The 108,371-nt window shown below is 31.9% G+C and overlaps 1 protein-coding gene across 2 annotated transcripts; it reads left to right on the forward strand.

Annotated features, from left to right (window-relative positions):
- The first annotated feature begins 5,713 nt into the window (after positions 1-5,713).
- On the forward strand, positions 5,714-102,022 carry LOC118189822 (uncharacterized). Of its 2 annotated transcripts, none has more exons than XM_085818650.1 (13): positions 5,714-5,896; positions 6,071-6,139; positions 23,156-23,991; positions 34,594-34,656; positions 42,355-42,572; positions 54,170-54,272; positions 62,726-62,821; positions 77,291-77,419; positions 79,296-79,538; positions 80,589-80,666; positions 85,510-85,608; positions 97,520-97,841; positions 100,860-102,022. In XM_085818650.1, exons 2-13 carry the CDS (start codon positions 6,118-6,120, stop codon positions 101,321-101,323), a joined length of 2,673 nt encoding a protein of 890 aa, XP_085674776.1. In that variant the 5' UTR covers positions 5,714-5,896; positions 6,071-6,117; the 3' UTR covers positions 101,324-102,022. The 2 variants fall into 2 exon arrangements, with proteins under 2 accessions (XP_085674776.1, XP_085674777.1); XM_085818651.1 differs by having other exon boundaries at positions 5,714-5,887.
- The last annotated feature ends 6,349 nt before the right edge of the window (positions 102,023-108,371 follow it).

The following is a 108,371-nucleotide window of genomic DNA, read 5'->3' on the forward strand; positions in this document are numbered from 1 at the left end:
TCTTGAATTACTTTTATTTGTATATGTTATAACACTATTCTATATCAAAACATTTAATTTTTTCTATAGTAATACTTAAAAACACTATTTGTTTTATTATATTTATTTTTTCTTTCACTTAAAAATTCTTATCAACAATTCAAAATTTTCAACATAAATTTAAAAAATACAATTATTTAGCTTAATATCCTTCCGTAAAATTAGTTGAAATATCTTAAAATTCTCTACTTACTTTTATCACACATAATTATGAATAGTTGATACCAAAAAATTTTAATTCAATATTTTCGTCAAATAGTGTTACAGCTTTTTTAAATAAACCTATATAGCAATAATAGTGCTACAGCTTTTTTAAATAAACCTGTATAGCAATATTAGTGCTACAGATTTTTTAAATAAACCTATATAAAATATTAGGTTAAAATTTCAGAATAGTCCCAGTTAATAAATAAATTACTGATGATAATGCGAACATTTTTTTGACATCCACAAGTCGTAGTTTTGACCTTCAAAGCAGAGTAGGGTCTCTTCTATGCTTCTACGTTTTGTCTTCAAAGGATTGGAATAATTTCGAACGCTGGCACATACTTAAACACATAACACATTAAGCACAGTTAACGACATTGAACCCACTGTAATGCTATATCTCTTAATCTCTTAAGCTTTAATTTATTAATGATTTAAAACACATTTTTTTAAATCTCTTTTAAATATTGCAAAGGTGACCGAAATAAATTCTACATATCATTCTCCATAGACTTAGAACTTTTGGACTTTCAGCTAAGGAGGCACACTATTTTTTAATATCGTAAATATTTTCCCGAAATCCAACTGGAGAATAAGTGTTGCATTGAGATTAGTAGTACGTGATCCAATCTAATATCCAAGAGGCAACAGAAATAGAAGCGAAGTGAGGGTACAAATGCCAATTTAAATAAAAATGGAATTTAATTCGACTCGACTGCCAAGTTTCCTAGTCATTACGAATTCAACATTTTAACTTTTTACGCAATCAGGATTTTCCCTCTTCAACATGGATACGCCATCTACATTGCTACCCTTTTTTTCTCTTTTTTCATCACATATACATATTTTGATATATATTATATAAACATATATATTTTTATATAATAAAGAAAAAATTTTCTGCCATTTGTTGACGAAGAGCACAAACATAATAAGAGGAAATCTGGACATTATTCAAGATAAAAAGATTAGACTGCTTATGAAATAAAAAAGGAATGAAGTTTAGACCTGCTAAATTCATTAATAAATTACATTGCGTAGAAAGTATTTCTACTAATATTAATAATTTCATCTTGAAAGTTAGCTCTCGACTTAGTTCGCATTCACATCTATTTAAGAGAGGAAAGTGAAAATAATTACTCAAAGCAAAAGGAAAATTGAGATAAATTCAAGGATGTAAAGGAGTTAAAAACTGGAAAAATTTACTTCTAAAGTTTTCACAATTAAAAAAGCAATTTACCATAGCTATAGCAAACAATAATTTCTGTATTTTATGAAAAACATTCTACAATGATATAATTGAGAATGAACTAACAAATTCTTCTACCAATAGTATCTGCAAAAATAAAGAAAGAACTGTTATTAACAAAATTTCTCCCTTTCATAAAAAATGGAGAATTTCTCTCTTCACTACAATAACAGATTTGCCAATTTTTATGCCTTACCAAAATTTCATAAAAATCCTGTAAAATTTAGATTTATTGCTGATAATATCCTCCAGAAACTTCAAGAAGAATTTTGATAATATTTTTTCCTTCTGCTTAAGACTATTTGTAAGGTAATTGTTGAACAAGTTAAAGAAGACAAAAACTTCTGCTGGATTATTTACGACAACTTGAAAATCATTGAAGAAGTTAAAAATCTTAAAATTTACAATATTAACTGCTATGACTTCGAAAGCCTCTGCACGACCCTGCCACTCCAAGAAATCTACGGCCCTGAGTTACTTAATATTATGCATTTACAAAAATGGAAAGAATTTCTACATTTACAATAACTATATCCAACATTCAAACTTTCTTTACCTGCAAACACAAGGAATTCCAATGGGAAGTTCATATTTCACTCATATTTGTAACCTTTTAAAATATACAATAAAATGCTCATTTGCATGGAGACAAAGTTTTGGTGTAGCACCAGAGTGCCTGAGTCCAAAACACTACACCACATCGAATAATAGTGCAGTTTGCGAATGGTACAGGAAAATAACTTGTTACAAGCTTACATATAAGAAGTTCAAGAAATGCATCTACAAACATGTTTACATGGCATACTTATTTTTCTTTTCTTTTCTTTTTTATTTTTTGGAATAATTTTTGGAGTTTAAGAGTGGCTAAAGCTGTTCGATAATTAAATTAATAATCAGGTAGGTCGTGCAAAGATCTCAGGTGTTGTGAAAAAGCGATCTCGAAAGCTACGAAATTAGCCGTCGAGCTGATGTATTAAGCAGGTGTGAACCCAGAGGTGCGATATGAAAATTCATGAAGATAATACATATACAAGATAAAAATACCAAAAAATAGTAAATAAGTAGATACTACAAATACAAAGTACATGCCAGTTAAGGCATATAGGTACATTAATCTGGTAAGCTGGCCATTGATCTTTTACATCATAATCATATATCCTAATGATAGGATTATTAATTCATTTTTGATTATTAAAGAACTTGCGAGCAGTGCAACAGTAGAATGACTTAAGCTGCTCTATGCGTAATTCCTATCGCAATTTTAGATTTCTCACGTACCACGAAGAATCAGTGATCTGCCGCAGTACACAATTCTGCGCAATTTGTAGCTTTCTTTCTGGCAGATTTGCATGAGTACGCCGTAACCGGACAGGCATAACAAAGTATGAGACGCAACATGGATTTATAAGTAAGTAACTTGTTGTCATAGAAAGTGCACTGTTTCGAGCAATTAAGGGGAAGAGTGAGCGTTTACCTACTCGAAACTTTTTAATGATAGATGTAATGTGTGGGTACCATGAAAGAGTTTTATTAAGGATCATCTCAAGATAAAGGACTTGCTTGGTTCAGGGGTTAGATACTGCATATAGCTGCAGGTTCTTTTTGAACATTTTTCCTTCGTGAAGAGTCTTATCGACGTTGACTTTGATCTTCCACTTGGTCAGCCAAGTCTCAAGTATATGTATGTAATCTTGTAGGCGTTGTATAGCTGGATTTAACAAATGCACTTTGAGAGAGGATCGCAATGTCATCAGCATACATTCCGTGTTGGGTGTAATGCGAATGTCGTTCACGTATATATTGAAAAGTGTAGGTCCAAGAAGGAAGCCCAGTCTGGATGGGCTCTGTGAGTGGAGAGTATTCCTGTTACTTGATCGACAAAGTGTCTACCAGTCAGGTAGGATTTAATTATGTCTGCGGTTTATCCTGGGAAAACCAGGTTATGTAACTTGCATATGAGAGCATCCAGCCACGCACGATCGAAAGCCTTGGCATGTCTAGGAACAGGGTTCTAGTAACCCTCTTTCCTTGTATTCCTTCACTGATCATTTCAACCACTCTCTAAAGTTGGTTAGTCGTAAAATGCTGGCTTCGAAACCCAGTCTGGTGAGATATCAGGATGTTGGTTAGCTCCATATGCTGGTTGATTCTCTTCAGGATAACAGCCTCGGTGATCTTGCTCAAAGAGGGTAACAGGGCTTATGAAGGAAGTACGGTTCATTAACATTCGGTGGCTCGTGATGTTTCAGGATTTGTGTGATCTTGGCTAGTTTCCAGCTGTCTGGGAAGTGTTGCCACTTCAGAACGCGATTAATGATGTTGGTGAAATAGAGTATAACTTTAGGAGGAAAGCGTTTAACCATTCGGTTGTCGATTCCCTCGTATCCAGGGCTTTTATTTTGCTTGAGGTTTTTATATGTAGGTGCAGACTTCCGATGGCATGACTGGAATTATGTTGTCTGTGTATGGGCTTGTTATGTAAGTGGAGTGAAAGTCATTAATTAAATTGCTCACTAGTATAATCATGTTTGCTGTTTACGCGAAACTAAGATTTCAGATGCTGAGCTAAAAGTTCTGCTTTCTCAGTTTCAGTGTAGTGTATCCGTTGGGGGCCTTTAAGGGGCGAAATATTGTTGTGGCATTTTTGGTACCTTCTAAAAGTTCTCCACAGAGAATTATCACTTGTGGCGAGTGATTTAAGGTAGTTAGTCCAGCAAAGTTGTGCATAGTACTTGACTTGAGAGTTGACTGCTTCACACAGTCGATTGAAAATGGTCTTGTGGGTGTCTAGTTCTTTAGAATTACCTCCTGGCAGCATTTCGGTTTTTGATGAGTATGTTTAACTCCTTTGGTCTGGCTTGTTTGTGCTGTTTAACTTCCTTTTGCGCTGCTTTATGCGCATGTTGGATTTTGCTGCTGAAATTGACTAAACCGTCAATGTCTTTCCCAGAATGTATAGTTGGTAGAGTGTACTGAATGTTATTTAGAGCTTTGGCAAAAAATTGTCAGTCAGTAAAGGCTCTTTTGTCTGGTGTAGTATAACTACTGATATCCAGGATCATATGAACCGGTTTATGATCCGAGGATAACTCGTCCAACGCCAAGATATCCAGCTGAATGCTGGTGTTTTTGAGGAGGAAAAAGTCAATGATGCCCGGGGAACCAGCACCATACCGTGTTGGTGTTTTAGGAGCTAGCTGCTATGCAGAAAGGGGCCTTATGAGACAAAATGAAGATAACATTGCCTATAGTGTTAGAACTATAGCAAGTTCCAAGCGCGGTGTCTTGCGTTTAGGTCTACACCTATAACAATATGTGTACCAAGTGTGTATAGAATGTTGAGATTATTTTCAACTATTGCATTATGTTTTTTGGGATGTATAAAGGTGGATATAAAAGTGTATGTTATGTTAGAGTTTATTGTGATTGACGTAGTCAGCCCAAACCCACGAAATTTCTCATGGCAAGGAGCGCTAGATTACGCTTGCCGTTGGTAACAGCCTTGAGTACTTAACAGGTGACTGAGCCAAAGACTATGTATTGTAGATGTTCTGTAACAGAGCGATTTAGCTCAGTTCCGCCCCCAATTTTGATGAAAAGCACTCCAGGGGGACAGGTCCGAGAGTATCATACTTCTCTCCCTCTTTTCCAAAAAAATACACAAGAGGACATTTGGCTTGCCGCATATTTAGAGTGCCGTCATGCCGCACCGACACTATACATTTACAAACATCCATACCTTCTCCAAGATTCGAATCCGGGCCGGACAGCCCCGTCTTTTATAGAGCTGTGAAGTTCTCAGGCGTTTCTTGGGTTCAAAAGTTTCGCTAGGTTTGAAAGAGTCTTTAATTTAGGGCTTTTGTGTCTGAGACCTGTGATTATGGTGGTATTCACACCCTCCAGAAATATAAAGTAATGAAACACTTAATTTTCCTAAAATTTCTAGTCTTTACGTTTTTATATAATTTTAATCACAGTGTTCTTGGAATTAATTCTGTTCAACATTTATTTTTAAGTGTGAAACAATGAGTTGAATCCAAGCCATACTGAGATATTTGTAACACTTGAGTAAAAATTATAGAAAGTTTGAGTTTAATCAACAGTTTGTTAAAGAATAATTTCAAACTCTAATTATCACATAATTAAGAGACGTAAATTATATTTATGAATAAAAATTGAAGTCAGCAATGTGTAAGTTAGCCGCTTATGGCGTTGCGGTTCCCACGGTGAAATCGCGCCAAAACTGAGGACCCGTCTTACGAAGAATGGTTGTTTCAGTGTTTAATATTTACTCTTGATTTATGTATAAAGATTACGACTTTTTTAATTACTTGTCATATATTCAAATGGCACTAATGCTTACATTTACTTGTCGAGGAAAGACTTTCTGATGTAAATCAAGTTAGTTCTAACTTAAATTTGTAATTTTCTGATTGTGTATCATTTTATATTATTTTTGTGAACAAAATTAAAATGTGTATATGTAGCGCTTAATCACGAACGATGAAACAAAACAAAATTTATCGTCTGTTTCATATTTACGAAATTTATATTTTTGTCTGTATTTTTTTTCAGCCCTCCAGTGAAATTAAAAAGAAAGTAATTCCCGTCTTAATGTAAAAATGGCCCTTTCTGGGAAAAAAAGTAGGTATATTATTCATAGCTGAAGGGCAGTTTTCTCTTTTTAATGTACCAGTTTGTTTAATTTAGAAGTTTTGGTTCATTTAGTCGAAATTTAATTTAGCATTCCATTTATATTAAATCTATGCTACAGTTATTTTGACAATCCACTGTTTCATGTAGTATTGTATTTATAGCGTATATGGAACGAGTTATATTATATGTAAAACCGTATTAAACTGAAAAATAGATATGGAAATGCGATGACAATTAATTAAAATCAAAAGAAACATGTAATGCAAATATTTGGAAAGTATCTTGAGTGAACTAGATTAATTATATCTATGCATATTTCATATTGTTAAAATTGTTAATATTTAAATAAAAGTTGTGTGAAGGAAGCTATTTTCTTTTATTTTAAAAACAACCATTGTATATCCTTTATTTGATTTGTTATTTGGCTAGGAATAATATACATTTTAGATAAATGCCTGTGTGTATTAGATAATCTGTGATATATCTCCTGATTGATTTTTATCCTATTAATTATAATTATATTTATTCCTCTCCTGATGTAATTATGGCTATCATTTGTGAACTTTTATTATGATTTAAATTTACATTGCTATTTCATTTTACATTTGCTTGTAATTTTGTTTTTTAATTCAAAAATATTTTTCCTGTGTAATTAAACATATAATATGATATAGGAGGAAAGAATTATATATATATAATTTATTTTCTAAACAATATTGATTAATTGATTATATTATCTCCTAAGTTTAATTAAAGTAGAATTATTTTAAAAGAGTGAATCCATACTGGTAAGTTATATTTTGAAAGATGTTTTGAAGTAATTTGAAAGTAAAATGTTAATAATTTTTTAACGGGGACTGGAATTAAATCATCATGAAGAACAAAATTTCAATTATAAAAGGAAAAATTAAATTAAAAACATGTAATCATTGTCATTGATCGGAAATTAGTTGACTTTTCAAGGGGAACAAACCAACTCCCATTCAATGAACAATAATTAATAAATAAATACGTAAATACGAAGGTGTTTCGTCTCTACTCGAGTTATAAGGTAAAGCCAAACCGGCAATTCTAGTCAGGCCTAATATTTCCGTGAATAGAAGAGATTATGAACCAATGCTGATACTCAAAGAACTTATTCTTATGAAGCATTTTAGCCAGTTCAATTTGGAGTGAAAAGCAATTTCTGTAGAGAAATCCAAAAAAACTCGAGTAACTGTCCCCAACACCTTGTGTTTATGCATTTGAGTACTATATTATTTGTAATAATTAAACATTGTAAATTGTCATTATGAAATAGAATTCAAAGTAAAGTTGAAATAAACATAGAAGATTACAAAATAAGGTAAATAATGCAAACTTTGTAAAAACAAATAAAAAGTAATATAAAAATAGAAAATATAATAAGAATAGTGAATGTACATGAAGATATAAAGGCCAGAAAAGGTAACTTACATACATAAGGTAAGTAACTTACATTCTTTCTAGGGAGGAGTTGGCAAAGTTTTCTCTTCGTGTCTGATTCAGAAGTGTAGGGTGTTCGAAAAATTGAATAATATCAGTCAGTAAGACTTGGGTGAAGTAATTTTAGTGGGTGGGACTCAGAATTCTTGAGTGATGTATTATGTGGAGTTCTTATTTGAGTGAAACTGTTAAGATTTTTTTTGAAAATACTAGTGAATGGAAATTAATTAATTTCTGGCTAATTGTCGTGTCGCAATGATTAAGAACTTAAGAAAGAAAAAAAGGAATTTTCACTGTCCAAGTGCTGTTAGACAGATTAAAGTTACGAAATAGGCCCATTTTTTTAGTAACAGCATAAGTCTGAAGACAATTAGATGTTGTTGCTTTTTTTATCCTTCTAATGTTCAAAAGAAAAAAAAAAAATTACCAACTATGATTTTTTTTTTTTTTTTTTTTTTTTGTATATTTAATTCATAGGTTGTATCTTGATTTAGTTGTGTTAAATTTAAAAGACAAAAATGGAGAATTTTGATGGGGAAGTTTTTTTTGGGGGATGGAGGGAGGTAAATAGTGTTTTAAAATGTTTATTGTTGATTAAAATACAATGAATGTCATTTATTAGATAATTGTTTCACTATAATCTATGTTAGTTTTTAATTTGTAATTCCCAGAGGCTTTGAAGTTTTAAAAACTTAATTTAGTCTTCTGTAGTGGTCCTAACAAGAAATAGCAGCATTAGTGTAATTCAGGCTTAAGAAAGTGTGATTTTTTGCAAAATGTAATAAACATCTCGGAAAACAAAATTGACTGTTTTAAATGATAAATCGGCAATTCATTCGATATCTATTTACCAAACCAAATTATTTAATATATACATACAGAAGGAGTTTAATGTAAATTTTTATAATATTTAAATGCAATTTTGTCAGCAATTTATTTAAAATAGCAACATAATTTGGTAAAAGTATAGTTTAGGGTATCCCTTGGCGATTTTTGGTGGTACGTAGATACCAATTTTGTGCAAGTCTTTGACTCGCTATTTTGGTTTGCGAAACGGCAATTTTTGTGCCAAAAATCGCCGCTACACAAAGCCAAAATAACAAGACAAACAATTGGACAAACTCGGTATCCACGTTCACATCGATTTATTTTCACTTAAAAAAAAATTTCCCGAATTGCACAAAAATGGCATTGCACACTCCTTTGACTTTATCTGTGTACACATCGACCTATTTTCAGGGAGGGGGGAGGATCTGTCAGCACTATCCTTATCTTCAGGGCAGATGTTTTTATTTTACTTGGCTTATAATTCTTTACTAAATGTAGTATTTCATCTCGATGTCCTCCGTCTTTGATATGATTTAAATCAAATTCCTCGTCATTATAATTCGCTTCCGATAGTGAAGAAAGTGACACAGAGGTTATTGAAAACAAAAAAATTTCAATTGACAAATTAGTCGGTATTCTCGACACAGCAATTATAGAACTTTGTAACTGAACAAGAAATTATGTCTGTTTATAGAATTAAAGAGAAAGTATTATCACATAAAACGAAGCTACTTAAACAACTTACATTGAAAGAAATGTTTAATAAAGTAAACAAATAAATATTAAGCTTTTTTTTTTGTAAATTTTGATACCCTTTAGATCATAATTGTTCTTTATTTCATAAATTACGGTTTCATATTTTTAATTTTATAATAAAAATGTGCTTAGGAAATTTGGCTTCCTAAGTATTTTTCAAATTATGCCCAGCTAGAAATATGAGTTTCACAAAATATTGTTTTTCTGTATTTAAAAATTTTAGTAGTTCTGAATATTTCTTTGGTTTATTGCAGCACATGGCATACTTACCATGAAGGTGCCTTTTAGTTAACATGCTTTTTTGCTCTCAGCTGCCAAATCTTCATTATGAATCAAGCAAATAGGTTACTCTATCATAAGAAAATCCAAATGACAAAAACAGATTTTTTGTCTCACCCATAACAGTTAATCCTGCTCAAACTAATTTGAAGACTTTCTTAAACAACTCACTGATAAATCTGATGCTACGTAAATTCTTAGCTAAAATCAATGGAGAGTTTGTAAAAATTTTCTCGCAAACACCAGATGATCACAGAATCCTGACTACATTATTTAAGAAAGAGGCTGTCGAACATTATATCATTAATGAGAAGTATAAACACCTGATTAAAGTAGTCATAAGAGGACTGCCGTCTAACTCTGACAAACAATAAATTGCCCAGGCAATAACCGATCAAGGCTTCACTGTCCAAAAAATAGCCCAACTCACTAAGCATAGAACTAAGGCCCCCATGCCACTGTTTCAGGTTACCCTCATGGAAACTGCTAACATTGAAGAAATCTATAATTTGAATTAACTGATGCTCTACATAATTTCTGTTGAAAAATACAAAACCAAAAATCAAATCCCACAATGTCACAATTGCCAAAAGTGGCATCACTCGTCCGAGAATTGCTTCTTTCAACCCCAGTGCGTGAAATGTGCAGAAAATCACAGATTGAAATACTGTCCAATTTCAGGAAAAACAGAAACACCTAAGTGTGCAAATTGTTCTGGATTGCACCCAAGTTCGTATCGTTAATGCCCAGTGTTCCCAAAATTTAGGCCTGCAATCAAGAAAAATAGTAATGTTAAATCTGGAATCAGTTTGCAGAAGCAATGAAATCTACTACTCCATTTCAACTGGATAACAAACCCATGGCAAACAGCCACTTCACTCCTGAATTCTTTCAGAATGCTAACCCAAATTATAATAGTAATGACACCCTAGACACAGTATCTTTGGACAGAATAACATCGAAAAAATGACCCAAACCTTCAAAAAGTACATCCATAAGTTAAAGCAACAATCAGAAAACATAGACAAACTCTTCGTCTATTTTGAGATATTATCTGAAATCACCTCAAGCAGCAATTAACCCCATTATCTCATGATTAATAAAATCGTTGTCTAACAGCTGGGCTTAATTTTTCAATTTTATTTTTCATTTATCCAAATATCCTTAAAAATATTTGTATTTGTGCAAACTTAGTTTTAATGCTTAAATTTTTATCAATGTTTAATACCAAGTCCTACTCCCCTCCCCCTTTTTTGGCTCGACCAATCAAAATCGTATGGCTCTGAAAACCCTCCCCTATCAAAAATGCCTGCCTATAGCACTCATGCTACACTTTCTCTCCTCCTGCTACTTCCCTTAATGAAATCTACATTTGCTGACCTCAAAAATTAAAGCTACATTTGCTGACCTGCCTCCCTTTACAACGGACGACTCCATCGCTGATGGCTACGCTGGCTGTGCGAGTCCTAACTCTGCGAATTTCGAATTAAATTTGTCTACACAGCAACTTTTGCAGGTTTTATTTTGCCAATCTAATCTCTAGACCAACTCTACTTCTAGAACTTTTTACCGTACTAGATGCTATGCTCATCAAATGATGATGAATGTCGCTTGATGAGAAAACAGGCCTTTCTGTTTTCCTTTCTTTTTTGAGTTTAGTTTACTATTAGTGGGAAATCAACGGCCGTATTATAATTTCTATTTAAATTTAGTCACTTATCCAAAATAAAAACATTTTTTCTTTGGAGTACAGTTATCGCATTAAGTATATACATGTATGTGTAAAAAAACTGGGGTAGGCAAGCCTCTTCTGCAGTGGGAAAAACTGCAGAAACAACCAGCTTTAAGAAATAGGTTTCTTCCTTCTAAATGGAAAATTAATTTGTGAGTTTATTTATATTATTATATCTGTATTTTATTCATGTATAGCCATATTATACTACTAATTTAAGCATTTTCGTTTTCTGTATATTTAACTAGTATGCTAGTAAGTGCTTGCAATAACCTTTTCCTTGTAATATACACACATGCATATAGTATATATGTGTGTGTGTATGTATATGAGTATGTAATGCGTGTATTTTTGTGTACTTACTCTAATATTTGCTTTCATATTGATAAATGTAGACTTCTGAAATTGAATTTTAGTTGATATCAATAACAGAAACTACAGAATAACATAATTATTTACAAAAAAGAGACATTGGAGTTGAATTTAAACACCTGAATCTACATCATCATAAAAACTGTGTAACAAAATGGAACATGTTTTCCCGTTGCATGCAGTAACCTATTTAGTGATTTTTAATGGATAAATTCAGAGAAGAAAAATTTGCTCCGATATTTGCTTCTTAGAAATTCAGTTGCAGCTACATTACATAGTTCATGAGAAACAGGGCTGGCGAAAGCGGGCCCGCAAGGCCTTCTTTGCAGGCGGGCGCCGACCAGCGAACGACACAGGGCATTTTTTTTTTTTTTTTAATGCAAAAGAATGTGCATTTATCGGGGAATGTTCCTTGAATGCTTACACAGGACAGGGACCATGGGAGTTCGCGCCCCCTCCCAACACCTCCTAACAGAAGGCATGGAGGTACCAAATATTATCGCCCTGTATTATATGTAAAGAAATTAAATAATGAAGAATCTGCATGAATACATGTATGTTTCTTGCACTGTGACAAAAACGACAGTATCTAGAGCCATCAAATTTTGAATAATGTAATCCTCCACCCCATGGGCATCTGGACTGCCGAATTTCGAATTTGTTTTAATCTATTTCATATTTTGTAAAACTTTAGCAAATTTTTGATTAACAAACTCAACGAGTTCAAAGCGAGCGAGCACTGTACGGAAAATAACAGTTTTATCTCCAGTGCGGAAATTCTAAAGATATGCTGTATTCAAATGTATGTGGTTTACGAAGAACATGATATTCAATAAATATAGATAACACACAAAACTTTAAAAAAAGGTTCCTTTTGGGCGTAATATAAAATCTGAGTACTTCTAGATTTTATTTTATCTTTTTTTCCCCTTCATTACGCTCAGAAAATTTTATGCTCTGAATTTTATGAATTATTAAAGTAACTAATTCACTTTAATGTTAATAACTTAATGATCACATAATCAAATAAATATGATGTTTTTGTAATGTTATTATAGTTTGGAAACTCATTGCCTGAAAATGTTCATTAAATTAAAAAAAAATAAATAAATTATCAGATCTTGTTTAATTTTACCTTATTTATTTCAAAGCATCACGTACTATCAATCTTATTTAATTTTACTTTATTTTTACGCAAAATTAAGTTCATAAATTTTGTGCTTAGAATTTTTATTGTTTTACCAAAGTAAAGATGTTTGTACAAGAATTACGCGGGAAAAAAATGCACGAAATGCAGTTAAAAAGTGCTTTAATGAGATAGATTAAATCCTACTTGGAAAAAACTGTGATATCATAATCTCATCACTATACAATATATCCCATTTAATAATTAAAAAGAGTTATGTGATACAAACGCCATAGGTTTCAGTGTTAAAGTTAAACAGATCGTCCTTACTCTTTCTTGCTGACATGTCCGTGACGCGCGCTCCGCACATGGGTTAGTCTATCTCTTATAGGTCCATGGTTCGCGCACGCTTTTGTACAGAAAGACAAAAGGCATATAAAAAGCCGCTTGAGGACCTTACCCTAGACGCATTTGACTGCGTCTGGCATAGAGGACTTATTTTTAAGCTCATCAATTTGAATTTTCCACGGGAAATTATTCTCATCCTCAGCTCATTTTTGAACTCCAGAACTTTTTCAGTGCGGCAAGGAGATTCCAGTTCAAACCCACATCAAATGTACACTGGTGTCCCACAAGGAAGTATCCTTGGACCAATATTTTATATTTTATACGTAAATGACTTTCCAAAATTCAGTCAAGACCCCAATATTATGTTAGCATGCTACGTGGATGACACCGCCATCATCGCGAAGTCCAGGCGACCAAACCACGCCTTGGAAAAGATTCAGCAGATTATTCCTAATATTTAAGCATGGTGTCAACAATGGAAAATTCAGATCAACCCGGAGAAGTCAAAAGTTTTAGTTATCAGAAAATTCAAGACCACAGACCCCCCTCACCTGTAATGTTCCAGAGTTGCCAACTCTCCCGATTTAGGCGGGAGACTCCCGATTTTCGACCGCTCTCCCGCCAACCCGATTTACAATATATTTCTCCCGACTTTTTCTTATTCTTAATATTTCTCACGATTTTTATGGAACTTGGCTTAATACTTCGTTATATGAACAAAAAAAAAAAAAAAAAAAAAAAAAAATGATTTTTCTCTAGATTATATCTAAAATGAAACCTTGCGAATCAGATGAGAATTTCTGCTTTGTCATCGACAGCATACATATCCAGAAACTTCGTTCTCCAGTTGTCCAATGGACATCGAGCTCCACTACGTGTCATCTGGCATATATTAGCAAATGAGCACAAAGCAAGCTCAAGGCCGTTGGCCGTTCTTTGGATGTTCTTTCGCTATTTCGTTCATCTTGTCCTGAGTTGCGTGAGTATGCGTGCCTTTAGGAAATAGTTTTAGAAATTATCGTCTTTTGATATGTCTGCGAGAAAGGTGAAATACTCGTGCACGTTTCAAAAATCATACACAGTTGACTTTCCTTCCATTATTTCTTCAAGGAAATTTAATAAATTTGTGAGGTGTACCATCTGTCGTTGCGATTTTTCGATTTCGCTTGGTGGAAGGGCAGATGTTCTCAAACATGTGCGTACACAAAAACACAAGGACAACATGAGTTGTTTTGAAGAAACGAAAAATTAAATTTTTCTTCGGAAACAAAAGACCAAAAAGTGATTAATGCAGAATGTCTGTTCTCTGCCTTTTTACTGGAGCACAACCTGCCACTGAATGCATCGGATCACGCTGCAGCTTTATTTAGAAAAATGTTTCCCGATAGTGAATTCGCTAAGAAGTACTCAAGTGCAAGGACCAAAACAGGTGCAGTTGTTAAAGAAATGGGTTTGAAAAATAAATCTTCAGTTATTGATTGCATTAAAACAGCTCCGTTCTGCCTCTCTATGGATGGAAGCAATAATACCAATTCAAAACTGTATCCAATTGTTGTTTCTTTTTTTAATCCAGAGTCTTCAGAAATTGAGTGCAGTTTACTTTCTGTCCCCACTTTAGAAGGACATTCGACAGGCTTTAATATAGCACAGCTAATTATTAAAACTTTAAAATAAAATGCAGTCCCTCTGGATAATTGCTTAGCGCTTGGTGCCGATAATGCACCAGTAATGGTAGGCTTGAAGGCTGGTGTTGCAGGCAACTTAAGAAAGGCAAATTCAGATTTGCAGATTATGAGGTGCACCTATCACCTCTTAAATTTAGCAGCTGAAAAAGGGGCAGCTTCTTTACCATTAAATGTGGATGAACACATTGTTGATATTTATTATTATCTTGAAAGGAGTTCTAAAAGAAAGGAAAAATTGAAACAGTTCCAACAGCTGCATAATACTGAAATGAGAAAAATTTTGATTTTTTTGTAATTTCTGCATCATTCAGCAATTCAACTGGCAATTCTCAAAATAATACTGCAAAATATAAGCGTAAAGCTGATACAAATTTCTCTCAAAATAAAAGAAAAAATTGCTCAACACACGAAACATTTTCCGATTACTGTAAGTTTATCTTGTGAAGAACAAATATTTATGTTTTTTTCTTCGGACCTTAACAAAGCTTTTTGCTTTTTTTTTTTTTACAATTCATTTTGCCATCATTCGATGTTCTGAACACAATTCTACAAAGCAGAATTCCATTAATTCATGTTTTGCAATCGATGATTTATGATCTGTTTAAAGACATTTTATCAAAGTTTGTAAAACCAATCTTTGTTTTGTTTTCTAATTTTATATATGATGTAATTTATGGTCAAATAGAAAATCAGATGAAGATTTGGTAACAGGAGCTGCAACTAAAAAAGTAGTGGAAGACCTTTCTGATTAAGACAAAAATAAGTTTTATATCCATTTTAGAAGTTACTTCTGCCGAGTACGTGATTGCATACTTCATAAATTTCCAATCAACGATTAAATGATTTTGCATGCTAACGTTACAGATGTTTCTGCTCTAGTAAATGCATCTTTTTCTGATATAAGATATTTCTTGAATATATTTCCAGTCTTACTTCATTTAGTCATGAAAGATGATGTTATAACTGAAAAATTGCAGTAGTAATTTCGCAGTTTACAATTAGAAAACTTGGATGAAGTTATAAAATCAGCTAGGATTGACACCCAGTGGAGGTTAATTGGAAAATTGAAAGGTGCTGATGGAATTTTAAAATATAGTGAACTCTCTAGAATTATGTTTGCCATCTTGACAGTTCCCCATAGTAATGCAGAGTGCGAGAGGATTTTCAGTGTTGTTGCAAAAACGAGGACTAAATTTAGATCTAATATTAGTGATGACACATTAGAAAAACTTTTATTAGCGAAAGCAGGCCTACGTGGCAATTGCTATGAACAAAATTATGAAGTTTCTTTCTTAACGAGAGCAAAATCTGCCACTGTCCATAACATTTGTATAAGAACTGATTAAAGTGCCTTTTTTTTTTTTTTTTTTTTTTGAAAGTAATAAAAATGTTTTTTATGCCTAAGGTATTTTTGTTTTGCTTGCATTTAAGACTTAGTAACTATTTAAAGTTAATTCATTATTAAAAACTATATTTTTATCATTTAAAAAGTCTTTTTAACATTGTGAAAAATCTCCTGATTTTTGAGTGTCATAGGTTGGCAAGTATGTGTTACGTTCTTCGGGAAAACAGTCCCTACTGTAAGTATGGCAAAATACCTAGGAGTCATTTTAAATCGATCGTTTACCTGGAATACACACATAAACAGTGTGTGTGGAAAAGCGTACGGCATTGTGAAAAAGCTTTACCCACTACTTTCTAAGGACTCTGGATTAAACCTTGCACGCAAAAGAAGGCTTTTGCACTGCAATTGTCAGGCCTGTTATCATATATGCCTCCTCGGCCTGGGCAAGTGCTAAGGCAAGTGAAATTGATCGGCTCCAAATTCTGCAAAATAAGATCCTGAGAACCATCACTAACGCCCCATACTATATTAGAAATGAGGATTTACATCGCGACCTTCATATTGATTATATCCAAGATAAATGGAAACTTTTTCAGGAAAGCAAAGACCAACAGTACAGCTAACTTTGAGTATATTCTGAGCTACGAAATCATCCCGGACGATTTGCTCATCCGACCTTATGCTGCACACTCAATTAGGCAAGCCAATAATTAAGTGTTACTCGTCAGTACTCCATGCTGATGCTCTGTGTGCATCTTTCCACATCATCTTTTCTGACAAGGATTCCAATCTAGATTTTGACCAATCACAGTGAAGTGCCAGCAGGCTACGAGCATCTTACGGACTTTGGAGTAATTAGGACTTGTTCTTGGTTGGACCAGTGTTGCAAATAGCTCGCGTCAGCTCCTGAGCCCAGATGAAAATGCGCCGTAACCCCCTTTTCTCCCTGTTATTTCTCCCCTCAGAGGAAACTCAATCAGGTATTTTCTAATACCAGGCTCTGCATGGAACTCCTTGCATTACTGGAAAGTATTGCTCCGGCAATAGAAACCCAGTACAATACAGTATATCGCAGTACCCTAGGTACGTCAGCTGAGATGGCCGAAGTAAAGAACTGAAGTTTTATATTCAGTTATTTTCATAAAACATTGAGAATCTTTATTAGATTTTTAATATTAAGTTGGCTTCTGGGGCTACACCCAAGGACAACTAGATATCTACAGGCCTCCTCCATCGATTTGTGATGCCACAAGCGAAGGCGATCGACATATATTTATGTCACTTTTTATTTCAAACACAAAAGTCAAGTGAAATTAATTTTTACAACTTAATATTTTGAATTTTAGGAATAAATTTTAGGAATCTTTTTTAGAATTTTGGATACTGCTTGGACATCATTAAACGAAAGATATGATGCAATGAAAAATCACTGCGATAATTTTAGTTTCCTGGGTAATTTATCAGAAATCAATAACGCAAATTTCAAAATAAAATGTGATAAATTAGAAAAATTGTTACAGTGTGATGACAATAAAGATATTAACGCAGAAGAACTCTATGACAAAATAGTAGCTTCGAAAGACATTTTTACAGCCGGTATGAATGACCCATTCGATATTTTGAACTTAATTGTGTCAAACAATTTGTGCTTTCCGAACTTGAAGATCGTACTGAGCATTCCTGTTAGTGTTGCTAGTAGCGAAAGATCATTAAAATTGATCAAGACAGATTTACGTTCAAGTATATCGCAGGAAAGACTCATAAATTTAGCTTTGATTGCCATTGAAAATGAAATCTGTCAAGAAATAGATGCAAAAGAAATTATAGAAAAATTTGTAAATATAAAATGCAGAAAAATAAATTATTCTCAATAAATTGTTAAAGTCAATTTCAACAAATGCTTTCTTCAAAATTTTCTTCTCCTAAAAATTTAGAAAAAAGGGGGGGGGGCGACTTCAGCTATTTTGCAGGCGGGCGCCGGATAACCTTGCTCCGGCGCTGATGAGAAATCTCAGAAGTGACACATTCCTTGGTACTCTTCTGTTATCGGGACCAGATTCATAAGTGTATGTATGTGCATATATATGTGTACACACAAACATATATATATATATGTATACATGCATACATGAACACATCCATCCATCCATGCATACATACCTACATTTTTGGAGCAAGTCCTGATAACAGAACAGTATCTATCCCTTTCTGTTTAATGTATTGCAAATGACATCAGGAAGCAAGAAAAGTAAAATTTTGGAAACAGTGTATTCTCAACAGGATCAGCAAGTTTTTTCTATGATGGATGAAATTGATTTTTTACGTATTTCATTTTAATATTATTGTATATTATTCACATATGACATTACTGCATAGCTAACCAATTTAAATATTTTTGTTATATGAATAGACAAATAAATAAATAAAATATGGTATAAACTGGGGCATGTTTAAAACATTGAAATATTCAAAAAATTTAATATTGAAATATATAAATTTAAAAATCATTAATATTAATGATGAACTGATTGGTCCAATATGATTGAGAGGGAAAATAATAAACTGAAATACCACTTCTATAAATGAATGAGAGAATCCTACAACACTTTTTACTGGATTATTGGAAAAAAAAATTGCACTCTATTGCAGAAATAATAAAGCAATTTTAATTATGTTAAAATATCAATAAAATTTGCTCTTCAGCATAGTTGCATCATGTTTAATTTTTTTCAGCTTCTTCCCTTTTTGTGTAGTTTTTCCTAAACCCAACCTGGTAAAAATATGATAATCACTAGATTTTTTTCAAATTAAATTTATTTTGTTTTTATCCTTAATAATTTTCAAAAATAAAATGTCTTAAAGAAAAATTTTAAGCTACCTCTTTAAAAATCTAAATTTAGATTTGAAAAAGAAAAGAAATTTAGATTTAAAAAAAATTTAGATTAAAAAAAAAAAAAATCGGTTAAGATATTATTTGTAAAATTATTTTTGGTTGTTATTTGTGCCTATAATAAACTAAAATGAAATATGGTATAACTAAAATGAAAAATTAAAGAATACGTACATCATTAGAACCACCTATTTTTTTACTTTTAAAATACACTAGATTCCTGATTAATTGTGGTAATGTAGGGCATAACATTTATAGTTAATCCCAAAAACTTGGTTAATTTGACAGCAGTTAAAAAAACATGGAAAAGAGAAATATCCCATATTATAATTAGCAGATCAATTTACCTGTTGTTTAAATTGTTTAATTTCGAAAGTAAGTTCATTTGATTAGATAAATTAAGTCAGCATTCAAAACAGAAAATTTAATGTTTTTGTTTATATTACCTGTATTTTAAAGAAAATTTACCAAAAAAAAAAAAAAAAAAAAAAAGTGATTAATGGCTGTTCACTTAATTGAGTGATTTAGTTTTAGTGAATGATTTAGCAATTAACAGTATAGATTTAGCAATGTTTATATATTCCAGATCACATACAATTAAATTACTAATGTTATGAATAAAAACGATTGCTGGATACTTTTGTATTATTTTCTGTCTCTTCTGTAATCCCATTCATTTTAAATTTTACTTTTTATTTACTTTTTATATTTCCCTTAGAGATTTTGTTTATTCTGATGATTTATTTTAATATTTTTTTCATTATTATACAATACACTTTTTTATATATATAAGGCTCAGTTAACCAGTTTAACTGTAACCCAGTTAATCAACTCCCAGTCAATTGGTAATCTATTGTAATACTTAAAACCATATTTATCTATAAAGTACATATATAATTTATTCTTCTTTGAATAAGTGGAAATCAAGGACAGAACAATGATAATGTTGAAAACGGGAATGAAACCATATATATTTTTTCTGTTTCCTCTTTTACAAAATAGATGTATCATAATTGCAGTAATAGTTCTGAAAATAACGTTTTTCGGTACTATTCGGTTTCAAGGGCCGAAAAAAATTGCAATGAAAATGTACGTGCAAAAGTGCCAAATCTAGCAAACGTGCCCATTTAACAGCGCACCAAATCTAGCGTACGCACTGATTTCAGATTGCGTAAGTTTATATAATTCTATATTTCTCAAGACGCCATTGAAATACTAGTTTAATTTTTAAATACTTTTTTAATTTTAAATCCTTTTTTGATATCCAAATGGATTTAACAATTTGGGAATTGCCCATGACGAAAACTCGGCAATAGAATTTTGGGTAAAGTGCAGAATCACTCACTGCTTGACGCTTTTTTAGGAATTGCACATACTCGGTATCCATGTGCACATCGATTTATTTTCACTTAAAAAAAATCATAGAATTGCACAAAAATGGCACTGCGCACATCCTTGACTTTGTCTATGTACACATCAACCTATTTTCACTTGAAAAGTAAAAAAAAATTTAAAAAAATCCAATTGTTTTTACCCTTGTAAAAAGCGGCAAATAAATAAGTGAGCAATTCTACACTTTACCGAGAATATTTTCACAGAAAAGGCATCATTCATTATAGAAAATTACGTTTGAACAACCAACGAGATGAAATTATGCTTAGCGATAAGTCGGTAGCGAAATAGCGATGCAGGCATCCATTCAGTTATGTTTAGCAATTTTTATATAAATTATAATAGTGATCTGAAATAGTAATTTACTCTTATGCTTCCATTCAGTCATGTTTAGCCTTTTTCATATAAATTATAATAATAAAAAAGTATCATATGAAATTAACCTTACACCTAAATTAAAACATCAATCTTAAATAGTTATTTACTATTTTACTTCCTTTCTTGCCGCAATTATTAGGGTTGCCGCAATTATTTTGGCAGCATTGGCATCAACAACAGTTTGGCTATTTTTTATGGCCCTCGAAACCGAATAGTACCCTTTTTTCTTACAAAACAAACAGTTAGTAATATAGAAAGATAACTAGTGAAAAGGGCTTAATTTTGAAAAAAATTCTCCCCCTCCACTTATAAAATAAAAAAAAAAGCAATAAGTATGCTGATAAGAAAGTATAGTAGGTTTACCATCACTTGCTGGCAATATAAAATGGAGTATATGCAGTTCATCCAAAATTTCACCAAGAAGGAGCCAGCTGCATCCAATATTGTTTTAGATGGTGGAGGTATAATGATCAGTTGCAGTTGGCAAGTTGATGCAGTTTTCTCTACATATAATAAAAGAAAGAGTCTGTCTGTGTGTGTGTGTGTCAGTGTGTCTTTCGTTCGCATTGCACGTAAGCTAATAGACCCACGGCTACGAAATTTGGTACATAGGTGCATCTAGACAAAAGCCAGTGCACCTTGAAGCGTTTTTTTGGAAATTCAAATTTGAATTTTTTTATGTTTTGTGACAAAAGCGCGTCATTTTGAGACATAATGGGCTATAGGAAAGCGAGATTTTACTCTACACACTCCATTTTCACATCGTCATGAAACATAGGCACTTAGCTATTTTACGAACTTAAAATAAATTTTGTGTTTCAATAAATCGATAAAATACGAATTTATTTAACAAAGTGAGTTTAACACCTTTTCAACGGGATTTTTTCTAAAAGTGTTTATGTTTAAAAATGCACAGTTTATTTTTCTTTCATTTTTGGACACGTTAAACTTTCATCCTTGCGACGGTTTTTACAAGAAGAATTTTGGAAAAATGATAATATATTGTATTTTAAAATTTTTTTTTAAAATGAAGCTTTCGAGTATACTTTTCGCATCTCACATCTTTAAAAATGTGATTTTGGCAACAATTTTCCTATCTTATTGTTGTTGATAGATTTTTGATGAAATCACATCACTTTGAATAGTTTCATTCTTTTCGAAATATGGGTTTGGCAACAATTTTTCATCGTATTCCTTATGTCACTGTTTTTAAGAGATTGGCATATTTCATTGTCATTTTTTTACATATATAATACATTTTTATTGAATTTTTTGATAAAGTTGTTCTGCAGAGTAAAATTCTGCGTGGAATTTTTTGTTTTGAGTTTCTTTCATGTTATTTTTTGCTTATTTCACTATTTGTAAGATATTGAAAAGTTTTGCACGATTTTTTTTCTTCAACAGAAAGTTGGTTATATTTTTTATTAGGATAATTAATATTTGTATTAAGAGATATTAGCTTACTTCATTGTAATTTTTTTCTCTTGAAAATATAAGATAAAATATCATTAATTATACTTTGCTTTTCAGATTTTTTTTTAAAAATTCTTTTATGTTATTTATTGCTCATTTCACTGTTTTTAAGATATTGAAAAGTTTTGAGTGATTTTTTTAGCAAACAAAGTCCTTAACCTCCTTTGTATTTATAGAGTTTTTAAGATTTTGCAAAGGAAAGTTGGTTAATTTATTTATTAGGATAATTAATATTTGTATTAAGGGATATTGCTTATTTCATTGTAATTTTGTTATATGTAATAACTTTTTTTTTATGAAGTTGTTCTGCAGAGTAAAATTCTAAGCAGTTTTTAAATTTAACGTTTGGTGTTCCCTTTAGCCATTTTCCCGGTACATTTAAAAGCCAGACGAGGGCTGGCAGCGAAGCTGCTAGTTAATTAATAATTCAATTCCAAATGAATTCAATAGTGAATACCCATTTAAAAAAAAAAAAGAAATTTATGGCATTGAGTCTTGTAAAAGTCAATTTGGCAACACTCAACTTACTGTTGCTTTGTTTTTTATAGTGCCTTTTCTCTTGTTATTTCATCATTATATATATATTTTTTCAATTCATATTTGTAGTTTGTGATGTATAGAAAAACTGTTTTTTAGGCAGGCAAATAATGAAATGAACTAGAATGAATGTTATTTACTAGATTGCATTCATTGATCACTGACACTAATTATCAGCTCTGCATTGCTTGAAAGCATTTCAAAAATATTGATTTATTATATATAAATATGTACCTTTATTAATGTAATGTAATAACAAATAAATTTATAATATTTGTATAATTATGGGAGATTTATCAGTCTTTGAAAATAATAATTACAATCAAAGTACTTTTCAATTCTTAAAATATTTTACAACTTTTTTTTTTTTTTTTTTTTTTTTTTTTTTTTTTTTAACAGCACCACTGAAGAATATGGATATTAAAGCAGCTTTCCAAATGAGCAGTGCTCGAAAACGGAAAGCTTCATCTCCAAAATCGAGTGAAATTGATGCTAAGAATATAAAACTGTGTTGTAAGGAAACTGAAATTGCTGAAAATGATCTTGAAATTAAACCAGAAGTGTTGTTAGAAGCAGTTGAAAGTGCAGAGTGCAAAGAAAACAAAAATTTAAATGTAGCAAAGGATGAAATTTCATCTAATATTAATAAAAGTAAGTCATCCAGTGGCAATTCAACAAACTTACAACATGTAAAAAGATTTGAAAATTTTAGAAACTCTGATAGCTCAGATGATGTTGTCCTAGGTGAAGATAATGCTAAAACAGAAGGTGTTAAATCTCTGGAGGTATTTAATTCAAACAGTATATCCACAAAAGATGAAATGGCAAATGAGGATGATAAAGTTGAAAATAAATTAAAGACTGTTGTAGCTTGCAAACATGAAGTTTCAAGTGCATCTATTTCTGTTGAAGTAAAGAAAGAGACTTCAAATGATGTAAAATCAGAAAAAAGAAAGTTAGCATTGAAAACAAATAATGAAAATCCACAGAATGTTAATAACAGACAAGACGGCCCTGGTGATTATGCAATATGTGATGGTAGTACTAGCACAGATAATGCTGACTCGTCTGAAGTTTTCAATTCAAACAATGTATCCATAGATGAAGAAATTTTAAATCATGAAGATAAAACTGAAAATGAAGTAGAAATTGTGAAAGAATGTGAATCTGCATTAACTCATATTGTTGAAGTGAAAGAAAAGTCTTCAAGTGCCGCAAAAGTAAAAAAGAGAAAAGTGAGTTTGAAATCATTATTGTATATGTTTCATGTATGCTTACAATATTTTATATATATTTCAAGTATGTTATATATTTGAAAGGTAAGTTTAAAATCATTATTCTATTTCGTACATTCTGTCTTTTCATTTTTCCTATAAGTAAAGAAGGAGCAAATTGCTACACAGTTTTACTTTTCTTATAATTCAAATTTAAGCTGAATTAATTGAACTTTTATATTTCTGGGATGAATATTAGGTAGAAATTTCAATTTTTTTTTATAAAGAGGGTATTATAAATTTTAAGATTGCGTACTTAAAAAAATCCCAGAGAAAATGTATGTAAATGTATGTAAAAGATTTTTTTAAAAAATTCTTCAGATATGGAATATTCAGATGTTTTATTTTGTCAAAGATACAGAAGAATCTGAACATAATCATCTGTCTTCAGGATTGAACACTTCTGCACATTTCAGTGACAACAGTTTTGTTTGGCTATGCTGATGTATTATCCTGTTGACCGTGAAAGTTGACAGAGATCCCGCTAAAGCTGCACCAGTTGTACCTGTGGAATTCTGAAAGTACTGATGCCTCTTTAATTAATAATAATCAGTAATCGACCTGCTTCGTTACTGTGCTTTGTAAAAAGGATTTCATCAATTTTTACTATTTTGTTATGCCCTCCAATTGTACCAGAAGCTCTGTTTAGAACACTATGAGTATAAACTTTCCACTAGTAACTGTTCTAGTCTATTACTGTTTTATCTACCATATTCAGCTTACATTATTGTATCCATTAATACAAATTTTCTTGATGGTAAAGTCCTGTAACTAACTGAAAATAATTCATTGCTTGCTGTTGAAGCCACACCTCAAATTTTGTTAATTTTTTTCAAGTGAAAGAAAAGTGTTTTTCTTAAGTGAAAGAAAAAATGCAGCAATAATAATTAATTTATATCTTTGTTTATAAAAAACAAAAAGTATCTGATCGAGAACCAGTCAAGGTTATATCAAAAGAAAATGCAGATGTTGTGCATGTATTGTGACATCACACTTATCTATAATTAGTGCTGAATCGCATTGCTTAGTGGAAATTTCATGGTTGATGGGGGTAGTCTGTATTTTGGGGTACCCTTTGGATTAATGCCTAGTTCCATTTATTACCAAGTCTCCCTCTGAGGATTGACACAGGGAACTCTGTGAAGCTGCTGGCTAGGATCTGTACCTAGGCAGTCTCGGCCATGGGGGGGGGTACAAAATTACGAGCTTGCCGGTTCCAGAACCCCAAAGAAAGATTGTTTCAAATCTTTTAACTGAGAGGGGAGTGGCGAAGCCTACTGCCCTGTGAGGAGAGAGATAAGAACTCTGTATTCCGCCAAGCGGTTGGCTCACCGGAAGGGGTGGTCAGTCTCTCTGAGGAGAGAGTTAAGAACTCTGTACTCTGCTTTGTGTAGTTGGCCCACAGGAATAAGGGTCCGAGCTGGCGTAGTACTGATGACAGCAATTAAACAACCAGTCAGATCTCTAGGCATGTATGTTTCCCGCCGCAGTGAAACCTGGGAATCGGGAAATTGGGACCCTGCACACCCAGGAGCTAGCAGTGGTTCATGAGAAGTTTTCGGTCTGTCACTGGGTTGGGGCCCAAGGGTAGTAGCAAAAGGTGAGCTTTTATCCTCTTGGGGAACAATGACTTGTGACCTATCCCTTGCCTGATATGAGGGTCATTCAGTTGGGACCAGTCCGTGCAGTGTCTAAATGATGGAGCACACTAGGCAAATATTATTATTTTCGACAAATTGTTGTTCCACTTAAGGCAACCTGATTATTTTATGTTGTATGTTTTGGTAACCCTATTATGCCCGTCAATAGCTCAGTAAAACTCATAATTAAATAAATCACTTTACATGAGAACTCAAACATGAACTGTATATTAAAATTTATTAATTACTTAAGCCGCATTGTTAGTTCGCAGCTCTCGGCGTCGTCTCAGAACACACACAAACTTAATACAAGTGGCCGCAAGGTGGCGTTATAAACAAACATCAGCGTCATCATTTTAAAATACAAATATTACATATTTTTCACAGATGACGCCTCTGGCGTCAACATCCAGCCCGGCCTTGAATGTTAAATTAAACAATAAATTTAGAATACAAGTTATAAAATAGAAACACAACACTCCAAGATAATACAATTATACAAACTCAAACTTGATAATTAACTACAAATAAAATTTAAGTAATTGAAATGTTTTCATTAACAAAAGGCAAAGGCACAATTTTTGTCATTGGCCTTTTATAGGTTCCATTTTTATCTTTAAGTGTCACAACTCAACTAATATTATCTTGAGCTAGATGGGTTTTAATAATTCGTGCTATTAAAGGAGAGTAGTTATCCAAATCTTTTACTAAATCATCTTCCATCAATTCTACTTTTCCTTTATACCATTTAGGTCTATTTAAAAGTTTGTTTAAATATTCAGAAGCCCATTTTTTCCAAAAAAATTTGATTTAATTTCTGAACCATTTGCCATCTAGTTATTCGATTTATAGGAATCTCTGAAAATTAGGTTCAGGCAATGCAATTAAAGACGAGCCAATAAGAAAGAGAGCAGGTGTCAATGCCTCTACATCATTTGGATCAATTGATATGGGACAAAGAGGGCGAAATTTAAGTACAGATTCAATTTGAACAATTGGAGTAAAAAATTTTTCATAAGTTAGAATTGTTTTTTCCACCACACGTTTCAAGTGATATTTAAGGGATTTCACACTAACTTCCCATAAACGTCCAAAGTGAGCAGGATTAAAATGCCAATTTATGCCTTCAGTAGCCAAATAACGATTGATTTCTCCCTCACTTTTATCCTCAAATAAAGATTTTAGAATCTCACTTAATTTTCTATGAGCACCCACAAAATTTCTGCCATTATCACTGAAAATATCTGAGGGCTTACCTCGACTGGCAATAAAGCGTTTAAGTGCTGCTATAAATGCTGCACTTGTTAAATTATTTACAATCTCAAAGTGCAAGGCTTTCATAGTAAAACATACAAAAATACATACAAATACCTTTCTTACCTGTTTATTTCTACCTACAATTTTTTTTTTTTTTTACCACAAATGGACTGCAGAAATCAAGTCCTGTTCTAGCAAAAACTCTTGATATGGTCACTCTTGCAGCTGGTAAATCAGCCATCTGTTGCTGCGCAGACCTAGAATTTAACTTTTTACAAATCATACAATTAAATATAATTTTTCTAATTACATTTCTTGCAGAAACAATCCAAAATTTACTCCTTATAGGCGATAGGGTTGTTTCAGCACCTGCATGAAAGTAAAGAACATGAAAATGATTAATCACAATTACAGTAAAATTGTGTTTAGTTGGCAGAATCATAGGATGTTTTCTCATTTCACTTAAGTCACTCTTCTTCAGTCTGCCCTCCACTCTGAGTACTCCATCATGATCTAAAAATGGACACAATTCAATAGTTTATTACTACAGTACAAAGTCTTTAATCCGGACCTCAAAGCTACAAACTTTTCTGCGCATGCGTAGTGTTTACGCATAATACCTTTACGTATGCACATATTACCTTGACGCATGCATGTTTAATGTATAACGGACGCTATAAGCTAGGCTAAAATTATCTAATTATCTATTTCAGTTAATGTTGCAGATTGCGTTGTTCCTTAATCTTCTAATTGGATCCGGCTTATTGTTTTCAGACTGTTAGAGCAATTTTATAAAAAGTAAGCTTGAACTTTCGATTATGTCAAAAAGAGTTTCCGATTCTGGAGGTACCAAAGGATCTACAAAGCGAAAGCATGTTTTGATGTCCATCAAACAAAAAGTGAAATTGTTGCAAAAAAGGGATAAAGGCATGAAGAAAGTGACAGAGAGGTTAGTGAAAATGAAAAAATTTCGATTGACAACTTAGTCGGTATTCTCAGGACAGCAATTACAGGACTTGAACAGTGGAACTTTGTAACTGAACAAGAAATTATGTCTGTTTATAGAAATAAAGAGAAAGTATTAGCACGTAAAATGAAGCAACTTGAACAACTTACATTGAAAGAAATATTTAATAAAATAAACAAATAAATATTAAGTTTTTTTAAAATAAATTTTGATACCTTTTAGATCATAATTGCTCTTTATTTCATAAGTTACGGTTTCATATTTTTAATTTTATAATTTCTGCATGCCATCCTACCAGATTTAAATTGGTGATCTATAATCCGGAAAAACCCCTAATCCGAAATCGTCAAAGTCCTGACGAGTCCGGATTAAAGACTTTGTGCTGTATTAGGAATAGGAGCACCCTTTGCTAAGCACTGGATTTCTGTCACAAATGAAGTCCTTTGAACGTTTTTCACAATACACAATAATGCACTAGAAAGTTCACTGGTTGTCAACGTTCCGCGTGTAGCATGCAATGTATGCCTGGTGTTAGGCAAGAATCTCTTGCACCAAGCCACTACTCTTAGCAATTTGTTGTAAGATGAACAATTATTGATGACATCTAATGGCTCAAAAGTGTTAATAAGTGCACGTATTTCACTTACTGCTGGTGGTTTTAATTCGCGAAGATACAGTTCTTCGAACTCCTCAGGGATATCATCTTGGCACTTAGTCATCACAGATTGAAGAAGAAATGGGGAACCACACCACCACAGTTCACACAGCTGAAGTTTGACCGGATCAGCATCTCTTGATATGAGATCCGCAGGGTTCTGTTTAGATGGGACGTGATGTCACTGTCGCACCTCCGTCATTTCTCGAACCACCGCAACTCAATTAGCAACAAACGTTTTCGTACAACGGGGCTCCTTTTTCAACCAAGCCAAGACTATTGAAGAGTCACTCCAGAAAAATACATTATTCACATTTTCAGAGCAGATATTAGTCAAGTCATTAACTTCCCCAGCAATACAGCTGCACATAACTCTAATCTTGGTATGGTAACTTGCTTTATAGGAGAAACTTTTGATTTACTTGTTACCAGCCTTATCACCACTTCACTATATTGGGAGATGGATTTACAATAAACTTCATTTCCATAAGCTAACTCAGAGATGTCAGAAAATTCGTATAACTCAATAACAATTGCTTCTACGACAAAAATGCATCTGTTAATTTCTAATTTACATATGTGTGGCAGTTCAGAGAAAAACCGTTGCCATTCTTTGGCTTCTTTTTTAGGTAGATCGTCCCAATTGAGCTTCAAAATCCATAGTCTCTGAAGAAATATTTTAGCTTTAGCTATCTCGGGACCCAATAAACCAAGTGGGTCAAAGATTCTCGCTATTGTTGACAAAACTTGCCTTTTAATAATTTCACATTCATTTTCTAGTTTCACTTTAAAACTAAAACAATCTTTATCTGCTTTCCAGGAAACACCAAGGGCTGACACTTCATTTGCATACTGAAATGTGTATTCATCATCAACGTTAACTGCAAGCTCCGGATTATTGCTACACCATTTGTGCAGTCATAGTTGCACTTTTTAAAATCTAAATTAATTCATGTTGTAGTTTTTTTGCCAAACTCAATGAACTGGACCCTGTTAGCACATCATCCATGTAAAAATCACTCTGTAGAACTGCAGCTGCTAATGGAAAATTTGTAAACTCATAGCAAGCTGACGTAATGTTCTCATGGCTAAAAATGTGCACTTACTGTGCCATAGGTGACCGTGTTCAAATCAAAAGTTTTAACTGGACCGTTGACTGACTCTTTCCACAAAATTCTCTGTAGCTGCCGTTGAGTAGGATGAACCGATATCATTCGGTACATCTTTCTGCTATCCGCTGTAAAAGCATAAATATGTTTTCGGAAACGTACCATAATTGAAAACAAGTCCTCTTGAATTACACCACCATTATACTGAATTGAATTCAGCGAATTACCTTTTGACGTTGCAGTCGAAGCATTGAACACTGCTCTCAAAGGTGTTGAACTTTTCTCAGGGTAATAAATACCAAGGTGTGGAATATAATATTTCCCCTTTTGCTCATCTTCATCTTTCACTTCAGTCATGTGACCTAGTTCACTATATTCATGTAGAAAATCAAAGTACAATAATAAGTAATTTTTATCCTCACTTAAATGAGTCCACAAGGAGTTCAACCTCTTAAGTGTGATTTGTTTCAAATTCTCTAAACACATTGGATCTTCCTTAAACAGTATCTTGACTACATATTTTCCGGTTTCAGTCCTAGAATAGTTTTTGAGAAAATGCTGTTCACAAATTTCTCCTTCTTTACTTTTAGAAATCTCAGACTCTCTCTCTACGTTTTCGACTTTCCCAAACTCTCTTACTGCTCTTTCTAACTCTAAATTATCTGTAATAAGCCCACAATGTAGTTTACTTTCCCCTTTAGCAGGAAGAGTCCCATTTACAACATAGCCGAAAACACTATTTTTTAATCTTAAATTTTTATCCTGAAGGGAAATTTGACCTGGTTTTAAAAGCTGATGTTATCTAAAGATGAAACATTAATTTCAAGAGGCCTAGAAGGCGTATATTCTGTTATTTTAGGAACCACCAAAAAATTTAAACTTGAATCGAAACTCTTTCTCCATTTAAAATAGTTGCACTAACTAGATTTTGTATTCAAAGGCAAATTGTTTATTTCTGAAACAGAAATGTTAGTCTTTTGTCTCTTTAATTGAGGCAAATTTGCTAACCTTTTGCTCATAAAATTTGAATTAGCACCGACATCTAACAAACCTCTAACTTTAAAAAAGTTACCCAATGCATCTTTAATTAAACAAACTAAAGTGCTGAGTAGGACAGCTTTTAATTCATTCGCGAGATTGCACGTTGTTGAGAATAAATTTTGATCAGTACTCGTTTTAGCTTGCAGAGGTTCAAATGAGGGAGCCAAAGCTTGCAAATTCGAAGGAATATTTTTATTTTCATGACTCACCACCTGCGAAATCACCTCTTTGTTTATTTTTTGTTTGTGAGGGAAATGAAGAGTCACGTGATGTTTCTTTTTACAAATACTGCAAAGGAATGTATTGCTGCAATTAATCACCTTATGATTTCCTAAACAGTTGAAACATAAATGTTTCGATTTCACTAGCTCAACTCTATCGCTAACTGTCATGTTTTCATAAACAGGGCATTTGTACAAAGGATGAATTTCATTGCATGATAAAATACATTTCGAATTTTTTACATCAGTTAGAAAAACTTTGACATATTTTTAGGATAACTGTTTTTATTACTCAACACAGAATTATCCACTACAGGTTTTCCGTTTGATGTATAATATAAATCTATCTACTTCGCTAGTGCTACAGATTTAAACCAAGAATTTCCTTTCCTTACATTTATAAAACACATAACCTCTTTATCAAGTGTTTGACATAATTTATCAGAAACCATTAATTGTTTTAATGTTTCAAAGTCATTTCTCAGTTTCAAATAATAATCCCAACTCGTAGTAACATCTAGACTCGTAACATCTAGATACGAACTGCAAATAAGTTTCATTTGTCATTCGTTGTGTCTTCATAAAATTTTCTAAACAAATTTTAAGGGGATGGTTCAAATTCTCTTAACACTATTTCTTTAACCTTTGAATAATCTCCTAATTCATCATCTTTAATGTATGTAATAACATTTGTGGCTTTTCCTCCCAACAAATTTAGAAGAATTTCTGTTTTAAATTTCTCTGGAACACATTTGAAATGAACGCCCTTTCTAACGATGAAAAGGAAAAAACCCCAACCTTCCGGTCTAATTGGAATTATAGTTGTTAATGTGCGTATACTTTTAATAAGAGAGTCAAGAGATTCTACATTTTCCCTTTTGTCATATTCTATGAGGTTTTCACTCTTTAATTCTGCTCGCAACTTTGCGAGTTCTAGTTCCGATTTCGCTCATTTTCAGTTTTTCAAGTTCGAGCAATCTGCTCTTGTCACTTTTCCTTTCGTCGATGATAGTATTATTAGCTATACCTTCAACTAATACAGGATCCTTCTTATAGCTTTCACTGTTTTTAATTATATCAGTTAAATCTGATATAGTTTTTGCTTCTGAAATGTCTCAGTTCAGCTCTACAGCAATAAGCTGATAATCTTCTTTTTTTTGCACTTTTAAACATTTTGAATCTACTTTTTCAATTATACAGTTATTACAATTAAGGCCACGTACCTTTTATTTAAGAGTAATCTGCAAGTTTTCCTTCCACGACACTTGTTTTCCGACTTTGACACACATTCAAACTCCGGCTGGGTAAGGACCAACAATGGGCCCGTGCTCAGGAAAACTCATAATTAAATAAATCACTTTACACAAGAACTCAAAAATGGACTGTTTATTTATTTATAGACTAAAATTTATCAATTACTCAAAAAGCCGCATAGTCAGTTCACAGCTATCGGCAGCATCTCAGAACACACTCAAACTCAATACAAGTGGCCACGAGGGGGCGTTATAAACAACAAACATCAGTGTCATCGTTTTAGAACACAAATATTACATATTTTTCACAGATGGTGCCTCTGGTGTCAACACCTATCATGACATGATTAGTTGTAATGCGTGATCATGCTGAATTTGATTGCTGAATATTTGTCAGGGCTTAGTTCTGCGTTGGATGTCGATTAGGAAGTACGTTGCTTATTTTGTGGAAGGTATGTGGGGTGTAATAGAAAGGGATTTTGAAAGAAATGCCACTGACAGTCAGGCTCTAGAGAGGATAATTTTAATTCTTACTTTTGTGAATTTATGTAGCGACGGCAGTATACAGATTCTAGTTCAGATAATTTTAAACAGTTCTTGGCTGCTGTTAAGAAATTGCCACACGTCGAAGACGTAGAAATTTCTAAATAAGGTAAGTCGATATTTCCTTTTTGTAATGTGCAGATTAGATAACATGTATTTATATTTTTATGTCATTTCCTTGTTTTATTTTGATTTAAAATGCAGTTTATTGAGAATATAATTTTTTAATGTTTTAATTATGTTTTGGGCGTCATTTTTTTTTTTTTTTTTGTAGGGCATTGCATGTAAACAGGAATGGCGCCAAAAAATCACCAATTTTCGCCAAGGGGGACCCTGAAATATATTTTTCCCTTGATGGGATAATACATAAGTACCAGTTCGGCTTCTTTCCTTGCAATAACTTTATCATTGTACAACCACATTTTCCATGCTACTATTTTTTTTAACTGCAGTGGATTTCACAACTTGAGATTTGATAAGAGATCGATAAGCAGCTGTCATGGTTTTTTAATAAAGGTTTCTAAAAAGAGAATAATGTTCTTCATGAAGATAGACTATCTCATGAAATTAAAATATGACTTAAACCTGGAATGCCTATGCTGCCTTTATTTCTGATGTCAAAAAAGTATTCAAATGCAAACATAGTTAGTCATGCATTTCTTTTGTTACTTTTGTACGATTCATTTACTAATGATGTCAGTATTTGATGTTTATTTTTTGTGAATTAAAGCTTGCCTTAAATGACTCCAATCAACACAGAGGTTGATGAGTTATTAAAGGGATATGCACCAGTTTGTCTAATCTTGTCCCGGCTTAGACCCATGTATGGGCTGTGAAAGAGTTGCATGGTTGGTTTTCATGATTTTCCCATTTATAACATGAATACTAGCCAGTGTCTTTAAAAAGCTCTCCATAGAGACATCCCTTCCCTTATACAGATAACCCTCATGTGCATTGTTGTATTCAAATAACCTAGCCTTCGTATGTCATCTTAACATTGAAACTAATGGATATTACAGAATTTTAGAAACTGATGAAAACATTAAAGGTTTTTATTGTAAAGGTGGAGAATTGTCATGTAATATCTAGCCAAAGGTGTGGGCAAAGACTAAGCCAAAAAGTAACAATATTGTATTGAAAATGTTTAGTATGACTTTAATGAAAGAACATCAAATATATTAAACTCTCATTTCCTAAGTTGTCAAATGAAGTGTATTCTTTCTTTTGCTTGTACTTAGCATGGGTATTCCAGTCTTCTGCTTCTTCTTCTTCTTCTTTTTTTTTTTTTTTGTTTTGATTTTACATAAAAATAAATTAACAATGAAAAGACATGTCATATAAAAAGGGAGGAAAAATCACTATAACAACTGTAGCCATTAACTCTAGACCATGCTGATATATGGACTGAAAATGTTATTTAAGTGAGCCATGCATTTTTAACCTCATGCAAGCATTCTGATGCTTTAAGTTATGGTAAAATACTTTTTTCGTAACATATGATTATCTCATAAATAAGCATCAAAACCCACCGTTGTTTTCCTGAAAAAATATATCCTGGTAGATGAATTACTAATCCTGGTAGATATTGGGGGAATCGACATTTATAAAAAAGTACTGAATTATGCATTTCGATATTTTTTAGAAATGTTAATTTATCTAATATTAACTATAAGTATTTTAAAAAGATATCTGAAAATTGAGATAGACTTGAAGAGAGAAATTGCACCAAATAGAACTAAAATTCTTGGAGCACTGGGAATATTTAAGGGCTACATTAGTAACGTATGAATGGAAAAGTTAGAAAGTATAAACATAATTAATATTTCTAATTAATTGATCTATGTAATTTTTTTTAATAATGTAAATTTGATTCTTAGAGAATGACACCTGAAGAAGCAAAGAAAAAAGCAGAAGAGAGAGAGCGAAAGCGAATTGAACAAGTGAGTGAGCATAATTAAAATGCACTGATGCAACTATATGATAATTTTCTACACTGTAAAAAATTTTCTCAGTATGGTATATTTTTAATTAGAAGATTTATGTTAAAAGAATGAAAAAGAACATTTATTTATTTATTTTAGTCCAAAGGAGATTTCTCCCTGAAGGACTATTGTTTTCGTTTTGCGTTGAAAAATTTAAAAGTCTGTATCACTTTTCAAATCGTTGCCACCAAATACTATCACTTAGGGTTCGTACGGTCCTTAAGAGTCCTTAAAAGTCCTTAGATTTTTTTGGAATCGATTTTTGGTCCTTAAAAGTTCTTAACTTTGGCCAAACTCAGCAGAAGGTCCTTAATTTTAATCATCTGAAATTTCTGTCTGTTTTTACGACTGCCATTTTGAATGTGAATTAATATTTTGGAGGAATATTTTTGGCAATTCACTGACATATATAGTTATCTTTTCAATGGGTTCGTGGGTTATAATTTGTTTCTAAAATAAATGATGAGATACTCAAGTTTCTAAGCAAGAATTGAAACATAAGGATTTTGAAATTCATTTTATCTATTTATTTTATTTGAAATTCATCTAAGAGCTCTTAAACAACTTTTTGCTTTTGGGAATGTGAATTCTTTTATTAAACAGTTCTAAATTTGGTGACGTATCAACATTTTGGCGATTTTAAGATCTATAGAATAGAAAATTTTTAATTCCAACATCTGAGAATTTTTCAACGATTTCTTTAAAACATTGTAACATTGATAAATTTCATTAAAATAATGGTAATATATTGAAATTATATTTAAAAAATAATATTAAAATAAAACATTTTTATTTTTCGCTGTCATATTATAAAGTGTCATTTTAGCAATTTATTATACACAATTTTGAATTTGAAAAATAAAGAAGGTATTATGCTCTAAAGCACAATTTATGAAATAGTTCTTAGCAAAAGCAAAATTAGCTATGTAGTTAATTAAAAATGTCTTTTTTTAAAAATTTTTTCATAGTAAGAGTTTTTCCCATGTAAATATCTCAGAATATTCAAAATTCCCAGAATAAGCTTCAGTTTTCTCAAAAATGTTAATTTTACCCTCTTTTTTTTTTTTTTTTTTTTTTTTTTTTTTTTCAAAAATATTTCTGGCTTTTTGTTATTACAGAATTGATAGGGATACTTTTTCTTTAGGATTTTAGACATTGCAGCTTGGAAGGTTTAGAGGTATTTGAAGGCAAGATCTATAGACCCACGGTTCTAGGAAATTCGAGAAATATGTGACAAAATAAAAAATGTCTCCATGGTATCAACACGTAATGGATGTATTTTACAGAAAGTTTGCAATGAATTTCTTACTTTTTGGAGAACGTCTGGAAGAACAATGTAAACATAATATTTGAATGTTTTGCTTCTGATACTAGCAAGAGCATTGGCTTGTATATTGAGACAAATCTCTAATTGTTAGGAAAAATGCTTAAAGAGAATGAAATCGATATAAATTAGCCAAAATGTTTGGGAAGGCTTCAAATTAAAACGACAGATAAATATTTTGTTGTTATGTTTTGTAGCTTTTAATGTGTAATTATCCTAATATCATTTAAGAATCAATGTCATAAATTACGTGTATTTTAAACTGAAATTTTATTAGATTTTGATTTTAATAGGGCTTTTTTTAACGAATATTGTTAAAAAATAAAATTTAATAGTTAATGGTCATGTAAATCCATAATGGCTAAGGTTTTCAAACTACCTAATTTAATTATTTATAACTAACTGCTTACCCTTAAAAATTATCTCTACATATCAAAGTGCATAATTGCCTTTCATTAATACTCACTGTGGTCACAAGATAAAATACAAAAATGTAAAATTTCAAGTAAAACATATTCTTTGCTTCTAGAGTGAGGCTTAAAATAATACAAAACAACTTATCACCTCTGGTGCTTTAATGTCTTATTGGAACCTTTAAAGTATATTAATGGGGTTACAACCCCTGGAACTCTACACAGACCTACAACACTAACTGCATCAAACAGAACCTGACTAACTTTCAACACTTACCAACCGTGCCTAGATCAGGCCTTTCAGGTTTGTTCTAATCAACAGGTCTCTCTCTAGGCAAGCAGCAGCAGTGACAGCATTCAGTCTTTTGTTGTGAATCATGCTGATTATGATCTTACTTCTCATTTTAACCTATGCCATTTGACATAAAATCTTCCTGCTATTTACCTCTAGACTGACCAAGTATGTGACAAAATGAGACATAAAAAAAGTCAACATAAACAGGGTTCGTAGCGGTCCTTACAAGTGCTTATAAGTCCTTATATTTGAAAATAAAATATAAAGGCCCTTATAGGTGCTTACTTTTTCTTTAAAGCCCTTATTTATTTTTTGCTTTTAGTGCTTTTTTTTAATCCTTTTTTTTTTTTTAATGAACGCGCATTTTTTCCCGGTACCAAAGCCGAAACTAAATAAACAACTTTCTTCCTTATTATATGCAACGTCAGATGGTGAATCATACTCCCGGAAATTGCTTTCCCCTCCTTTCTCTGCATTAACGTAACCTATGGTGCTCGCGAGAGTACAGACAGGTGCACGTCGTGCTATTGGTTAAAGGATTGCGAAAACGGTAGACAGTTCCAGTACATTCGGTATTCTTTTCCTCCCACCCAAATATTACACACGTTTGAATTTCTATTAAGAATTTAAGGCTCTAGTGTAGAATTGGGTGCCCCTTCGATTAGTGACACATTTTTTAAAAATTTTGGCGATGAAACCTCATTTCTGGTTCCCATGATAGTTTTAATATTTAGCTTCTTGATTTTTTTAAAATGAAAATAGATTGATGTGTACATGGACAAATTTAAAACAGTGCACAATGCCTAGTTTGTGCAATTCTGAGATGTTTTTTTTAAGTGAAAAAAGATCGATGTGTACATGGACACAGAGTTTGTACGTGGACACAGAGTTTGTGCAATTTCGCGTCTCCTGATTTCAGAAATGTGCCTCTTTTTTACTTAAATTACTTTGCTTGAAATATATGTTAAGGGAAAACTGTTATGCAATGAAAATTTAGAAAATGTTCAGAATTTTGATTTAAGTTAAATTATTTAAATATTAATATGAGTGGAAAAATAAATTGTATTTATTAATAGGTGCCAAACGAATACAATTAATATGGCTTATTATTATTTATTTTCTATATTTTGAACTGAAATTTCATTATTAAATCTTGTAACATAGTTTAGTTCTGCATAGTTTTTTTTTTTCCTGTCATTGTAAACTAATTCTGTAAATTGAACTGTCATTTAAAATTGGAAAAAAAAAAAAAAAAAAAAGTGGTACTATTCTGTTTTGAGGGCCGTAAAAAAATTACAGCGAAAATTTATGCACAAAAGCACCAAACCTAGCAAACGCGCCCATTTAACAGCGCGCCAAATCTAGCGTACGTGCTGATTTCAGATTGCGTAAGTTTATATAGTTCTATATTTCTATATTTCTTAAGACGCCATTGAAATACTAATATTAATTTTTAAATCTTTTTATATATATATAATATATATATATATATATCCTATAGATTTAACAATTTGGGAATTGCCCATGACGAAAAGTCGGCATAGAATTTGGGGTAAAGTGCAGAATCATCCACTGCTTGACGCGTTTTTAAGAACTACACATACTCAATATCCATGTGCACATCGACCTATTTTCACTAAAAAAAAAAAATATCCTAAAATTGCACAAAAATGGCAGTGCACACCCTTGACTTTATCTGTGTACACATTGATCTATTTTCAATTTAAAAGTAAAAGAAAATTGACAAAAATCCAATTGTTTTTACCCTTGTAAAAAGCGGCGAACAAATAAGTGAGCTATTCTGCACTTTACCGAGAATATTTTCAAAGAAAAGACATCATTCATTATAGAAAATTATGTTTGAACAACCAACGAGATGAAATTATGCTTTAACGATAAGTCGGTAGCGAAATAGCGATGCAGGCATCCATTCAGCTATGTTTAGCAATTTTTATATAAATTATAATAATAAAAAAGTATTATATGAAATTAACCTTTCATCTAGATTAAAACATCAATCTTAGTTATTTACTATTATACTTCCTTTCTTGCCGCAATTATTTTTGGCAGCATTGGCATCAACAATAGTTTGGCGATTTTTTACGGCCCTCGAAACCGAATAGTACCAAAAAAGTTAATTGTTTTCCATGGTTGAGGTAATGCATTCTCTTAATAAATATTACATTGCTCGTATTTTAAATTACAAGTCTAATTTTCATTTAAGGTAATGCAGTTGTGTATAACGTAATTAGACAGGTGCTTATTTTTTCCTTAAAATGTGCTTGAAAAGTGCTTATAGGTGCTTATTTTTTTAACTAAAATGTGGCTACGAACCCTGATAAAGCTGTTAGTAAAGCATAAATGTCACTTATCTTCTTTCAAATATATCCAACTATTACAAGTGTAAAATATTTAATGCTACTTGATAAATTGATTATTTTATTCTCAAACTTATTAATAATTATGTTAATTAATTCATGTTTAGTAATAATGCATACTGCTTAGGAATCTATTTTATTTTTAGGATGGTATTACAAAAGTGAAATTCAGGCATAGATAATATTTTTAATTGAATTTATTCAGTTCCCATTTGCTCATAGGTCCTTAATTTTTTTCATTAATTGTCCTTAAAAGTACAGTAGAAGTCCAGAAGTCCACAAAGCTTGGGACCAGAGGTTATGTGGATTTTAGGATTTTGCGGATTTCAGGACAGAAAAGATAAATCATAATATTCAGACTCAAAGTGCAAAATAAATAAGGCATATTAGACACATTTAATTAAATTATTAATACATTATTGCAATAATTTGTTATATGCGTTAAATTATTATTATATATATAAATTGATTATATTATTGTATTATATGTACACAGCATCCAGATTTCTCGATTTTGCCTCATGCAAAGATTTTCGGCTTCGGATTCCGGTGTTAGAATCACTGTTGCTGTAAAATTTCAACAGCTTTTCTTTATTTTTCCATATATTGTACACAATTGTGCCACAATTCCTTACCATTCTGCTATAAACCGAGGAGTGGAACCTGCCTCCATCTTTTGCAGAATTTCCTCTTTTTGCATTACCGTCAATGCAACGTGTTTACGTTTTTCAACATTGCAAGCAGTGAAATGAGTGCGTTTCTTATCTGTCATTGTATTAAAAAGGGCTGAAATTTAAAATATTCTTAATTTATCCACAAAATATCCGGATAAAAAAAAGGCAGCACTAAATAGTCTCGTGAAATAACAAAGCTCAGAAAATACAACAACGGGAATCGTGAACTTGAAAGAAGAGTTGAGTGAATCGTCTGTTTTTTAACCTCGATGCATATTAGACGTGGAAAAAACTTTTTATCATGATGTCAACAATTTGGTATTTCCATTATGACTCATTATTATTCGGTAATTATGACGTCATTATTCGGTGAGTATTTTTTCTTCGATATTTCGTACTCAATGTTGTGGTTACCGGAACCTATAAACTGAATGTTTATATTTTGAGAGGCAGCGTGAATTTCAGGAGTTGGTGGATTTCAGGTCGGCGGAATTCTGGTATTTGACTGTATTTAATTTCCGTGTGCAGAAATGTGTACGAACCCTGTCACCTTGTGTTATATTTAAAGAAATTAAATAATGAAGAATATGCATAAATGTATTTATGTTTCTTGCATTGTGATAAAACATTTATCACAATCCAATTTTGAATCCTAGAGCCATCCAATTTTGAATGACGTAATCCTATGGCGAATATGGGCATGTGAAAGCCCAAATATAAATTTGGAATTTGTTTTATTATTGATTTCATATTTTGTAAAACTTTAACGAATTTTTGATTAACAAACTCAATGACTTAAAAGTGAGCAATGGCAACACCCTACCCGGGGGGGGGGACCTTTTTATCTCCAGCACGCTGAACTGTGTATCGGAAATTCTAAAGATATGCTCATTTAAAAATTATTTTGCGACATTGTTGTTGAACTGAATTTTATGGTTTAAGTGCAAAGAACATGATATTTAATAAATGAAGGTAACACACAAAGCATAAAAAAAAAGCCCCTTTGGATGTAATTTAAAATCTCAAACCTTTCAGAATTTAATTTTGTTTTATGATATAAGCTATTATTGCTATGTAAATAATAATGAAAAATTCTCTTAAGTGATAATGCCAAATTTGTATGTAAAGAAGTAACAACATTGTTGAAAGGAGATGATGATGGCATGTGATGGCAGGTAGATTAGCAAAGTGAAATGAAGTCAAGTGTGTTTAATGCATGGACTGAAAGCAGTAATTGCAATGAAAAGTGCGGATGTATGCTTATTTTCATATACCATATATTCTGGCATATAGTGCACACCAGTACATAATGCTTACTTATGATATCAAACTATACTTTTTAATTTTTAAGAATATTCACTATATAACGCGCATTGTTTTCTTTACTAAGAAACCTTAAAGATACATGTGTGATGCTCTTATCTTTTGAAGTCATTCATTTGAAAATTTGTTCCTGGCTTTCAGGCAATGGTATAGAATTGGCAGGAGTCAGATGTTTCTTTCTGTAGTCATTTGAAGCTTTTATTTTAAAGTGAACATCAAAGGCTTTAGTAAATCTCATTTGCTTTAGCTGAAATACAGTTGATCTAAAATTTCGTTTAGTAGTAAATATGGCTCCTGCCAAACGAACTCGTCGGGACTTCGGCGATTCCAGATTAGGGTTTTTTCCGGATTATAGATCATCAATTTAAATCTGGTAAGATGGCATGCAGAAATTATACAATTAAAAATATGAAACCGTAATTTATGAAATAAAGAGCAATTATGATCTAAAGGGTATCAAAATTTACCAAAAGAAAAGGCTTAATATTTATTTGTTTACTTTATTAAACATTTCTTTAAACGCGCACTTGCGTAAAGCATACAGTACGCATAGTCAAAATTATAAAATTGCTACCAGAAAACTATTTGATGTGTGATTCAGAAGTCAAACAACAAAAATCAGCGTTAATTCACAAAATTTTCACAGTCTGTGAAAATTTTGTGAATTAACGCTGATTTTTGTTGTTTGACTTCTGAATCAGTATTTATTCGGCGTGTTATTGTGTCTTATTTATTTGATGTGTATTCGTGATATTTATAATGACATGGAAATTGATTTAAATCTTATGGGAGTACATAGAGATGAAACACTACATTTAGTAAGGAATTATAAGCCAAATAAAATAAAAACATCTGCATGTTTGTACATGTTTGTGTGCAGTATTACTAAGTAAAGTATGTAATAATAAATCCGTGTGTACATGGGGTGGACACTTGAAGTGCACATTTTAAATAAAATTAATTATAAGTGTTTGACAGTTTGCTGAACCATGGCCCAGCATTTAAGTAGCTAAAATGTTGCATTAATCTGCTGTTATTTGATTTAATGCTCACTGCAATAACTATTTTTGCTGAGAAAGTATTGTATTAATAATTTCTGTATATATGAAGTATGGAAAGTAAGTAATAATATGAACTATATTTTTACGTTTAATGGAATTTGGATCAGATTTTTGTTGGAAAAAAGTCTTGCATCTGCGAAATATAGGAATGTGAATTAATTTCTGTTAATCTCTTTTCTTACTTTTAGCAAATGAAAAGGGAAGAATTAGAAGCAAAACGAAGAGAAAGACAGTTGGAGAAAGAAAAGAAATTAAAAGAACGCGAAATGCGTAAGCAATTAGAAGAGCAAGAGAGAAAGGAGCGAGAAAGGTTAAAACAAGAAAAAAAAGAACAGGAGGAGAAAGAAAAGCTTCAGAAATTGAAAGAGAAAGAAGAAAAAAATAAAATGCGACAGATGATGCTTGAGTATGTATTGGAAAATTTGTCTCTTTGTAATAAAAGAATACTTACTAGTAGAAAATTCCAAATTCATTTTTTGATTAGCCAAATGAACCAGCATATTGATTGTTTTCTGCTTAAAATTTTATCATAATTTTGTACAAGGCTAAGATCTGTGAAGGGTAATATTGTATGAAAGGATTTTTAAAAATTAATTTTGGATAATTGTGTTACTGAAAGAATTTGGTGTAAAAATTGCATCCTGTGTAAGAGGCAAATATTCAGAATAACCAGCTATATAGCATATTATTTTACCTTTTCCAATTTATTTTATATTTTTTTTTGTTGTTAAACTGCCGAAGTTGTGTCACACATTGTGGAAAATAATACATAATTTTTAAAGATTTGTTAACATAAATGCAACAAGGCCAAAAGTCGCTAGACCATTTAAAAATGAAATAACTTTTTTTTTTATTTATTAGTAAATCTTTTGTAAACAGAAAACACATTTCTTGGATATAAATTTATTTAATTTTGAAAATTACATCCTTTAAATAACCAGCATTTTGCTCTTCATTTTAACATGGCTTTTTCTGCAATTTCTTCATGGATGTTGGCTTTGCTGAATGGTTGAAAAATTTTTACAGTACTCTACCTTCTGGAGCTGCTAAACATGGCAGTCACTTGATTTCAGAGTTTCGCAAAATTATCCTCTTCCGAATATCTTTCTTTAGAGTTCAATTGTTGAGTAAATTTTTGGAAATTTTGATCCATTCTCAACTTTCAGATACATAGTACAAATAGCAATATTGCTTGAAATTCAGTACCAGCCGTTAAAATTGTAATGCCATCACGGAAACAGCTGATCGGCATGAATTTGTTCAATAGAACAGAGCATGTTAAGACATAAAAATGATTAACAATGCAAGTGCATATGCTGACAAACCAAAGCATTATTACCATCCACACATTTTTCAGTGAACTCATCTGAATGACTTGGCATGGGATTCAGTGGAAATAGTATTTAACTAGAGAAGGTAAGGATCATTCTTGCACCTACTTTTGCGAGTGATAAGAAAGGCTGCTGATCTAAACAAATTTGATAGAGGGCGGATTTAATGGCCCGAAGACTTGGAACAAGTATCTCCAGAACTGTTAGGTTGTTCACGATCTTCTGTTGTTAGTATTTATACAAAGTAGATAGATTATGGTGAAACCAGCAGCAGATGCCAAGGTATTGGATATCTCTATGTCATCAGAGAAAAAGGACGTCAGAGACTGCCCACTTGGTACAGAAAGTGGCTCAGCTGGCTGCCCAATACAATGCAGGTCCAAGAGCGTAGGTATTTCATAACACACAGTTAATTAAACACTGTTGGATATGGAACTGCACAGCAGATGTCTCACTCGAGTGCCTCTGTTGACCAAACATCATTATCAACTACACCTACAGTGGGCCCAGAAACATTGAGACTGAACAATGGATAAGTGTAAGACAGTTGCCTGGTTGAATGAATCACAATTTCTCGTTCTTCACACTGATGGTGGTGTCTGGAAATGCTGTCTTCCAGGCAAACAGTTGCTCCCTTCTGTACAGCAGGTCATACGCAGGTTGGTGGTGGCAGTTGGTCATACGCAGGTTGGTGGCTTTGGGGAACATTCTCATGGGTGGCTGTTGGATCCATAGTTGTAGGAGAACAGATCATGGAAGCTGTGGACTACCTAAACATAACTGCGAGTCAGTTGCACCCTTGCATGGCATCTCTTATTCCAATTGGAAATGGAATCTTCCAGCAGGAAAATACCTCATGTCACAAGGCTCGAATTGTGTTGGAATGGTTTGAGGAGCATAAGGATGAATTCCAGTTAATGTCCTGGCCACCTAACTCACTGGATCTCAACTCGATAGAGCACATTTGGGATGCCATGGAGCAGCAGTTCAGAGTTCAAACACCATAATATCGGAATATTTCGACTTATGACTGCTGCTTAGACATTTGGTGCAACCTGTCTCCAGTCATCTAACAAGAACTTGTGGCATCCATGCTAAGGTGAGTTGCAGCTGTTTTGGAGAATAAAGGTCGTGTAAAATGTTATTGAGGTAGGTGGTTGTAATGTTTTGACTCTTCAGTATATGCTGGTAGTAAGTATCTGTAAGCCGTGTAGAATCAGTGTAAAAGAGATAATAGTTTTCCAATACTGAAATCTTGTTTCCTCCTTGTTTGATGAGAAGTGCAGAATATGCCTTGCTTGAGAAGATGGAATGTATTGTAATATGTATACAAATTTGTTTTTGGAAGAACATATCATGCTATGAAATAATTGTTAACAATGATGAAATTTTTGTAATAAAATATGGAGCCAGTGGGTCCAAGAAGAATGCATGAAACGACTTGCTGGTTCATAATAACTTTGATGCACCAGTTCTCAAGAGGACAGAGATCTTGTGTGAATATCTCAGTGTGTGTGTAGTTACATCACACACTGCAGTACAGAAAATGCACTTTGTGTCATGTGTTTACATATAAAGTCAGATGTTGTCTTGAGGTTTATGGCATGTTTGCACTGCAGGCTTCATCTACCTTTAATGATATAACATAGGCATCTGCAGCAGCAAATGATACAGTGGATGGTGCACGTGGATGCATGAATAATTTGGCATTGTCTTGTCAAAAAAATCCCACTTCAACTCACTTCAGTATATATATATTTAGGACTTTGAATTGTGAGCAATGCATTACACGCACACTAAAGGCCCGTCCACACGAGTACGCTCGAAACGTGGCTGACGAACGCGCTTTTACGTTACCAGCGTAAAAGCGTCCAAACGAGTACGCTTGTGAAGAGTGCGTTTAACCAATAGAATTATTTTGGGCAAAAATCACGTGACGCTGTAATATAGCGTCAACAGAGCCGTATCTTATTACTTCGCTGTTCTTCTGTATGTTTGCAGCAAGTTGTCCGAATCAGATGATTTTTTTATAGCTGAAACTTTACTATTATGTACAATTATTAAGCAGAGGCAAAACCGCAAAAAACGGCAAGAATGAGCCCAAAAGATTTATTTAGAGCGACCTGTTCAAAGAGTTTTTTTTTTTTTTTTTTTTACTGCCTTGTTTGCGAAACGAATATCTGGAATTATTGCCTTGTTTGCGAAACGAATATCTGGAATTATTAAATTCCTACTATTAGCTCACTCTCTCCCTATATCTTGTTCAAATTTTCAGTACATAAAATGCTTTTTATTCATCCACTCAAGTTCAAATACAATTTTTTAAACTTGTACTGAATGACACTTGATGTTAATACAGCTTTTTCAAATATTAAAATTTTTTAATTTTTAATAAAAAAAATTCTGTTTGTATTTTTATTTATTTATTTATTTATTTTTGTATTTTTAAACTTTTCTTTGTGGACCTAAGTAGGAATTGACTTAATTTTTTTTGGGGGGGGGTACATTACTTGTTTTTTAATTCCTTCAGGCATGAGTATCGACCAGTTTGACAGACTTGCAGATTCTATATCGTATGAAAATTAGGATTTATAAAATTGTTTTGGAATACAGTATATAAAGAGAATTAAATTACTTAATTCTCTTTATATACACCATCCACCATATAATAAAACCAACTTCATATTTTTTTAACTCGCTCTGCCTTGGTCTTTTGTTTTTCTTTTTATTTATTTTTTAATTTAGAATGAGGCTCAAACTTTGGACAGTTTATGAGAAATTATGTGCATGATAAAATATGCAATAAAGTAAAAATAAAGAGAGAATTTATAGGTGATATATGATAAAGAGATGCAGATATATTACTACATAAGGATTTCTATTTGCACTGCACATTTTTAAACTAAATTAAAAACAATAATAATAATGAATAAAATAAGAAATGAAAACAATAATAATAGGTAAAATAAGAATATAATGATTCACGATTAAATATAAGAAACACGTTTCAAAATGAGAAAAGCTAACTGAATATACCGTCTACGGGTGAGGTTCGAACTCGCCACCTTTTCATTCCTCCGCCACCAGAGCAGGGCGCTAACCACTCAGCTATCCGTGATAACAGTGTTTGTGAAAAATAATGTAACAAGTAGAAGTCGCTGCAAAGGTAATTTAATTAAACTTCAATAAATTATTGCTGTATGACACAAGTTGTAACTTTCCTCCAAAATTTCATAATTCTATTTTATTGAATACTCTTTCACAGTCAACTGCTTTATTTTAGAAGTTTTTATATTGCTGAAGTTAGTTTTTGGTGTATTTAATATTGGGACATTTATAGAGCTTTTTATTACACATGATATAGCCAATATTTATAATAATTAAGGAGAATTTTGTAAGACAGAAACTTTGATTTCGTAGAAACTGTAATTTATTTAGGTTCTTATTACTTACGGTGTTACAAATAGGTGAAGCATATGGATATACTGGTCGGATCATTGCTTAATAAGTATACAGTCTTCCCCTTTAATGAGAATTTTAAATGTATACCAATATGTACAGTTTGAGAAATCTGAAGATGCTGATTATTTTATTGCTGTATACAGTTATATTTCTAAGCAAAAACTCATCTCTGTGTGGCTCTGACGCCATATTGAAACAGGTAAGCAAGAAGGTTTTCTGATTATGACACGTGATAAGAACTCGGTTGGCTATTGGCTGTACGCGCGCGTCGCGGGCGAAAAAGCTGAACAGGAGCGTACTCAGTTTTACGTCTTCTGCGTCCTGCGAATTTACGCCGGCGTCAAAAAAGTTACGTCAACTACGCCAAGAGCGTCCTCGTGTGGACGGGCCTTAAGACTTTTGGTTGTCCAATATCTTCAAGAACACCCAAAGATTCATACGAGCAGGACAATGCATGGACATGCACTGTACTTAGAATCTGACACATCCTTTGTTGGCCAGGATATTCATTACATCTTTCTGAAATGAACATGTCTCCTTATGATTTTATTTCCTGTGCCATGTCAAAGATCATCAGCAGGCTCAACAGATTAATTTTTTGGCAATGAATTACCATTGTCTGGATGGCAAGAACTCAATGCCATTAAAAGTGTCTTCAACATACAGTAGCAGTTATTATTATTCTATGTGGCTATATTTGGCACTGATAATAGTTTGTTCTTTTTTTTTAATATGGCTGAAATTTTTATGATTTCATCTCTGTACTAAAAGGAACTTTTAAAATAAATTTAGTTTTGTTATCTTTTGCACTTGCTAGAGTTACAGTTTTAATGATTAGAAATGTGTGTCACGAAGAAAGTAAGCTTAAAATGTAGTAATATCCTTTTGAGAATTAAGGCATTATTTAAATTTTTGTACAATATCTTTTGGAAGCTCAATATCCTATGACAATTTAGCTTGTGCCCAGACTATTAGTGCCATAGGGATTAATAATATCAAGTATCTCATTTAATGTAAATAGAGTAAAAAATTAGTTATTAGTTTACCTTACAAATGGTAAATACAGAGGCTGTTCGCACATTTTTTAGACGATTTTGGCAAGTGGTATAAAAACTCGTTTGCTGCAAAAGAAGTAATTGCAATTGTACTATGTTTTTAAAAGTCAAAATTATCTGTGGCTTAAAAGTTTTGTTTTTATTCAAAATGGCGAATTTAACAAAGCAGTGGTTCGAAGGCTACGTTTATGCTCTTTCCGAAGAGAAAATATGCATACTCTGTTATCCAAAAATGATGAGAGAGTCATGGTTTTGTGATATCTAAAGCATTGATTGGTAATATCATCAACAAGAAAGGAAAAAAAAACGTCAAATTGGAGCCTCAAGTGGGACAAAAATTCCAAACAAGTATCCAAGGAAAAAACGGACATCTTCGACTATTGCAAAGGTATGTTGTTTAATATTAAAAGAAAATCCCTTTAATCAAAGGACAGTTGCAGAATCATTAAAATGCTCGGTCTCCACTGTAAACAAAATGATAAACGTTGATTTAAATCTTAAGAAAGTGAAAAATCGCTATGTGCATCGTCTTCTTCCAAAGCATATCGCTCAACGCAGGACACGCTGCAGAACTCTATATGAGAAACACTTATCCAAAGAAAAATGGAAAACAATTGTCACAATAGATGAAGCATGGGTGTATTTAAATGATTGTAACAAAAAAAAAAAAAAAAAAAAAAACCATTCATTATCATAAAAGGGGAGCAAAAATTTAAGTACATGGTTCAAAGAATCGAACGATTTTCTAAGGAATTCATGATTGTTGCTGGTTTTTCTTATAATGGCAAGTTAAAAATAAAGAGAGTGCAAAAAAATGTTAAGATTAACTCCAAATACTATCAGGAACATATTTTATCACCAATTTTTCTGAAGGAAATACTATCGCTTTACCCACAGTGCCAACAATCTGTGAGACTCCATCAGGACAAGGCTAGCAGTCACACATCAAAATCCACTGTAAATTTCCTAAAAGAAATGGAACAAAAAACTGGTATCAAGACCATACCCTTCACTGATATCCCTACTAAATCTCCCGATGTGTCACCTATTGATTTTTGGGCTTTCGGACTTTGGGCTTCGGTTTGGATGATGCAGTTTTTTACTGCATCATCCAAACGTTGTCCCAAAACCCTGACAGGACTCTGGAAAGCTGTTTGGGAGGAATGGGACAGAATATCTCTTCTGCTACTTCAAAAAGCATTATTATCCTGGAAATTGCGGTGTCGAAAGATAGTTCAGAATAAGGGATGTCAAATAGAACATTTAAAACACAAGAATTTTATGTAATTTAGTTTTGTGAATACAATATACGTCGTCTAAAAAATGTGTGAACAGCCTCTGTATATGCATATTTTTTAATTAGCTGATTGATTCTAATATTGCACATTCTGTCTAGAAGAGAAATAGACTCTTCATCTGTACCTAAGTTGATAGTGGAAATGAAAAGATAGATTTCCCTATTTCATCAACAGAAAAGTTTTTTTTTTTTTTTTTTTTTTTCTTTTTCTGAATATCCAGCTTATTTTGAATATCCTTAGAGATTCTATTTTGTATTTTGTTTGCAGCTTTTGTTAGTTTTTGTCTGAATTCATTCAGTGTTTTTTAAAGAATCCAAATTTGTCCTATTATAGTTTTATGGACACTAAGAGTTGGGGTTTTATTACATTCTTAGTGGGAATCTAAGTAGGACTCTGGTCTTTTTCAATTGAATAAAAGTATAACTGCCAGTTCTTTCAAATTTTCGTATCTCAAAATCTTTATCATTGAATCTTCCAATTTTTTTATTTTTATCTTTTGTTAAGAAAAATATTTCGTAGTAATAAATAAAATTTGTTAAATTAAGAACAAATAAATTGAGCAAATTCCTTTCCACATTTCTAGCGATTTTCAACATATTTTTTCTTATTAAAGTGAATGGTTATTTGTCCTTGGTCTGAATAGCATTAATTTTTTTCCTAAATTATGTTAATTTACTGTAGACATTTATGGAACATTATGAAGATTCAAGCAATGATTAATCAAGTAATATTCATATTTTGTTTCGTCTTAATATATGTTACATTACCAAGTTTAGCTGTGCAATAGTTTGATAAGTAAAAGATTTCTGTCCCAACTCAGGGTTTTTTATTTTGAATAAAAGTGTCACAAAGTTACAAAATAAAATTAACCCAAAGTCATAAGATTTAAAATTTGTAATAAAATATTAATATATTTTGTATACTAATCATGTTATAAATAGTTCAGTAACTCAAATCATGCTTTATAAAATGAATTTAAGTCAATTTGGTGTTTTTTTTTTTTTTTTTTTTTTTTTTATTAAATGGCGGTGTTGTGCAACACAAAATCCTCCTGGAAACTCCTAATTTTTGTGCAAGAACCTCTTGGTTTTCCATTTTCAAGGTTGGCAGCACTGTAAAAGCTATTTGTTTTCAAAATGAAAGAAAGATTTATTTGAAGTATTTTCCATTAGAAACTGTAACATTTACTCATCTATCAGGCAACCAATGGATTGCTTGAAGGAAAAAGTCTGCTTATTTTGAAATAATTCAGTCACTAAGCTAAATTTTGATATTCCATAAAAACTGAAGCTGTCTCAAAAGATTTTTGTGTAGGTAGCCTGAAGAGCATCATCTGGTGTAGGTAGCCTGAAAAGCATCATCTGGTGAATACAGTAGTTGGGGCAAATACATCTAAGCAAAGTGTTCTAGTTTCTTTGACTAATCTTGCAGCATATGGGCAAGAATTGTCATGATGGAAAATTCCTTGCATCTTTTGGCATATTTTAGATACTTTTGTTTCAGTGCATCCTTCAAATTGTTTAACTATTATTTGTAAAATTCATTATTGATTGCCTGACTCATTTGTAACACCTGAAATTTTTTTGGTGGTGCTCCATGCTTTCATGCTCCTTATGTCCATCAAAATCGTTATTTAATTGTTGAAATTATATTTTGCAGGTTGTATTCAATGGAGAGCATGCTCACTATAAATTTCCACCTTGGTATGTTTCTGCTGTGGTGTCCTATGCAGTAAAATTTCTTGCAAAAATCTGGTTTTTGTTTCTTTTTTGATACAAAACTCAATATTTTGTTGAGGTAAAAATGTTAAATAGAAGTCATGTTTTCAAATTTGGCACCAGATTGTACTTACCTCCAAAGTGTACCTAGATTCAGATACATGCCGTTAGTTCTACTAATAACATATATTATAAAAGTTCAGAATCATATTTATATACCCAATACCATCTCACAGAGAAAGTAATTAATAAGAATTTCAACAAGTAAAAGTATTAAAAAAATAATAATAATAAAAAGATTCTATACCAGCTACATAACATATGACATTGAAAATAGCTTGTATTAATTCTAACAAAGCTGCAGATGGTCATAAAAATCTGTTGGGTATACTATAAATTAAATGTATTTTAAATTGGGTATTTATGCATTATCCTGTTGAATGTGAAATTAGAAATTATCATCAAGCAGTGTGGTTTAACATCAATTGTGGATAAGCAGGAAGTAACAACATACTCATAATATTTCAGTTTTATGTAATGTAACTCTAATTGATTCTCGATAAGCAATGTTTTGTTTTGGGGAACAAGGCTATAAATTAATGGTTATTGCTATATTTTTATTTATTTTATTTACTTTTTCGCATTTTGGAAAAAAAATTAAAATTTGAGACCTGTCTTCTACAGAACAGCAATTTATTTTCATTTCATTTTTTTTTCTTTTCATCAAAAAAGTGGATATTAATCGACATGATATGGTCATGCTCATTTGACCAACAAAACAGTAATACATTGGAACATTCACCTGTTGGTAATTTGTACTTATAGCCTACTAAACAATTGTCATTGTTTGTCATTTGTTTCATGATAAACAGAGGGCCTAACAAAATAATAGAATTCAATGAAAGTTTTTTTATGAGGTGAAAATATGGAGCTGGTCAAATACTGATTGTTTATTAAACGAAGAGGTTGATTGGTTGGTTTAGTTGTGGCAAAGCATGCTAAAGCTATCTGCCTACGAGAAGGGTTGCCTTTGTGGGAGATCTCTCTAAAAGAAGCTGGCTCATATTAATACATGGAACAAATCTCGAAAATTCCATGCAACCAGCCCATTTGCCTGGAAATGAAAAAAGATAAAATTAACTAATGTTCAGCAATGTTACTGCTCAGCTGCTATTAAATATAGAAGTGTCAGTCCCTTCAGAATTGTGCAGAAACAATTGTTGCAAGGTTTGATGACAGTCAACTATTACAGGCAATGGACAATATATATAAGCATCTTAAGACAACTTCTTAAAGTATGTATGTGTGTATATATATGAAATAATAGCAAGGAAAAGAGGGAGCACTGTTGATGCATACGTAGATCCATATTGAAGAGGAAGAATTCTGATTGCGTAGTATGCTAATAATAATGACTTAGTAATATCTAAAAAACTTGGCAGTTGAGGCAGTTTTAATTCCATTTTTATTTGCAACTGACTTTTGTGTCCACAGTTTGCTTCGCATTCTAGCCTTGCCTTTTTACAGAATATTTACATTTTTTATATTATTGCAATAGGAAGCAGCATAGCGAAATTGCATCCAAACAGAGCAGAGACAGCAGCTGAAATCCGTAGTTATGCAAGATGGAAGCACACAAAGAGAAAGGTTTTGGTTTGAGTTTTAAAAGTTTCAGTTTCCAATTATTACATCGTCAGTGCTGCACAGACCATGCAAAATGGAATGATTTAGAAATGATGCAATTGAAAGAAGTTATTATGATTTTTAGAACTGAGAGGGAGAGTAAAAGGGAATTAGGGGTTTATATTATAATCTTGATTCACATATTTTTATCTTATATATATATATATTTGAGATGTAGATGAGACCAAATCTGTCTTTAGTCATGTCCGAGAAGACTGTTACTTAGATGACAACTGGTGTGAAAATTACAACTAGCTTGACAGTTAAAACATTTTTATTTTTGCGCAGGAATAACTATTCAGAAATACATTTTCTCTTAAAACTGGTTCAACACTAGGGATGGTAAAGGTTCCCTGCAATTTTGATATATGCAGGTTGCATTTCAGATGGTAAAGAAAGAAGGTGAAGTGAGAGGTGTGGTTTTTTTTTTTTCAAGCAGCAGCAGAGGAGAAAAAGCAATGTTTGCACTTTGGTGCTATTTATAGCCGGAAAGTCATTGTGTTAATCCTGAGCTGCAATTAGGTTAAAGATGTCACGGTGCAGAGAAATTGCAGGGAAAGAGTGATGTAACATGTGGCATGGCGATGAAAAATGGTGCAGAATGTATCTTTGAAATGGAAGTATTTAATTAAAATTTATCAATTTGAAGATCTGTAGCCAGTTAATTCCAACTAAGTGTAATAATTTTGTTTCATATTTTATGTTTTACATATGCTCTTTTAAAGAGAAAAAATAGCTTGGCAAGAGAAAAGCCTTTCAAGAAGAAAGCAGTGTGTTAGCAAAGGAAGAGAAATTTTGGAGAATATTTACAATTGTAATGAGAAAGCAAATCAAGTGCTTCAGGGACATAGAGTTAAGATTTTTATTATGCTCTATCATTTGTTTCATGAACTTTTCTCATATTCAAATGTAAAAAGAACATATAGAAATATAATTTAGGAATAAAAGAAAAAATATTGTACAATAATAAAGCAAACTTTAGAAGCAATGAACATCAAGAATTTTGATTGTGTAGAATGTTGATCTATGTTGAAAGGCAAACTTGGCAGCCCAGGCAAATTCAACAGTCATCATGTAAGATTTTATACATTTAGTAAATGCGAAACTTCTTCAAAGCGTTAACAGGAAGTTCTCTATTTCTTTTTTTTTTAAATGGCTGATTGATGGAACTCAGCTTACATATTTTGCATCTCAGAAGCACAAAGTAGAATTTATATTGGATTTATGCATAGTATTCTCTTAAAAAATGATTTTTTTATTATATAAAATTGGACTATTTCTGAAATGACGCCCTGTTTCCCCATATTTTAATTCTGTGGTTGAAATTATACAAAGGGCATTACGCATAGTATTAGAATGTTTTTTTTAAATTTTGTTTACAATTATAATAAATAAATATGCATAAAATAAATACGAGTTTATTTATTTATTTATTTTTTTTTTTATTTCTATTTAGGATGAAACTTGAAGAGAAAAAGAAAAAAGAAGAAATGAGACTAAAGCGGGAAGAAGAACTGAAAAAAGCAGAAGAGGAAAAAAGGAAAGCTAAGCTAGAAAAAGTAAGACATAGCTGAAATGTTTGTATGTCATTTAAACTTTTTGTAAAATTTAATATAAAATAGTTTTCTATAGAACAAAGTATGAGATCTGGATGTCCAATATCCGGGGTGATCTAAAATCAAGGCCTTAAAGCCACCAAGGTTTCTAAAAATTTATTATTATTTGTATTCTTTACGAATATGTTGAATGGCAACAATTGTTATTAAGTAAATATGCTTTCGTTTTTGCGTAATGTTTAAAATGCAGTATTCTCAGCTTATTTTGATGTTGTTTATGTTATCAGTGCTAATTTAAGGCTACATTTTAACTGAATAAGTAATTGTTTCATTCATCTGGAGAAGTTGTAGTTCTTTTGAGTGATTTGAAAGGCATCCGTAACTTTTTGTTTGCAGTTGTTATTATTATTATTATTATTATTATTAATATTTTTGTATGCTTTACGCATGCACATTTGATTCCTTTCCCCGCACATAATACAGATATAGAGAGTTCTTATTGTTAATTTCACTTTGGCACTAAATACCTCGTTATTGAAGAAACAATCAATTAAGCATAAATTTAGGTACTATTTGGTTTTGAGGGCCGTAAAATAATTGCGGCAACTCTAACACAAGAAAGGAAGTATAATAGTAAATAACTATCTAAGGTTGATGTTTTAATTTAGATGAAATGTTAATTTTGTATACTACTTTTTTATTATTATAATTTATATAAAAAAGGCTAAACATGACTGAATGGAAGCATAAGAGTAAATAACTATTTCAGATCATTATTATAATTTATATAAAAATTGCTAAACATAACTGAATGGATGTCTGCATTGCTATTTCGTTACCGAGTTATCGCTAAAGCATAATTTCATCTTGTTGGTTGTTAGACATAATTTTCTATAATGAATGATGCCATTTCTATGAAAAAATTCTCAGTAAAGTGCAGAATCACCCACTTATTTGTTTGCCGCTTTTTACAAGGGTAAAAGCAATTGGATTTTTGTCAATTTTCTTTTACTTTTTAAGTGAAAATAGGTCGATGTGTACATAGATAAAGTGAAGGGTGTGCGCAGTGTCATTTTTGTGCAATTCTGGGATTTTTTTTTCAAGTGAAAATAGGCCGATGTGTACATGGATACCGAGTATGTGCAATTCTTAAAAACGTGTCAAGCAGTGGGTGATTCTGCACTTTACTCAAAATTCTATTGCAGACTTTTCATCATGGGCAATTCCCAAATTGTTAAATCCATAGGATATCAAAAAAGAATTTAAAAATTAAACTAGTATTTCAATGGTGTCTCAAGAAATATAGAACTATATAAACTTACGCAATCTGAAATCAGCCCGTACGCTAGATTTGGCGTGCTGTTAAATGGGCGCGTATGATCAATAATTTGACTCTGCAGCTGCATATCTGCTTGACATACATCTCAAGCCAAAACATTCTACATAGATACATCATTGATTTACACCTACTAATATTTTATATTCCTGACGCCAACCTGTCAAATCATTATTATTTATTATATTTTGCTTTCATCGCTGCATTAGTAATTGAATAATTACAAATTTCTGTTTGTAATTACAGATTTAAGTTAAATGCACTAAGAGATGCTGACAAAGAAAAATTTAACAAAAGTTTCTTTCCATATGTATCAATAGATTTTGTTAATGATACTCACAGGCCAAAAGATTACATTTAGTGCTATTAGAATTAAGAATAACTGATTTGTTATTTACATAAACCCAGAACCAGCGCCAAGACTCGTATGGCCACACTGGGCAGCAGAATTTAGGACCCAGAGAGATTGCACCAGGTGATAAGATATCTAGAGCCGGCTTTATAAGTCTTGATTGGTTTTGTTTGGTTTATTTAATTATGGCAAAGCACACTAGGGCTATCTGCCTAAGGGGAGGGATGCCTTCGTAGAGGACTTTCTAAGGGGAACTGGCTCGTATGCACGTTACACATGGGGAAAACCACGGAAACACCCATGCAGCCAGCCCGTTCGCAGATTCAAAACTCGGACCGAACTACCAGTGTTCAGCGACTTTACCGCTCAGCCGCTGGTGCGCCTTATAAGTCTTGAGTACATATGGGAATTTATTTATTCAGGACTCAGATAAGCCTTAAGCATGTGCAAGAAACAGACGTAACTATAATAAATAACTAAATTAATGCAATTCAAGCTTAATTATTGTCTCAGTGCGAAATAGAAGCAAGATAAAATTTAGCGGAGGAACTTGTTTTTAGTCTTTAATCTCATACACAGCCAAATATGTATAGTGAGCGATAGCTAAATTTTATGATGATAGCCGCGAATTTTAAAGGCCTCGGATATTCCAATTAACAGATTTTGTAAAGAAATGTGGAGAAGTGGTGATAAATGAAGATGATATAAAAGAAGTTTTTCATTTTGATGACAGTACTCCTCAATCATCAATCAGTTAACGGACGGCGAAATATGTAGTATAATTCTAGATCCAGAAAATACTGCTACCGATAGTGAAGAAGTTGACAGAGAAGTTGCTAAAAATGAAAAAATTTTGTTTGACATGTTAGTCAGAATTTTTGATACAGCAATTACAGGACTTGAATAATGTAACTGAACAAGAAATTCTGTCTGTCAATAGAATTAAAGGGAAAGTATTAGCACAAAAAAGGAAACTACTTAAACAATTTACATTGAAAGAAACGTTTAATAAAGTAAGCAAATAAATATTGAGTTCTTTTTTTTTGAGGGGGGGGGTAAATTTTTATACCCTTTAGATCATAAATGCTTCATTATTTCATAAATCACAATTTCATATTTTGAATTTTATAATTTCTACATGTCATCTTACTAGATTTAAACTAATGATCTAATATCCGGAAAAATCCCAAATCTGGAATACCGAAAGCCCCAACGAGTCCAGATCTCTGACTTTGTACTGTATATTGTGCATCTGCCAACTTTTATGAATTTTTCATAATTTTTATATAAAAACTCTTTTAAGTTTTATGATCTTTTATATGCACAATTCGTTATTTCTGTAGCAATTTTTTTGTGAAGGTGCTAAAAAATTATGTCAATTTGTCTCCAAATCTATATTTAAAATATGTAACTTTTGGCAGACTTTCAGATTAGTGTTTGAATTCATTCTTCCTCTTTATTGCATCAAAAATAAGCTCCTCGAATTTTAGAATATGAATTTTTCTGTTGTATATCTTTAAATTTGTTGATTTGTCAACATTTTGATGATTTTTAGATCATTTTTTCATGAAAAATTTTGATTTAGAAGGTTTTCAAATTTCATGACTGTTTTTACAGTCAATAAAGTAATAAGTAGTGACTGTTTTTATAGTCAATTACGTGATAAATGACTGTTTTTCATGACTGTTTTTATAGTCAATAAAGTGATAAATGACTGTTTTTCATGACTGTTTTTATAGTCAATAAAGTGATAAATAATAAAGTTTAATTTAAATAAAGTGATAAGTATTTTAAAGCACAATCTTCAAATTACTTTTTAACAGAGCTATTGTTTTTAAAATCAATTTCATACATTCAATTTTGCTTTTATTATTGTGTGTTAGTCCCTTAGAATTACAAACTAGTAATAAAAATGGAGTAATTTTAAAGTATCAGCTTCCCCCCCCCCCACTGTATGCTTTTTTCTTAGATTTTTTCCAAAATGTTTCTGGTTTATAAAAATAAACTGGCAGGTATGATATTTATTTGCATCACTGAATTTTCTTTTTCTTCAAAGTTTGTTTTGCAACAAAAGAGGAATGAGAGTTGTCTTACAGATGCCATTGACGTAAGGCACATCTTGTTTCCAGGAAGTTTTTTCTTTCCCTTATAAAAAAATATTGCTGTGACATTGTTTTTATATACTAATTTAAAACCTTGTTATAACGTAAAATTCACTTATTAAGTTTTAAAATAGATCTAAAAAGACAACGTCTCTCAATGTTTTCCATCACGCGAGTTTGGCAGCACTGGATGCACGGCAGATGTCTATACAGTAGTCTAATTCATCCCAAGCTTTTGCAAGCCAGGTTCCAGATGGCCAGTCCATCATTGAGGAATGCGATTGTTAAAGAATTCTTGAACATCCAAGCTTCAGCAGTTGGTGGTTGTGGCTTGTCATGCTGGAAAGTAAGGTTATCCAAATCAGTTTCTAACTGTGGTAAAAACTAGATTTCAGGCATAACAAGATATGTGATTCTTATAAATATGGCCTTGTGGCCTTCTTGAAAAAAAAAAGGGACATACACTTTTCCCAAGAAGTGCAAAAAAACATGAAGTTCTAGCAAATCTTTTTCATGCTGTGCAGTTTGATGTAGCCGCTCCATACTCTACATTCTAAGACTGTGGTGGTTGATCTTGTCACTTAGATAAAAAGTAGCCTCTTCACTAAACATGAAGCATAAAGAATAAAGTCACAAAATTCCACGTGTCTTTCTTTGTCACCTACATGAAGAGCTTGCAGCAATTGAATCCTGTATGGTTTAATAGACAAATGCCCTCACAAAGCACGTCAGACAGATGTTGTAGGAATGTGAAGTTCCGTACTGGTATGGCAAGTGGATTTTTGTGGACTATGTGCAAAATTCAGTTGGATACTCTCCACATTTTCGTCTAACATGTGCAAATGACCAGGTGATTTCCTTTTACACAGATGACTCATATCTTGGAATTGTTTGTACTGTTACGAATTTAGTATTTTGATAGCTAATCTAGGTAGAATTATAATTGTTTTATTTCCCTGTTCAATGCAGCATGAGACATATTTTAAGAGAAAGCTATGCCAGAAAAGTAAAAATATAGGAGCACGTGCATTTAACATTGAATAAATGGATATCTCTTTTATTTGTATTGAAATTAAATAAATGTAATTGACTACTTTGTAGCTGTAACCTTAATTATACTCTTTTGCTTTCCAGAAATCTCAAGATGCAAAGAAATTATCAGAAATTTCTCGCGACCGATTAAAAGCTATAAAAAGCTAGAGAGAGAACATCTCAACTCAATTGCTTAGTTACTCAGTTGTTAATGTGATTTGTTTACTTCCACGTGACCTGCAAATTAGCTTTATCTTTCTCTTTGAACTGTTCTGTGTTTTAACATTTTTAGTAGTTTAAAGTATAGCTGCTAGTTGTATTGCGTTCTACTGATTATTACTGCCTGATATTGTGAACAATTATTATAACTACTGATTATTACTGCCTGATATTGTGAACAATTGTACAGAATCTCTGGGGATAATTTCAGCATTTTCTATATTTCTTGTGATGAGAATAAGTCTTATTTACCTTTTATCGTACTTCTGCATTCAATCTATTATGAACCTGCATGCACTCAACAATACCATCGCCGAATGCTCTGATCAGTAGGTTCTCGAACCCAGAGTACTGTTAACAGAAATCACGTTGAAGAGTTGCTATGGAGTCATAGTTCATGAAGTGTAGAATACGAAATGATTTCTGTTGCAAATCCGCAATGTTTAAGAGGTGAATGCTACAGATGCTGAGGGGGGGGGCAAGGAAGAGCATTAGCGTTACCTGTCACCAACTGCATGAAACTTAAGATTTCCCTCTTTAAATCGATACATTATTCAATCAAAATGGATTAAAAGCGTAATAGTTATGATTTTTCAAAAATCAGATGGTTCTTTTTGAAGCACCTTATATTGTATACATGTAATATTTATGTTTAAATGTGTGTATATAGGGATACATATTATAAAAAACAGAAATGTCTTTCCAAAACAGGTAAGACAAAAAGAACACTGGAAAACTTGAAGGTGATGGCAATTATAATATTGCATTAAATCAAGTATTCAATACATTGTCAATGTGGGATACAACAGATATAGCACTTGTTGATGAGATTTTCAGATTCTAGGCAGTGTATCTAATGCTATTTAATGCAGTATTAGCTGCAGGAAAAGAATTTATTTAAATGATTTTTTAACACATTTATTATCCTACTAAGCCTAATGCTCAAAGTATCTACCTATAATACTTAATCTAATGTTAAGGAGAGTAGAGTGTAGGGAAAGAGAAGACGGAAATCATCTATTAACTTTATTGTTATTTGTATTGACCAGGTCGCTACATTTACAATTTTAATGTCTTTGTCAAGATTTTATCATTTGAGCTGGTTAATGGAATAAGCTTGAAATGCAACAGTATGTATAACTGTTTAGATCAAACATGTTTTTCTAATTTTTTTTTTTTTTTTTTTTTTTTTTTTTTTTTTTTTTTTGTAGACAACTGAAATATTGTGAATGAGTGCGATAAATTTCCTTTATGTTTCATAATTTAACTTATACTTTTCTTCAATCATTACATAAATAAATGCTAACGGTATTTCCCCCCTTTTTAGCCTTTCTTTGTAAAAGCCAAAATCAGCATCAGATTTCTTTTGTTAATTGAGAAAAGTAGTAATTCAGATCTTCAGTAAAAATAAAGTGGCATAAAGGGAATTGTGGGAAGTAAAAAGATACCTATATCATGGGAAAATTACTTAAAAACACTGAAAGATCTTGAAAAATTATTAGGAAAATTTTTCGTCTAGAATTGGGAGAGAGATTTTCTATTTCAACTTTCATTGCTTTTCTTTTTTAGGTATTTGAAGAATACTCATACAAAATTCAAGTGGATCATGAAAATTATTTTTAACTTTCAAGTAGAGGCATGAAAACTTATTTCTTAAATTTGCTTATATTAAGTTGAATTTTTATACATAAATGTTAATTAAGTTAAAAATATAATTTAAATATGAAATAATCTGCAGTAGTTGGAAGCAAGTTTATTACTAGTAATGGAAAAGCCTCTGGATTATTCCAAGATTTGACAAACAGAAAATATTGCAGTGCAAATATACACATTTTGTAGAATTTTTCAGAAAAAGGTGAACATTTTGCTGAGCTAGAAAAAATTAAAAACTTGGTTTACCTACATTTGCATAGAAACAAGTGGGAAGTCTGTGAATGTTCAAACTATGTGTATGTATACTCAGACTGAATTAGCTCAATTTAGAATACATACTAAAAATGGAATATGGTCCGTTATTGCAGCTTATATGGTTACTTCCATTACTTTCAAGTCTTTTGACTTAATTATCTTTGTCACATTTGTTTTATACAGTCAAAAGTCTTTAATCCGCACGTCCATAATCCAGAATGATCTATAATCCGGACCTCAAAGCTAAAAACTTTCTGCGCATGCACATGAAACCTTTACGCATGCGTGTTTAATGTGTAACGGACGGTATAAGCTAAGCTAAAATTATCTAATTATCTATTTCAGTTAATGTTGCAGATTGCGTTGTTCCTTAATCTTCTAATTGGATCCGGCTTATTATTTTTTGCAGACTGTTAGAGCAATTTTATAAAAATAAGCTTGAACTTTCGATTATGTCAAAAAGAATTTCCCATTCTGGAGCTGCCAAAGGATCTACAAAGCGAAAGCATGTTTTGATGTCCATCAAACAAAAAGTGGAATTGCTGCCAAAAATATATAAAGGTTGTTTCTCTAACCATTCTGAAATCTGTTTATCAATTTCACGCTGCTCTGCGGTGGGGGGGGGTCGTCGCGGCTCGCAATGAACTGGAAGTTGATCTGTCAGCACTATCCTTATCTTTCAGGGCAGATGTTTTTATTTTATTTGGCTTATAATTCCTTACTAAATGTAGTATTTCATCTCGATGTACTCCGTCTTTGATATGATTTAAATCAAATTCCTCGTCATTATAAATATCACGAATACACATAAAATAGTTTTCTGGTTGCAATTTTCTAATTTTGACTATGCGTAATGTATGCTTTACGCATGCGCACATTGAAAGAAATGTTTAATAAAAGTAAACAAATAAATATTAAGCTTTTTTTTTTGATACGCTTTAGATCATAATTGCTCTTTGTTTTATAAATTACGGTTTCATATTTTTAATTTTATAATTTTTGCATGCCATCTTACCAGATTTAAACTGATGATCTATAATCCGGAAAAACCGATAAACCGGAATGGCCGAAGTTCCAACCAGTCCGGATTAAAGACTTTTGACTGTATTAAAATGTTTAAAATTGAGAAATGCATGCTATACACACATAATATGTCCCATCAGCAGAAATTGTTGAACTAATTTATTTGTTTGCTTTGTATGACCTCAAATGTGAGCTAGCTCATTTATGATCATCAAAGGATTGAGATTTAACATTTTATATTTTTCTTAACATAACTTTTAAATATTTTTCTTAACATAACTTTTAAATATTTTTCTTAACATAACTTTTAAATATTTATGTTTCAAGTACCATGATGTTTTTATTTCTCATTAACATATTATTTATTTCTCATTAACATATTATTTATTTCTTGTGAAAAAATTATTATTTTTGTGTATAAGATGAGATATGTTATTTTTTCATTTGTTTTGAATACTATGATTTAATTCTTAATCAAATTTAGGAACAAAAGGAAAAGGAGAAAAATGAACGAGCTAAAGCTGTTTTTGCAAAATTTTTTTTGAAAGGAGACAGCCATTCTTCTCCGCCAGTTTCTCAGGTAAAATATACATATAATTCAGAAGCATAGCTTGTTGAAAATTCTTCGGCTGTTTCTTGAAAAAAGAAGGAATTTTCAACAAGTTTTTATATTAATTATATTATATAATTTTATTGAATTGTTTAGTTTTGTTTCAGTTTTGATATACATACTTGCAATATTTGTACGGTCCTTAAGAGTCCTTAAAATTCCTTGAGTTTTTGAAATCTATTTTTTGTCCTTAAAAGTCCTTAATTTTGGCCAAAATTGGCAGAAGGTCCTTAATTTTAATCATCTGAAATTTCTGTTTGTTCTCTCATTTTGAGTGTGAATTAGCATTTTGGAGAAATATTTTTGGTGATATGGTTATCTTTTGAATGTGTGAATGCATTCATGGGTTTGGACTATTTAACTTTTACCAGATAACCCTCATAAGTATGTTGACCAGATAACCCTCATAAGTATGTTGTGAAGAGGTTGACAGTTTAGGAGATAAAACATGCAGAAACTAGTGAGAATTTTGATTTTAATAGGGTTCTTTTAACAAATATTGTTAAAATATAAATAAAATTTAATAGCGGCCATGTAAATTCATAATGACTAAGGTTATCTAATAACTAATTTTATTACTGATAACTAACTGCTTACCCTTAAAAATTATCTCTGCATATTAAAGTGAGTTATTGCCTTTCATTAAACCTTACCGTGGACACAAGATAAAACACAGAAATGTAAAAATTCATGTAAAACTTATTCTTCACATCTAGTGAGACTTAATGCAAAACAACTTATCACCTTTGGTGCTTTAGTGGATTATTAGAATCTTAAAGTATATTAACTGAGTTACAAACCCCGGAACTCAATACGAAGCTACGACACTAACTGTATCAGAAAGAGCCCATCTAACTTTCAAAACCTGCCAGCCGTGCTTACATCACGCCTTACAGGTTTGTTCTGATAATCAGGTCTCTATCTAGGCAAGCAGGATTGGTGACAACAGCCAGTCTTGTTTTGAATCATGCTGATTATGATTTTACTTCTTATTTTAACCTATGCTGCTTGACTTAAAATCTGCTATTTACTACACCTTTAGACTGAGCAAATATGTGACAATTAATTTAGAAGTCAACAATCTTAATAAATCTAACTGTTAGTAAAACCTAAATAAAATGTCACTTATCTTCTTTCAAATATGTCCAATTATTATAAGTATAAAATATTTAATGCTACTTGATGAATTTTGTAAAGTTTATTTTATTCTCAAAGTTAATAGTTATGTTTAATAATAATTTATCCTACTTACGGATCTATTTTATTTTTAAGATAGTACAAAAGTGAAGTTCAGGCATAGATAATATTTTTAATTGAATTTATTCAGTTCTCATTTGCTCATAGGTCCTTAATTTTTTCCATTAATGGCTCTTAAAAGTACTTCATTTCCGTGTGCAGAAACGTGTACGAAACTTCCTGTTAACCCTTTTTTTTTATTAAATTATTCTCTTGAATGTTTAATTAATTTTGCAGCATATACTATGCAACTTTAATGATTTGTAATCTTAATTTGAAATTTCTAAACTTTTGCTTAGATATGTATAAATAATGTTGTAGCTTTGGCAGAAAATGAAACCAGTTCAGTTATCAGTCATGACAAAATGTCATAGAGAGATGTAACTCACACATAAATAAGAAAGCTTGAAGATGCTGCATAGGTAGAAAGGTGGAGTTGCAGACAATGTGCTGAGTTCAATACATAATTTTATTATCAGCCAAAACAATTCTTGAAACACAATGTATGCTTCATGCATGATTACAGGTGCAGTAGCCATCCCACATTTTGCATACACATTTATATTTTAGAACAATGAAAGAATGCAATTATGCAAAGAGATGTTATATAGCAAGCAAGCTTAAGTGGCAAATTTTTTATTGGTTATTCTGACTATTTCAGTCTTTTTTTTAATTCTTTATATAGGTTTTGAGCTATTTATTATTATTACCTTTTATGAGAGCGTTGCAATAAAATTCTGACTTTCGGTGATATATATGTAAGTTTTAATTTCAAAACGATAGAGTATGAATATTGCATTGTTAAATGCTTTTATTTTACTGATAAGAATTAGGTAAAAGTAATAAAGGTTAAGTACAAATTAATGGGAATGAATTATCAGTCCACAGGATTCATATAATGATGAAGAATTCACACACACTGTTAGTTCCTCCGGCGTTGAAAGAATACGTTAAGTTCTTAATGTCCACAGCTAGCTTTAAATAGTATGATCAGCTAAAGGCAATTAATTACCAAAGAAGACAATCTGTCTTCTTCAACTCTTGAAGACATACAAGCCATCCACTCGCATCTCCTACTCTCCACTTTCGACCACGTCTGGACGCTATCTGACGCTGTCTGGAATGATTCGCACTGAGCTATGCTGGGATGACGTCCACGCTGGTATTCTAATTCAGCATCGGTCGTCGATGATCTCCACAGCTTCAGTCAGCCTGAAGTTGCATTGTCCTCGATGTCTGTTGAGTGGACGTCAAAGAAAAAAAGAAAAAAAAAAAAGAGAGTATCAGATCCTTAGGTTTGAGCTGATACAAACATCAGTCAATTTGACCATGGCTTCATATGGTCAGCCGCAGTTGATGTCAAATTCGGTCCTTCATGGCATCCTACTTTTTCGACTTCATATCTGTCATTTGATCTAACAGCTGTGATTTTATACGGTCCATGAAAATTAGGTTGTAGTTTCAAACCAGTCCCATACTGAGTTCTCTGAATGGCTACCAAGTCGCCAATCTTGTATAGTTTCGGTTTCTTATGTCTTTTGTTAAACTGTTTACGATTCTCTTCTTGTATCTTCAAAATGTTGCTTTTCGCATCTTCTCTCATTTCATCACGTTCTTGCATCAACTGCTTTAGATATTCTTCATTCAATATCTCACTAATTCTCAGATCTTCCTTGTTCTTCATTTTCGTGCCTATGAGAAGCTCAAACGGTGAATATTTTGTACCTCTCGTAGTTGTGCTGTTGATTATTCTCTGGCCATCTGGAACATACTTAAACCATTTTGTTGAATCCTCATGTGATAATTTTGACAAAACAGGAATCAAAATTCTATGGATTCGCTCAATCTGTCCGTTACCTCTTGGAATACCAGTAGTAATTGTAACATGTTCTATACCTTCTTCAGTACAATAAGCTGAAAATTCTTTTGATGTAAAGGCACTACCTCAATCTGAAATAATTCTGGCTGGATTTCCAAATACAGTCTGTTTTTGCTTCAATTTCAAAATAACTTCTTGCATAGTTGGTGATTTCACTGGATAGAACCAAGTAAATTTCGTAAAAGCCTCGACCGCAGTTAGAATGTGTTGGTATCTCTTGTTCGTCGATGGAAGAGGTCCAATAAAGTCGACATGGTATGTACTCAAGGGAACGTTTTCTTTCGGTACAGGATGAAGAAATCCTTCTGCTTTTCCTTGGTTCTTGTTGTACAGTATACATTCTATACAGTTAGCAATTACTCTTTCAACTTTGCATTTCAGTCTGGGAATATAGAATTCTTGCTCTACAGCATTCACAGTTTTATCTACAGCAAAGTGACCTTTTTTATGTACCTTCTGTATGACTTCGTTCTGTAAGGATTCTGGCACTACTAGCAGATCTTTACCATTTTCAAATTTGTACAAAATATCATTTCTCAGGAAGAATCCAATTTCTTCTCCTTTCTCAACTAAATTCTTTATCAATTTCACATGCTCATCTTCGTTCTGTTGTTGTGCTAACCGAATCTTCTCAGTTACATCGGATGTGTATAATGTTAAAATTAAAGCATTTCTACTTAGAGCATCAGCATGTTTCATTTGGCTTCCTGAACGATGTACAATTTCGTAATCGAATTCTTCAATAAACATTGCCCATCTTGCAATTTTGGGAGTTAAATCTTTCTTATCTAAAGTTTTCTGAAAAGCACTACAATCAGTTACAATTTTGGATTTAATCCCTAACAAATAGTTTCTAAACTTCTTCAGAGTTTCTATAACTGCAAGGGCTTCTAATTCGTAACTACAGAGTTTCTCCTGCTGCGGTGAAGTCTTCTTACTCATATACTGGATTGGGTGATAATTACCATCATCAGACAATTGGAGTAGAACCGCACCAAAGCCTTGACTACTAGCATCAGTATGAAGTTCTAATGGATATCCTTGCCTAAATATATGTAGAACAGGTGCCTGAGAGAGCATTTCTTTTAATCTGCAAAAAGCTTCCTGTTGTTCGGAATCGAACTTAAAACCAGTACCCTTTCTAAGTAAGTCGCTAAGAGGTTTAGCTATTTTAGCATACTGAGGAAAGAATTTACGAAAATATCCCGTAAGTCCTAAAAAGCTTTGTAGTTGTTTACAGTTACGCGGTTGGGAAAGTTTTGAATAGCAACAGTTTTGGAAGGTGATGGTCGAATAGTTCCGTTTTCAATTACATGTCCTAAAAATTCAATTTTACGTTTTAAGAATTGGCCCTTTTTGAAATTTATTTGTAATCCATATTCCGAATCAGTTTTGAATACTCTTTCTAATTTGTCTAAACATTCAGCTTCATCATTAGCCGGTATGACTATATCATCTATATAAATAATTAGTACACCTTCATTTAGCAAGTCACGAAATACTGAATAAATATACCTTTGAAAAACATTTGGACTAATACATAAATCAAAAGGAGCTTTAAGAAATTCATAAATACCATTATGTGTTACAAACGCTGTGTATTTTGTGCAGTTTTCATCTATGTCTACATGGAAAAAGCTATTTTTCAAATCTAGTGTCGTGAAGACCTTTGATTGTTCTAAACGATCAAGTATTTCCGGAATTAAAGGTAATGGAAATTTGTCTTTAATAATCTTCTTATTTAATTTCCGATAGTCAATGCATAATCTTTTAGAATTATCTCGCTTGCTACACAAAACAATAGGTGGCGCATAGTTAGAGTTGCTAGGTTTTATTATTTTTTCTTTAAGCCATTCATTAATTTGATCATCAACAGTTTTTTGTTCCGCGAAAGACATGTATCTTCTATTTTGACAGACAGGAATTTCATCGTATAAATTTATTTGTATCTTAAAGTCAGATTGTCTATTTTTCTGAGGCTGGTACGAATTAATTAAATTACACAGTCTTTCTTTATGTTTGACATTTGAAATGTGCGATAAATCAATCTCATTGACAGAAATAGCATTCACCAGATGTGAAAGGTAATTAAACGTCGAGCCACTTCCGCTTTCGGGGGTTTTGTTTAGATTAACGGAGACGCCAGGCGATTGAGAAAGATCATAAACATTCTTCAATGACACAGCAATATTCAAATTTCCCATAACGCAACGAACGTTTTTCATTTCGAGATGACTCACCAGTTATCAAGTTTACATTACTTTTGTTCCGATGAGAAATTATTTGAAGGCCATTCTCAGTAAAGGAAAAGTTAAACTGATTCATTACATCCAAACCTAATACAATTTGATTACATAACGACTTGACCACATAAATTTTCGTACGAAGTGAAAAACTATCAATTGAAATATCATAAATAAAAAAGCCGATGGGGTACGTTTGCTTTGATCCAATTCCGTTTAATGTGATATCGCTACAATTTAAACTTGGAGAACCAATCTGCTTGTGTAACTCCACGCTGTATATCGTGACATCTGAACCAGTGTCAACTAGACTATCAACTAAATGATTATTTATTTCTACAGTCTTCATAATTCTATCCTTATCAGAAATTCTGCTTGTTTCTCAGGCTGGTCTTGACAGTCAGTTGATCCATGCCAAAACTTTTTACATTTAAAACATTTTATCCTTTTCGATTTGTTTACACAGTGATTTGACTTATGCCCAAATTCCTCGCAATTAAAACATTTGACCTTATTAACGTTAGATTGATTTCGGTTTGATGACGCAAGCTTACTTCTATCTTTAACTTGAGTGTCTACTTTCAGTTTCGGATTTTTAAACTTATCATTGTCTGATCTCATTTTATCATAAATTTTTAGCCTTTGTTTAAATTCAGATATTGTTTCTCAACCATATAGTATAGTTTTCCTCACCACAGAATCGGGAATACCATCAATAACATATTTAATTAATGAAGCATCTTCAATGTTACCTCGCGAACACATTTCTTTCATTTTCAAAAAATACTCATCTAAAGATTCATTAGGCATTAATTTACGCTTACATAACATTTCATGCAATTCAGCAGAATTAAAAGCTTTACCATATTCAAATTTCAAAAGCTTTTTTAACTTACACCAGTTATTAACTTTAGGTTCACTCTGAATAAATAGTTTCGCTTTACCTTTTAATGATCTTTTAGCAAAAACTAATTTATGCAAATCACTCAATTTAAAAGAGTTTATAACATCTTCAAATTCATCAATCCATTTATCAACATTTTCGTATGCATTACCAGAAAAAGGATTAACAATACTTTCAATATCCGAAACACTAAGATGAGGTTTAAAATGATCTTGAATTGGAACAGGGTTCGTAGCGGTCCTTATAAGTGCTTATAAGTCCTTATATTTGAAAATAAAATATAAAGGCCCTTATAGGTGCTTACTTTTTCTTTAAAGCCCTTATTTTTTAATTTTTAGTGCTTATTTTTTTGCTTTTTTTTTAATGAATGCGCTGTTTTTCCCGGTACCAAAGCCGAAACTAAATAAACAACTTTTCTTCCTAATATGGAACAGATGGTGAATCATACTCCCGGAAATAGCTTTTCCCCTTTCTCTGCATTAACATAACCTGTGGTGTGCACGAAGAGTACAGACAGGTGCCCGTCGTTCTATTGGTCAAAGAAATGCGAAAGCAGTAGAAAATTCCGGTACATTCGGCATTCTTTTCCTCCCCAAATACTACACATGTTTGAATTTCTATCAAGATCTTAATAATTTGGATTCTCGGTCCGCTTGGTCGGTTCATATTCGTGTTTATTATGATCGTTATGCTTATATTATGAGCATGTGTATGAATGTTTATAATAACGTAGTTGCAGTAACTGCTGAAGTATAGTAAACTTTCAAAAATGGTTGTATTTTAACACAGATTAGCTTTCTAAGGAATAATATTCGGAATGGCTTATATAAAGGGAAAGTAATCGAGTAATCAAAATAATTTTTTTTTTTTTTTTTTTTTTTTTTTTTTTTTTTTTGGCCAATACATTATGCAGTACGAAGATTGGGAGGTTCTCTCCTTTCTCCGCAAAATCTCGAATATTGAAACTGTTACAGTTCGCTGCAAAACAAGCAACGGACTTTTTTTTTTTTTTTTTTTTTGGTCACTTTCCAATCTGGATTGAATAGGACTAAAAGTTCTGCGGTCTACCAACCCAAGCGAAGAATGATTCTATTCCGGAAATTTAACGCCATCTGTTGAAAATTAGAATGAAAAACACCCCAGTTATTTAGTTCTTTATTCTCTCAATACAGGCAACTGTTGATTCCGATTGCGTAATATCACATAGGGAGGAATTACGGCGCACGTATTGCGCAATAACGCTTGCAATATTTTGCAGAGATAATTAATTTTGATGTTCTGTCCGAGATTTGTTTATGAACACTTAAAAGAGTTTTACTGTGCTTGCTAAGCAGAACATTTTTTCAGTTCCATTGGTTTATTTCTATATGATGCACATATCGAAATGTCAAAAGCATTTATTTAGCGGAAAAATTTAATGAGTCTACCCCCCTTCTCCTCTTTTTCAAGTTACGCTCGACTGTCCGAATATTCGCCAATTTCCAAGTATGCGGGTTAGTTAAGCTTTTACTGTTAAAGGATGACTCCATGAAGCAAATTTCTGTCTTCTGATTTCAGAAATATTCCTCTTTGTTACTTAAATTTCTTTGCTTACAATATCTGTTAAGGGAAAACTGATATACAATGAAAATTTAGAAAATGTTCAGAATTTAGATTTAAATATCAATATGAGTGGAAAAATAAATTGTATTTATTATTAGGTTCCAAGTGAATACAATAAATATGCCTTATTATTATTTATTTTCTCTATTTTGAACTGAAATTTCATCATTAAAAAATCTTGTAATATAGTTTAATTCTGCATAGTTTCTTTCCTCTCATTGTAAACTAGTTTTGTAAATTGAACTGTTATTTAAAATTAAAAAAAAAAAAAAAAAAAGTAATTATTTTCCATGGTTGAGGTAATGCTTCTCTTAATAAATACTGCATTTCTCATATTTTAAATTACAAGTCTAATTTTTAAGGTTATGCAGTTGTGTATAATGTAATTAGACAGGTGCTTATTTTTTTTTCTTAAAATGTGCTTGAAAAGTGCTTATAGGTGCTTATTTTTTCAATTAAAATGTGGCTATGAACCGTGTGGAAGTTGCATACTGTTATTTACTTGAGACTCATTAAAACCAGGATTGTCTCTTTGATTATCATCAAGCATTTAAAAATTTTATTAACAGTTTCATCTTCAATATCACTATTTTCTTCATGCAAAATATTTTCAAATAATACAGATAAATCACACAGGAAAGAGACAATTCGGGTTACTACTTCTGATTTTAAACCTTCTGAATTTATGCACAATACATTGCAAACTTTAATTAACTCATTCAAAGTAAAACTATTCTGCACTGTATCTATTTTCTTATTAAACTCTTCAGAATCTGGTTTAAATATAAAGCCAGAAAATTCATGTAATCTTTTCTGGTTATTTCGGTCTCTAGCAGTATTAAAAATAAGCTTATGCAAACTTTTGATTTCAGAACTTTTACTATTCTTTAAAGCTGCTTACAATTCTGTAATTTCTATTAACTTCATATTGGAAAGAAAGTTTTGTACTCACCCTACAGATGATCGTCTTCAATTGGGGTAATCCACACACTTAAACAGTAATCCAATAAATCCAATAACTTGTTACCAATAACAGTTCACTCAGTCAGTTCAATACACAGTTCATAATACTAGTGGCACACTTTCGAGTTCGTTGATGAGTTCTTTGTTCGAGCCACGTGGTTGTTCGCCAAAGTTTGTAGGTTTTAATTTCAAAACGATAGAGCACGAATATTGCATTGTTAAATGCTTTTATTTTACTAATAAGAAATAGGTAAAGGTAATAAAGGTTAAGTAAAAATTAATGTTGCAGGAATGAATTATCAGTCTACAGGATTCATATAATGATGAAGAATTCACACACACTATTAGTTCCTCCGGTGTTGATAGAATACGTTAAGTTCTTAATGTCCACAGCTAGCTTTAAATAGTATGATCAGCTAAAGGCAATTAAACACCAAAGAAGACCATGTGTCTTCTTCAACTCTTGAAGACGAGCAAGCCATCCGCTCGCATCTCCTACTCTCCACTCTCGACCACGTCTGGATGCTATCTGACGCTGTCTGGAATGATTCGCACTGAGCTATGCTGGGATGACGTCCACGCTGGTATTCTAATTCAGCATCGGTCGTCGATGATCTCCACATACATTATTTTAAAATTCATTAGATAGTAGTGTTTCAGTTGTTAATTTTTAATGTTAGATAGATTTATGTCTGTCTTATATCTGATATATTTTTTATGTATGAAATCTTAACAGCTTTGCTAGGTTTATGGCATAATTAATCCTCTAAAGAATAAACATACACACAGCTGTTGCTAGCATGCAGTTACAGGTATTATTGTTGCAAGCAAAAATGTTGCTGCCTTTCAGCAAATGATATGATAGTCAGCTGGATTTTTTTCAGTCCATTTAACTACATTATTTATGAGTACTACATTTCAAGCAAAATATCTCTTATAACATGAAATTATCTGGTTGATTTTATTTCGTATTTAGTATTTTATGCATCCATGATCTTCCAGGTTCATTAAAAAAATTATGAAATAAGGTCAAAACTTAAAATGAGGTTTTTCTAGTTGTAGAGAAAATGTACCTCTCTGTCTGTGCATTTCTAATGCAGCAGTATTGATATAAATATCTATTTTGTAGTATTTTAGAAAAAAATCAGCAATTTTATGCATTCAGGCATAAGTGCAGTTTTAAATTGAGTACTGAGTGGTTAATTAAACTTTCTGTCCTTTTTCAAACACCTATGACAGGAAACCTCATTGCAGTGAGTACAGGGTTGCCACGCTACTGAGAAAACCGGAAAAAGTCAGGGAATTCGGAAATTGACCAAAAAATTCAGGGAAAAGTCAGGGAATTTAAGTGTTTTAGTCAAAATCTGGAAAAGTCAGGAAATTTTATACAGTGATCCCGCCAAAAAAGGCAAGTTTTGCGCTGACGTCAGAAGAGATAACTTTTTTGGCAAATTGTGTATCACGTGAGTGTCATTCGGGCAGCTGGCATAGAGCCAATTTTCGCAGCTCCAATTTGATTGTCTTTTAGAAAGGCAAAGCAAGTTTCCCGCAACTTTTGGTTTCCAGTAACCTCGAGAATCGCATGTGCAGTGCATGAACTAAAGAAAGTACCTGTTCTCGTATAAAACAAAATGGGTTTAATCCTAGTATACGGTACCATGAAGGTTAGAATCAAAAAATATGTATTGTAAAGAAGGGAAACCTCTCTGCAACAGACGTGGCTCCGTTCCATCATAGAGGGAAACAGCTGTGCATGCGCGATATATCTGTCGCCAAAGCTCGAAACCGGTGTCGAAGTTTGAAGGTTACGTTATCAAGAGTTCATAAAATGAATATCATTTAAAATTTCTTTAAACTCTAAAGGAAAAGAAAATTTTTTTTTCGTGTAAGTAAATTAATTCATGGCTTAGTTATTTTGAGGGGGGGGAACTACGAAAATCCGTTTTTAAAATTATTGCGAAAAATCCAAGATAAAACGTTTCTTCTTATATTTTTCGCAATAATTTAAAAATGGATTTTCGTAGTTTTCTTTTTTGGCAAAGAACGTTTCTTCTTAACACGTGTTTCTCAATTTCCTGTACACATCGCAGAGAGGGAGATTCTGGCCGCCAGGTTCCATCGCCAATTTCCTTGGCAAATTTTCCCTCCGCTTTCTAGTGGCGTCATAGCATTTACGTGTATGGAACCTTTTCTTTACATAGACGTTCTTTGGTTAGAATAATCTCCATGTATGATACAGCGGGATTTGGCGACATGGTGATGAGCAGTAAACGGGTCATTTTGTTCTTGGCGACAATTTTCAAAATCATGCGAAGGCCGTACCGTATACTAGGATTTTACCACAAAATCTTTTTTTGTTTCTTTTTCTTTTTAATAAATACCTTGTCATTTTGCAGTAAAATAAAAAAATTGTAATCAGTCATCTAGGCTAACTATATTTGCTAAAGTATCATTGATTATTCTAATTCAATTTTTAAGTAATTATCTTTATTTTTATGTTATTCATATCATTTAATGTTGCTTCTTCCCTCTAAATTTATTTATCAGTAGTAAATAATATTTCCAAATTTCAGGAAATTTTCTCTGGCATAATCCTGAAATTAATTCTAGCAGTATGATGACATCACGAAATTTAATGCACATATTTTTTCCTTATGTATGCTGCGAAATAAATATAAAATACCTCAATTTAGTAAAAAAATATCATTAAATAGGTTTCTTTCTTTCATTTAGCTGCAGAATGTCTGCAAAAAAAAAAAAAAAAAAAAAGCCTTATTTTATTCCAGATTGGGCAGATTCTAATCTCAATCTTCAGTGGAGAAAACAACTCCTATTATAATTATATTTGTGTTTTCAAGTGTTAAGGTGCCTTTAAGAAGACACCTCACACAAATTAAATTTACCTAAAATCTAACCTAACTTTTAGCATTGCGTTGTGATTTATAAGAACCGGATTAGCCTCATGTTGAACTGGTGATGATCATGAGTAATAATTAAATAAAACGTACAATTGTTATCTAATGTATATATCTTAAATTAAGTTTCGTAAGTGGAAAAGTAAACAAAATTATCAAACAAAGTGTACCAAGAATAATTAAGAATAAATGTCCTCTGGGATTTATTGAATAATTAAGTGAATTTGCTACACAGTACAAGTAATACCATAATTAATTTACCTCTTAGCACAGCCAACGTACATTACGCGGATAGACTGGAATTTTATCGAAACATACCTGGAAAAGTCAGGGAATTTCATTCTCCTGTTTGAGTGGCAACCCTGCACTGATCTTTGCTGCACAATATGCATATGTGAGGACAGAAACTTGAACATTTTCGCTGAGACCTCTCACCTTTTTTGCCTCTTCACTTCCGATATCTGGTGTCAGCTAGTGTGTATTAATCTTTAAATATTTAGCATTTCATGAGATGTGTTTTCTTTTCTTTTCTTTTTTTTTTTTTTTTTTTCAAATGTTAAATAAAGTTGATTTTAACTGTTAGCTGAAGCCTTGTGATTCTTAGGCCTTTCTAATGATCTTTGGAGCCTGATGGTGATAAAACATTGCGATACACCCATACGCACACAAGTACCTTAGTGTCTCAAGTATGTTAAAACAAGAATTGTATCAAAAAAAGTATTCATTAGGTAACTATTTTGAATTTTTTTTTAAACTATCCACTTGTTTTGTCAGTAGTGGGGCTAACGTGTGCAACTGGCTAGGCAGAATGACGACAGATGTTGTAATTTTACTTAAACAAATTATTTGCAGACCACAAAAGTATATATTAATTACTTTCAATAGAATAATGGTTCCAGGAATATAAATTCAGGAGCTGGTTGTTCTGCCAGTGGCTGAGTGATTAAGTCCCCTAAATCCTAGCTGTTTGATCTGGGTTCGAAAACAGGTAAACAGGATAGCTATATGGATGGTTTTCCTCAAGTTTAACATGAATATGAGCCAATTTTCATAGGAAAGTGCTCCACGAAGGCATCTCTTACCGTAGGCACATAAATGTTTTGTGCTTTGCCATATTCAACTTAATCTAACTCGAAACCTGAGTAACACACAGTTGACTAAAAAAATCATATACTAATAATTCTTTATCCAAGATCAAACACATGAAGGGTATTTTTATTGCAGGTAATATACGTAAGTATAAATGTAAAATTATAATAGAAAAATTTTATTATAATGATATAAATAATAACAGAATTATTAGGAGTAAAAGAGTGATTATTCATCATTGAAAAATTATTTTTCAACTGCATAATTTGATTATCTAGCTGCTGGCAATTCCACACTCTAATTTTATAAAAATATTTAATATTTTTTAGACATCTCATGATTTAAGTGCATTTTTATTTAAATTAATCAGGTTAAAAAGTAGAAAAAATATTCTGAAGAACTGCATTTATTGCTTTTAAATCTCTTCACTTACTATTGAATATCAGATAGATTAAATTTGAAAGTTTAATAACCTTATGCTTTACTGAATGGTAACACACTAGCATGAGGAAGATAAAAGTGTTTTATTTCAGGCAGCAGTAACACATTGCTTTTAAATAACAAAGTCTGTTGATTAGAATTGAAAGATTCATTTTGATAAAAAGATCTTTTATTCTTTTGAATGGCAACAGCAATGTGCTAGGAGGATAAAAATGATTTATTTTGAACGGTATTGCCACTGCTCACTTTCAAATTGCTGAGTTTGTTAATCAAATATTCATTAAGTTCATGTAAAATAGGAAATAAATAAAAACAAATTTGATTTCGAGATGCATGTCTGACTATGAGTATTCAAAATTTAGTGGTGTGTACCATCGGTTTTCCACAATATGAGGAACATACGGACATATATACACAATTTTTTCATTATTTCGTATTAGAGATAATGCTTGAGACTAAAGAAAAAATTTATGAAATAAGCTTTTATCTAAAACTCATAAAATAATTAGTGGACCAAAAGAAGAAAAATAATTTATCATTTACTTTAATGGAAACAAGAGAATGAAAAATTCTCTGTAGAAAATTCTTCTACCAATAATAAAAGTATGAGTGCCTGAATAAAAAAAAAAAAGTCTAATTGCTTTGTCATTATCTTTATCATGGTTGCCATGCTTTTAGCATTCATAATATAACATTGTAGATGAATTTTGTAAAGAGAGCTATTTAATCTCTTGGTTCCCATTAAACTATAGGATAAATAATTTTTCTCCTTTTAGTTCATTAATTATTTTACGAGTTTTAAGTAAAAGCATATCTTATAAAAACTTTTTCCTGAATATTTTTACCTTATAATTTAACTGCTCATGTAGTTAAAAATTTTAACTGTTTGTTAAAAAAGGTGCTGCGTAGGTGCATCATAAATTTTTTATTTTTTGCCCATTCCATGCTTTATGTGCAAAATATCTGCATAACCGTTTTCTGTTTTTATAAAAATATTTTTTGTAATCATCCTTTTTTTTTATATATATCTTTCTGACATTCACTATAATATATTAACTTTTAGAAACCGAATGCTTGATTAGACTTGTAAAAACCGAATGCTTGATTTTATAACTTTGTTTGATATATATATATTTATTTAAATATACGTGAAATAAATCTTATTAGGCTTTAGGAAAAGAAGGTGCCTTTAAACCATTTGAAGTTTCTGGTCATATGATCCTTGCCCCTGTTGTTCCTCAAGCTGCTCAAGAACGTTTTGACAAAGACCGATTAGATCATTTTCTGCAGTTCCAGGTATGTCTTAATAGGAATTTTCATCTGTTAAACAATAATTAAAATTTTTTGTTCTGAAGCTTTTCATGTATATTTTATATTTACGAAGTGATTTTTCAGCTTGTTTAAATTAAAAGTTATAAAAATATATTTTACTCACTATTGAAATAAGAGATTTTTTCTGTAAGAATAATATTCAATACTGATATTTGTTTAGTAATTTAATTTTTTTTTCGCTGCTTGAAAAATAAATTTTCGCTCTGTATAAATAATGCACTATTATTATTATTTTTTTAAATATATTCCAACATACCTTGATCTTGTAAAATGCTAAGTGAAATTTTATATTTAGGAACAATTTTTCAATGCAACAACAAAGATTTTAATATCCTAATTAAATATATGCAGTAATTAGTGATTTTTCTGAACAAATAATTTAATGTGATTTTAGTGAAAGTTATCAGTATTTCAACTCATATGGAGTTATTAAATGAATAAATACTAGGCCTTCTAGTACTACATCAGAATAGCAGATTGATCAATCTGCTGTACTACTAGAAGGCCTAGTATTTATTCATTTAATAAATCCCTATGACTGAGCGGAATAACAGATTGATTTGATTAACATCTGTTAAGGTAATTGTACTGGACGTGTTTATTTTTTCATGAATGTTAATTTAAGGGATCTTGAGCTTGTCACCAAAAATAAATTGTTAAATGCAAAAATAAAATTTATGTTAGATTATTTTTATTTTTTCCATGAGTTTATTTATTATAGTATTATGTTTTTGCTGATTTCGATGTATGTTTAGATCAAACTTTCACTCCCTTTAGCCTTTCACACTCTTTTTTTTTTTTTTTTTTTTTCTTCCTGTTAAATGCTGAAACAAACTTTGTGCCTATATTTTTGCTTAGTCATCAAGCAAAAATATGTGCACAAAAATTGTGCTTTGATCTTGATCTGATCTTTGCAAAATTTATTGATGAAGAAAACACTGGTCATTCAAAAGCACTGATCTTTGCAAAATTTAAATTTTCACTCCATAGATATCCATTGAATAAATTGGATAATGGTTTCTGATTAAAGTATGTTCAAAATTGGTGCAATAATTTACTTAATAATTCTCTGAAAACATATGGTGACAGAATTTTGTCATGTTTTGAAAATCATTTTTTGAAATGAATTTATATTGAATTTATATCATAACTAATTTTGTACAGCCTACGTAGAGTTCAAAATGCTTAGTAAAAAATAGAAATATTCATTTATGTAAGACTTTTCCAATACGTTAAAGCAGTCAAAATCTGTTTTATATTTTTTTAGATCACACGTTCCCAACCTTATGCCCGCGGGTACCATGGCATCCGCCGATCATTTAATGTGGGCCCGCTACTGTGGAATCACAATAAAAATGTTTTCATTTTCAATAAAGTTCTATGTAAAAGTTTTCTCATTTTTAATGAAATAGAAATTGCATCCAACACAGATGCCAGCACAAAGCGAAATGCAACAGATCTCTTTTTTTATGTGCATCTCTATCCAATTCTACATTCTCCTTGAAAAAGCAAATGATTCCCGCCGTTCAAGAGGTATTCTAGAATGTGCTTTTAGGGGGGGGGGAGAGGTTGAGGCCCCATGTTTTAGATTTTTTTTTTTTTTTTTTTTTTTTTTTTTTTTTTTTTTAAAGGTTTCAAAATCTCGTGCATGTACTTTACAAATGTCAGCTCCCATGTACAAATTCATCATTTAATTTTTTTTTTTAGTTCTAATGAGAAATTCATCATTTTTATTCTTCATGAGGCATTTTGTATGATTTTATATATTCTAGTTCTTAAGGCATTTACTATTTTTAATGTGTGTCTCTACATCTGCTGTATTTATTTTTATGAAATACAGGATGGCAAAGAATTATATCTTCAGATTCTGAAATCTGGGTCTTATCATGATGTAAAACGTAGGAAGAGAGAAAGGAAGTTAAAAACTTGTGAAGCTGATGTGATTCTTGATAAAAGTGAAGAAGCTAATCTCACTATGACTGCTAAATTGCTTCAGTTCTCGGAAAATGTTCGGCCCCCATATTGGGGAACATGGAGAAAGAAAAGCAAGAATGTCCGCGCACGTAATCCTTTTGGTGAAGATGTATGTTTGCTTACTTATTTTAAATTCATTTAAAGATTCAGATTTTCATGTTGTTTTTCATTTTAAGAGACTCAGCATTTTCCTTGTATAGGCAAACAAAAATGAAAGAACTTTTCATATGAAGTAAATTTAGTTTTAATGCTAGTAGATTTTTCACCTGTTTGAAAACGATATGCTGTAATGCATATAGTTTTTGTACTTTCTTAATGTGCTTTTGCTGTTAACTGCAGATGCAATTTTTAAGCTATATTAAAAAATTTGGTTACTTCTTTGTTAAAATTGGTACCATGCTTAGGTGTCAAAACTGAATTATTTAATATGGAATACCAAATATCAGATATCACCAAAGTATGTAATGATCATTTTAGCAATAAAATACTTTATTTTTTAATGTTTAAAATTTTTAATCCAAAGGGGGCAATTTGCCCAGAAGGAATATTAATTTCATTTTGGCATTTTGCGTTCATTCACTGTAAGTGTTGATTCACTTTTCAGATTGTTGCCAGCAAATATTAGAATCCTGTATTATATTTAAAGAAATTAAATAGTGAAAAATCTGTGTAAATGTATGTTTATTTCTCACATTGTGATAAAACAACGACTACCTAGAGCCATTAGATTTTGAATAACATATGTTTTCATCCAAATATGGGGATCTGGAAGCCCAAATATGAAATTTGTTTTATTATTTCTTTCATATTTTGTAAAACTTTAACAAATTTTTTATTAACAAACTCAACTATTTTAAAGCAAGCAATGGCAACACTGTATGGAAAAAAAGAAAATTTCATCTCCAGTGCTGTGTATCGGAAAATCTAAATATATGCTCGTTTTGAAAGTGTTTTGCGATATTGCCATTGAACTGAATTTTATGGTTAAGTGTGAAGAACATGATATTTAATAAATAAAGGTAGCACACAAAACGTTAAAATAATGCCCCTTTAGGTGTAATGTAAAATATGAAAGCTTTCAGTTTTTTAATTTATTTTTTATTCTTATTTTTTAAAAATCGTTATCTTAGATTGCTGATAATTATGTATTTCTCCGTAGAGCTCTTTAGATTACACTGTAGATAGTGATGAAGAATGGGATGAAGGGGGACCTGGTGAAAGTCTATCAGGAACTGAAGTATGTTGGAATATAATTAATTTTACTTTTATAACTAAAATAATGAGGTGCTTATGTATTAACACAACCACCTTGGCGCAATGTAGTGATTTTTTACAGATGAAAAGTTACTTATTGTGTACAAGTTGGTGGTTTTCACACCTTTTTTAGAAAGATTCTCAAACTATCAATTTATTGTAAGTTGATATACATTATCAGAATATGAAACGAAAACAGCAATTTAAAATACAAATTTGAATTTTTAAATAAGGATTACATGATGCATTAAAAAAATAAAACAATTACATTCTTCTTCAAATTTTTCTGTAAAAGAAAATCAAAGAATTGCCAAGACTCAGCTTTTTTCAATCCTCGGCAGTAGCTATCTAGGAAATGCATTTCCTTGTTGTTCTCGTTAGAAAATTTTCAGCAAAATTCTGTATTCCTCCAGAAATTTTACAGTAGTTTCTTCCATTGGTGGCAAATTCCACTAGCTGATATTTTAAAACTAAGTTTAAGGCCAAAAATATCACTACTTGTATATAAAAACCGCTGGAGCTTGGAATAAAGAAACATATCTGAAAATGATGGCATTGCTTGACTGAAGGATTGTTATGAACATGGTTACTTGAAGATTGGTTACGTGCATAGTTGCCAGAGTTTGGCCCATTCTGAAAATTTGGCAATTTCTACTAAGGTGGTTGTGCTAATACATAAGTACCAATAATAATAATGAATACATATAAATAATAATAATGGCTATATAAATTGCCTGGATTCATTTGAATGGCACTGAAAGTTCCAGATAAGGAAGTTTTGTATTCTAATGAATTTTATTTTTTGTTCTTAACAGGAAGTTTGTATTTTGCCAAGTTATATCTACTAAATCGGAGATGCCCAACCTGTAGCTTACAGGTCACACATATCTCATGTGACTTTTTGATGTGGCTCACACTGCTCATCTTGTCCAGTCTCCGTTTTTTGAAATTAAGCGCTAAGAGTAGAAAGGAAAAGTCGTATTCCAATTATGCTACACACTCAAAGGCCCAATCGGCATGCTGTTTTACAGTAGACATATTGCTTTCAGACAGGGTTGCCATACTACCGGGAAAATCTGAGAAACTGGGAAACCAGGGAGAGGTCGGGGAATTTGAAAGTTAAATCTTTTAAACTTTTTTTTTCTTTTTAATAAATACCTTGTTTGTCATTTTGCAGCTAAAAAAAAGTAATCAGTCATCTAGGCTAACCATTTAATATAACTATATTTGCCAAAACATCATTGATTATTGTAATTCAATTTTTAATCTTTAAGTAATTTATTTTAATATTATTCATATTATTTAATGTGGCTTCTTCCTTCTAAATTTATTTAGTATTAGTTAATTTTACTTTCAAATTTAAAGCAGTTTTCTCTGGCATACTCCTGAAACTAATTCTAGCAGTATGTTGACATACCATAACAAAATTTAAAGCACATATTTTTTGCGTATGTATGGTGCTAAATAAATATAAAATACCTGAAATTTTTTAAAAATATCATTAAATAGATTTCTATTTTTCGTTTAACTGCAAAATATCTGCAAAAAATGACATATTTTAATCCAGATTGGGCAGATGCTAATCTCAATCTTCAGTGGAGAAATCAATTTTTATTATGGTTATGATAGAAATGCTTTTGGGATTATTTATATATATATATATATAAATCATATGTAATTTGCAAATTTTTGTGTTTTCAAGTGGTAGCATAATTAATTTACCTCTTAGCATAGCCAATGCACATAATGCAGATAGACTGGAATTTTCTTAAAACACACCTAGAAAACTTGGAAAAGTCAGAGAATTTCATTCTCCTGTTTGAGTGGCAACCCTGTTTCAATGTTATGTCATCAATGGAATTGCTATGAGTGTCTTCAGATTGAACTGAGTGGTATATTTTCATAGGTTGATCCTTATAAGTACCTTTGCCACATAATGACTAGTTATTTTATAGGACCTCTGTCAGTTCCTCTCCGTAGCCTGCATAAAACACATGCCAGCGAAGTTATCATATGAGTTGGAAAAAAAAATAGGAACATACTTACAATTATAATTTTAACGGCGTGAATGGGAAGAGAAATGTTTTTTCATTAATTTTATGAACAAATATATTTGTTTGATTTGTGGTTCAACAGTTTCTGTTGGAAAAAGAAAACATAGGTCTCTATTTTACATCAGTTCATGAAAAGTATACTGAATATCCTTTTAACCCTTTGCGGCACAGTGTGTCCGGTCTGGACACACCTAAAATTTTCCTTCTGTACGCACAGAAAAATTGAATGAAAAAGGATTTACAGGTTACTCTGAACCTTCTTTATTTATATTAGATGGCAGCTCAACACAAACCAGTCCATATATTTTAGCCATGTTTAGTTTTTTAAGACCATCATTTTTCAAAGAAATCTTCCAGATTTTTTTTTAGGGTATAAAAGAAATTGTTTGAAAAGAAATTTCTATGTTATTTTTTGGCTGTATGCTAATCTCTTTATTCTATATTAGTTTTAAGTTTTTACTTTGCAATCTTGCTTAAAATCAAACGGTGAACCCTAGGTGTGCCTAGACCGTGCTCACCGACAGGACAACTGAAAGTCTGTATTCTTTGTTCCTCCACATCTCATCGGTCAGTTCATTGACAACAATGCTCGTTTCAGCACTCTTTTCGAAGCTCTATTCAATCAATGTGCCACTTTGGGTACACCCACAGAATTAAAACGATAAGTGCTATCTTTACAAAATTTTACTTGTGTACTCCTCTAGGCCTAATTAGACTGCCTACCTTTTTCTTTTTTTTAAATCAAAACTCCAACTTTAAAAGGTAGCGTGCCGGAAAGGGTTAGTAGCAGTTTAAGAAAATGTAAAGTAAAAAAAACTTAAAAGCCCAACAGTCAGTTTTTATTAAGTCTGCAGATAAACAGAAGGTTGATATGCATGCATCATTTAAATGTTCCATATATATTTGCAGTTCACAAAAATCCTCTGAGGATAGCAACAAATTAAAGAAGCAATACTTGCTACATAGGATGTTTTCGAGCCGTTCATTGGACCTTTATTTCAAGAAGCTAAAAATAAGAATGAAATTATGTTGGCTGTCGAAGTTGTCCTGTTATCTAGAAATTTCGTAAATCATTCCATAAGACCATAGAATAGAAGCTATGTCTAAAAGTGTCAAAGGACATGTAAAAGAGGATTTACAAAAATACATTTTCTTAAGTTTACAGTTTGAAAAATCAACACATATCTGCACACATAGTTCAAATAAATACTTTATATGGAAGATCTTTAAGGATTTCTCAGTGAACAAATATATATGCTGTCAGTTTTAACAAAAACAAAAAAAAAAAAAAAAAAAAAAAAAAAAAAGCAATACACCCAGAATGGACATATACCAAACTTAAAAAAGTCATGTAACCAAAATTAATCACCCGTTTCAAAAACTTGCATCCATAGCAAGAAATGGCATGCCTGCTATGATAGGTTCTACAGTTGGTTTAATCTCATTATGTAAGAATGATACTGACTTTCCTAACCTTTTTAATTACTAATGCATCATGTACAAAAGTTTTACATTGTAAACATGTGGTAAAGGTGCTCTAAACATTGTAAATTTTATTCATGCCAGAACACTTCAGAGTAAATTATTCAAATTACCGACTGATAAACTTGATGCTGAGTATGAAACTTTAATGCTATGTTCCAATATTAGATGGCTTAGTAAGGGGGGAAATCCTACAATGATTTTTAGAGCATCTCTGAGCACTTTTGAGAATCTAGAAATGAAACTCATAAAGAACTTTGGTATCATAGTTGGTTATTTGATTTAGTCTTTCTTACGGACATAAAAACTAAAATGAATAAGCTAAATCTCGAATTTCAGGTCAAAGAAATGATTATTATTGAGTTAGTAAAAAGTTAAACACATTTAAATGAAAATTAAATTTTGGAAATCCCAAATAAAGGAATGTAACTTTTGCCACCTAATAGATTTGTTGAACAAATCAAGAAATATATATATATATTAAAAAAAGGAAGCAATTTAGTATTTTGAAAATCTCATCTATCTCAAAAATAATTTCAAAATTTGATTTCATGATTTTCAAAAAATTCAGCCAATTGTTTCATTCATTTCAAATCTATTTGTTAATATTAATACCTCCAAAATATTGAAACAGATTGCAAATAAGTTATCTAAAAAAAGTCTACTGATTTAGAAATGAAAATAATTGACTCCATTTCTACTATCAATGGCAAAAACACTACTTGGTAATGCATTTGTATTAACTATGTGTGGTCTGGAGCACTGTTGGTTAATAAGAGAATGTTTAAAATTGCATAAACTCTAGGTTATCTTCATTTTTGGAATAAAAAAATTTTTGGTCAGTTTTCTAAATATTCATGCTGTGAACCAAGCCTCTTTACTAGTCTTCTAAAGTTTAGCATGTCTTCACCTTTCAGAGCTGATAGGTTCAATGATTTATAAAGGAACAAGGTTTCCTGTATGCATGAAACTGGCTAATTTTTGTCATTTATTTCAGGTGTCTTTTGACCATGGATTGCAGATTAGCAAGGGATTGCTATATATCTATAATTTTTCTCTCAGACAAATTAGTTCCATAAAACTAAACTAGTTTTCCTTAAAACTAAATGGTAATTGAATAGAAAACTGAATTTGATTGATAAGCATTTGACATTTCTTCAGAACTGCTTAACTATGTTGTTAATTTTTAAAAATTGTTATTTTGTAAAATTAAGAGTTGCACAAAGAAACTCCCTTTTTTTGTTTGTTTTTTTCCTTTTGAAATTTATATTTGTTTATTTCTTTTAACAGGCAGAAGATGAAAGTGAAGATGATTATGAAGTAGATAATGATTTTTTTGTTCCTCATGGATACTTGTCTGCTGAAGAAGAAAAAGAGGAAGATGAGGAGGTAAAAGAAATGAATTTTTTTAACGGAAAAAATATTTTCTTTGTGGGGTTGGTCAAGCATTTTATGAATTGCCATAAAGTGATATAATTTATTAGTATATGTGATGATTATGTTTGATGCATTACTACTGCCCTCTATAGATAGTGCACGATATGAGGTCTTTGTATACATACTTAATTGTGGTTGTAGTGATAACATTTGTGTATTGTTCAGTAGTTATGGTGAACTGCTGCATTATGCCAGAAATTTGGAGACAAAGTAGCTATTGAAGAAAATTGGCAATAAAAACACTGTATTGTATCATGATGGGTATTTTATCATGATGGAATCTTATGAAGAATATATAAGCAACAGTACAGCATTTAAATGATATAAAAGTTTCATGGAAAATATAGGTTCATTCAAATCACAGTGGAGAAATTTATTTGTTTGAATGGACTAGAACTAGGCACTTGACACTAATATCCATCCTGAAATAAATGAAAGAATGACATTATCAAAGGATGGTGAAAATTACTGGATAAGAAACTAGTCTATGAAAGCTGTATCTTTTTAAGTGTTATTTAGAGAGCTAAAATGAAGTAGTAGCAACAGGACATATCTAGAGTGTAAGCTGAACAGTTGCAGTTTGGTGCGTTTAAGTGCATATAATACAGGGTTCGTACAGTCCTTAAAGTTCCTTAGGTTTTTTTGAATTGTTTTTTTGTCCTTAATTTTAATCATTTGAAATATCTGTTTTTACATCTGCTATTTTGAGTATGAATTAGGGTTTTGGAGATATATTTTTGGCGATACACTGACAAAAAAAAAGTTATCTTCGGAATAGGTTCAAGGGTTACAATTTGTTCCTGAGGGTATGAATTCTTTTATTAAATGGTTTTAAATTTGGCGACTTATCAACATTTTAGCGATTTTAAGACCAATTTATAGAGAAAATTTTTAATTCAGAGTTCTGGGAATTTTTCTCAATTAAAAAAATGATAAAATTATTATATTTAAGAAATATCATTAAAATAAAATATTTTTATTTTTCGCTGTCCTGTTATAGTGACATTACTTTCCATTTTAGCAACTTATGTAACATATAACAATAGGGGCGCTTCCTTCTTATGAAAAGAAGGAAAAGAGTTTAGGCAAAATTGCCCATTACTCTTCCGCCATTTGATCATTTAAATCAAGGGATTTAAATGGTAACTCCCGTAAAAGGTAAGTAATAAATAAATAGATAAGATCTCAAACTGACACCAAATCTATAGTATCAGCAAAAGATCCCATCTCTAAGTTCAAGGTGTCGGCTGGATCGTGAGAACTTCCCTATTGGATGGAAAACCGATTCAATCCCTCCCAAACCACCAAACGCAAATTCTTGACCAAACAAGAGTGCGATGGAGAGTCAAATAAATAAATAAATAAATAAGGAGGGCAGAGGTGCATTCTCAAGCCAAATGGCCAGGTAGTGTATAAAGATTTGATATCTGTTTTCAAATTATATTCCAAAACACAGCTATGAGAGGGAAATCCCTGCATAGTTTCTTTTCAAAAAAAAAAAAAAAAACTCATAGGGCGTCTCAATACTTGTTTCTTGTGGTTTCAAATTCACCTTACCTGTAGGTGTTTAGTATACATCAGAAACCCTATTATGCCAGAGAGCCCTTTGTATAAAAGGGCTTGATCAAAGGTAATATAGGGAAACCCAAGGAATTTGTTTCTAGGGACAGAAAACACTGGACATCGTCCCAGAAAGTGAAAAGGTGTTTCCTCTTCTTCTCCACAAGCTGGGCAGAGAGGAGATTCGACAAGACCACATTTGTGGAGATGCTTAGCTAGATAAGCATGTCCAGTAACAATTTGAATTACCTGGCATAAGTTAGTTCTACTGAGGTGTATGAGTTTACCTGAAAAGTTAAGTGTACTGAGCACCAATTTAGAATGAGCACAGTCTGGGAGTTTAGACCATATATCATCATGTTTGTTCTTTTTCCAGCTTCTTACTTCTTTTTTAACCGTTTGATATGAAACTGGGTAAAATGGTTCTGGGCCAGACATGGTTAGTTGCAAAGCATCTTTAGCTACTTTATCAGCTAGTTCATTTCCAGCAAAATCACAATGACCTGGGACCCAGACTAAACTAATGGTATTATGGGCCTGAGCCAGAGAATTGAGATCTTGAGTACAGTTCAAAACACAGTTTTGTAACTTGACATGATTAGCCAGGGCAAGGATGGCTGATTGGCTGTCAGAGAGAATATATATATACTTATCAACTGTATTTTTAGCTAAGAGCTCCCTGGCGACCATATTGATCGCCAGAACCTTGGCTTGGAAAATAGTTGTTAATTTACCAAGGTATAGATGAAATTTAATGAAATCTTCTTCAGATCCCTTGGTTCTTATAATAGCTCCAGCTCCAGTAAAGTTGGATTTTGATCCATCTGTGTAACATTCAATTGATCCTGTTGGAATTAGGTCAATTAGAGATTCTATCTCATTCCTTTTTGGTATATGAGTTGAGAATAGTTTATCTGGAACTATTGTTTTAGTAATTGCATCTTTGGGCATATAGATTATAGGGATCTCATTGCCCAAGTCCAAACATATGTCAATGTGGCTTTTCAGGTGGCTTTTATGACCAAAACCTGTCCTTTGGCACCATGTGCCATTTTTATTCAATTTATACATGGCTTTAATTGCTCCTCCGCTCAAGAATAATTTCAAGGGTGGAATTTGCAGTAAAAATTCTAATGCAGCAGTAGGGGTACTATTTAAAGTCCCACTAATGCTTAGGCAAGCAAGTCTTTGCACCTTTTGTAAAATGTTTAAATACGTGCTTTTGTTAATAACATTAATCCAGACCACGCATCCGTAAGAAAGCATTGGCCGGACTATGGCAGTATAAATCCTTAGAGTAGTTTTTGGGTTAAGGCCCCATTGTTTACCAACGATTCGCCTACAAAGTACTAGAACATTTGTGGCTGTTTGTGCCTTTTCTTTTATATGGGTGATCCATGTAAGTTTACTATCCAGGTAACATCCTAGGTATTTAACACATTCCTTACGCCTAATAATCTGGTAACCCAGATATAAATCTGCCAGTTTCCATTTCCTTCTCCACGTGAAAACTATGACCTCAGATTTTTTCAGCAGAGAAAGAAAGGCCATTTGTATCACCCCAATGTGAAACTTTATTTAAGATTTTATGTAGGGTTCCGATATCGAAACCCTGTAATAACACAATAAGGTCATCTGCATAAGCCTGTGACATGCCAGGTTCCTCCCGTAGAAGTACTAAGAGTGAGTCGAATACCAGGTTCCACGGGAACGGAGAAAGAATACCACCCTGCGGACACCCTTTAGTAATATCTCTCTTTACTTCATAGTCAGCGAGACTAACACAGATATTCCTATTTTTAATCATGAAGATGACCCATCTAGTTATCATAGGGTGAATATGACTTCCAGTAAGGGCCTTATGTATTTTCTCGAAACCAATGTTATCAAAGGCTCCTACAATATCCAGTAGAATCCCAATGGCAAAGTGTCCATCTATAATTGTTTTTTCTATTCTCCACACGAGTTGCTGTAAGGCCGACTCAGTGGAGAAGCCAGGCCTAAAACCGTGTTGGTCTAAGCCAAAGGTATGGTTCAGATTATTATCTGACTGGAGGTGCCAGAAAATCAATCGCTCCAACAGCTTAAGCTGGAAGGATGTTAGCGTGATCATTCTAAAAGAGTTCGATTTCTCATATGTATCTTTTCCTGGTTTAGGAAGAAACACACCTTGTGAAGTTCTCCAAACCTTAGGAACATATCCTAAAATCAAACTGGACTCGAATATGTCCACAAGAATGTGACCAAAAATATCCCAGCCTTTCTGAAGCAGAATTGGGTAAATGCCATCGTTCCCTGGAGATTTAAAGGGAAGAAATACATCAAGGGCCGCTTTAGCCTTTTCAAAATTCACAATTGTCTTAGCAAAATCCAGATCTAATGGATTATGAAGTAGTTCCAATGGATTTTCCTGGGGGTCAGAGGTGACACTTTTGTCCCCCAGATGAAAATTCAACATGGTCGAAAGTGTATCCAAAGGGTTTATAGTATAACTGCCATCAGGTCGCATAACCGATGAGAGTTGAGACTCCTGAGATCTTTTAAGAATCTTATATACTCTGGCAGTCTCATGGTAGGACAGAATATCTGTGCAGAACGATCTCCATGAGTTGTATTTAGTTTTCCTGATTTCACTTTTAAATTTCCTTTGTAGAATTTTGAAGTTAGACCAGTTAACTTCAGATTTATTTCTGACTGCTTTCTTGTGAGCTCTCCGGACCTCTAGGCGGAGGCTTTCAAGCTCCTTGGTCCACCAAACTCTCTTGCTAGGAGAGTACTTCCTTCGTTTGAAAGGGCATGATGCATGATAAGATTCAATAATGATATTTGTCAAATTGTTTGCTTGAGTATCAAGCTCCTCGACTGTAGCAACTTATGTAAGTTTGAATCTGAAAAATAAACTAGGTAATAAATGTTATAAAGCCCAATTTATGAAACAATTCTGAGCTAAATTGTGAGTAAAAGCAATGGAACAATAAAAAATATATTAAATTAAAAATGTCTTCTTTTTAATTTTTCATGGTAAGAGTTTTTTCCCTGTAATTGTCTCAAAATATTCAGAAATCTCATAATATGAATCGGTTTTCTCTGTAAAATTTATTTTATATGTTTTCCCTCTGTTTTTTTTTTTTTTTTTTTTTTTTTTTTTTTTTTTTTTTTAAAGTGTTTCTGACTTTTTGCTGTTACAGAATAGGTAGGAGTAATTTTTCTTCAGGATTTTAAACATTGCAACTTGGAAAGTTTAGAAGGATTTAAAGGCAAGATTTATAGACCCACAATTCTAAAAGTTTCCAGAAAAATGTGGCAAAATGAAAAATGTCTTCATTGTATTAACATGTAATGCATGTATTTTACAGAAATTTTGTGATGAGTTTGTTATTTGTTTTTTGGAGAAGTTTTGGAAGAACAATCCATAATGTTTGGATGCTTTACTTTTTTCTGTTTTAACATGTTTATCTTCTCTTTATTTTCTCTACTTTATACTAGACACAAGAATGGAAAATATCAAAAATGCTTCCAATCTTATCATGTGGATAGGTATTTATAGAAAGGAATTTTTCTATTAATAAAGAAATTGAAAACTGGTAATTTAAAGGATTCATCTTATATGTCTCAATGCATTGTACTCAGGGCTGGTGCTAGATATTTTCCCACCTGATGCAATCTGTGTGGATTGTAGATTCTGCTCCCAGTGCCTGTCCTAAAACATTTTGCCGTTTCTAGATTTTGTTGTTCAGTGTGTCACTAAATTCTGAACTGCCTTTGTAACCAGCTCTTGCCATATATCATTCCATATTTATTCTGAATGTTAACATTTCTAAAGAAATAAAATTAGCAGCTTTTTCTATACATTCTAAATGCATTCAGATTTTTAGAAGAACAAATTCTAAAATGAAAAGGAAACGTATAGAAGAAAGAAAGTTACATACAATACATAAAGAGAAAGAAAATTGTTCTGCAAAGATATGTACAGTTATTATAATGTAAATTAACCAGTTATTTATAATTTCAGTCTTTACTATAACTTCCCCTTTCAGTTCCTTACCAGAATGCAAATCAGTTAGATAGTTGTTAAACTGCATTTTTTGGATTGCAAGACAGAGTGTGTTTCTAGATCTCCTCTTGCACACTGCATTAGTTTCTGCCAGCTGTGGTAATTAGTTGTTAGTCAGATTTGCATTATCGTTGCCAACATTTGAATTTGTCACGGCAATAGAGATACTGAGCCAGCTTAGACAGTAGTCTTTGATTACTAGTCCAAAGTTTTAGATAGAATTTGACTGTTCCTGTTTAATAACATTACTATGAGCTGTAGTTGATTTTGTTAGCATAAAAATGTGCCTTTATGCTCCAAGTTCTTTTTAAATAAAAAGTTTATTTAAATCTTTATATGATTTTACTTTCAGGCATAGCAATAATTTGTTTCATGTCTGTCAGGGGGTTTAGACTATTTAACTTTTACCAAATCAAGTAAAACCTCATGGGTACATTGTCAAGAGATTGACAAGTTAGGAGATAAAGCACACATAATCTAGTGGGAGCACTGGTTTGCGTATTGAAGCAAATTCCTAATTGTTAGAAAAGATGCTTACAGAGAAAGAAATTGATATAAATTAACCAAAGTAACTCGGAAGGCTTCATATTAAAATAGTGCATAAATATTTTGTTGTGTGTTAAAACGTGAATGTTTTATAGCTTTTTATATGTAATTATCCTTATATTGATTAAGATTCATCAACCAGTCATTTAAGAAGAAATCAATGTCATAAAGTACATGTATGTTAAACTGTTAAATGTTGTTAGATTGTAATTTTAACAGAGCTTTTTTAACGCATATTTTAAAAAAATAAATAAAAATTAATAATAGCCATGTAAATCTATAATGACTAAGGGTATCTAACTAAGCTAAGCTACCACACTAACTGCGTATCAGGCAGATAAAGCACAACTAACTTTGAAAACTTGTCTACCATGTTTACATCAGGCTTTCAGGTTTGTTCTGATCAACAGGTCTTTCTCTAAGCAATCAGTAGCAGTGACAACAGACAATCTTCTGTTACAAATCATACTGATTGGGATTTTACTTCTGATTTTAACGTATGCCATTTGACATAAAATCTTACATGCTATTTACTAAACCTCTAGACTTAAGACAGTCTTCTAATTCTAGAATAATGACTTAATATTCTAAATACAAATACGTGATAAAATTGTAAGTGTAAAGTATTTAATGCTCCTTGATAAATTTTAGAAAGTTTATTTAATTCTCAAATTTGTTTTATAATTATGTTTAATAATAATGCATCCTCCTTACGGATATGCTTTATTCTTATGACGGCATTACAAAAGTGAAGTTCAGGCATACATAATGTCTTTAATTGAATTTATTCATTGTTTGCTGATATATCCTTAATTTTTTTCATTAATGAACACTTTAAAAGTACTTAATTCCCATGTGTAGAAATGTGTACGAACCCTGTAATATGAGAGCTGTGCAGTGATGAATTAGGATGAAAGAGAAGCATACTTTTTGTAACTTTCTATGACTTAATATTTTCTCTTGGCTTTTTTCCAATGGTATAGTCCCTTTTGTGCTTTTTAATACTCAGTTTAGTAGTAACTGATCACAGATTATGAAAAAATAGGGTTAATATCATTTTTCCAATGATGACAATGCTCTGAATGAAAATGATTTTGTAATGAAGAACAGTGACAGGTGCTTTAACCATATGTAATGGTTATTTGTTTAAAATGATAGTAGAGTGAAAAATTGATTATCTATTGCTCTTTCTATTCTCCATCAAACACTGAGAGAGCCTAAGAGAAAACTGAATGCCGTTCCCAAATAATAATGATAAATAAAAAAATTTAAAATAGCCATATTTATAAAGTATGATTTTTAATTTGTCACTGTATTCAGAATAAAAGGGCTAAAATTTTATTTCAAAATTTGCAACATTATGCTATTGAATAAAATTTTAAAGGAAAAGTTTTCCACAAAAAATTGCCCTGCAAGTTCAGTACTTAAAAGGTACCTTGCTCTTTATGAATAATTTACCAGATGGTTTAAAAACTTTATTATTGATATATGCAGGGTTCGTAGCGGTCCTTACAAGTGCTTACAAGTCCTTATATTTGAAAATACTATATAGAGGCCCTTATAGGTGCTTACTTTTCTTTAAAGCCCTTATTTTTTTTTGTTTTTAGTGCTTATTTTTTGCTTTTAGTGCTTTTTTTTTAATCCTTTGTTTTTAATGAACGCGCATTTTTTCCCCGTACCAAAGCCGAAACTAAATAAACAACTTTTCTTCCTTATATGCAATGTCAGATGGTGAATACTCCCGAAAATTGCTTTCCCCCCTTCCTCTGCATTAACGTAACCCATGGTGCGCACAAGAGTACAGACAGGTGCACGTTGTTCTATTGGCCAAAGAATTGCGAAAATGTAGAAAATTCCGGTACATTCGGTATTCTTTTCCTCCCACCCAAATACTACACACGTTTGAATTTCTATCAAGATTTTAATAAATTTGCATTCTCGTTCCGCGTGGTCAGTTCATATTAGTGTTTATTATGATCGTTATGCTTATATTATGAGCATATGTATGAATATTTATTATAATATAATTGCAGTAACTGCTGAAGTATAGATAAACTTCCAAAAATGGGTGTGTTTTTACACAGATTAGCTTTCTAAGGAATAATATTCGGAATGGCTTAAATAAAAGGAAAGTAATCGAATAGTCAAAATAATTTCATTTTCTTTGCCAATACATTATACAGTACGGAGGTTGGGAGTTTCTCCGCAAAATCTCTAATATTGAAGCAGCGGACTTTTTTTTTTTTTTTTTTTTTTTTCACTGTCCAATCTGGATTGAATAGGACTTAAAGTTTTTTCGGTCTACCCAACTCAAGCGAAGTTTGATTCTATTTCGGAAATTTAATACAGTCTGTTGAAAATTAGAATCAGAAACACCCCAGATTAGTAAGTCTCTTTCTTTTCCTTTGTTTAGTTCTTTCTCCGAATACCGGCAGGTGTTGATTCTGATTGCGTAATATCACATATGGAAGAATTACGCTGCACGTATTGCGCAATAACATTTGCGGTATTTTGCATTTCAGTCTGAGATTTGTTTATGAACACTTAAAAGAGTTTTACTGTGCTTTCTAAGCAGAATATTTCTAAGTTCCGTTGGTTTTTATATGATGCACGTATCGAAATGTCAAAATAATTTATTTAGCCTAAATTTAAATCTAAAGAACGGCTACAATCTCCCCCACTCCTCTTTTTCCAGTTACTAACCGGAAAATTCGGGAATTTCTGAGTATGCTGGTTAGTTAAGCTTTTACTGTTAAAGGATGACTGAATGAAGCAATTTCCCGTCTTCTGATTTCAGAAATGTGGCTCTTTTTTACTTAAATTACTTTGCTTGGGATATATGTTAAGGGAAAACTGTTATGCAATGATAATTTAGAAAATGTTCAGAATTTTGATTTAAGTTAAATTATTTAAATATTAATATGAGTGGAAAAATAAATTGTATTTATTATTAGGTGTCAAACGAATACAATTAATATGGCTTATTATTTATTTTCTATATTTTCAACTGAAATATCATCATTAAATTTTGTAATATAGTTTATTTGTGCATAGTTTTTTCCTCTCATTGTAAACTAATTCTGTAAATTGAACTGTCATTTAAAATTAAAAAAAAAGTTATTTGTTTTCCATTGTTGAGGTAATGCTCATTCTCTTAATAAATATCGCATTGCTCACATTTTAAATTACAAGTCTAATTTTTCTTTTAAGGTTATGCAGTTATGTATAATGTAATTAGACAGGTGCTTATTTTTTTCTTAAAATGTGCTTGAAAAGTGCTTATAGGTGCTTATTTTTTTAACTAAAATGTGGCTATGAACCCTGTATATGAAACTTAACAAAAATATATGTGACTATAAATAAATTTGAACTTAAGAAATGAGAGTGAATCATATATGATGTTTAATGTATATCATATTATCCTTTATAAAGGATTCTTTAGGATTTATTTTGAAAGATATAATTTATTGCGCAGCAGTTAAAAAGCTGAGAAAGCATAATGAAAGTGCTAAATTTCAATTCTAATCTTGACATTTAGTTATACTATAAAATGTCTTGTGCTAAAAATATTTTTTATTATCAATTGCCTGTATCTGGAAAAAGAAGTTTGTTTTATTCATCTGTTCTCTAATTTGTCAGGATGACAGTTCTGATACTGATTGTTTTATTCATCTGTTCTTTGTCAGGATGACAGTTCTGATACTGATTAAGTTTCACAGTGTAGTACATTTCCTTCTTGGCCAAAATCCTGTTTAGGACTTAACTTAATTTCACTTTCCTTCTTGTGCTTATCATGTGTAGTTAGTCCTAAAACTTTAAAAGTGCAGTATCCCGAAATCTGCTTTCTTGACCGTGAGCCCCAGCGTGTGTGAGCATATGCCCTGAACAAGGATACTCGGCGTTTAATCCTTAAGCAAAGTTGGTACAGTGGTACTCATTTTATCGACCCACTCAAGGAATGAAAGGCTGAGTTAACCTTACCCAACCCATCAATCGAACCCGCAAGCCACAGTATCTACTCCTAGAATAAGGATTATTCATTGAGCTTAGTGATCCATTGCCAATTATTTTAACTTAGACTGTTCACATCTAAGCTAGATGGTCTATTGTGTACCATCTAAATTTATAATTTGTTATGTATCTGTTTTATTTACTCAGCTGCAAAGTGTTGCTGCTATGCATACATTCTGTGTAATTATGAGCATAATCTGTTGCAGTGTACTCTTTTGTGATTTTTTTATTTGCTTAATTTTCATCTAAAGATCTCTGAGTATACAATCTTGTTAAAGATTTGTGTATATTGAAAGGTATATTTTGCTAAGTATCTGTTGCTATATACTAGCTGTATATGTTAATAAATGCTTAGGAAAGTTGTACTGCTCATGCTTAAAAACTAAACCACAAAAACCTTTGTGCACTTTTGGCTGAACCCGTCACTTATAACATTGTGATGGTTTGCTGACAGCTTCTTATCGACTATTTCATCATTTACAGGCAGACTTCGTTTTGCTATGCTGCCATTGGCATTTTTACTGGATTAATCCTGACATTTATAATCCTGAATTATAATAACATATTAGTTGGCTCAAAATAATGAGAATCAAATATAAGATTTAGGTGGTATAACATTTTATGTTTTTGGATTCTTACACTCTGGGAATGATTTTATTCTTGCTGAAACCAGGTTTATGAGTAATTTCTGTCCTGCGATTCTCATAGAAAAACTGAGTATATCTTATGCTATAACACTCTTTATATCGATTGTCCCTGGGTCAGTGTGATGACTGCCTGATCGACAAGGCTAATGAAGATTCAGCAACCTTGTATAAAATTTGTAGATAACTTGCTATTGGTTGTAAATAGAATTTTTTTGGGAAAATTAATCACAAAGAAATTTTAGTACAAATTCTTTTCAATAAAAATTCATGCTTTTAATGATAAAAATGACAAAATAAAACTAATTTTTCGGCATCAGAGGACAAATAGACAAGAATGCTGGATTAAACCTAATTTCGAATCTGGGCAAGCAGGCTGCAAGAGTGCTTTTGATTTTTTTTATGCATGTCATAAATACGAATCAGTTTCTCATAACAAGTCTTTCTTGAAGATTCCAACTCCCCTGTCCTCAGACAAATAACCGTTGCATATTTTACCAGAGCCAGTTAAGCAAACAAATGCAAACTAAATTATTAAGTAACTTGTTAATGTAATGAAAGCTTAAAGGAATTTTTTTTTTTGACATTTTTAATGATGATATCTAACATTCCAATTATATTATGTTGTACTACTTTCATTACCACTTATTAATTATACAAATAGCAGGTTACTTACAAGCCTTCTAAATGGTTGCAAAATGATCACATTATTTACAGTTATATATATTTAAATATTTTTCGGCAAAGTAAATATTTGAAGCAAATATAATTTCTTTTAGTAAAAAAAAAAAAAAAAATACAATGAGACAATGCAAACTTTCAGAAATATTCTTTCATTGTTATTCAACAGTTAGATTATTGAATTAATTGTTTCATACAGTGTAGAAAATTTACTGTGAAAACTGAGAAATTGTTTCTTGTTAATTTAGAATACTTTTTTTTTTACTTTGGTATTATTTTGACGAAGTTTTCTGAATTCATATTTTGCACAATAATGTCCTATTTTATTTATTACGTTCAGCAATTAATTCTTAAAATTCTGTTTTAGGTTGTAAATGATCCAGAAAAACAGAAAGCTCTTTTAAAAATTAAACTTCAGGAATTTGAAATGGAAAGGAAAAAGAAAACAACGGAGCTGAAACCTATTATTCTAGGTTGTTTTATTGAAAATAAATCAGTTGGTCAAGATAATGGCATTTGCAAGTTTTTAGAACCTTATGCAGCTGTAATAATATCTGATACTCCTATTCCAACCACTTTCTCTGTAAAGCAATCCGAGGCTGAATTAAAGCTGCAGTCAAATGCTTCAGAACGAACTAGTCCAATAACTTCTAGCAGTGTCTCTTCTAAGAAGAATGTACCTGTAGAAGGTAAGAATGTCATACTAAATTTTTTCCCATCCCATATAAGATTACTTTTTCCTGAAATATTAGCAGATTTATATGTTTTAGTCTAAAATTCTAGCGTATGCAGTTTTTGATTTATTTATGCAGCAGCGCTTCTTATCTTGGTAATATCGCATCATTTGATTGGCTGCAATGAAATCAAAAATATTCAAACTATCTTTTGTTTGAAATGGAGAAACCTTTCATTTTTTTTTGTGCCTGATTTAGAACAGAATTTCAGTAAATCCAAATTGGGACATCTGAGAATGGATTTAACAAGCATATCAGCAAACTGTGCTAAAAGTCTCAAAACTGGTCAGTTCTAGCATTTAACTCTTTAAAAAACAAAGCCTTCACTAACCTGTACCTTAAAATTCTGAATTGCCCAAAATGGTTTTTGAGTTTTTGTTGTTGAATTGAATTAAAGGTAACACATAAAACATTAAAAAAAGTCCATTTGGGCGTAATATAAAATCTGAAAGCTTTCAGTTTTTTCATTTGTATTGTTATTATTGTACAACTCCAAATCAAGAGTTGGTTCATAGTAATTTCCATTATTAATAGTTAAAACTCTCTCTTTTTTTTTTTTTTTTTTTTTTTTTTTTTTTTTTTTTTTTTTTTTTAAGTCTCTTCAGTGGTTATGTTGTTAGATTCCACAGACGAACAGAACTTGATATTCATAACTTTATAACAATAATAATAAAAGCAAATAAATAAGTTAAAAATATAGTTTTTTAAAGTAAACATTTGATCTCCTTTTGATATACTGTATTTTTCATAGTGTTGTGAACTAAACTGAATTAAAGCTAATGTAGAGTAGCACTGATGCTGCATAAGTGATGTCACTGCTCATTCAGTTTCTAGTTCATACAAGAACGTAAAATTCATTCTTGTTTAGTTATGTGAGGAAACTTTTTTTTTTTTTCATTTTTCAAATGATTTTGTCTTTATGAATTTTGCAAAATGCTCTGCATTGAGTAGATGTGGACCCTGACTTTAATTTTTGGCTTTTTGTTCTGAACATAAGTATGTGATATCCGTGCTTATGTTCAGAACAGAACAGGTGGGACAGAAGGAACATTTTCAAAAATGCATCCAAAAATTCTCGCATGTACTGGTGAAGTAGCTTTTGTTCTTGATGATAATAAAAAGCATTTATTTTGGCATGTAGCAAAAATTATAGAACTGATTTATGGTCAAGATGGAATAGTTTACACCATTAGGCTTAAAATTAAACAGGAATGGTTTCACAACTACTGCAGAGAGTCTTCTCCTTACAGATGCAAACTACTGGAACTATGTTAACTGAAAATAAGAAAACAGGAGAGGAGGAATCTAATTCTCAGAAAGTTTCTGGATTTAAAACTAGTTTGTCTCTTGATGATGTAAAGTGAAAATATATATGTTTTTTCTGATAGGTGCATAAAGGCACCGAAAAGATCAATTTACTATTGTGGTTAGATAAAGATGGAAGCCAGTTGAGGAGACCCTCGGACCACTCCCAGGAGTGCTCTCCCTCAAAACTGGGGTAGAAGTAAAAGTCTAACCTCCTTGAGGATCTGGCAACAATTCTTCCATGAAATGCACGGACAAGGATGGTAACAACAAAATCTATCTGTGTGCATTACTGCCTTTTTTTTTTTTTTATCAAGATCTCATTGACGGGTTGTTATTTTTACTTTATATCTATTTACTTGTGACGAAGAAAATTATTTCTACATGGTGTAGAGAAGAGGGTCAATCTAATAATATGCAGAGTCTGGAAAATCTGTAACAAAAAAGTTAGGCTGTCCCCCCCCTTTTTTTTTTGGTTCATTATTTTTGGTGCGACCTTTATATGTAAATCTACATATAAATATATTAATTAAAAGAAATATTCTGTAAATTAATAATGGAATCATTTCAGTATGTAAGAAAAGTTCAAATGTAGTTAACCCTATGAAGTGGAAATTTTTAAATTTTAGATATTATTAGATTTAGAAGATAAAAATTTATATTACATAGCTGCTATCTCCAAATTTTTCATCACATCTCTTGGTCACCTAGTAGATCACCAAATCTCCTGGTTTCTAATTTTTAGCTTTTACTAAGGAAAATGTTTCCCAGCTGTAAATAAAATGTATTGAATTAATGAAATTTAAATTATGTAATTCCCATTTCTCCTCCTCTGATAATTTTCAGAATAATAATTCTTATTAAATTTTATTTCCTCTGAATTGTATTTTTATTACATTTATTAATCTTTGTTTTATTTAAATTTCATTTGATCTGAGTTGTCTTAATCTGTTGTAGTATTGAATGCTTATATGTTTTGTTCTTTAATCACTTAATGTTTGTATTTAATTTTGCGTATATCAATATATGGTACATTATTAAGTTTATCCATCCAAATACTGTATACATTGATTATTAATTTTATTTTAGCCATATTTTTAAAAGTACTTTGATAAATAAAAGTTTTTTTTTTTTTTTCCTGCACAGAATTTTTCTTTTCACATACCAAGGATAAAAATATAAGAAAATTTTAAAATTAAATGAGCCAAAGGACACAATATTGAATTACACATTGTTCATATAAAGTGAATTGAAGTCGATTTGTAGTTCCTTTCTTGTGGAGTCATTGCACACTGTGGAAACTTCCCATTTTCTTTTAGTTTCTATCATTTTAAGGTTAGCAGCTATGATATTAAGAATATGCTGTGTAAAGTGATCATTCCATAAAATCATATTAGGCAAAAAATTAAATTTTTATATTTTAGAATTCTCAGTATAGTATAATTTAGAAAAGATTTTGAAGTATAATTAAAAATGATGTTAATTTAATTCATCATAAACTGGAACTCTATTGAGTTCCAGTGTCATGTATTTACAACACATAAAAGCATTTTCCAATGAATGTATTATGTTAGAATTTTTTTCCTTTATCTATGCACTTTATTAAGATTAAAAGTTTTTATGCATCTTTGTTTTTAATCCATCTTTTAACATATGCAAAATTTTCAGCAATGCCACATCTGATTCGGCTTGTGCATGGGAATACAAAAAAGCGTTCTACTCTTGTGCAAGAGTTCCAGGATTATTGGTCACAGTATTCCAATCAAAATACTGCTGATCAAAAGGTTGAGGGCAGTTTAAATCATTCAGAATCTGCTGTGCCTGATCCTAACACTGATTGCGAAATGAAAAATCGGGATGAAATTTCTGAAGCACACATATTAAATTCAAACAGAATATCCAAAGCCCAGTTATCAAGAATGATAAGAAATATAGCTACTTATGGAAAATGCCTCAATCCTCCTATGAAGAAGTTTTGTTGGCAGGTGCAGGATGATATTCGTGAAAAATATGGTTTATTAGACTTGCCTGTTCCTAATCAGTGGAATTATGCTTCATGTGAAAATGCTGGAGAAATATCTCCCGCTGGAAAGACAAATAGTACATCAATTAAAGAATTTTTAATTTCATGATTATTAGAGGTATTTATAACTTAGAAAATTTCTCATTACATGAATGTATATATGACAGTTGTGTATTGTGACTTTTCCCCTTCATTTACTTATATTACCATTCCTAGAAATGCAGCATACTCCAGGATGCTGAAAATTTGAAAATGCTATTTTTCAGTTCTTTATTTTTTATTTTGTGAGTGTAAAGAATTATCTTGTGTATGCATTGTTCTAGTTTTAATTCATAATTTTATTGAGTAAAATATTAATATTTGCTGTTGTTGTCAGAAAGCAATAATTTGAATTTTTTTATGTATGTATATATATACATTCATATACATGCATGGATATGCATCATATCATGTGCTTTAACAAGACTTAATTCTTTTATTTTCATGATGTGAAGCAGATTGCTGACCTGTGGTTAAATGATCAGTAGATTGTAGTCAACACTGAAAGGGAATAATTTATTGCCTGTTTTACATGTATCTTTACTAATTTATTTCATCTCAAATGGAGAATGTTGGTTATCTGTGCTATGTATGATTATGGATATTAAAAGTATAATGAGATGATAGAAATTATTTTATACATATCACTATATATATTAATTAGCCTTGATCATTTTTCTAGTATTGATGTCATTATATTTTATGTGCCTCATACCAGATGTAAAAGTGACATTAATGTGAACAATTAAAAACTAAATAATTGTTTTGACTTATTTATTTATTTTTCATGTGCAATGTCAAGATGCATAGCGGTCCTTACAAATGCTTATAAGTCCTTATATTTGAAAATAAATTATGAAGACCCTTATAAGTGCTTACTTTTTCTCTAAAGCAATTATTTTTTATTATTAATGCTTATTTTTTTTAACAAAAGTGCTTCCCCTTTCGTATCAAAGCCAAAACTGGATAAACAACTTTTCTTTCTTATCTGGAGCATCAGATGTTGAACCATACTTCAAGGAAAAAGCTTTTCTCCCCTTTCTCTGCATTAACATAACCTTTGTTTCACGGCAGTAGAGACAGGTGCACGTCGTTCTTTTGGTCATAGAATTGTAAAAGGCGTAGAAAATTACGGTACATTCCACATTCGTTTCCTCCCACCCACAGACTATAGGCATTTGAATTTCTATAATAATTTGCATTCTCATTTTGCGTATCAGTTCATATTCGCTTTTATTATGATTATTATATATGAATATTTATAATAATTATAATAATTGCAGTAAGTGAATATTTATAATAATTGCAGTAAGTGAAGTATAGATAAACTTCAAAAATGGGTAAGTATGTTCTTAACACAGATTGGTTTTCTAAGGATGAATACTCTGAATGGCTTAAACAAAGTGAAAACAATCGCAATGCCATGTGTTCCTGGTGTAAAACTGAAATCAACATAGCAAGTATGGGAAAATCTGCTTTAAAGTGTCACATGAATCGTAAGTAAACTTTTTCTATTGAATTATTATTAATTCTAGTCTGTGAAATTAAAATCTCCCATGGACCTCTGATTTATTTATTTTTTTAATTTTTCTTTTCTGCTTTTGAAAAGCTTTTTTCATACTATTCTTATATTATATCCCCCTTCCTATTATTTCTGTATTTCATGCATATCTTCAAAGTTGGGGATTTTTTGCTTACATTTTCAATTTTTTTGCCAATGCATTATACAGTATGGAAGCAAGAGATTCTAAGATTCCGGATCCTCCCCTTTATCCAAAAAATCTTGAATATTCAAACCGTTGCAGTTCGTAGTAAAACAAGGAACGAAGGTGGGTTTCTTTGGGGGGGGGAGTTGCTTTTCAATATATGTTGAATAGGGCTAAAAGTTTTGATGTCTACCAACCCAGGCGAACAGTGTTTCTCTTCCGAAAATTTAATGCAGTCTGTTCAAAATTAGCATGAAAAACACTCTAGATTTGTCTCTTTCTTTTCCTTTTTTTTATTCTCCAAATACCAGCAGCTGTTGATTCCAATTGCGTAATATGTGCAGAAGAATTAAGGCATGCATTATGTGCAATAATGTTTGTTGTATCTTGGAAATATAATTAGTTTTGATATTCAATCTGAGATTTGTTTATGAGCACTTAAGAGTTACTGTGCTTGCTAAGCAGAATATTTTTCAATTTCATTGGGCTATTTTTTATTTATAAATATAGTTGTGTAAAAATTTATAATAAGAAAACTTTCCATACCATCTCCAAGGAACACACTTTCAATTTAAAATCATGAATGGGGGAAAAAAAATAGTCAGAATTTAAATTAGTATTTTAAATAGTAATTTCAACTTCTTGTTAAAAGGAACTGCTAAGAAAAATCTTAAATCACAAAAATACCAAAACCAAAAGTAAATTCTAAATATTGAAGAAGTAGTTATTGTCATTGATCGGAGGTAAATCGACTTATCAAGGCGATAAACCAATCTACCATCAATTAGCAACAACCAAATCTTTTAACAAGAAGTTGAAATTGCTATTTCAAATACTAATTTAAATTCTGACTAATTTTTTTCATTCATGATTTTAAATTGAAAATGTGTTGCTAGGAGATGGTATATGGAAATTTTTCTTATTATAAATTATTCGTTTATTACGTTGCAGTTTTAGCACGAGTCATGGGCTTTTTAATTTAATTTTAATTACTTTATTTTTAATTTCTATTCTATGTTTATAAATGTATTTTTACAATCTATATGTTTTCAGTAATAATTGGTCTGCAGATAATTTTTTTTTTTTTTTTAAATCAAGAGGAACATTTGTTTTCTACTGAATGTTAAATTAAGATCTTCATGATATTTTGTATTTTAAATATTGCAATGTTACAAAAGATACAGAAATATTCTTAAAAATTATGTTTATTGCACATATCGAAATGTCAAAAGCATTATTTAGTCGAAAAATCTAAAAAAGGCTACAATCTACCCCTCCCCCTTTTTCCAGTTACACTTGACTATCAGGAATTTTCAGATATTTGACAATTTCTGAGCATGTTGGTTAGGTAAGCTCTTACTATATAATGGATGACTGCATGAAGCAATTTCCCTCTTCTGACTTAAGAAATATTACTCTCTTTCTTTTCTTTTCTTTTTTTTTTTTTTTTTTTTCCTATTACAGTCAAAAGTCGTTAATCCGGACTCATCGGGACTTCGACGATTCCGGATTATCGATTTTTCCGGATTATAGATCATCAGTTTAAATCTTGTAAGATGGCATGCAGAAATTCTAAAATTAAAAATATGAAACCGTAATTTATGAAATAAAGAACAATTATGATCTAAAGGGTATCAAAATTTGCAAAAAGAAAAAGCTTAATATTTATTTGTTTACTTAAATAAACATTTCTTTCAATGTAAGTTGTTTAAGTTTTGCTTAGTTTCATGTGATAATACTTTCTCTTTAATTCTATTAAACAGACATAATTTCTTGTTCAGTTACAAAGTTCCGCTGTTCAAGTCCTATAATTGCTGTGTCAAGAACACCGACTAATTTGTCAATCGAAATTTTTTCGTTTTCAATAACCTCTGTTACTTTTCTTCGCTATCGGAAGCGAATTATAATGACGAGGAACTTGTTTTAAATCATATCAAAGACGGAGCATATCGAGATGAAATACTACATTTGGTAAGGAATTATAAGCCAAATAAAATAAAAACATCTGATCTTCAATTATAAGCCAAATAAAATAAAAACATCTGCCCTGAAGACAAGGATAGTGCTGACAGATCAACTTCCAATTCATTACGCGCCCGCCGCGCGGCGTTCCCCCGCCGAGTAGCGTGAAATTGATAAACAGATTTCAGATTTCAAAACATACTTTCGCTTTAGATCCTTTACATATTAACAAATATATATCGGAAATTCTATTTGATATAATCGAACGTTTAAGCTTACTTTTATAAAATTGCTCTTACAATCTGCAAAAAATAATAAGCCGGATCCACTTCGAAAATTAAGGAACAACGCAATCATCAACATTAACTGAAATAGATTATTAGATAATTTTAGCTTATACGTCCATTATACATAAAACGCGCACGCGAAAACGTATTCTGCACTTGCGCACACTCATATGTGCAGTCGTAAAAGGTCTTACGCGCACGCGTAAACGCCTATGCGCATGTGTCAACGCGGCGCATGCGCAGAGTTTTTAGTTTTGAGGTCCGGATTATAGATCATTCCGAATTATGGGTGTCCGAATTAACGACTTTTGACTGTACTTAAATTACTTTGCAACATCTGTTAAAAGAAAACTATCATATAATGAAAATTTAGAAAATGTTCAAAATTTTGATTCAAGTTAAATTATTTCAATATTAATATGAGTGGGAAAATAAATTAATGTACAATAAATTCTATTTATTTCTAGGTGCCAAGCATAAAAAATTTCTGAAAGGGAAAAATACAGAGAGCTATTGGTGGAATAATAAGCTTTTTCCTATTAATGTTGCACCTTCCACTTTCCCAAGTGTTATTTGTGCTTTGCGAAATTCAGATACCTTAGATGATGCTGTAGGAGCTTCAAAAGATGTTTTGGATGCTGAAATTTTATGGTGTTTGAAAATGGTGACAAGTCATTACTCTTATAGGTCTAGCTTATGGGCAAACTTTTTTTCAAGTATGTTCCCTGACAGTGCAAGATGCTTTTCTTGTAGTGAAAGAATGCTTGCTTATCTCTGCCATTTTGGATTAACCCCTTATTTTCAGTCTCATGTATGACGAATTTAATTAGCTATCCCACTTTACCTTGTTATTTGATGAGACTGACTAAAACAAATAAAAAAAAGCAGTTAGGTTTGCATATTAAATATTGGCAGTCTGACCAAAATAAAGTTACAACTTGATTTTTGACCTTTGTTTTCATGGGACTTGCAACAGCTGCTAATATTTTTGAAAGTTTTCAAATGGCAGTTAAAAAACCTAGAGATAAAAAAGCTACTACAAATACATGGTAATTAATGTTCTTGCCGTTTTTGACAGTCAGAAAGAAAAAGTTATAAAACAAATAATAATCGCCACTAATCCTCAAAGAAATCACCGTCAGCATCCAGTGCCTTTTGCCAATGAGTAGCTAGCTGTGCGATGCATGATGATAAAACCCAGGAGTCTTGCAAGCAAAGAAGTCCGTGATGGTCTTTTCAAGGTCTGGCCGGTTGTTGAAGGATTTCTCACGAAGATCGTTGTCCAGGGAATGAAAAAGTGGTAGTCTGGAAAGTATGGTAGATGGGGTATTGTCTACCAGCTCAGTCGCTGGATGGTGTCCCTGTCCTCCTGAGCCATATGCTGCCTCACATTCTCATGAAGGAGGAGTACACCCTTACGATTGATCAATGTTGGCTCTTTATACATCAGTGCCTAATGCACACGTTCCAACTGCTGCAAGTACATCCCTGCTGTGATGGTTTGACCCACTGGCAGGAGCTCATAGTGGACCACATGGCAACAAGTCCACCAGATACAGAGTATTTTGAGAGAGAGAGAGAGAAGATCTCGCAGTGTGAGGCACAGGGCCCTGTGGTGACAACCAATGTCTGAAACACTGGGTATGTCATACTGGACCCACTTTTCATTGCTAGTGAGTACTCGATCAAATATAGATGCATTGCAGTGCCAAGTAAGCTATGATAAACAAGCAGTGACACACTGTTACTTAATTGCATCGGACAGTGAGTGGGGTACTCACTTGCTCAGCTTGTATGCTTTTCCTATGCGGTGCAAATGGAGTCTGATCATTTCATCTGATACCTGGAAGTGTGCAGCAAGCTCACCACATGTTTGGCTACTGTCACTCTCTATGGCTGCTCTCAGGCCCTCATCGTTCAGCGCTTGTGGCTGACTGCTGAGTGATGCATCACTAAGAGACATGTACCCTGACTTGAACTTCTGGAACCATTGCCTAGAAGTTCGTTCGTTAACGGCATCATCCTCAAAGGCCTGGCGAATTCGGCGACTTGATTCTCCTGCTGACAGGCCCACTTTAAGATCATACAGCAAGCAACTCTGAACGAGCGCCTTTGATGTGTCCATTTCAATCAGTCGCTGTGTGAGTTATGTTTGAAATACCAATCCAACGCTCTTTTATACTCTTGGTCAAAATTTATTTAAAAAAAGCATATGCATTGGAAGCATGTCCAGCTAGCAGTTGGAAGGCCTGGAAGTTGAGCCCCGCCGAGGGCAAGCTGATTTCTTACATTTTTAGGTTAAAACAGAAAAAACAGGTAGACTAACACCCTAATGCAAAAATTATTGTTAGCTGCTTAGCACCATGAGTTATTTGACATAGTCTGCAGAAGAGGGAAAATTTTTTAAGGCATCCATTGCATAGCTCCAAACTGTTTCAGTTTTTGACACGTCTGCTCGTCTCCTGGTAGGAATCCAAGTTTTTAAAATTTAGCATTCACTAATGCAAGTGTTTTTTAGCAATGAAATTAATTTATGCAAGTAAAATTTGCACAGTTAAGTTTTATTGACGAGCTAATGCAACTGAAGTTGAGCAGATTTTATTCTCCCACTCTTAGTGATCTTTGGCATAAATTTTCTTGAGAAATTTTATTTGATCTAAATTGTCTAAATCATAGGTTCCCGAAGTGTGGCGCTGTGAGGCGAATTCTTTGCTGGCCTACTCAAAAGATTTCCAGAAGCTCACATTTGATCGCGTCACATAGACATGGGTTGGCGCGAACGCACATTAGTGGCAGTGTATCATCTGCGCTGCATTTCCAAGTTAGTTTATAAGCGTAAGCAGTTAAATTGTTAAGTTAAATAGAAGTAGTAATAAAGTGTTCTTGGTAGTGATAGAGTTGTGATTTACGAACCCAGAACAGATAAAGTAATATCTCTTTAGACAATATCTCTTTAGATAATATCTCTTTAGAACAGTGATATCTCTTTAGACATATGTATGTAAGCAGTTCAGTTGCTTTGTTTTAATTGTGCTGCTTCGTGTTTTCGTAAAAATTTAGTTACAAAATAGAAAGATTTTGATTAAATATGCAAGTCAATAGTTCAAGTCAGAGTGATCACACCTCGGCAAGTGGCTGGGGAGCAGAAAAGCGGAAATATCGC

The sequence above is a fragment of the Stegodyphus dumicola genome, chromosome 6 (genome assembly GCF_044657685.1).
Source record: "Stegodyphus dumicola isolate Sdum_Otavi_A_Nest chromosome 6, ASM4465768v1".
Taxonomy (NCBI): domain Eukaryota; kingdom Metazoa; phylum Arthropoda; class Arachnida; order Araneae; family Eresidae; genus Stegodyphus; species Stegodyphus dumicola.

Coding starts and splice junctions, on each gene's coding strand:
- LOC118189822 (XM_085818650.1), top strand. CDS start 6,118: ATGGCCCTTTCTGGGAAAAAAA. Junction 34,657..42,354: donor AGCGAAAGCGAATTGAACAA/GTGAGTGAGCAT, acceptor TCTTACTTTTAG/CAAATGAAAAGGGAAGAATT. Junction 77,420..79,295: donor ATCATTTTCTGCAGTTCCAG/GTATGTCTTAAT, acceptor TATGAAATACAG/GATGGCAAAGAATTATATCT.